Source organism: Bos mutus, chromosome 2 (assembly GCF_027580195.1).
Source record: "Bos mutus isolate GX-2022 chromosome 2, NWIPB_WYAK_1.1, whole genome shotgun sequence".
Taxonomy (NCBI): domain Eukaryota; kingdom Metazoa; phylum Chordata; class Mammalia; order Artiodactyla; family Bovidae; genus Bos; species Bos mutus.
The window spans coordinates 44,541,597-44,653,514 of NC_091618.1; the positions used below are offsets into that span (position 1 = coordinate 44,541,597).

Below are 111,918 nucleotides of genomic sequence, written 5' to 3' on the forward strand. Positions count from 1 at the left end.
ATCCAGCCAGTAAATGCCAATATGTCTTCCAGTTATGACAACCAAAAATGTCTCCGGACAAAGCCAAATATCCTGGGGACAAAACCTGGGGGCAAAACTATGCTCAGTTGAGAACCTCTGAATCCCAGGATTTCCTAGGTACATAAGATGTCCTTTAGGACCCCCAAGAGAGGCAAGGTAGATCCAGCTTACTTAATAGTGTACTGAAAACTTCGTCAAGAATGTGATCTAGTTTTAAAACTGCAAATTAGAGGATCCCCTGGTGGTCCTGTGGTTAGGATTCAGCACTTTCACTGTCAGGGCCCAGGTTCAATCCCTGGTCAGGGAACTAAGATCTCACAAGTTGGCTCAGCCCCCAAAAAAATAAATAAATAAAGTAAATTAACTCAAGACTGGGCTGCTATTGGTGGCTATCACCAGAACGAAGACTAAAAATCAAGCATGCTTAATAGTTGTTTGTTGAGCACCTTACTGTGTGCACGGCACTATGTATTTTACATGCACAGTACCATGTGCTTTACATCCTTTATCTCTAATTCTCAAAATAACATTGCAAGGCAAATGGAATTCTCATTTTACAGATTAGATAACTGCAGTTCAGAAAGTTTAAGGAACTGTGGCTCATTTGGTAAAGAATCTGCCTGCAATGCAGGAGACCTGGGTTCAATCCTGGTCAAGAAGACCCCCTGGAGAAGGGTATGGCAACCCACTCCAGTATTCTTGCCTGGAAAATTCCATGGACAGAGGATAAGAGGAGCCTAGTGGGCTACAGTTCATGGGGTCACAAAGAGTCAGACACGACTGAGTGGCTAACACTTGCACTTTCACAAGGTCACAGCTAGCTAGCAAAAAAGAGAGGCAAAATTCATACCGATTAGCAATCTCTGAATTTAACACGCATGTACTTTCTACTTGGATAACCATCTAACAGTTTTTTTGTACTCAAGACTGCAGATCTGAAGCATAAGATAAAGAAAGGGGGGGAAAAAGAGTAAAGGGGACTCTTACTGAGGTAAAGTTATATTTAATGGGGAGAGTTGCAGGGAGATACCACCAAATAACTACTATGATTAAGGCAGGCTTTTAGCAGAGAGTGGTACCTGAGCAAGGCTGTGATGGAATGTTAGAATTTGGGTGTCAAGAAAGAAGAGAAAGACAATTCTGAAAAAAGAAGGCCTTAGGTAAAGGCTTGATTCCTGGGGAAATTCTTTCCCAAATTTTTAGAAAACCATGAGCAGTCAAACTCAGGTAGAAAAAGGAAGGAGATGAGGTTGGGAAGATATAGGTTGTAACTAGCTCACCAGAGTGTCCTGAATGCTGGATCACTGATTTTGACTCCATTCTGTGTAAATTAGAGTTTTTTAAGTAGGAACATGACAAGATTAAAACTATATTTGTCGTTCAGACCTTGTGATATCTTTCTGAAGGCAAGATGTAATCGTACACTCCTAACACACAACACACACACATACACACGTGCGCACGCATACACACAGTAATACAGTAATTTAAATTCAGTTGAAACATGAAAGAAAACCACTTCACTTTCATGTATAATGAAATTTCTATGGTGGCTGGCAAGTTAATTGAAAGTTAAGACTTCCCTAGTTTACAATAAAGAAAAATTCTTTAATCAAGAAGAAAAAGGAAATTACAGGAAATTTTAATTTAAAAGGCAATATTTTTTCTTTAAAATTCTTATTTCCTTCTTCTTAAATGTGAAGGAAAGAAAATTTTGAGACTGGAAGAGATTTCTTGTTCTAAGAAAGCAGATTTCTTGAAATTCAGTTGCTGTAATTCAAATTCAAGTGAATCACCATCTGAGGTCTCTCTTGTTGTCGTTCAGTCACTAAGGCCATGTCCAACTCTTTGCAACTCCAAAGACTACAGCACGCCAGGCTCCTCTGTCCTCCACTATCTCTCGGAGTTTGCTCAGATGCATGTCCATTGAGTTGGTGATGTTATCTAACCATCTCATCCTCTGCTGTCCCCTTCTCCTTTTGCCTTCAATCTCTCCCAACATCGGGGTCTTCTCCAAATAAGTCTCTTTACTTACCACGTATCAAGGAGTATCTCCTTCTCAGAGCAATGCAATACTTTAGCCAGGCTCCTCTGTCCATGGATTTCTCCAGGTAAGGGGATCTTCCCAAGCAAGCAATCAAACCCAGGTCTCCTGCATCATAGGAGGGTTCTTTACCGTCATCAGAACCACTGGGGAAACCCACTTTAAGAATTACAAAAAAAACTTTGTGTAATCTCTGTTCCTGTATCGGTTCTACCACCACATAGATACATAGTTTTTTTCCCTACACTTTTCATGGAAAAAAATTAAAAGAACTTCCCTGGCGGTCCAGTGGTTAAGACTTCGCTTTCCAAAGTGAGGAACTCAGGTTCAATCCCGGGTCAGGGAGCTAAGATCCCACAGGCCTCATGGCCAAAAAACCAAAACAAAAACAGAAGCAATATTGTAACAAAGCCAATAAAGACTTAAAAAAAAAAAAAGTCCACATTAAAAAAAAAAATTTAAAGAATGTATGATATTTCTAACAGTTAGTGTTCCTAGGAACTATATCTAGCACTGTTTTCAAGGGTTTGTTTTGGATCGTTCTTTTGACTTGTATATTCATTTGAATGACTGGCTTCTTTTACTTTTTCTGTTTGAGTAGTAAAGTGGTTTAATAATTATCAGCTTATTTGGAATTAAGGTTATGAGATCTAGAGTTTCAGGGGTAAATGACTGTAACTGTGACTCATTAGGCTTAACTTTCTTATACTAAAATTTTAATGGTAATCAAATAACAATTTAAAAAGATCTGAGATCAAGTAATTCTTTAATAGTCTGACACATATTAAAGGCAGTCAACAATGGTTAAAACAGGAAATGCTTCAGTTTTTTGAGGACATTTCTAAAAAAATTACATATTTCATTTTCCCCATTTTATTATAATGGATTTAATATAAGGAAAAAGATCTTTGTTTACTGAACATTCCATTCTCACATATATTTCCTGCCAAAAGGATCATTAGCATTTACTTATGACATGATTCATCATAGTGAAATACATTAGTAGGTCAAGATTATGGTTTCCAGCTGTGAATAAGCATATGGAAAATAGTGCCTTAAAGAAACAAGTGTGAATGAAACAAAAGTTTGTTTCAGTATAAATTAAGAGGGAGAATAGAAAATTAAAGAAATTAAAGGAAGAAAAAAATTATTATTTTTTTAGTTTTAGAGCTTCAGTTATTGACTTCCTAGCTTAAGGCATTTAATCTCTCTGAGTTTATTTTTCTTCCATAAAAACTGGGATAATAATACCCAGGCCAGTTGAGAGGATTAACTGATAAATAAAAAGCATCTGGCATTCAATAAATGTTAATTATCGTATCTTGAAACTAAGTAAATACATGTTAAATTAACAACACCTTTATTTTCCACCATTGTTGACAGTCCAAATGCTGCATAGCTTGGGGAATGGCAGGGCAGACTAGTTAAATAGGAAACGCATGCTGCTAAGTAGCAAGGCATTATGCAATTCTTCCTTTTAAATGACTTCAAAATCCTAAAGGCCTGTACTACAAGTTCCAAGTACATTATTGAAAAGCAAATGATTAAATATATTGTCATTCACTATGCATTTAATTTTGTCTATGTACAAAGTTCAGACAATTCTTTATAAGTAAACATAATTCCTTTTTCATAAAAAGTGATTCAGTTCATTTCTGCTCATTTTCTCTTTAAAATCAATGCTTTCAGTCCTGAATTATGAGCAGAATTATTGCAAAGCTAGGAAAAGTAAGGAAATTTAAGAATTCCAAGATATAATGGTTGTGGCTTATTTAATCTCAAATTTTAAAATTACTCAGTTAAGTTTCAGAAAACTACTTTCAAATGATCATATATAATTTCAGTTCCAAATGATTTCACAAGTAGTACCAAAAAAAAAAAAAATCAATTATTCCCTACAATTTTGTGTCCATAGCTACAGAATAGAAAAATATACTCAGACTTAATTCTACCACAGAAATTTTGGGAAGTTAAACAACTTGTGAAAATATTTAGGAATAAAGTAAATAATAAATCCTACATATCTCATGCATACATTCCTGCATGCTAAGTTGCTTCAGTCCTGTCCAACTCTGAGTGACTAACACTTTAACTACTACTATTACTAGGCACCCCACTCCAGTACTCTTGCCTAGAAAATTCCATGGATGGAGGAGCCTGGTAGGCTGCAGTCCATGGGGTCGCTAAGAGTCAGACACGATTGAGCGACTTCACTTTCACATTTCACTTCCATGCATTGGAGAAGGAAATGGCAACCTACTCCAGTGTTGTGGAGAATCCCAGGGACGGGGGAGCCTGGTGGGCTGCCGTCTATGGGGTTGCACAGAGTCAGACACGACTGAAGTGACTTAGCAGCAGCAGCATTACTACTAGTACTATAAGGTATTAAGCAAATGTAACAGTATAAAGGTAAGATTAACTTAGAAAATCAGAGTCTAGAGCTAATGTTTATACTGCATGTAATAGGAGTGCATGTGTGCTCAGTCCTGTCTGATGCTTTGCCACCCCATGGACGTTAGCCTGCCAGGCTCCTCTGTCCATAGAATTTTCCAGGCAAGAATACTGGAGTGGGTTTCCATTTCCTTTCTCCAGGGGATCTTCCCAATCCAGGTATGAACCCATGTCTCCTGCATCAGCACATTTAGTAGTATTACTACCATTATGAATAAATTGACTACTCCAACTACTATTCCATGTGGATTCCCAAGTGGCTAAGTGGTAAACACTGGAGTGTGGGAGTGTGTTGCCATTTCCTTCTCCAATGTATGAAAGTGAAAAGTGAAAGTGAAGTCGCTTAGTCGTGTCAGACCCTTAGCGACCCCATGGACTGCAGCCTACCAGGCTCCTCCATCCATGGGATTTTCCAGGCAAGAGTACTGGAGTGGAGTGCCATTGCCTTCTCCAAAATGAAATGCATGACTATTTTAAACCATCTTTTCCTCCTTTACATTTTTTAAAGTAGAAATAGGTAAAGCTTTAGCTTCTGTACTTACTACTGAGTTAAAATCGCTGGAACTATAAACTTAAGTGTTAATTAAAAATTAAAATGACTTCAGTGTTTCCATGGAAATAAAAAGACCTCATGAATAAAAAACTATTATGCAACTGATACAGAAGTCTGTTACTCTGAAAGTCACACCTTCTGTCTTAGCTACTACAAGCTAGATGTTTTTCAGTTGTTTTGTTCTTGCCTATACTCTTTGGTTACCCACTCCAGTGTTCTTGCCTGGAGAATCCCAGGGACGGGGGAGCCTGGTGGGCTGCCATCTGTGGGGTCACACAGAGTCGGAGACAACTGAAGCAACTCAGCAGCAGCAGCAGCAGCAGCATACTCTTTGATTAAATTCTTCTTGAAGGTCTAAATATACCCGTATTTTTTTATTAATATAATTTTCATACCAAAGCATTTCAATGTATTTTGAAATGTTAATCAATCCTGAAAAGAGAGGAAAGATCTTCTTAGGAGAGTTAATATATTTACATAATTTTAGCTGTCTATTTAAACCCAGAATTTATACTGCCACTTAATTGAAATTTAGATAAAAGCAAGTTTAGTAATTTATTAAATGTAAAATTGAATAAAGTATAAAAAGAGAACAAAAAAATGTTAGTTTAAAGCAGTTTTTAAAAAAGAATAGAAAGCAGAAGGACTAGAAAGAAAAAATTTTCTGAAATATTTTTATAATCAAGCCTAGAAATCTGAATCCCCTCAGGTACAGGGGAGTGATATATGTAAATATAGTCTATTATAGAGTAGTTAAACATAAGCCACAAGGCTCAGTGTCTTTCCCTGTGGCTCAGTGGTAAAGAATCCACCTGCAATGCAGGAGACTCGGGTTTGATCCCTGGGTCAGGAAGATCCCCTGGAGAAAAGAAATGGCAGTCCACTCCAGTATTCTTGCCTGACAAACTTCAATCTATGGACTCACAAAAGAGCTGTCACAACTGGGTGACTAAACAACAACTGCCAAAGCAGGAGGGGCAGGAAACGTGGGTTTGATCCCTGGGTAGGGAAGATCCCCTGGAGTAGGAAATGGCAACCCACTCCAGGATTCTTGCCTGGAAAATTCCATGAACAGAAGAGTCTGGTGGCCCACAGACCATGGGGTCACAAACAGTCAGACATGACTGCATGACTGAGCACACACACACAAAAGGCATTTAGACTGGAGTTCCTTCCTATTGCAGTATCTCTTGGAGACCACTGTTTATAATATTCACCGGATAAGTATTTGTTGATTAAGAGACTGAAGAGATTGCTTCAATTAGCAACTGATCTGAAGTACTTTCTGCCCCTAAGTTTGCTCACAGGTTCCAGAGTGGACTCGGCTGACCAGTGTGAAGCATTATTGGCGTTCCTTTGCATTTCTTAGCTGTTTTTCCTGTTCTATCGGATCTAAGTGTTGGAGGGCTCCAGGGCTAGATCCTGAGCATTCTTCTCTTCTTTATCTACGTTTCTTCTCTGTTTTCTGTTTTTAAAAACCATCTGTATGTTGATAAATCACAAAATGTTTATCTCCAATTCTGACCTCGAGACTTATATTTCTAAGTGCTTACTAAACATTTCCATTTGGAAATCAAACTAACTGGTCCAAAGACAGCTCTTGCTTTTCTCTTCTGAGTCTACTGAACCCAAATTGGTCTCCCTCAACTCAGTAAAATTCACTACCATCCCTATAGTTGCTCAAGGCTAAACCCCTGGAGTCATTCTTCATTTCTCCCCTTCCATCACTTACCATCCCCGCACCCACTTCCCAACAGCCCTTCAGTCAGCAAGTCTTGTTGATCTTCTCTCCAAAATATATCCTGAATCTGTCCATTTCTCTTTGCTTGCTGTATCACTATCACTCTAGTTCACCTAAGCTCTCACTTGTGCAATTCCCATAACTTATAATTGCTCTTCCCACTTCCATTTGTGTCCCTATATAATACACTCTCCTACAACATATAAAGCAAGGTGTATCACTCACTCTCCACTAAAAATCTTCTAAAGGGAATCAGTTCCCAACAAGGACCCTGATGTTTCTGAGAAGCCAGTTTTATACCCTGCAACTAGGTCTGTCTAGTCAAGGCTGTGGTTTTTCCAGTAGTCATGTATGGATGTGAGAGTTGGACTATAAAGAAAGCTGAGCACAGAAGAATTGATGCTTTTGAACTGTGGTGTTGGAGAAGACTCTTGAGAGTCCTTTGGACTACAAGGAGATCCAACCAGTTCATTCTAAAGGAGATCAGTCCTGGGTGTTCTTTGGAAGGAATGATGCTAAAGCTGAAAATCCAGTACTTTGGCCACCTCATGTGAAGGGTTGAAGGAGACCTGGTTTTCACTAGCAACAGTTTCCTCACTCTTGGGCAGGGTTCAGGCCCAGTTCACATCCTGTCTTTAAGATGAACAGGCTTCAAGATGGAGTCTCTCCTGCTTTCCTCACACTGGCTCCAAAAGATACTCAGGATGAAATTGACCCTCTGATTACCATGGATTCCAAGGCTTTCTGTACCTGACTGACTTCATCTCAAACCATTTTCTGTATTGTTCTCTAAGCTTATGCCTGCTTGCATTTGTTTCAACCCTTTAACACATTTTTTCCCCCTACCTCAAGGCCTTTGCATTTAACTGTTTCCTCTACCTGTGAAGGTCTTCCCTCTGCTTTTTCAGTGATAGGTTCTTTTCATCTGTTGAATGCTCTCTCTGAAAATATCACCAAAATAATAAGCTGATAAAGGAAGACTAAGTTTCCTGCTTACTGATGTAAGAAATACTACCTTGACAATCTGAATAGTGTGTCTTGGGGGAAAGACAACAGCAAGATATTTAGTTTGGCAAGGGAGTCTAGTTTAAGCTGTTTTTCAATGCAAGAACTTGAGAGGTATTGGGTGAAGTCTGCAGACCTAAGCCAAAGTTACCCATCAAAGAGCCCTTCTCACAGAAATGCGCCTGCCTCACTACCTTTGCCATGCTCAGTCATTGTCGGGAGTAGCCTGTGAGCAGCACAGTTTCTACACATCACCATGCTGGATCCAGAGCATAGCAGTTGGGGCAGCTGGCCAATTACTCCACCCCAAAGCAAAAGCTCCGAGTGGCTCCTTTTCATAGCTGTCAAGGCTCACCTCTTGTGCTAAACAGGTTCAGCAAACAGGTTCAGGGTGCAGGTCTTCTGTGGTTCTTCTGTCTTCCTGAGGGTAAACTCAGACAGTACCTCTGACACCACAGTAGATCTTTGGGATCACAACTGATACGCTCTCCCTCACCCTCAGCTATCACTTCATCACGTCTTGGTGGCTTGCAAGTGGTATGACTCAAAATCTTAACTCCTGAAAGGTCTTAGCAGTCATCCTGTCCTCATGCTGACATTGCTGCATGAGTCTGTTCACCCATACAGTAGGGCATGGGGCACCAAAAGGTGCCCAAATGGATCATCTGGGTTTCACATATAGTCTCCCTGCCCTAACTCCTCCTGCTGATCAGAATCCACCATCCCAGCCAGAATGTGGACGCCTCTTCTCACCGGCTGGTTCCTGGATACAAGGACTCCAAATGTCCTGACATCAGCTATATCTTGTAAGTTCCATTAAAACTTTGTGTTCCCCCTGGCAAGAGTATGCTCCCTTTGGGGACCAGGGCCTACAATCCTGCAGGGCCCACAGTTGAAGAGGTAGAAAACACAAAATCTCCCAGTGTGTCATTGGGAATGATGGTAAATGCGGCCACTCCTGCCTCAGCCCCTTTGTTATTAGGCTCATGCATTCTTCCTGTTTGGAAGACAGCACCATCCAGAGGTCTTTGATGTAATGCATACACTGTATCACCAAGGATGGCACTCAAACTTTCAGAATGTTGCCTCTCAGTTAATGCATAGCTCTGCTTTCAGAATGCCATTTCAGCATTCTATGAACTTACCAACTTAACTGAAGCAATTTCTTGAAGAAACAAATCATACAAATTGTTGAATCCTGCCCCCAAGGTCACAGGTGTAAGGCCTTGCACCAAGGCCACAGAAGCAGAGCCAAAATTTAAGGCAACCTTGGAAGTTGACTGAGCCCCTTTGTAACTGTTGCCAAAAGCTCATGAGCATTACTAACAAGCTACCTGACTCGCAATTAGACAAAGATGCCCACTCCAGTAAACAACCTATACTGCCCCAACCAATCACCTAACACCAACCTTCCAGCAGGAATTTTGCCTTGAGGTTATAAAAACTGACTATTAACTCATGAAAACTGTCGACTCTCCCTGGCCTGTCAGGAGTTGTCAGCCCTCTGTGCTCACAGTGCTCATTTTCTCTCTATTCTTTGTTCTTAATGAACTCACTCCTTTCTGCAATACTCTGAGTCTGGAAATTCTTTTCCAACCCGTGCTTGGACTGCCTCTACATAAATTATTTTGCATACATATTCATAACTCTTTGTATTAATACTGAATACAGTCTTAATTGCTGCATTAACCTAGACGTCCAACTTTTTCCCCTCCCCAGACAACTAAAAGACAGAACACCAGGAACTGTATTTTTCTAATGAGCATGCTTACCATTTTATATTTATAAATTTTAAGGATGCTATGTATATAATAAAATCCAAAGGCATTTTCACATCCGATTGATCTATATCTATTTTTAAATGTACAACAGCAACAGTAAGATAAAACTATTTAGTGGCCAATGTTCTGTTTTTTAGATTTTGTCTAAGTATTCAAAGATTATATATCAAATAACTCAGTTTAATATCTGTCTAACCTATTTTAAGTTACCTAAGGATCTTCCCAGTAGCTCAGCTGGTAAAAGAATCCACCTGCAATGCAGAAGACCCCGGTTTGATACCTGGGCGAGGAAGATCCTTGGAGAAGGAATAGGCTACCCACACCAGTATTCCTGAGGCTTCTCTGGTGGCTCAGATGGTAAAGAATCCACCTGCAATGAGGGAGATCTGGGTAGAGTCCTTGGGTTGGTAAGATACGCTGGAAAAGGGAATGGCTACCCACTCCAGTATTTGGCCTGGAGAATTCCATAAACAGAGGAGGCTAGCAGGCTACAGTCCATGGGGATGCAAAGAGTCAGATATGACTGAGCAATTTTCACTTCAAGGATTTAGAAATTACAATTTTAGTTAAATATAAAGTTCTTAAGAATTTTCACATTATAGAAATATAATAATAAACCTTTTAAAGATACCTACCATTATAATTTTACCTAGTTAAAATAATGGTTCTAATGATAATGGAATGGGTGAATGGAATAGGTGAATTTAACTCAGATGACCATTATATCTAATACTATGGAGAGGAATCCCTTACAAGAAATGGAGTAGCCATCATGGTCAACAAAAGAGTCCGAAATGCAGGACTTGGATGCAATCTCAAAAATGACAGAATGATCTCTGTTCATTTCCAAGGCAAACCATTCAATATCACGGTAATCCAAGTCTATGCCCCAACCAATAATGCTGAAGAAGCTGACGTTGAACCGTTCTATGAAGACCTACAAAACCTTTTAAAACTAACACCCAAAAAAGATGTTCTTTTCATTATAGGGGACTGGAATGCAAAAGTAGGAAGTCAAGAAACTGGAGTAACAGGTAAATTTGGCCTTGGAATACGGAATGAAGCAGGGCAAAGACTAATAGAGTTTTGCCAAGAGAATGCACTGGTCATAGCAAACACCCTCTTCCAACAACACAAGAGAAGACTCTACACATGGACATCACCAGATGGTCAACATCGAAATCAGATGGATTATATTCTTTGCAGCCAAAGATGGAGAAGCCCTATACAGTCAGCAAAAACAAGACCAGGATCTGACTGTGGCTCAGATCATGAACTCCTTATTGCCAAATTCAGACTTAAGTTGAAGAAAGTAGGGAAAACCACTAGATCATTCAGGTATGACCTAAATCAAATCCCTTATGATTATACAGTGGAGTGAGAAATGGATTTAAGGGCCTAGATCTAATAGACAGAGTGCCTGATGAACTATGGACAGAGGTTCCTAATATTGTACAGGCGACAGGAATCAAGACCATCCCCCTAGAAAAGAAATGCAAAAAAGCAAAATGGCTGTCTGAGGAGGCCTTACAAATAGCTGTGAAAAGAAGAGAAGCGAAAAGCAAAGGAGAAAAGGAAAGATATAAGCATCTGAATGCAGAGTTCCAAAGAATAGCAAGGAGAGATAAGAAAGCCTTCCTCAGCGATCAACGCAAAGAAATAGAGGAAAATGACAGGATGGGAAAGAGTAGAGATCACTTCAAGAAAATTAGAGATACCAAGGGAACATGTCATACAAAGATCGGCTCAATAAAGGACAGAAATGGCATGGTCCTAACAGAAGCAGAAGATATTAAGAAGATGTGGCAAGAATACACAGAAGAACTGTACAAAAAGCTTCACGACCAAGATAATCACGATGGTATGACCATTCACCTAGAGCCACACATCCTGGAATGTGAAATCAAGTGGGCCTTAGAAAGCATCACTATGAACAAAGCTAGTGGAAGGGATGGAATTCCAGTTGAGCTATTTCAAATCCTGAAAGATGATGCTGTGAAAGTGCTGCACTCAATATGCCAGCAAATTTGGAAAACTCAGCAGTGGCCACAGGACTGGAAAAGGTCAGTTTTCCAATCCCAAAGAAAAGCAATGCCAAAGAATGCTCAAACTACCGCACAATTGCACTCATCTCACACGCTAGTAAAGTAATGCTCAAAATTTTCCAAGCCAGGCTTCAGCAATATGTGAACCATGAACTTCCAGATGTTCAATTTGGTTTTAGAAAAGGCAGAGGAACCAGAGATCAAATTGCCAACATCCACTGGATCATGGAAAAAGCAAGAGAGTTCCAGAAAAGCATGTACTTCTGCTTTATTGACTATGCCAAAGCCTTTGACTGTGTGGAAAATTCTGAAAGAAATGGGAATACCAGACCACCTGACCTATCTCTTGAGAAACCTATATGCAGGTCAGGAAGCAACAGTTAGAACTGGACATGGAACAACAGACTGGTTCCAAATAGGAAAAGGAGTACATCAAGGCTGTATATTGTCACCCTGCTTATTTAACTTATATGCAGAGTACATCATGAAAAACGCTGGGCTGGAAGAAGCACAAGCTGGAATCAAGATTGCCTGTTATATCAATAACTTCAGATATGCAGATGACACCACCCTTATGGCAGAAAGTGAAGAGGAACTAAAAAGCCTCTTGATGAAAGTGAAAGTGGAGAGTGAAAAAGTTGGCTTAAAGCTCAACATTCAGAAAACGAAGATGATGGCATCTGGTCCCATCACTTCATGGCAAAGAGATGGGGAGACAGTGGAAACAGTGTCAGACTTTATTTTGGGGGGCTCCAAAATCACTGCAGATGGTGACTGCAGCCATGAAATTAAAAGATGCTTACTCTATGGAAGGAAAGTTATGACCAACCTAGATAGCATATTCAAAAGCAGAGACATTACTTTGCCAACAGAAGTCCATCTAGTCAAGACTATGGTTTTTCCAGTGGTCATGTATGGATGTGAGAGTTGGACTGTGAAGAAAGCTGAGCGCCAAAGAATTGATGCTTTTGAACTGTGGTGTTGGAGAAGACTCTTGAGAGTCCCTTGGACTGCAAGGAGATCCAACCAGACCATTCTCAAGGAGATGAGGCCTGGGTGTTCTTTGGAAGGAATGATGCTAAAGCTGAAACTCTAGTACTCTGGCCACCTCATGTGAAGAGTTGACTCGTTGGAAAAGACTCTGATGCTGGGAGGGATTGGGAGCAGGAGAAGGGGACGACAGAGGATGAGATGGCTGGATGGCATCACTGACTCGATGGACGTGAGTTTGAGTGGACTCCGGGAGTTGGTGATGGACAGGGAGGCCTAGCATGTTGCAATTCATGGGGTCGCAAAGAATCGGACACGACTGAGTGACTAAACTGAATAATAATGGTTCTAAATTTTTTTAATGTTAAGCAATCCATAGAAATAAAAACTATAATGCTACCTCACTTGGCCCATAAAACCAATGCAAAAATATAGAAAGTTTAAACCATGAGATGTTCAATCTTCTTGTATAATCTAGAACATTGTATTGGTAGTAATTTCATAAAGTCAGGAAAAGATAATTGTTTTTCAGTCCTTTAAACCAGTATGATTAATTCACTCTAATTTATCTAATGATTCATCTATTTATCAGAAATATTGTATGAAAAATTTTTATATAAGTATATAAATTTCAGGCCTTCCCTGGTGGCTCAAATGGTAAAGAATCTACCTACAATAGAGGAGACTGGGGTTCATCCCTGAGTTGGGAAAATCAGCTAGAGAAGGGAATGGCTACTCACTCCAGTATTCTTGCCTGGAGAATTCCATGGGCAGAGTAGGGCTATAGCCCTGGTGGTTTACAGTCCATGGGGTCGCAAAGATTCAGATACAAATGAGCGATTAACACTTTCACTTTTATATAATGTTCATATTCATAAATAAAATTACAAAAACTTTAAATCCTGTTTCAGAGCCCTTCATCTTAGAAATAAGACTTCTCTTTTAACCAGAAGTGTCTCTTAAAAGCAATTTTATAGAAAAGAAACAAAAACAGTTTCATTATTTTTCTTTCCATTTTAGAAATTCATTAGATATTGCCAGACTGAGCACACGATGACAGAATAATCGTTTTCACCAATTAATCTTTAACGTTTCCCTAGGGAGGGAAAAGGAGAAGAGGAGCAAAATGGAAAAATGAGAGGGAGCTTTAGTCAAATACAAAATTAACATTAAAAGACTAATTATCTTTACTTAATTAAAGAGATGGGAAAACTTAGATTCAGCAAAAGTTATTTTGACATACATGCACGGGGGAGAGGGAAGAAGGGAGGGACAGAGTGAGAGACAGAGGGAGAGGACCATTATAATTGGTTTAAACATTAATTCAGGTCCCTTGACAATTTGATTTACATGATTAAAAAGCCAGTACTTGTTAATACTTGTGTAGTAATGATAGGGAGGGAACCTCATATTAAACAAAGTAATCCTTCTCTTTTAGATAAATAAGACCTCCTTTTGAGGTGTTTTGAAGGGAAGAAGAAAAAGAAGGGGAGACAGAACAGAGGGAAATGGAGGAACACAGGACGAGGAAAGAAGAAGAATAAAGCACATTATATTGAAATTATGATTTGAAAAGATCTAAAAAATATGGTTTTCCTTTTTTTTATTTTCCCCTTGCCTTTGCCAAGGAATCTTTTAAGGAGGCAATTTCATAATCCCTGGAATATATTCTGGAAGTTTCCTCTTGCCTTAAAATGTAGATGGCTGTATGTTTCGTATGTTGCTGCTTTTTTGCTTCAAAGTGCCTCCCAAAAGGAACAATTTTGTTCATATCAAAAGTTCCCCCAAAGTAACCATTAAAATTCTAAATAATCCTTCTATCATTTAGAAAGTTAAGATTACACATTGTGATTTTAGTACAAATACAGATAAGATGCAAGAGTTCAGCAGAGAGTGAGCGCAGAAGCAGACTAAAGGTAAACTGGCAACAGTAAGCCAAATTTTATTTACTTTGTATCTTGGGGCCCCGCCCTACACCAAGAACTAGACTTCCAATGGACAAAATAAAACAACAGTAAGTTGGATGTGAGAGCTGGACTGTGAAGAAAGCTAAGTGCCGAAGAATTGATGCTTTTGAACTGTGGTGTTGGAGAAGACTCTTGAGAGTCCCTTGGACTGCAAGGAGAGCCAACCAGTCCATTCTGAAGGAGATCAGCCCTGGCATTTCTTTGGAAGGAATGATGCTGAAGCTGAAACTCCAGTACTTTGGCCACCTCGTACGGAGAGTTGACTCATTGGAAAAGACTCTGATGCTGGGAGGGATTGGGGGCAGAAGGAGAAGGGGACGACAGAGGATGAGATGGCTGGATGTCATCACTAACTCGATGGACATGAGTCTGAGTGAACTCTGGGAGTTGGTGATGGACAGGGAGGCCTGGCGTGCTGCGATTCATGGGGTTGCAGAGTCACACACGACTGAGCAACTGAACTGAACTGAACTGAAGTAAAGTTCTGATAAGATTTTCATAAGTGACCTGAGACAGTTTTTCTAAGGGATGCTAGTCTAAAGAGAAACCTTCTGAATATACAAAACTTCGCCTCATCTTCATCCTTATGAATTTCCACTTATAATGCACAATGAAGAAATGACAAGGACAAACAGTAGTGTTGTCAGTAATAATGCAGATTTCTACCCAAAATACGTTTTTCAGGCTGATAAATCAATGGATTTTTAAAGAGCTTCTTATTGTTAGATATTACTCTCAGATTTAACAAACTAAACTTAGCATTTGCATTTGTAGTGTTTGATTAAAAAAAAAAAGAAAGAAATAAGAGTTCAAACCCGATATGAACTTACCTCACCATCTCACCATTGTCATTGAAAGACCCTGTGCAGGAGGCTCAAAGGGCCTAAGAAAAACCCGCTGTTTCCAAGTTGGTCAGATTTTGATGGGACCTCCAAAACAGTCAAATATTGGCTCCTTTAAAATACTTCCAAAATTACCTGTTGATAAAGCAAAACTGAGTTTTTTGCTTACTGCAGTAAGGGAGAATACTATTTTGATAGTCTTAGCAGTCTTCACAGGGAAGTCAGAGGTACAATCTTTATGAGCTTTGGCGATCTGGTTTAAAATGAGTTTCAAAATGGGATCTGAATGGCAAAATAGGCAAAATTTTTATTACATATTTTTTGATTGGACAAAGGGAGGTGAGAGTTTAGAAGTGAGTCTTTCAAAATCTTCTGCATTTTTGGTCTAATGGTCTGCTATTCCCTACACAACCTGAATTGTTCAACAGCCTGGAACTTCTTTGATTTAAAATGGTTTTTCCTTTGTTAGAATTGATAGTACTTACCATGTAATTTTACAATTGGTTGATTAAATGTTTGCTTGCCACTATACTGAATCCCTGTAGGATTAGGATTAGATTTAGTTCATTGTTCTTACAGTCAGCAGATTAACACATTGTCTGGTTCTCAATAAATACTCAAGTCACTGTTGCCCATGATTGGAGAAAAACACACAACATGCTGACTAATCTGATTCTCAATTTATGGACATGAACTCAAATGAATCTTTAATCAAGGAGGACTATTAATATTCTTTCCTAGTTTACTCTTTTATTAGCTTTTCTCCTCAACTCCCTAACACACGACCCCCCTTCACCCCTGCACCAATCTCCACGCTCCCCTAAGGGTCTTGCTTCTTATTTCACTGAGAAAACTGAAGTAATAAGAACAGAATTTCCTTAGATTTTCACTTGTACCCACCCACTAGCGTCTTTACCCATGTAGTCTGTCTGGTCATCATCCATCCATAGATGAGGTACCCATGCTTCTTCAAGCAGAGCGAGTACTTCTCAGTCTTGCAGTTCCCTCTTAACTGCATTATTCTTCATGCTATCTGCCTAACAATCTTACTTTTTTCAAAAATTTGCTTACATCTTCCTTAATGAAGCCCACTCTGCTTACCCTATTTAAAACTGAAATTCTCTCCACACTGAACCCTTTCTCTGCTCCATTTTCATTCCATATTACTTCTCAACCTAACATAGAAGTACTTTATACACATATATACTACATATAAGTACATACAATAGACATATATTGTTTATTATTTATTGTGTATCACCCTCTACTGGAATATAAACTCCCAAAAGGTAGGCAATCTGTTTTCTTAAATGAATGAATGTCCATCTTTAAGATTTTAGGATGTTTTTATAGAACATAAGTATAAAAAACACAAGAGTTTCTAAAAGCAATTACAGATGTAATAGTTATGGCCAGAAAAATATTATACAATTTTATTAATATTACCTTATCAATATTAATAAATTACCTTATCACTTCCATTGGATCGCCATATCTATTTTCAAAAATCTGTGATGCTTAATTTTTCACTAAGATTATAGGAAAGCATTTTGATTCAACAGGCTACTTTAATAGATCATTTAAATAAGACTTCTAAACACACACTAAGCAAAATGTAAAATCTTAGCCTAGCCCTGTAGAATTGCTATTATTTAACCTTTAATCTTTCAAACCTATTATTTCCCCAGCTTCTTAAATTCCCTAAATTCCCTGAATAAAGTTCTCACCACAATGAACCTACAACCACCCCCCAAACGAGCTATATAATTCCTTCTACTTGCTCCTTGAATTTGAAACATCTGCAATTTAATCTCATGTCATAGCCTGTCATGAAAGATCCAGCCTAAAAATCCTACCCTGAAAAGATCACTTGCTTTTCTGGACTGTGTAGCAAAACTAATGTAGAATGGTATTGGTCAGACTTTGGTACCAATAAGAGCTTTATCACTTAATAGTTACGTAACAACCTCAAGCAAATTATTGAATTCTGAATTTCAGTTCTCCAATTTGTGGGAGACACTATTAGTGGCTTAAGTGATATTTAATGAATGCTTTCTTTCTTAAAAAACCACAGTTTTTCTTGGGGTGGTAACGTGCCCTTTAAAAAGAACTATATTTCCTAGAATCCTTTGTAATGAGGGTAATCATACAATGGTTTTAACCACCAAGTTGAAAGGGGAAGTTGCTTTTCCTTCTGATAATGATCTTTGGCTCACTCACTCAGACCTTTTCCTATTCCAGTCTTCCTGTCTTTAGTTCAGTTCAGTCACTCAGTCATGTTCAACTCTTTGCGATCCCATGGACTGCAGCCCACCAGGCTTCCCTGTCCATCATCAACTCCTGAAGCTTGCTCAACTCATGTCCATCGAGTCAGTGATGCCATCCAATCATTTCATCCTCTGTCGGGACCCTTCTCCTCCTGGCTTCAATTTTTCCCAGCATCAGGGTCTTTTCCAATGAGTCAGTTCTTCACATCAGGTCTTAAGACAGTTCTTCCTGTCTTAATGTTGATCATTGCTGGAGGTGGAGCAAACACTTCTGGTCAGTCTGGTTAGACTGCCTTTGGACTTGGTTTCATAGGAAAAATAAAACCAAACTCTTTGATTAAGCCACCATAATGATGTCTCTGTTGTGAGTAGCCAAAGGTGTTCCCTAACAGATACACTATCTTGAAAGTAAGGATAATTTCAGGATCTTAAAGCTTCCTGAAAGCTTTAAAGCTTCCATTTCAGGATTTTAAAGCTCATTATTAATAAGATTAATTACAAAAATTAACATATATTGAGCAGCATATATCAGATTCTGTTTAAGATCTTAACATGGGTTAACTCACTAAATCCTCATAACAATTCAGTTAGGTAGCTATGACTACTCCTCCCTCAGATTAAAAAAATGAAAAACTTAAAGTCTCGGTAATTTGTCCAGCTCGTAAAGAGGAAGGAGGATTCAAATCCTAGCACGTGCTATTAACCACAAGTCGAAGCTCTAATAATAAGAAGCCACTTACTTTATCCCAGGCAAAATGCCAAGTGATTTAACCAAAAAAATACATAAATAAATAAATAAAGCATAAGTATATAGCTCAGTTGGTAAAGAATCCCCCTGCAATGTAGGAAACCCTGGTTCGATTCCTGGGTCGGGAAGATCCCCTGGAGAAGAGATAGGCTACCCACTCCAGGATTCTTAGGCTTCCCTTGTGGCTCAGCTGGTAAAGAATCTGCCTGCAAGGTGGGAGACCTGGGTTTGATCCCTGGGTTGGGAAGATCACCTGGAGAAGTGAAACTACCCACTCCAGTATTCTGGCCTGGAGAATTCCATGGACTGTATAGTCCATGGGGTCGCAGAGTCAGACACGACTGAGCGACATTCACTTTCACAATGTCTACTGCTACTGCTAAGTCACTTCAGTCGTGTCCAACTCTGTGCAACCCCATAGATGGCAGCCCACCAGGCTTCCCCATCCCTGGGATTCTCCAGGCAAGAACACTGGAGTGGGTTGCCATTTCCTTCTCCAATGCATGAAAGTGAAAAGTGAAAGTGAAGTCACTCATTCGTGTCTGACCCTCAGTGATCCCTCTAGTACTCATTAAAATGTCAGTTCTGTTCCTTGTAAGTAATGTCTTCTTCCTCTGAATTATTATATATAATTTTATCTGTATTCCTATTATCCAGAAAAACATCTACTTCTGCTTCACTGACTACACTAAAGCCTTTGACTGTCTGAATCACAATAAACTGTGGAAATTTCTTAAAGAGATGGGAATAAATACCACACTACCTTACCTGCCTCCTGAGAAACATACGCAGGTCAAGAAGCAACAGAAGTGGACACAGAACAATGGACTGGCTCAAATTTGGGAAAGGAGTACATCAGGGCTATATTTTGTCACCCTGCTTATTTAACTTGTATGTGGAGTACAACATGAAAAATTTCAGGCTAGATGAATCACAAGCTGGAATCAAGACTGCCAGGAGAACGATCAACAATCTCAGATATGCAGATGATACCACCATAATGGCAGAAAGCAAGGAGGAACTAAAGAGCCTCTTGATGAAGGTGAAAGAAGAAAATGAAAAATCTGGTTTAAAACTCAACATTCAAAAAACCAAGATCATGGCATTCAGTCCCATTACTTCACGGCAAAGACAGGGAAAAATATGGAAGCAGTGACAGATTATTTTCTTCACTGCAGATGGTAACTGCAACCATGAAATTAAAAGACACTTGCTTCTTGGAAGAAAAGCTATGACAAATCTAGATAGAGTATTAAAAAGCAGACACATCACTTTCCCAACATGGTCCATATAGTCAAAGCTATGGTTTTTTCCAGTAGCCATGTACAGATGTGAGAGTTGGACCACAAAGAAGGCTGAGCGTTGAAGAATTGATGCTTTTGAACTGTGGTGTTGAAGAAGGCTCTGGAAAGTCCTTTGGACAGCAAGGAGATCAAATCAGTCAATCTTAAAGGAAATCAACCCTGAATATTCACTGGAAGGACTGATGCTGAATCTAAAGCTCCAATACTTTGGTCACCTGATGCAAAGAGCCAACTCACTGGAAAAGACCCTGATGCTGGAAAAGACTGAAGGCAGGAGAAGGGGACAAAGAGGATGAGATGGCTGGATGGCATTACTGAATCAATGCACATGAGTTTTAGCAAGTTCTGGGAGATGGTGAAGGACAGGGAAGCCTGGCGTGCTTCAGTCCATGGGGTTGCAAAGAATTGGACACAACTTAGCTCCTGAACAACAACAATTCCTATTATTAAATTTACCATTTTCTATATTGTATAAAGTTAAATGTCTCATGTAATAGACACTTATTTTCCTTGAGGGAAACTTTTGAATCATTCCTTTTGGTATGTTACATGGCACCTATCTCTGTCAGTGATGGTACACACAAAGTTGAATCATTAGGATTGGCACAGTCACAGCAGTGAGGATTGGAAACTATACCCTCAAAGGTGGTTGCTATCCAAACATGCAGTTCTTGGAAATTACTTTAGATCAATCAAAATTACTTTAGATCCACAGCTTCTTCTAAACATATCCCTTGACATGGCTCTGCCCACCAGAGAGATAAGGCCCAGCTCCACCCATCAGGGGCAGGGATCAGTCCCTCCCACCAGAAAGCCTACTCAAGTCTCTTGGACCAGCCTCACCCACCAGGGGCAGATATCAGAAACAAGAACTATAGTCCTGCAGCCTGTGGACCACAAACATAGGAAGTCAGACAAAATGAGGCAGAGGACTATGTTTCAGAAGAAGGAACAATATAAAACACCACAAGAATAACTAAGTGAAGTGGAGATAGAAAATCCACTTGAAAAAGAATTCAGAAGATTCAAGATATCAGAAAAATAGAGGCATACCAAGAAGATACAAGAAATACAATACAAGATAAAATATTAAAAAAATAAACTGCTGAACAAGTGCAATAACTGAAATGAAAAGTACACTAGGACTCAATAGCAGAATAAATGAGACAGAAGGACAGATAAGTGAGCTGGAAGACAGAATGGTGGAAATCACCAACAGAGAACAGAACAAAGAATAAAAGGAAATGAGGACAGTTTAAGAGACCTCTAGGATAGTGTTGAGCACATCAACATTCACATTATAGAGGTCCCAACAGGAGAAAAGAGAAAGGGCCTGAGAAAATATTTGAAGATGTAATAGCTGAAAAGTTCCCTAACATGGGAAAGGAAAGAGTAGCCCAAGTCCAGGAAGCACAGAGATTCCCATACAGGATAAAGCTAAGGAGGAACACATCAAATTGGTGAAAAATTAATTAAGGCTTCCCTGGTGGCTCAGATGGTAAAGCGTCTACCTACAGTGCGGGAGACCCGGGTTCGAACCCTGGGTTGGGAAGATCCCCTGGAGAAGGAAATGGCAACCCACTCCAGGACTCTTGCCTAGAAAATTCCATGGACGGAGGAGCCTGATAGGCTACAGTCCATGGGGTCGCAAAGAGTAGGACACGACTGAGCGACTTCACTTTCACTTTCAAAGACAGAGAATAAAAGCAACAAGGGGAAAGTAACAAATACAATACAAAGGAATTGCTATAAGGTTATCAGCTGATTTTTCAGCAGAAACTCTGTTGGCCAGAAGGAAGTGGCACAATATATTTAAAATGATGAAACATTAAAACCCACAATCAAGAATACTCGGCCCAGCAAGACTCTCATTCAGATTTGAAAGAAAAATCAAATGTTTAACAGACAAGCTAAGAGAATTCAGCATCACAAAACCAGCTTTACAACAAATGCTAAAGAAACTTCTCTAGGTAGAAAAGGCCACAACTAGAAATAAGAAAATTATGAATGAGAAAGCTCTCCAGTAAAAGCAAACATACAACAAAGGTAAGAAAACCAAATCATCATCTCAATAATTCCAGAAAAAGCACTTGATATAATCAAATATCCATTCTTAATAAAAACTTTCAGGAAGCCCAGAACAGAAAGAATCTCACTCAATTTGATAAAGGACTTATGCAAAAATTATGGTATTAGAGTTAAAGGTGAAAGATAAGAAACAAAGTACGTATGTCCACTCCAGTCACTTACAATCACAATTGTACTTCAGGTTCTAGCCAGTGTAATAGTTGAGAAAAAGAAATAAAAGTCATTCAGATTGGAAAGGAAGATATAAAACAACATGACTGTCTATGTAGAAAATCTAACAGACTCTACCAAAAATTTATTAGAACACATGAATTTAATAAGGTTTCAAGATATAAAGTCCATATAAAAAAATCAACTGTATATCTGCATACTAATGCAAAAATCAGATACTGAAATTAAAAACAAGACCATATATAAAGTCTTATTGATAAATCTGACAAAAGATATGTCAAATTTCTACACTGAAAAATCTAATATATTGCGGAGAAAAATTAAGAGTCAATATTAAGATTTCAATTACTCCCAAATTCAGCTGTATATTCTACATAATTCCAATCAAAATTCTATCAGGTTTTTTGTTTGTTTGCTTGTTTTTTAAGAAATTGACAAGGTGACTCTAAAACTCACATGAAAAGCCAAACAGCCAATACAAAATTGAAAAAGAAGAATAAGGTTCAAGGATTTACACTATCTGTCTTCAAGACTTATTATAAAGGTACAGTAATCAAGACAGTGTGGTACTGGGTGTCAAAATAGACCAGAGATTTTCAGTCTCGGTACTATTCACATTTTAGGCCCGACAATTTTTGTTGTGGAATCTGTCCTATGTACTGTATGAAGCTGAGCAGCAGCTCTGACTTACTTCTATCTACCAGAAACCAGTGGTATCTCCCTTGTTTTGACAACTAAAGTTGTCTCAAACTTTGCCAAATGTTCCCTAGAGACAAAATTGCCTCAGCTGAGACCACTGAGATAGGAGACAATAGATCAATGGAAGGGAACAGAGAGTCTAGAAACTGACATGCATGTGTGTGTGTATACACACACACACACACACACACACACACACAGAAAATGGATTTTTATCAAAGGGATAAATTCAATTCAATGGGGAAAGTATAATTCTTTCAAAAAATGATGCTGGAACAAATCAATACTCAAATGCTCAAAAGAGTCACTCTATGCCCTGTACTTATATACAGAAATTAACTCAAAATGAATCATGGATCTAAATTGAAACCCAAAGTTATAAAATTTTCAGAAAAAAACATAGAAGAAAATCTAAACTTGGGTTAGGCAAAGATCTCTTAGATACAACATGAAAATATAATCCTTAAAGAAAAAAAAAGGTAAATTAGGTATCAAAATTAAGAACTTCTGCCCTTCAAAAGATTCTGAGAGTAAAATCATAAACTATACATCAGGTGAAAATACATATTAAATATGTTTCATGCAAGTAATGGACTTGTATCTAGGGTATACTTTTTAAACCTCTATAAGAAAACAACAATTCAATTTAAAAACAGGTGAACGACTCAGACACTGAAAGAAGAAATACAGATGGCAAATGAAACATGAAAAGATGCTCAACAGTATTAGTCACTAGAGAAATGAAAATTAAAACGATAATGAGCAACTACTACATACCTATTAACAATGCCTAACCTGTTCATACCAAGTGTTACCTACAATATACAGGACCTGGAACTCTCATAAACTGCAGATTGGAATGTAAAAATGGTATAATCACTTTGGAAAATCACTTGAAAGTTTCTTAAAAAGTTAAATTTATACCTACCATATGACCCAGCCATTCCACTCCTATAGCTATTTAACCCAAAGAAATGAAAGCATAAGTCCCTACAAAAATTTACACAAATGTTCATAGCAGCATTATTTCTAATAGTCAAGTACTGTAAACAATCTAAATGTCCATCAACAGCTGGATGGATAAACAATTTATGGCATATTTACACAATGGGATACTACTCACCATTAAAAAGGAATGAACTATTCATACACCTTGTGACACAGATGAACCTTAGAATAACCATTCTGAGTGACAAAAGTCAGATTTTAAAAAGGCTCATACTATATGATTTCATTTTTATAAACTAGTAGATGTAATAAATTGATCTCTAGTGACAGAAAGAAGTATAGTAATTGTTGGGGACAGGGTGGGGCAGGTTGGAGTAGAGGCAGGAAGAAGTGGAAATGGATTACCAAGGGGCACAAAAAATCTTTTTGGGGTGATAGATATGTTCCTTATCTTGACTGTGGTGATGGTTTCATAGATGTATATATATACATCAAAACTTACCTAACTGTACACTTTAAATGTGTGCAGTTTATTATATGTCAATTATCCACTTCAACAGAGATAGTTAAAAAATAAAAACTCTTGCTGGTATCTGACTCCCACTCTGTCCTTTGGTTTTAAAGTTCTTTTTTTAATTGAGATATAACTGACATATAACATTTAGGGTGTATAATGTGTTAATCTGATAATTTATATATTGCAATATGATTACCACTATATCTTTAGCTAACACCTCTACTATGTCTACTAATTATTATTTCTTTTTTGTAGTGAGAATAATTAAGATCTCCTCTGAGCAACTCTGATATATATAATATAGTATTGTTGACTATAGTCACCATGCAGTAAGTACATCAGATCTCCAGGACTTACATAACTACTAGTTGCAAGTTTGCACTATTAAGCAATATCTCCCCTGCACTTATACCCATATCACATTCTCAAACATTTTCCATACTAATCATAGTTTATTTTTCTCAGAAATCAATTTTCCAATAACAATGTGATTTTTTTTAAATTCTGATTTTATTCCTTAAGTTTTAAAAATTCAGTCAGCAATCAACATTTATAATATATTTGTATTACAGAATATAGCTAACCTGTATGTGGCGGGAGTATACTAAGTTTTGTCATCATCACTAAGTTAATTGAGTAGAATTACAGATATCAATAACCTCAGATATGCAGATGACACCACCCTATGGCAGGAAGTGAAGAGGAACTAAAAAGCCTCTTGATGAAAGTGAAAGAGGAGAGTGAAAAAGTTGGCTTAAAGCTCAACATTCAGAGAACTATGATCATGGCATCTGGTCCCATCACTTCATGGGAAATAGATGGGGAAACAGTGGAAATAGTGAGACACTTTATTTTTCTGGACTCCAAAATCACTGCAGATGGAGATTGCAGCCATGAAATTCAAAGACGCTTACTCCTTGGAAGGAAAGTTATGACCAACCTAGATAGCATATTCAAAAGCAGAGACATTACTTTGCCAACAAAGGTCCGTCTAGTCAAGGCTATGGTTTTTCCAGTGGTCAGGTATGGATGTGAGAGCTGGACTGTGAAGAAAGCTGAGCGCCGAAGAATTGATGCTTTTGAACTGTGGTGTTGGAGAAGACTCTTGAGAGTCCCTTAGACTGCAAGGAGATCCATCCAGTCCATCCTAAAGGAAATCAGTCCTGTATATTCATTGGAAGGACTGATGCTGAAGCTGAAACTCCAGTACTTTGGCCACCTCATGCAAAGAGTTGACTCATTGGAAAAGACTCTGATGCTGGGAGGGATTGGGGGCAGGAGGAGAAGGGGACAACAGAGGATGAGATGGCTGGATGGCATCACTGACTCAATGGACATGAGTTTGGGTAAACTCCGGGAGTTGGTGATGGACAGGGAGGCCTGGTGTGCATGATTCACGGGGTCACAAAGAGTTGGACACAACTGAGCGACTGAACTGAACTGAACAGGTATTTAGATAAAAATAGTACATTATTTTAAATGTCTAAAGCCTAATCAGTTGATGGAGAAGAGTCAATGCAGTCCCTTTCTGGAGAGAGTAAGATACTCTATGATCCTGAAAAACAGGCAGAGTGGAATAAAGGGGAAAAAAGAAAGAAAAAAAGCCAAGAGGGAAAAAAATTAATGATCCCTCCCTTTTAAATCATATATTCTTATTATTACTCCAAAAATATAAAACTGTACTTAAAGATGTTATAATGCCAAAAATATGGGGGGTGGGGGAAGAACTGTTTATACCTTATTACATGCATTGTTTTAAAATGCTGATAGTTGGCTACGTTAAGAGCACTAAATACATTTATATCCCCTAACATAATAATAACAGGAATTACTGGTAGTTATCCTTTAAAATGTTTAGGTTCCAAATTGAACATAAATCTCTAGCCAATATTTTCAGGTATTAATGTGTTTATTTAGCATCTTCAAGATGAACAAAATTACCACTGTGCCCAGGAAATGTATAAAAAGAAAACGAACAAGTGTAAGAAAAAAATAACACAAGATTTTTTAATGAAAAAAATTATAACAAGAACACTAAACATTAAGTTACTATATATATATATATACACACACACACACACACACACACACATATACACACATTTTAAACTTTTTAAAAAACCCGGTACAAAATTAAACTGCATCTTTCTCATAGTCACATGATTACGTATGTATTTTGACAAAATATAAAGATGGAACACACACGGCTAGGCCTCAAGATTAGAAATTCTAATGCAGGACCGTGTCATCAAGTCTATTTTCTATTACTTTTGTGACTTTTAGGAAACATTTACCTTGTATAAGACATAAAAGCTTTTTAAGTATGTTAACCACTTACATAGAAAGTTGAGGGAAAGACTCACCATGGCTGTGTTTATCTATAATTCACTGTAGTGTATATAATGTTCACTCAGAGGCTTGGATCATAACCACAATGAAGAAACAAGCTCAGCTGTAATAATGAATTCTGACTGCTTATTCTGAACACCCAACTTTCTACTACAGATATACACCTTGTAACACATGACACAAAAGAGTATATGTCAAACTTTGCTGTAGAGCTGTTAGGAGAATGCCAAATACAGATACTGAGAACTCTATGTGCTGTATTTAATACCCTGTGCATTTAAAAATAAACTGAATATTGAAAATATGTAAACATACTTTTTAAAAAGCAATGCTAAGCGCCTTTAAAATACAATACTGATATACTGTAACTGAACATGCATTTAGAGGACAAATGAATTTTTATAAACTAATTTAGAAAGCATTTTTAAAGAGCTACTCATTAAAATACTTACATGAAAATATTGATAGTTCCAGTTCCTACCTAAAAACCAAAAGAGTATACAATTAGGGATTTAAACCTTCATGCTCTTTTTTTTCTTTCTCTTTTTGCTTTTGGGGAGGATGTCCTGCAACTTTCTGTTTTCATGAAAAAAATGTCGGAAGAGACAGTCACATAGAATGGAGTGAGAAATGTTTTTAAACTATGTTTTGTTCTCTTTTAGGTGCCAAAGTCTGGATCCTCTACCATCTCTCATCCTCCTAGGTAACTGACTAGAGTCTGTATCTTAACAAGCATTTCTCCTTAACAACTCAACATCAAAAAGCAAGGAATGTCTCCAAAGGAATAGAGTTCAAGAAACTATAATTATCTATTGTCATTAATGAAAAGTAAAGATCTATTACTTGAAATACTGAAGAAAGTTTCCATAAAAACTAGAAATAACAAATGAAAAGAATATTACCCACAATGCAATATTAAACTATAAATTAATTTGGACTTATACCCGTTAAGTACACACAAACTAAGAAAAATCTGGGTTTGAGGTAACTAAGAGTTGTGTTCAGCTTAGCATTGACTTCACACACATGCACACATAACATAGATTTGGCAGCCTGCCTCTATAAATGCTGACATCAAGTATTTTCGATTCTTAGGAAAAGGAAAAGCAATTCTTATTTTAAAAAATCATGAAAAAAAATCATCTATGTAACTGAATATTAACTTTGCATTAAATAGAGGTATAAATAATAAATTTTATGTTAAATAGGGTTTAAATATAAAGAGCAAGGAATTTTAGAATTCTATCTACTTCTAAAGTAACAGTGCTTTATACTTAGATACATGTTGTGTACCTGAAACAAAGTGAATTAAGAATGTGAGACTGGACTTAGAAAAGCCAAAAAGACTCATATTCATATAAAGTACTAAAGATAAATTTCATATGCTGTATGCTTTGAATATTAAACACTAATATCCATTGAAAATCATTATTATTTTTGAAATGAAAATTTAAATATACCCACAAAAGGTCTCTGGGTCGGGGGGGAAGGCTTTAGGTTGATTTCTTGATAGCTGTATCATTTCTAATTTACCAACCTTCCAGAAAAGAGAAGCTTATAATGAATATACTGATTAGTATGTATTCAGTATTTGAAGTAAATATGCTTATTCAACAAGCAAATATAACACACTAGTTGTTTTAAAGTTTTAAATATGAGCTAAATTTTAAACTATAAATCTTTACCTTGAAAGATTACCATCTTTCAAACACCATCAATTTATTAAGAACTCTGGCACAGAAAAATAAGTACAACTCAAATTCTTTTCTAACCAGAGCTGATTCTTTAATACAAAATAGGAACAAACATCTTCTGCTGATATCAAAAAGTTCCCCTGACTATCTAGAAACACTAGGGAATTCTATTATTCTTTCTGAATTCTCTCCATTTCTACATTTTTCAACCCATAAGTAGTATTTTTAACTATACCATCATATAAATCCATGCAAAAGGCATTTATTTCTCTTGCTTATTTGACTCAAGTTAAAATTCTCAGTACTTAATCATGACACAGTAAATTTCTATGAGATGACCATTGGTATACTACTTGTTTCTAGTTATGGAAGAAGTTAAAATGCAACTACATAGTTTTCACAGATGTGAATCTTGTGCTTAATATTATGATGCAAAATCTGTTGTTTTTCTTTGCAAATAAGACAGACTTCAGATATTCTCTTGTCTATTAATTTAAAATGTTTCTTCGTAACTTTAAAGAGGGAGTTAGTTCTTTTAAAACTTAAAAAAAATCATCACACACACATATATACTCACATACTGTTTTTGATGTTCTTTTTTAAGAACCAAAATTAGATATTTTCAAAGGATGAATTAGATAACTATTTGTGTTCAGACTGTATCACTGTGGATAAGTTCAGATGATCTTCTGAAATACTGGCCTTATCAGATAATCAAAAGTATAAGAATTATATAAAATAAGAGTAAAATATCTCTTAAGGTAAAAATAGGGAGTTAGCAACAAACGTCAGTTTTGAATTAAAGCTGCTCATTGACCCAGTCTTCAGTCCACTTATCACAACGTTGTGCTTTGATAACATTCACCTTCTTTTTCTATGACATCAGAAGTCACCAGAGTTGTAAATTCTGAAAAGCTTCAATAATTTATGTAGCAGATAATTTCTTACAGTCCAAATTTGGTTTTGCTTCCAGAGACAAAGCTGGTTCTTTGGGTTCTTGCTTAACTTGGTTCACAGAAATGGTACCTTCTGAATTTTCTTCAACTTTAAAACCAAACATAAAAGAAAAACCCTAATGGTTAATATAATTTATAATACTGGAATCTTAAAAATTATATGAATTTAGAAGCAAAGCACAAAAACAGTATTTTGCTAGAACCAAGTAAATTTAGAAAATCAATTGATGTATTTGAGAACTCAGTGCTTCTGACATCTTAATGGTCATTCACACTAAATTCCTTCAGGATGGAAAAAAAAAAAAAAGAAACCAATAAAACTGCCAAGTTATTCTCTTCAAAATATACTCTGACCAAAAAGCAGTCCATAATTTGACGAAATTATGAGGAATATCTCATAGTTAAACTTAACTCTCCTTAAATACTTGTGTGCCCAAAAGTGAGGAAGCCTCTCGTTATTTGAAAATGTTTTTTTTTTCTTTTTTACAAACATCAAGCATGTACTACAAATCATTGATGTGTTACCATTCATATGGTTTGCATACATGCTCATTTATTTTTTAAAAATGTTGTCTCCATAAAGAAACTGTACTACAAAAGTACTTCAGAAAAAAATATGCCACATCTTAAATGACAGCTCTGACTTAGCTGCACAGCTAGGTGATGCTTATCTGAAATATTTCAGAATGTACAACCATTCTGATTTCAAAGTACTTATGAGCAAATTAATGTAAGTGCAGCAAACCAGCAACAGTACTGACATCTGGCACCTAGGATACCTACGATACAATCTTTTTCTTTCTCAGAAATCTATGAGTTTTTTTTCTCTACCAATTCTCAGGAAAATATCAGTTTTTCAGTTGCTACAGGGAATGAAACTTAAGGGGATTCTACTTGGTCAGAAGTGCCCTGGACACACCTAATGATTGTCACATATGGGTTAGAGTTTAGCTTATGCCATATCAAGAAAACTAATACAGGATAGATTTGAGTAATCCTGAGAATTCATATTTAGGTGACATAGTCTCTCAGATCATGATCTAACTTGATACATCATGCAAGTTCAGATCCAAAAAGGATCTCTTTTAAGGCAATTTAAATTAGAGCTCCCAGAAATACCCTGGCACAACAGAGGGAAGGAAGCATCTTGGAACAGGAAGATGCTTTGGAGGCAGACAGATCTGGCTTCAAATGTCCTCTCTGTCACTTACTACATGTGATTTTAAGGCAATTATGTAAACCTCCCAGAGCTTGGCCTCCCCATCTGCAGAATGGGAACATTGCTGGCTATTTCATGGAGCAGTTGTAAGGATCACTTTCAGTAAATTTCCTAGAGACAACTGCCACAGCTCTCTGGATAAATTTTCTTAAAAGTAATAAATTTAAAAGACAGTGATTCTTTTCTGGAAGGAACTATCTCATACATGGAGGGAAAATATATGTTCTAAGGATAATTTCTAAGAAGACTTTTTTTTCTTGAAAGCAAACTGCAAATCTCTTTCCACAAAAATGCTCAATCCAGAACAATTTGTGGCATACATCAGGTAGGAATTCAGAGTTTATTACTATGTTGACTGGGTTCATTCCAAAGTGAAGGTAACAAAGTCTTGATTAAACCCAAGTCCTCAAGTCTTCCTAATTCCCTTTCAATTTCCATAGGACTCACTCAACATGTAAGTTTACAACTTAAATTCCTTTTTAACCTTTACATCTGCAAACTTTACCCCATTTTTGTGTGCTGCAATTTTTCTATGATAACCTTTACACTGAATAGTTTTTAGTTTTTCTAATTTTTTATCATGTATACAAAAATGACCTTCCTGATTTCACATCACCACAGATTTTCCATGTAAAACTAGGTTAGTTAGGGAATGAATAATCTCGATAAAGAAAAAAAATTAAGTTTACAAGCTATTAAACTCATGCTCACAAAACTTTCCTTTTTCTTCTGGTTTTATTTTATTTATATATTATATACTCACTGAATAAAAACAATAGTTTTTTTCCTGTGTGTAATACTGATGATAGTCCATAAAGGTTAAAAAAAAAAAAAGATGATTTTAACTTACTAAGAACTGGTGGGCTGTCTATAATCTGTATTGGTATGGTCTGCACATTTCCCAATAGAATACGATGAACATTTCCTTCCAGAGTCTCTGTATCTTCAACATCTTCAACTTCTACCAGCTGATCCACTGCAACTAGATTTTGATCTGGTCCTGGAAGGTTACTCATGGTAGAAGAAATACTACTGTTTGGGGTTAGAGGTGTATCTGTTTGAAGGCAATGAGTCTGACCAAGCAGTAGAGAATTATTATTCATTACAACACTTCCTACTGAATCCAGAAGTCTTGAAGGACTGGAGGAGGGGTGGTTATTCACTGATATTAGAGCTGGTGATCCATCAGAAGTGAATCTTGGTTGTAACTGCAAACCCTTTTGAACCAAAAAGAGTTATATCAAATGTTTGAATTTACTGTGTATGTTGTTTGCTTTTAATGTATTATTCTTTTGACCCAAACTTAGAATAAAAGCTAAGAGTATAGTTACTAACAAATATTAAGTGAGGACAGAAACAAAAACCAAAGGAAAACTGCACTACTAAATTTTCTTGCATGCATAATCAATTCGAACTTTTCCAAAACATATTGTTTAAATTATCATCTTAAATTAAGACACAAAAAAGTCAGAAATTTAATGATAAAAACATCACTGACCATGTTCATAATTCCATAACAATTCTGTAAAATCCCAAAGAAAAGAAGAGAGGTTGAGAAGAAGATAAGGGCCTCAAATGTGGTATTACATTGGATACTTACCTGCAGGTGTGTGAATATTTTTGGCTGAAATGAAGAAAGTGAGGAGAGCAACTGGGCTGGTTCTGGTGACAAAGAATTCCTTGTCTGATTTGTTTCCAATTTGCTGGAAACTGATTCTCCTTGTGAATTACCTAAATTATATAAAAAATAAATTATTAAAATAATTTTTATGGCTACACTTTATTACAACCTATACTATCAGAAATGGAATAGGAAATAAGGTCAAAGGACTGCAAGAAGTTATATCTAATTATCTAGTCTACTATTTCTAAAACCACATAGTTCATCAGAATCACTAAGAAAACTTTAAAAATATATAAATTCCTAGATTCAGCCTCCAGTAATTTTAATTCAGCATAGCTAGGATGAGTTGTAAGAAACTATTTTTTTTTCCTTGAAAGATTCTATACCTGTAGTTCTAACCTAGTCCATTTTTCATGCTGTAATACTGGGCTTACACTTCTCCAGATATGGAGCACCTACTGAGTTTCTCAGTTACAAAGACGAAACTCAATTCATCTTTGGTAGCCCTAGTGCCTAGGAAAATGCTGAGCATAAAGCAGGTCTTCAATAATAATAGTATTAAATTTCTTTCAACAACTCAATTTGGAATAAATCAATAGGAGTAAAAATTTCTTTCTTTTCTAAATGTCTCAATTTTTAAGGTAATTGTCCTTAGGGAATATGAGTCCTCCTCAAATTCCTCCTCAAATTTGGGTTATATGTTAACCCAATTATATTCATCTCTTTAAGTCAATCAAAAACAAATAATCAATAACTAATGGGACTTCCCTGGTGGTCCAGTGGTTAAGGCTCTATGCTTCCAATACAGGGGGCATGGGTTCGATCCCTAGTCAGGGAACTAAGAACCCACATGCTACATGGTGCAGCCAAAAAACCCTTATCAAACAAAAAACAACTGTTTATTGCTTCCATACTGCATATTGCACCCATGTAACTGGGTAATTTAAAAAAATGGCCCTACTATCAGACAAGGATGGATTTAAGTACTGGTTTTTCTCTGGCAACGTGTTAAGTGCCAACATGCCAGTTAACAGTTTCTAACCTTCACTTTCCTCATCTGTATATCCAGGATAAGAGAATTTTTCTCAAAGGACTACTGAGAGAATTAACAGTATTCTCACATTTCTAGGCTTCTCCATTTCTAACTGTCCCACCTCAATTCACTGCAGTCTCCCACTACTATGAGCATGCCCTAGATTATTCCACATGTAAAATCTCTATTTCAAACATCCCATTCTCTGATCACAACATCTATTCTTCCAGGGATTTTTCTCAGGTGAAGTGAAAGATGCTCGTCGTGTCTGACTCTTTGTGACCCCATGGACTATACAGTCTATGGAATTCTCCAGGCCAGAATACTGGAGTGGGTAGCCTTTCCCTTCTCTGATGACATCCAACCATCTCATCCTCTGTCATCCCCTTCTCCTCCTGCCTTCAATCTTTCCCAGCATCAGGGCCTTCTCTAATGAGTCAGCTCTTTACATCAGATAGCCAAAGTACTGGAGCTTCAGCTTCAGCATCAGTCCTTCCAATGAATATTCAGGACTGATTTTCTTTAGGATTGACTGATCTCCTAGCTGTCCAAGGGACTCTCAAGAGTCTTCTCCAACTTTTTTGAACCACAGTTCAAAAGCATCAATTCTTTGGTGCTTAACCTTCTTTATGGTTGAACTCACATTCATACATGACTACTGGAAAACCATAGCTTTGACTATATGGACCTTTGTTGGCAAAGTAAAGTCTCTGCTTTTTAATACACTGTCTAGGTTTGTCATAGCTTTTCTTCCAAGGAGCAAGCGTCTGTTGATTTCATGGCTGCAGTCACTATCTGCAGTGATTTTGGAGCCCCAAAAAATAAAGTCTCTCACTGTTTCCCCATCTATTTGCTATGAAGTGATGGGACTGGATGCACTCTCACTTGAAGAGAAAAGAGAAGCTATGAACTATCCATCACCAAAGCTAGCAAATACCTTCCTCTTTACCTACCTCTTCAGGTCTCTCCCTTCCTAACATACTTTCCTTCAACCCCGTACCATAGCAAACTTTTTGAAAAAGTTGTCCACACTATCTACACTTCCTTCAATCATTTCCCATTCACTCTTAACTCATTCCAATATGGCTTCCTCCCAGTCCACCTCACTGAAATGACTCTGGTACTCATGCTTCTGCAAACTTGATCTCAGGATCTTCTCTCCTCTGCTACCAATATTCTACTCTTATGCCAGTGTTGCTGAGCTCGGTAAATACCACGATCAATGAGCTGTTCATGGAAGAAATTCAAGAGTCATCCCAGATCACTCCCACTCCTTTACCTATCACACCTATTCAATCAAGAACCAGTTTCTAAGACTACTCTGGTGATGTCCATGTGTAGAGTCTTCTCTTTTGTTGTTGGAACAGGGTGTTTGCTATGATCAGTACATTCCCTGGCAAAACTCTGTTAGCCTTTGCCCTGCTTCATTCTGTACTCCAGGGTCAAATTTGCCTGTTACACCAGGTATTTCTTGACTACCTACTTTTGCATTCCAGTCTCCTATAATAAAAAGGACATCGTTTTTGGGTATTAGTTCTAGCAGGTCTTGGAAGTCTTCATAGAACTGTTCAACTTCAGCTTCTTCAGCATTATTGGTCAGGGCATAGAATTGGATTACTGTGATATTGAATGGTTTGCCTTGGAAATGAACAGAGATCATTCTGTCGTTTTTGAGATTGCATCCAAGAACTGCATTTTGGACTCTTTCATTGACTATGATGGCTATTCCATTTCTTCTAAGGGATTCTTGCCCACGGTAGTAGATATAATGGTCATCTGAGTTAAATTCACCCATTCCAGTCCACTTGAGTTCGCTGATTCCTAAAATGCCAATGTTTTACTCTTGCCATCTCCTGTTTGACCACTTCTAATTTGCCTTGATTCACAGACCTAACGTTCTAGGTTCCTATGCAATACTGTTCTTCATAGCATCAAACATTACTTCCATCACCAATCACATCCACAACTGGGTGTTGTTTTTGCTTTGGCTCCGTCTCTTCTGTCTTTCTGGAGTCATTTCTCCACTCTTCTCCAGGAGCATATTGCGCACCTACTGACCTGGGGAGTTCATCTTTCAGTGTCCTATCTTTTTGCCTTTTCATTCTGTTTATGGGGTTCTCAAGGCAAGAATACTAAAGTGGTTTGCCATTCCCTTCTCCAGTAGACCACATTTTGTCAGAACTCTCCACCATGACCCTGAAGCTCTTGGGTGGCCCTACATGGCATGGCTTATAGTTTCATTGAGTTAGATAAGGCTGTGGTCCATGTGATCAGATTGGTTAGTTTTCTGTGATTGTGGTTTTCAGTCTGTCTGCCCTCTGATGGAGAAGGATAAGAGGTTTATGGAAGCCTCCTGATTAGAGAGACTGACTGAGGAGGAAACTGGGTCTTGTTCTGATGGGCAGGGCCATGCTCAGTAAATCTTTAATACAATTTTCTGTTGAAGGGCAGGGCTGTGTTCCCTCCTTGTTATTTGACCTGAGGCCAAACTATGGTAGAGGTAATGAAGAAAATGGCAACCTCCTTCAAAAGGTCCCATGCACTCAGTGCCCCAAGGATGGAGAAGCTTTATACAGTCAGCAAAAAAGGACCGGGAGCTGACTGTGCTCAATGCAAAAGTAGGAAGTCAAGAAACACCTGGAGTAACAGGCAAATTTGGCCTTGGAGTATGGAATGAAGCAGGGCAAAGGCTAATAGAGTTCTTCCAAGAGAATGCACTGGTCATAGCAAACAGCCTCTTCCAACAACACAAGAGAAGACTCTACACATGGACATCACCAGATGGTCAACACCGAAATCAGACTGATTATATTCTTCGCAGCCAAAGATGGAGAAGTTCCATACGGTCAGCAAAAACAAGACCGGGAGCTGACTGTGGCTCAGATCATGAACTCCTTATTGCCAAATTCAGACTTAAGTTGAAGAAAGTAGGGAAAACCACTAGACCATTCAGGTATGACCTAAATCAAATCCCTTAATATTATATAGTGGAAGTGACAAATAGATTCCAGGGATTAGATCTGATAGAGTCCCTGAAGAACTATGGACAGAGGTTCATGACATTGTACAGGAAGGAGTCAGTGATCAAGACCATCCCCAAGAAAAAGAAATGCAAAAAGGTGAAATGGTTGTCTGACGAGGCCTTACAAATTGCTAAGAAAAGAAGAGAAGCAAAAGGTAAAGGACAAAAGGAGATATGCACCCATTTGAATGCAGAGTTCCACAGAATAGCAAGGAGAGATAAGAAAGCCTTCCTCAGCAATCAGTGCAAAGAAATAGAGGAAAACAATAGAATGGGAAAGAAAAAAGAGATACCAAAAAAAAAAAAAGAGATACCAAAGGAACTTTTCATGCAAAGATGGGCCTAATAGAAGCAGAAGATACTAAGAAGAGGTGGCAAGAATACACAGAAGAACTATATAAAAAAGATTTTCACGACCCAGATAGTCACGATGGTGTGATCACTCACCTAGAGCCAGACATCCTGGAATATGAAGTCAAGTGGGCATTAGGAAACATTACGAGGAACAAAGCTAGTGGAGGTGATAGAATTACAGTTGAGCTATTTCAAATCCTAAAAGATGATGCTGTGAAAATGCTGCACTCAACATGCCAGCAAATTTGGAAAACTCAGCAGGACTGGAAAAGGTCAGTTTTCATTCCAATCCCAAAGAAAGGCAATGCCAAAGAATGCTTAAACTACCACACAGTTGCACTCATCTTACACGTTAGTAAAGTAATGCTCAAAATTCTCCAAGCCAGGCTTCAACAGTACATGAACCGCGAAGTTCCAGATGTTTGAGCTGGATTTAGAAAAGGCAGAGGAACCAGAGATTTAATAGCCAACATCCGATGGATCATCAAAAAAGCGAGACAGTTCAGAAAAACATCTACTTCTGCTTTATTGACTATGTCAAAGCCTTTGACTGTGTGGATCACAACAAACTGTGGAAAATTCTTGAAGAGATGGGAATATCAGACCACCTGACCTGCCTCCTGAGAAATCTGTATGCAGGTCAAGATGCAACAGTTAGAACTAGACATGGAACAACGGACTGGTTCCAAATCGGGAAACAAGTACGTCAAGGCTGTATATTGTCACCCTGCTTATTTAACTTACATGCAGAGTACTTCATGAGAAATGCTGGACTGGATAAAGCACAAGCTGGAATCAAGACTGCCGGGAGAAATATCAATAACCTCAGATATGCAGATGACACACCTGATGCAAAGAGCTGACTCATTTGAAAAGACCCTGATGCTGGCAAAGATTGAAGGCGGGAGGAGAAGGGGACGACAGAGGATGAGATGGTTAGATGGCATCATCGACTCAATGGAAATGAGATTGTAAACTCCGGGAGTTGGTGATGGACAGGGAGACCTGGCATGCTGCAGTCCACGGGGTTGCAGAGTTGGACAAGACTGAGAGACTGAATTGAACTGAAGATAACTCTTAAATGTGCCTAATTCTTGTATAAATGTCACCAACTGCAAACAACACCACTATCACCTTTCATTTGGAAAGGTGAAAGGACCTCCTAAATCTATTATGCTTATTCAGTTTTATCTCCAACCACTGTCTCTACTTAAGACCACTTAAGCATTAAGTTCCTTGGTCATGGCATCCTCTTTCTTGCTTGGCGTTTGAACATGCTATTCCTTTGATTAGTAAATTCCTATTCATTCTTCAGTTCTCAGTTTAAAAGTCACACTCTCTACTACTATATATAAAATGGATAACTAATCATAACCTACTGTATAGCACAGGGAACTTTACTCAGTGCTCTGTGGTGACCTAAATGGGAAGGAAATCCAAAAAACAGAAGATATGTGTATACACACAGTTGATACACTTTGCTGTACAGCACAAACTAACAGCCGTTTTAAAGCAACTGTCCTCTAATTTAAAAAAATAAAAATAAAAGTCACTTTCTCAAATGTCCCTTCCCTACTCTCTGGACTAAGTTACATATCTCTATCACTGTTCCCACATAGTTTGGCACAATTCTATCATGGTAATACTGTCAACTCTCTCTCATTGTAATACCATTACTATTCATTATAGTACTTAATTAGAATATGCTGTAGTCTTTTTATCTTCCTAAAATTTAAATTCAATGAAGCAAGAAACTTACTTTTCTATGCTCAGCATACACTGAATTAAATATACACAGAACAAAAGAATAATTCTAAACAATTTGCAAGCTATTCTATAAGCAAAGTAATTCTTAAAGGTCAATAGCCAAAGACTAAAAAAAAATTGTATTCTACATATTATTAATTTATTTTAAAGTATTTATTTACATGTTAAGTTTTTAGAAGCCACTATGCTAAGAACTTCTCATTTTCATGCATTGGAGAAGGAAATGGCAACCCATTCCAGTGTTATTGCCTGGAGAATCCCAGGGACAGGGGAGCCTGGTGGGCTGCCGTCTATGGGGTCGCACAGAGTCGGACACGACTGAAGTGACTTAGCAGCAGCAGCATGCTAAGAACTAGGGATATTAATTTGAATATGATTCTCAGCTCCTCCTCACTAGGGGGAACGCCAACAGCCTTTCTCTCTGGGTGTATATCTCTGCCTTGCCCCTCCATCTTAACTAAACTAACCATTTCTCTGTGTACTGTCCCACTTTTTGTGCTATGTCTCTGGTAACAAACTTTGTACCTGCATTTACAAAAAAAAAAAAAAAAAAACAATTCCCAAATCATAATAAAAGATATATATCCATAAACAAAGAATAGCATGTTAAATGCAGAGGTAAATAAAAAAGACTGAATATCCAAATTTACATAGGGGGATGAAGTTAAGAAAGCACCTAAGGCCAAAGAAACTGCAATTTGAGTGGTGAGAGGAGTTTGCCACTCAGAAGAGGAGAAAAGACATTTCTCGAAGACAGAACAAAAGGGCTGAAATAAGCCTGGAATATGGAGAGAACACAGGAGTAAGAAACATAAGAGAAAAAGCAAACCATACAAAATGGACAATAGTTTCCTGATCAAGGTATCTTAGAGTTATTACTATTGAAATTAGCCTAGCTTTAGAGTAAACCAGGCTAATAATCATTAGCCTCAAAATTTCAATCATAAAAATAAAATCTGATATATACATAGGAAATTTAAATAGCTAGAAATATTTTTGATAAATCCTAACATAGTTGCTCTTGCCTCTTTGGGCCATGGTTTCCTTATCCATAACTTAGATGAGACAAATTAGATGAGATAATATCTTTTAACACTGCTTGATTTTATATCTTGAAATTGAATTATTCAAGATAACCTACCTTCTCCAAGTGTAACTGTCACAGTCTCTCTGAGAATATTCCCACTATCTGTAGTCCATTGAAGCTGAAATGGGAACACTTACTTCAGTAAAAAGAACAAAGCATTTATCTCTAAAACTATTTTAAAATAGCAATGCAACTGTCATATCTTACCCAATCATAGTATAAATGTGCTGTATTCTATAATTACTTTCTTCACTTGTTCACATTCTCAAAGCATAAGTATACTTAACTACTCAAATAAATTATCTTCCCAAGTTCAGATAGCAAGAATTTGACAAAGACTACTGGTACTCAAATCTATTTTAGTTTCTGAATTTTGGATAGTGAATGACTAAGCGTTTTGGATAGAAAAGAAGAGTAGCTCAAGCTTAGTAACAAATTTCAAACTATTCAGTTACTGAATCTAGAGATTAAAAATGTAGACAGCAGATACTGTTACTTGAGATTTTAATGCCAAAATCATTGTGTGTATCACAATTAGTAGTTTCTGGGTAATTTCCAGGTAACCATTGTGTATATTACTATCAGCAGTTTCTGGGTAGTTTATACTCTCTTCAGAGTAGGTAGAAATGGCCACTTTGCTGGGGGAAACTACACTATCAGAGTATGAGGTAAGCTTTACATCCGCAGAGGGCATATAGAACCAACATCATCACATTCAAGTCTATACTATTCTATTTAAACTTGCTGACATATTTAAAAAGAGGTGGAGATATACATACTATGCACTCAATAAATAAGATATACTTTTATGGAGATAAAATATGTTGATTTTTAAGTGAAGATTACTATTGTTATTATAGTCACGGCTAGAAATTCACTTAAATTTCTTTTTATGGGAGTAATAAAAAACATTTTAGTTAAATCATCACCTAAGAGTTCAGTGTTTACATTTTGGGGAAAAACACTATTTTTCCTTACATCACAGTTATTTATATGGCCTAATAGCAACCACGAATTAGCTGAGAAAGACCATTGGTAATAAAACAAGAAATTACAGTTGTAATCATACCGTTGCTGGAATAATCTCTGAGTTACATATATTATCTCCATTTCTCAAGGATTTCTGTACCTCATGGATGTGATTTCTTATATCATTTACAGTTGGAAAAAAGGATAAATTATGTCTTTCAGGTACTTCATCAGGTTTGAAGAGTTCCCTTTCAACAAATTTTCTGTGGAAATATAAAATAGAATAAAAACATAATCTAGCAATCTAATAATTTAGTTATAGTGAGAAAGGTTCTCTTTTAGCATATAATTCTGTAAAGTATGATTTACAGCTTTATAAGTAATTTATATTTTTCTACTTTTTTCAACACGTTAAGTCATAGAATTCACGCAGATTAAAAGAAAGGTAATATTTTCACTGGTTAAACACCTGCATATCTTAGAATGAGCTTTGATATTTTTATGAATTTAATGAAATCACTATTTTCAGTTCAAAAATAGTATGCTTTTGAATGCTTACTCTGTCAGTCACTGACCTGAACACTTTATATCTGCTGCTGCTAAGTCACTTCAGTTGTGTCCGACTCTGTGCAACCCCATAGACGGCAGCCTACCAGGCTCCCCCGTCCCTGGGATTCTCCAGGCAATAACACTGGAGTGGGTTGCCATTTCCTTCTCCAATGCATGAAAGTGAAAAGTGAAAGTGAAGTGGCTCAGTCATATCTGACTCTTAGCGACCCCAGGGACTGCAGCCCACCAGGCTCCTCCATCCATGGGATTTTCCAGGCAAGAGTACTAGAGTGGAGTGCCATTGCCTTCTCTGACTTTACATCTAGTATCTCCTTTAACCCATCCTATAATCTTGTGAGGTAAGTATAATCAACATTCCAACTTTACAGAAGAGGGAACTAAGGGCTACAGAAATTAAGTAATTTGCCCAAAGTCATACACCAGGCTAGTAACTAAGACAGACTAGGCCTATAACAAATTTACACATATAAATATATTTCATTGCTTTCAAAAGTCTTCAAATAATATATGAAAAATGATCTGCTCAAATTTTACAAGTAGACCAAAAAGATAGAAATAAAAGGCAATGTTGCCACAAGATGGTATAAAAAGTAAATATATAAAAAGAAATAATAAAATTAAATATACACATGCTTTGTGCATTATATTCAGTAGGCCATATTGCAGAGCTATATCATACTTTTGTTCTTAAGATTTAGGTTTAGTAAAATAGTGGATGGCTTACCAAACTTTGGCTCTGTTCTAACAATGCCCCAATGTAAATAAACATAAAATGTCTAAGAAATCTGTTAAACAGAAGTCATGTATTAATTAAGAAATAATCCTGGGAAATACTCATTCAGATCTGACTACACAGTAACCAGCAGGAATAAGGTCAGTTAAGAAGCAGAAACCACGGTGAAGAGCAAGGTTGTACACCTAGACTTTACTTCTAGCTATATCTCTTTAACCATCCCAAGTCTCCATTTCCTCATCTGAAGAATGAGGATAAATACACTAAATTTATAAAGTCATAGGAATAAATGAGCTTGTGCCTATAAAGTACTTAGCATACTATTTGGCACACACATAGTAAATGCCTCATATTTATAATAATTATTATTATTATATCCTGAGTACCAATAAAATTAGACCAGAGTACTATATGGGGCTTCCCCAGCGGCTAAACAGTAAAGAATCCACCTGCAATCCAGGAGCCACAGGAGACATGGGTTTGATCCCTGTGTCGGGAAGATACCCTGGAGGAGTGCATGGCACCCCACTCCAGTACTCTTGCCTGGAGAATCCCATGGACAGAGGAGCCTGGCGGGCTGCAGTCCACAGGGTAGCAAAGAGTCAAACACGACTGAAGTGACTTAGCATGCACACACAGAGTACTACATATAAAATTTCATTAGACAAAAAATTGCTCATATTATTTTGTTTCAATAAAATTTAACTGCACATTTCAAATGGGTTAAAACAAATATCTTGGCCAATGTTTTAAAATCTTTGCTAAAAATTTTCTTTCTATAAAGGTATTTAGTATATAATTCAATATATATATCATTTTAAAATAGTCTAATTTGCCAAATCTGAACATAGAATATCTCAAATGAGTAATTCAAATCATTACTCATGGCTTGCAAAGCATCTGCTAAAAGTGATCAACACATAAATAATATTATTTTAATATGTTAATAAACTATATTCCCTGCATATTGATAGCATATATCCTGGAATATGTCTATAATGTTAAGTGTATTATTTAAACCAGCAAACAAAAATGAAAAACATAAAAGAACAATTTGTTTCTACTGTACCTTAGCTGTTTTCTAACTGCATACACTTGTTCTATTCCCTGTGATACTAATTCTTGAATTTTATGTGCTACTTGAGGATGTAGACGTGAGGGCAATGTACAATTCTCATCTCTAATTGCAGCTTCTTCTTCTTCAAGAGAAGATATGGGAAAGGAGGAAGATGATAAAGGGAGGCAGGGAGTCTCTAATTCATGATACTGATGAGCTTGCTGCGTAGGTAACTGTACATACCACCTAATGAGAGAAAATATTTAAAATTATATTACTAGAAAAAGGCAAGAATTATATACTTCTGTTAATACTCATCAAGAGAAGGAATAATTTTTTGAAAAATTATATATAATAATATCATATTAAGTGTTTCCCAAGTACTTCAGTGGTGAAGAATCCACCTGCCAATGCAGGAGATGTGGGTTTGATCCCTGGGTCAAAAAGAGCCACTAGAGAAGGAAATGGCAACCCACTCCACTATTATTGCCTGGGAAATGCCATGAACAGAGAAGCCTGGTAGGCTATAGTAAATCAGGTTGCAAGAAAGTACTAAATATATAATAAAACGTGTTTCCAAATATGAGTTTATCATGTTGGGAAAAAACTTCCATGTGGTATACAGAATTCTTTGGTCAAAATTATCCACATGGGGTTGATGAACTCAATGACTTATACATGGCAAATCAGTTTAATACCTAGGGAGCTACTAATACAACATCTACCTTATAGAAACTATTTCTTAATGGAATAATTGGAAAACATAATATAATTTCTCTTATAGACAGAATTCTTGTAAAAGGAACACAGTAACTTGTAAATACAAGAACAATGTAAACGTCATACCTAAGAACACCACCAGCATCTACCAAGTTCTTTTTTAGCAAGTTAAAGGCTTTCTCCTGCTCCATTCGGATTATCTTCCTGTCAATTTTGGGGTCTGTAGGAACTCTATAGTCAGGAAATTTCTGTACTTTTTTAATGTAAATCCTTTTCATAAGAAAAACAAGAATTTGCTCCATTAAACTATAATCTCAAGATTATCTAACTTGTCAAACAGAAGTTTAATTTAAGCATTACTAAAGTTTAGAGAAAATTTGATTATCTAGAAAGCATTCAGATCATTATGTGAAAGATATGCCATAGTCTCAGTATATAATACTTAGCAAATTAACAGTAGTCATTACTTTAGTAAAAATGTCTAAACACTATGAAACTAACTTTTTTTTTTCCTGGATCTGTCTCTTCTCCATTCTCCTGCTCATGCCTAATTACTGTAATGCCCTCCTTCTGGGGCTTCTAGCCACCATTATCTCATTTCTTACATCCACTTGCTATATCAACGCCATAATAATTCTTCACATTTGTACCACTGTTGAAATCTATTTGCACCTTAATCAAGTAAAAATGATTTAGCAGCATTCAGAGCATTCTATATGATTCTAGTTTATTTATCCATCTTTTAATTTCTTCAAATATTATATTGCTTTTCATGTGAAGTTTATCATCTCAATGTTCCATCTCCCTCCTTCCCAAGATACACAATGTCGTTGCTGGGCACAGAGTCAGTTCAGTTCAGTTCAGTCGTGTCTGACTCTTTGCGACCCCATGGACTGCAGCATGCGAGGCCTCCCTGTCCATCACCAACTCCCGGAGTTTACTCAAAATCATGTCCATTGAGTCAGTGATGCCATCCAACCATCTCATTCTCTGTTGACCCCTTCTTTTCCCACTTTCAACCTTTCCCAGCATCAGGGTTTTTCAAATGAATCAATTCCTTGCTTCAGATACTGGAGTTTCAGCTTTACCATCAGTCCTTCCAATGAATATGCAAGACTGACTTCCTTTAGGATGGACTGGTTGGATCTCCTTGCAGTCCAAGGGACTCTCACATCTTCTCCAACACCACAGTTTAAAAGCGTCAATTCTTCAGCACTCAGCTTTCTTTACAGTCCAACTCTCACATGCATACATGACTACTGGAAAAACCATAGCTTTGACTAGATGAACCTTTGTTGGAAAAGTAATATCTCTGCTTTTAAATATGCTATCTAGGTTGGTCATAACTTTCCTTCCAAGGAGTAAGTGTCTTTTAATTTCACGGCTGCAGTCACCATCTGCAGTGATTTTGGAGCCCCAAAAATAAAGTCTGACACTGTTTCCACTGTTTCCCCATCTATTTCCCATGAAGTGATGGGACCGGATGCCATGATCTTCGTTTTCTGAATGTTGAGCTTTAAGCCAACTTTTTCACTCTCCACTTTCACTTTCATCAAGAGGCTTTTTAGTTTCTCTTCACTTTCTGCCATAAGGGTGGTGTCATCTGCATATTCGAGGTTATTGATATTTCTCCCGGCAGTCTTTGTTACAGGTTGTGCTTCATGCAACCTGGCATTTCTCATGAAATAATCTGCATGTAAGTTAAATATATACAACCTTGACGTACTCCTTTACCGATTTGAAACCAGTCTGTTGTTCCATGTCCAGTTCTATCTGTTGCTTCTTCACCTGCATACAGATTTCTCAGGAGTCAGGTCAGGTGGTCTGTTATGCCCATCTCTTCAAGAATTTTTCACAGTTTGTTGTGATCCAAACAGTCGAAGGCTTTGGCATACTCAATAAAGCAGAAGTACATGTTTTTCAGGAACTCTCACTTTTTCAATGATCCAATGGGTGTTGACAACTTGACTCTGGTTCCTCCACCTTATCTAAATCCAGTTTGAACATCTGGAAGTTCACAGTTCATGTACCATTGAAACCTGGCTTGGAGAGCTTTGAGCATTACTTTGCTAGCGTGTGAGATGGGTGCAATTGTGCGGTAGTTTGAGCATTCTTTGGCATTGCCTTTCTTTGGGATTAGAATGAAAACTGACCTTTTCCAGGCCTGTGGCCACTGCTAAGTTTTCCAAATTTGCTGGCATATTGAGTGCAGCATTTTCACAGCATCATTTTTTAGGATTTGAAATAGCTCAATGGGAATTCCATCAACTCCACTAGCTTTGTTCATAGTGATGCTTTCTAAGGCCCACTTGACTTCACATTCCAGCATGTGTGGCTCTAGGTCAGTGATCACACCATTGTGATTTTCTGGGTCGTGAAGAAATTTTTTGTATAGTTTTCTGTGTATTCTTGCCACGTCTACTTAGTTTCTTCTGCTTCGGTTAGGTCCATACCATTCCTGTCCTTTATTGTGCACATCTTTGCATGAAAAGTTCCTTTGGTATCTCTATTTTTTTTTCTTTTTTGAAAAGATCTCTAGTCTTTCCCATTCTATTGTTTTCCTCTATTTCTTTGCATTGATCAGTGAGGAAGACTTTCTTATCTCTCCTCGCTATTCTGTGGAACTCTGCATTCAAATGGGTATATCTCTCCTTTCCTGCTTTGCCTTTTACTTCTCTTCTTTTCTCAGCAATTTGTAAGGCCTCGTCAGACAACCATTTCACCTTTTTGCATTTCTTTTTCTTGGGGATGGTTTGATCACTGCCTCCTGTACAATGTCATGAACCTCTGTCCATAGTTCTTCAGGGACTCTGTCTATCAGATCTAATCCCTGGAATCTATTTGTCACTTCCACTGTATAATTTTAAGGGATTTGATTTAGGTTATACCTGAATGGTCTAGTGGTTTTCCCTACTTTCTTCAACTTAAGTCTGAATTTGGCAATAAGGAGTTCATGATCTGAGCCACAGTCAGATCCCAGTCTTGTTTTTGCTGACTGTATGGAACTTCTCCATCTTTGGCTGTGAAGAATATAATCAGTCTGATTTCGGTGTTGACCATCTGGTGATGTCCATGTGTAGAGTCTTCTCTTGTGTTGTTGGAAGAGGCTGTTTGCTATGACCGGTGCATTCTCTTGGAAGAACTCTATTAGCCTTTGCCCTGCTTCATTCTGTACTCCAAGGCCAAATCTGCCTGTTACTCCAGGTGTTTCTTGACTTCATACTTTTGCATTCCAGTCCCCGATAATGAAAAGGAGATCATTTTGGGGTGTTAGTTCTACAAGGTGTTGTAAGTCTTCATAGAACAATTCCCTTGAGCTTCTGTAGCATTATTGGTCAGGGCATAAACTTGGATTGCTGTGATATTGAATGGCTTGCCTTAGAAACAAACAGAGATCATTCTGTCATTTTTGCGATTGCATCTAATAACTGCATTTTGGACTCTGGCTTACTATGATGGCTACTCTATTTCTTCTAAGGGATTCTTGCCCACCGTAGTAAATATATTGGTCATCTGAGTTAAATTCACCCATTCCAGTCCATTTTAGTTCACTGATTACTAAAGTGTTGATGTTCACTCTTGCCATCTCCTGTTTGACCACTTCCAATTTGCCTTAATTCATGGTCAGTTTTCATTCCAATCCCAAAGAAAGGCAATGCAAAGAATACTCAAACCACTGCATAATTGCCCTCATCACACACGTTAGCAAATTAATGCTCAAAATTCTATAAGCCAGGCTTCAATGGTACGTGAACTGTGAACTTCCAGATGTTTAAGCTGGATTTAGAAAAGGCAGAGGAACCAGAGACCAAATTGCCAACATCCGCTGGATCATGGAAAAAGCAAGAGAGTTCCAGAAAAACATCTATTTCTGCTTTATTGACTATGTCAAAGTCTTTGACTGTGTGGATCACAACAAACTGTGGAAACTTCTTGAAGAGACGGGAATACCAGACCACCTGACCTGCCTCCTGAGAAATCTGTATGCAGGTCAAGAAGCAACAGAGAAAACTGGACATGGAACAAGAGACTGGCTCCAAATCGGGAAAGGAGTATGTCAAGCCTGTATATTGTCACCCTGCTTATTTACCTTATATACAGAGTACATCATGAGAAATGCAGGACTGGATAAAGCACAACCTGGAACAAAGACTGCAGGGAGAAATATCAATAACCTCAGATATGCAGATGACACCACCATTATGACAAAAAGTGAAGAAGAATTAAAGAGACTCTTGATGAAAGTGAAAGAGGAGAGTGAAAAGTTGGCTTAAAACTAAACATTCAGAAAAGTAAGATGATGGCATCTGGTCCCAGCACTTCATGGCAAATAGATGGGGAAACAGTAGAAACAGTGAAAGACTTTATTTTTTTGGACTCCAAAATCACTGCAGATGGTGACTGCAGCCATGAAATTAAAAGAAGCTTGTCCCTTGGAAGAAAAGTTGTGACCAACCTAGATAGCATATTAAAAAGCAGAGACATTACTTTGCCTACAAAGGTCTGTCTAGTCAAAGCTATGGTTTTTCCAGTAGTCATGTATGCATGTGAGAGTTGGATTATAAAGAAAGCTGAGTGCTGAAGAATTGATGCTTTTGAACTGTAGTATTCGAGAATACTGTTCAGAGTCCCCTGGACAGCAAGGAGGTCCAACCAGTCCATCCTAAAGGAAGTCAGTCCTGGATGTTTTTTGGAAGGACTGATGCTGAAGCAGAAACTCCAATACTTTGGGCACCCGATGTAAAAAACTGACTCATTTGAAAAACCCTGATGCTGGGAAAGATTGAAAGTGGGATGAGAAGGGTACGACAGAGGATGAGATGGTTGGATGTCATCACCAACTCAATGGACACGAGTTTGAGTAAACTCTGGGAGTTGGTGATGGACAGGAAGGCCTGGCGTGCTGCTGTCCATGGGATGGCAAAGAATCGGATACAACTGAGCGACTGAACTGAACTGATGGACCTAACATTCCAGGTTCCCATGCAATATTGCTCTTTACAGCATCAGACTTTACTTCCATCACCAGTCACATCCACAACTGGGTGTTGTTTTTGCTTTGCCTCTGTCACTTCATTCTTTCTGGTACCCATTAGATACTCAAAAAGTACTTTTAGAATGATTGAGAATAAAATAATTTCTTCACATATAGTGACTTTTTCCCAAGTTATGTCTAAAGTTCTAAATTGCTTATACTTCAAAGCAATTGTTTAATGGTCATGTTTAACAGTCAGGTTTTAACACTGTCTAAAGTTAACATTATCAGATTAAAGCTTAACTGGCTTTAAAAACTATTTGAGAATGCTGAGATTGTGATATGACATGTATTGCTAAAATAAGGATTTCAAAGCTCAACTAAATTTAACATTTACGTGTTACTTTTAAATTTTATCTTATGATTTAAAACACTATAAATGTGTGAAACAGAATATTATTACTGAAAGACATTATAAAAGTCTTTCATTGGTGTACATTTTTCATCCTCAGTCAAAGCAATGACTACTCAGTAGTCCTATTCTACCTAAAACTGACTATGTTGGTCTTATATATTGCTGCTGTGAATATAATTGGTAAAATCACTACCAAGCAACTCTCCAACTCTCCAACAACTGCCAGCATTTAAAAAGAACACAATACTTGCCCTAACAATCTAATTTCAAGGAATTTATTCCATTAATATAGAAATAGCTACAGTGTTATTAGCTGCAGCTTCATAAATAATAATGAAGAATACTTCTCAGTGCCTACAGTTCATTGTTGGAGGGCTAAGTAAACGATAATTCATCTACAAGTGGAATATTATATGGCTATTAAAATGGAACCAGGAAACTAATATAATGTTATATGTCAATTATATTTCAATTTTTAAAATCAATTGATCAGTTAATAAAAAGAAGGAATCAGCTCATTTATACACAGCCATGGTGCCAGCTTTGAGACATATTGAGAATGAATAAAAAAACATAGAGTAAAACACCATGGTGCTACAATATAATGAGGGAACTATAATTAATATCCTGTGATAAACTACAGTGGAAAAGAAAATGAAAACAAGTAATTACATATATAACTGAATCACTGTGTTGTATAGCAGAAACTAACACATTATAAATCAATTATACCTAAATTTAAAACAATTTTTAAGTGTATATAGTAGTATATGTCTCTACAATCACACTAGTATGAAACAATAGTTTTGAGCAAATAACCACATTAGGCATTCAGAATGGAAATATATCCATGTGAATTTATAGAAGAAAAGAAGGTATACCGAAATTTAAGGAAAGAAAATATTAGTGATCTTCAACATTTATGAGGGAAAAGTGAGAGATATATATAATAGGCATATATACAGAATATCTTTGAAAAGTTACTCAAGACACTGGTAAGAGTTGTTGCCTTCAAGTGGGACATGCAGGGTAAGAGGAAACAGATTTCACTGTATAGTTTCCGGCACAGCTTAAACATAATAAAAACATGCACATGTGCATATTAACTATTCAAATATAAGTACTTAATAAAAAATAAAAGAAATATGAAGCTTACCGGGCTGGACAAGTGGCTTTGTAGAGCTGACAAGACCTATTTTCCAGCTCTCCAATTTTTTTTAACTGGAAACCTTTTCTCCTTGGCCCATATTGACACTCCATTACGACAGCTCTACTCCCTGTGGGCCAAAACCAACTATTGATATTAATTCAAGTATCCATCTGCTCTGGGTACTAGATTAAAAACTACTTGGTAGTAGCAGTGACAAAATCTATACTTCCAATTACACAATCTTAAGGAAAGAAAATATCAGTCCTACTGAGATATACAAACCCATAAATATAAAAGTTTATTATAATATTTACCAATCGTATCAAATTATGTAAGGAAATCAGCAAACACCACATCCACTGAATGTCAACTGATATTTACATACACATAATTTTAATAATAAAATTACTTTGTAAGTAAAAATTAGCAAATGCTACATTTGTTAACAAATATGAAAGTCTTTTATATTTTTATTTCCTTTTATAATTGATTTCCTTATTTCTATTTGAGCTGTTCAAATCATGTGATTACCAACCTCTAAGATGACCCTCAATGATCCTGGCTCCTGGTACTCATGTCCTTGGTAATTCCATCCCTGTGGGCATGAGCTATACTTACTTCTAATGACTATGGTAGAAGTCATCAGTCAGTTCAGTCGATCAGTCATGCTCAAATCTTTGTGACCCCATGGACTGCAGCATACCAGGCTTCCCTGTCCTTCATCAACTCCCAGAGCTTGCTCAAACTGAAGTCCATCAAGTCGGTGATGCCATCCAACCATCTCATCCCCTGTCATCCCCTTCTCCTTCCACCTTCAATCTTTCCCAGCATCAGGGTCTTTTCCAATGAATTAGTTCTTTGCATCAGGTGGCCAAAGTATTAAGAGTTTCAGCTTCAGCATCAGTCCTTTCAATCAATATTCAGGACTGATTTCCTTTAGGATGGACAGGTTTTATCTACTTGTACCCCAAGGGACTCTCAAGAGTTTTCTCCAACATCATGGTTGAAAAGCATCAATTCTTCAGTGCTCAGGACAGTGCAGTTCAGTTTAGTCACTCAGTCATGTCTGACTCTTTCCAACCCCATGACTGCAGCACGCCAGGCCTCCCGGTTCATCACCAACTCCTGGAATTTACTTAAACTCATGTCCATTGAGTTGGTGATGCCATCCAACCATCTCATCCTCTGTCATCCGTTTCTCCTCTCACTTTCAATCTTTCCCAGCCTCAGGGTCTTTTCAAATGAGTCAGTTCTTTGCATCAGGTGGCCAAAGTATTGGAGTTTCAGCTTCAACATCAGTTCTTCCAATGAATATGCAGGACTGACTTCCTTTAGGATGGACTGGTTGGATCTCCTTGCAGTCCAAGGGACTCTCAAGTCTTCTCCAACACCACAGTTCAAAAGCTCAATTCTTTGGTGCTCAGCTTTCTTTAGAGTCCAACTATCACATCCATATGTGACTCCTGGAAAAACCATAGCTTTGACTAGACAGACCTTTGTAGGCAAAGTAATGTCTCTGCTTTTTAATATGCTATCTAGGTTGGTCACAACTTTTCTTCCAAGGAGCAAGCGTCTTTTAATTTCATGGCTGCAGTCACCATCTGCAGTAATATTGAGCCCCCCAAAATAAAGTCTCTCACTGTTTCCACTGTTTCCCCATCTATTTGCCATGAAGTGCTGGGACCAGATGCCATGATCTTACTTTTCTGAATAATGAGTTTTAAGCCAGCCTTTACACTCTCCTCTTTCACTTTCATTAAGAGGCTCTTTAGCTCTTCTCCCCTTTCTGCCATAAGGGTATTGTCATCTGCATATCTGAGGCTATTGATATTTCTCCCAACAATCTTGATTCCAGTTTGTGCTTCATCCAGTCCAACATTTCTCATTATGTACTCTGCATTTAAGTTTAATAAGCAGGGTGACAATATAACAGCCTCGACGTACTCCTTTCCCGATTTGGAACCAGTCTGTTGTTGAATGTTCACTTCTAACTGTTGCTTCTTAACCTGCATACAGATTTCTCAGGAGACAGGTCAGATGGTCTGGTATCCCATCTCTTCAAGAATTTTCCACAGTTTGTTGTGATCCACATAGTCAAAGGCTTTGGCATAGTCAATAAAGCAGAAGTACATGTTTTTCTGAAACTCTCGCTTTTTCAATAATACAATGGATGCTAGCAATTTGATCTCTAGTTCTTCTGCCTTTTGTAAATCAAGCTTGAACATCTGGAAGTTCATGGTAAATGTACTGTTGAAGCCTGGCTTGGAGAATTTTGAGCATTACTTTGCTAGCCTTTGAGATGGGTACAACTGTGCGATAGTTTGAGTATTCTTTGGCATTGCCTTTCTTTGGGATTGGAATGAAAACTGACCTTTTCCAGTCCTGCTGAGTTTTCCAAATTTGCTGGCATGTTGAGTGCAGCATTTTCACAGCATCATCTTTTAGGATTTGAAATAGCTTAACGGAAATTCCATCACCTCTACTAGCTTTGTTTGTAGTGATGCTTCCTAAGGCCCACTAGACTTCTCATTCTAGGATGTCTGGCTCTAGGTGGATGATCACACCATCGTGATTATCTGGGTCGTGAAGATCTGTTTTGTACAGTTCTTCTGTGTATTCTTGCCATTTCTTAATATCTTCTGCTTCTGTTAGGTCCATACTATTTCTGTCCTTTATTGTGCCTATCTTTGCATGAAATGTTGCCTTTGAATCTCTAATCTTCTTGAAGAGATGTCTAGTCTTTCCCATTCTATTGTTTTCCTCTATTTCTTTGCATTGATCACTAAGGAAGGCTTCTTATCTCTCCCTGCTATTCTTTGGTACTCTGCATTTAAATGGTGTATCTTTCCTTTTGTCCTTGCTTTTTGTTTGTCTTCTTTTCTCCATTATCTGTAAGGCCTGGTCAAACAACCATTTTGCCTTTTTGCATTTCTTTTTTTTGGGGATGGTCTTGATCCCTGCCTCCTGTACAATGTCATGAACCTCCATCCCTAGTTCTTCAGGGACTCTGTCTATCAGAGCTAATCCCTGGAATCTATTTGTCACTTCTACTGTATAATCGTAAGTGATTTGATTTAGGTCATACCTGAATGGTCTAGTGGTTTTCCCTACTTTCTTTAAGTCTGAATTTGGCAATAAGGAGTTCATGATCTGAGCCACAGTCAGGGCCTGGTCTTGTTTTCACTGACTATATGGAGGTTCTCCATCTTTTGCTGCAAAGAATATAATCAATCTTATTTTGGCATTGACCATCTGGTGTGTCCATTTGTAGATTCCCTGGTGGCTCAGATGGCAAAAGTGACAGGATTTATTTTTGATATTAAGTTATAAGAAGACTATGACTTCCATCTTAAGATACTTTCTTAGTCAATAGCTCTCTCTGGGTGAAATCAGATGTCATATGGTGAGGCAGCTCTGTGAGAAGGCCCACCCAACAAGAAAGAAGCCTGCCAACAGCCACAGGAGTCAGCTTGGAAGCAGATCCACCCCCAGACAAGCCCAAAGATGACTGTGCTCCAGCCAACACCTTAATTGCATTCTTGTGAGAGAACTTGCAGCAGAACCTCCTTGCTAAGCTGCTCCTGCATTTCTGACCCACAGAAACTGTGAAACAGTAAATGTTTGTTGTTTTCACCCACCACATTTGGGGTAATTTGTTACACTGCAATATATAATACAAATAAGTAGATGTGAAAACTATACAATTTAAGATGCTAAGTTGAATATCCTAATCTATGTAGGGTACAGTAAACCTTGCAAATAAAAGCCAAACACACCAATCATGAGTAAAAATGTTGATAAAAATGATACTAACTTCTTCTAAGTAATGGTAAAAGGAAAATCAGCTTGAGAAACTATTTTATAATACATAAAACAAAGAATTAATATGCAGAATATAAAGAACCATAAATAATTTTTAAAAATAAAAACTAACTACCAAACAGAAAAATGGGCAAAGACTATGAACAGGCAATTCAGAAAGAAAAAAAAGGTTATTAAATAAACAAATAAAAAGATGCTCAAATGCACTAGTAAGCAGGGAAATGCAAATTAAAACAACAGTAAAATACTCTCACCCTCCTCAAATTGACAAAAATAAAAATCTGACAATACTCTAAAACAACTGAATCTACTGATCAGTCTTAAAGTTAAAAATGCTATATAGGTAGCAATAACAAGTATACAGCACACCTATGAAGTATTCTTCCAAAATACTTTAATGAAGATTAAATCTTCATTTAATCAAACTCCTAGATCTAACAGTTTATAGGAAATACAGGAGATTAAAGAACATGTTAAAAAAAACACCTGAGACAGAAGCAGCAAAATCTTGAGTATAGCAAACTCTACAGAACAAACTACCCAGAGGAAAAGAGAGAAATTTTTAGATGAGAAGAAACTTAACCAAATTTAATCTGTGAACCTGGTTCGCATGTGAATTTGAACAAACCTCTGAAAAAAAATTATGAGCTAAGTGGAAACATGCGAACATTGGACAGTTGATGATATTAAGAAATTGCTGTTAATTCTTTTAAAGTGCAATAATGGAATTGTTGTTACATTTATATATATAAAGAATCCTTATATTTTAGATACATACTTTAGTATATATTATATACCTTAGTAATTATAGATGAAATAATATGTGGAATTTCCTGTGAAATCACTTTTGAGAATGAAGAAGTAGATAGGGATATAAATGACACAAGACTGACCACATGCTGATACTTGTCAGAGCTGGATGATGGATACATGGAGTTATGAGATTTCATATATTATCACCTCTACTTTGATGTCCATATGAAAATTCCCATAAAATAAAGACGTTTTTAAATCTGACAATGCTAAATCATAGAACAAATGTGGGAAAGGGAAATTTTCATACATTGCTGAAAGGACTAAAAATTAATACAGGTTGTCAATCCCTCATGTAAGATTTTGAAATTTAAAAAGCAGAGAAAACAAAATTGTTTGGAATACATTTGGCTGTAAAACCTGGTGTGAACTTCATGGGGCTATTTATAGTCTTTATTTATTCCTTTTACTGTAACTATATTTGAGCATGTAATATTGCCTATAGAATACTTGCTGGGAGCATTCTATAATATTATCATATTACAGTCCAAAAAATTTAGAATTCTGAAATACATCTGGAAAAAAAATTTCGAGAAGGGATTTGGACCTGAACTATCATCTCAGAGAGCAACTTGTGATAATCTTGTGAAGACAAAGTGAGCATACTTCACATACTTCACAACTTCTTTAATGCACACAAAACTAAAAAACTAGTTTGGATTTCTGACCCACAGAAATTGTGTTTCAAACTAATATTCTAGAAAACTACTCACACTTTTGAACAGAAAATATATATTTTGGAGGTTAGACTATCAAATTCTTTGTAATATTGAAAAGTTGGAGACAACATAAATGATCATTAGTAGAAAAATAACTACAGTTTGGTCACATGCTGAAAAGACCAAATTTAAGCAACAGTTTATTATGTAATAGTCCATATTATATGATATTAAATTATATAATAATGAAATAGAATTAACCAGAATCTGTAAGTATCAATATAGATAGATTTTCAAAATGAGAGTGTCAAAAGTTTACTTAATAATGTCTATATTTTACTATTTACGTATATACTTTAAAATATTTAGAATAATAAAAAATATTATAAATACAAATATGTATGATGAAGTACAAAAATACACACCATATACATAGAGTAGCTGCCTGAGGAGAGTTAAGAAGGGATTAGACAATAGGGAGGGAATATATGTATACCTATGGTTGATTCATATTGATGTTTCACAGAATACAACAAAATTCTATAAAACAATTATCCTTCAATTAAAAAATATATTAATTAAAACAAAAAAAAAGGGATTAGAACTAGGCAGGAGAATAAAACCTGTGCAGAAGGGGTTACGTTTATCCCATCTTCCTCTAAGGAGTTCTCTTTACCCTCAGAGGTCCAAGATGAGTCTACAACTCTTCGTGTAGAATTGCTCACCCCACATAGTTTTGAAACAAATAACTTATTCTTAGGTTCTTTGTGGTCTGACTAGTCCTAGGATAACACTTTGGGACTTGCTTGAAACTCTACTACTTTAGTAAGTACTAGCACAGTGTTTGAGAATGCTGTAACACACCTGATGTTAGAATATCAGAATTCTATATCATAATTCCAAATTGTATACCAATCCTATACAGTATCCCCAGAGTTATTAAGCTATATAAAACAAACAGTGATTTTTTTTTTCCCCACAAGACAAATCAAGACGGAAGGAAAGAATATCTGGATTGGATGGGGGGGAAAAAATCCAACTACAATAGCTTCACATATTTAAAATAATAAAACTGCTCTATGGCTTAATTTTTATTAAATAGATCTACCTTGAATTTAATTATTTTTTACTTCTCATTTTTCAGTATAAAATATTATTTATTTACCCTAACATACTAAAATATAATTTTACAACATAAAATAATTGGTTGTATTTACTGTAAGTTTTCTTTTCAGTTTAATACACATTTTCACCAATTAACAGTCAGTTGTCAACTACCAAAATAAAAATGTATCACCTTAGGAAAATCACATTTTCACAATGGATCATGGCTGCTGCTGAACTTTTAAAAATAAATCTTTACTAAAGTACCTGCATTGACAAATGGGATTCCATCATATGGGACATACTGGGATTTCCACATCAAGCGCGTAGCTGGCTTTGCTGGGCTCGGAGACTGGCGGGTCCCCCAAACACTCTGTGTTTGCTGCTTGTGAAATGTTAGGACGCTTTCCAATTCAGTCTCACTTACACAGTAGCCACGGTATGAATCTCCAATTTTCTGCATGTAGAAATTCAGTAACAAAATTATCAACAATTGTGCTTCATTGTACAAGAAATTTAATAAGGTGGTTGCCTAAGATGAAAGACGCATAATCTTGCAAAAGAGAATGTTATTTCTGCCCTCAGGTCAATGGTGTCTATTACAACCAGTAGGTCTGAGCTGAATTCAAACATCATCATCAAAAAGATACTTTGTAGTAGTTTGTTAGAGTATAATGCCAAACTCACTGCCAAAGTATCTTTATTAAAACATTGTTTGAGAGAATTAATACTTAGTGAAAATAGCTTGAAGAACATATTGTGTATTGATTCTTCCAAATAAAATTCTATCCCCGGATCCAACTAGATCAACATAAAATTAGCCACAAAGTACTGGTTCCCTGTGGGGCTTCTTCTACTGAAATAGATTTTTTTTTAATGTATTTATTCATTTATTTATTGGCTGCAAGGCATGTAGGATCTTAGTTTCCTGACCAGGAATCCAATCCACGCTCTCTGCAGTGAAAGCATGGAGTCTTAACCACTGGACCATCAGGGAAGTTCCTGAAATAAGATTTTGATATGATGAATGAATGTATTTGAAAACCTATGAAAATTGTGATCATTATCTCTTATAAAAAATGATGTCAAAGAATTTGCTTATTATATCAATATTCTATTAATGAAGATCTTCCTCTGAGAGAAATTCTGGACTAGTATCAAAAATAGTTATGGTTTTCTTTTATCTTACGGAAATTAACATAATTGCTTTTACCTAACATATACAGACCTTAGTAACTAACTAGGTTTCCCCTTTTGAAATGTAGATACTTAGATTACAGATGTGTGTGCATGTAAACACACACATATAATTCATTAAGATAAACATTCTTACTTTCAATTCATACTTCCATTCTTGTTTTTCTTTATTCTTCAGCTCCCATTTTAACTTCTACCTTGCTAATTTATTTTTAAGCATTTTTGTAAGCTGTCTTAAACTCTCCCTGAAACAAGGCAATGTATAAATATATCATATAAATAAATTGATAGTATCTATCTTGTATCTCTCAACTAAGAAAAAAGCTTTCTCTATACCAATAGACTTCTCTATACCAATTGGACTTCCCTGGTGGCTCAGATGGTAAAGCATCTGCCTACAATGCAGGAGACCTGGGTTCAATCCCTGGGTCAGAAAGATCTCCTGGAGAAGGAAATGGCAACCCACTCCAGTATTCTTGCCTAGAAAATCCCATTGACGGAAGAACCTGGTACTCCATGAGGCTGCAAAGAGTCGGACATGACTGAGCAACTTCACTTTCTTTCTTTCTTTATACCAACAGAAAATTTTTTTTAAACTGTGATCTCTTAAACTGAAATGCATTTAGATCTAGAACTGACTCCATGTAATGGCAACCCATTCCAGTACTCTTGCCTGGAAAACCCCACGGACGAAGGAGCCTGGCAAGCTACAGTCCATGGGGTTGCAAAAAGTTGGACAGGACTGAGCAACTTCACTTTCATGTTTCTCCCTTATAGGGAATAAGAGCAGAAATGTGGAATAGGGATCTTGTTGATCCTAATTAGACTAAATATTTCACCTGGCAAGAATACAGTTAACAAAAGTAAGGTATGAACATACTGTTGTACGTACACTCTGAGCCATAATAAAAAGAGATAATCTAATGCCAAACAATACATTATCTATTATTTCCCTTAAAAATAATGAAAATGCCTGTGCTTATGAATTTTCTTCTAGCCTAGATAGTTCTTCATCAAAATATCCCCTACAAATAAAAGTAGGGACATAAAGTCTAGCTATGACATGTTTTTACAAATAAAATAGATTATATAATGTTGTCAGTGAAAGGAAAAATTCAGAACTACAATGTAGTCAAACCCATATCAGGAGATAAAAGTTTAATTCAGTATTGAAATTTTTCCAACTAATAAATTTTGGTCAAATCTAAAAAATGCCTATAAGAAAAACATCATTAAATAGAAACTCAAAAAAGTAAAAAGGACTAGGAAACAGTATTTTAAAGCAAAATGCATAAAATATTTCTTCAGTCATTAACCAAAAATGTTTTTCACTATTGATACAGCTTGAAGAAAAAAAAGAGAATCCTTCACTGAGCTAATTCAGGCTGTTAAACAGTTTCAACTAATTTCTTGCAAGATACATGATGTTAGATAAGCTACACAATGTACCATGGTATAAAATGAAGTAATTTGGCCCTTTAATTGCCAATGCTTTAATGTCCATAGCATTTAATGAAGTTTATAATAATGATTTTTAAAACTTTCATCAGGACCTCTTTGGTGGCACAGTGGATAAGAATCCACCTGCCAATGCAGGGGACACGGGTTCGATTCCTAGTCTGAGAGGATTCCACGTGCCATGGAACAATTAAGCCTGTGCACAACTACTGAGCCCTCGCTCTAGAGCCCATGAACTGCAACTACTGAGACCCCATGTGCCGAGAGCCTATGCTCCACCAGTAAAGCCACTGCAACGAGAAGCCCGCACACAGCACTGAGGAGTGCCCCACTTGCTGCAACTAGAAAAAACCTGCACAGAAATCAATGAAGACCCAGCACAGCCAAAAATATATAAATTTCATGGTTGACAAATCATTTTGTTTTTTTAAAAAAACAACAACAACAAAACCCTTCATCAAAGAACAAGAATAGTAACTTTAGGAAGAAACCATTGAAAAACCATGACTAACAAAAAGGTGAGGGGAAAAAAAATCTTACTGTCTATACATACATATAAGTATGTAACTTAGAAAAGCAAAAACAATGATAATGTCCTAACAAACGTAATACATCGTTTGACTTCATGATAAGAAATTTCCTCAACATGTTAAAACCGATGTAATGCTTTTCCTTCTCGTATTTTAAGAATGTTTAAAACAATGAAGCATTTTAATAATTAAATACTAATTATCATGTATGGTTTATATGTAGAAAACCATGATCCCTTCCCTCAAAAAGTATACAGTCTAAATGTTATGTAATAATGAATAACCCAAGATAGCAAATAATTAAGAATGGTTATGGTAATCATTTTCAAAGAATTTTAAGAGAGAAATAGGCAAAAAATAACTATTAGAATATTTCAGAAAAGAAATATAGGACTTGCACTGGGATTTGAAGAATAGTAGTTAGAAAGGTAAGTAGAAGAAAAAAAATAACATTAGGAAATGGATATAAAAACAATTGAAGGGGGTATAAAGGAAGATTCTGAAGTGCTAGTATAAAGTAAGAAGACTGGGCTAATACAAATGAAAGTTAAATTGGAGAAAAGTAAGAAATAAAATAGGACAAGATTAAGTGATATCAGATTATGAATGATCTTGAAAGCTAGTAACAAGTGGCTAAATGATGTGGAAAAAATAACACTGAGCTTACTGGGCAGTGAGAAAAGATAATGAAAGTAGTATGTAAAGATAAGTAGTTTTAGGGACTTCTCTAGTGGTACAGTGGTTAAGATTTCACCTTCTAATGCAGAGTGTGTGGATTCAATCCCCTGGTCAGGGAACTAAGACCCCCACATGCTGCTGCTGCTGCTAAGTCATGTCAGTAGTGTCAACTCTGTGCAACCCCATAGACGGCAGCCCACCAGGCTCCCCCGTCCCTGGGATTCTCCAGGCAAGAACACTGGAGTGGGTTGCCATTTCCTTCTCCAATGCATGAAAGTGAAAAGTGAAAGTGAAGTGGCTCAGTCGTATCCGACTTTTAGGGACTTCATGGACTGCAGCCCACTAGGCTCCTCCATCCATGGGATTTTCCAGGCAAGAGTACTGGAGTGGGGTGCCATTGCCTTCTCCACACATGACTCATGGCCAAAAAGCCAAAACATACAAAACAGAAGCCATATTGTAACAAATTCATTGAAGACTTTAAAAATGGCCCACATCAAAAAAAAAAAAAAAGATTGGTAGTTTTAGAAAACCACACAGTAAGGACTAGAAATGGAAGATTCAAAGAGATTAATGGGAAGGCTGTTACTATAACTGAGTTCAAGATTATAAAAAGCTGTGGAAGAGGCTCTTTTTAAACCATTTTAAAGGAAAAACTAAAAATATCAGGTGATTATCTAAATATGGGAAAAATAATCGAAAACTTTATATCTAAGAAAATGGTATTTGTCATTATACAGACAAGAAATTTAGGAAGTAGAGCTAGTTATGGTATGTTAGATAATTTCTGTTTAGGATATGGTGAATTTGAGGTAAAGTTCAAGTAAAGCTTCAAGTAAGTAGCTGAAGATCTGGGACAAAAGCAAGGGAAGAATTAAAGAACTGGTCATAGAGAATTGGGATCATTTTTATAAAAGTGAGAATTTAAAGTCAACAAAGTTGGGAAGCTCTTCAAGGGATAAGAAGTAGAGAAACAAGATAAGGTCAAACAGTGAACCTTGAAGAATTTCCACTGAGAATATGAAAACAAATAAGTGCAGGCAAAGAAAGAGAAGGAATGATTAAAAGATTAAACATAAAGAAACATGAAGTTTCATGGAAGACAAGGAAAAGATTGTAAGAGAAGAAATGAAAATGAAGAATGAAGGGATTTATATGATCTCTGCTTTAACAGATCTTATAATCCCTAAGGAATAAAATAATAGATGAGGAGCACAAACATAAAATATTACAGACACAGCCTCTATTAGTTATACTCAAAAGTAGACAATGAATTATAGTTATAATCAACTAAGTCAATCTACATAAGGATTTTTTTTTTTTTTTTTTAAGGATTACTTTTTAACTCACCTCACAGCTCCTAAGACGGCAGGCCCATATAGGTGTGTTAGAAGAAAGTGGCTGGAGTGGAGCCAAAAGAGGTTCTTCAAGTATCCTGGGATAGGTAAGAATATATATTAATATATATTACCAGGTACACAGACACACAGAGCATTCAGTTGCTTTTTCCTCTTGCCAGTCAAAGACAATACTGAAGTCATCAAGGAGAAACTGTAATGATGAAAGATTATTCTGATGGCTGTAACTATGCTTTTTTTCAATCATTAGTATTTTATCAATTGCTAACAAATTCAACTACTTTATATGTCTTTCTCAGAGCTTATTTTGTATTCTTATACATTTTTCATTTCACAAAAAATGGGCTAATAAACCATCTTCAAGTGACTTATTAATAGTAACACGATATTCTGTCTAAGATTAAATGTCACTTAACTTGTTAACTTTAAAATATTTTCATAGAACAATTAAAATATAAATACAAAACCCATGTCTATATTTCCCTAAATTATTATAGTGTTATTTTATGGCAAAAATAAAAGCTGAAATAGATATGAACAAAAAACATTTTAAACAATTTACTACAGAGGTGATAAAATGTGATGCATAAAATGTGATGAACCATTAAAAATTATAGGGCCTAGAATAGATATTTCTTTACTTTAAAAACTCTATTAATGCTAGATGTTTTCAGGTTTCTTCAAAGATAACAAGCAAGCATCACTGAGGTAAAGTAGCACTTTGATCTTTTACAGCTTCTAAAGTAGTTTTCTTGTTGCCAAGATGCTATCAAAATGATTTAAAGATGTACTTGATGATGACTTGTATTTCTGATCTTGTATTTCTTGCATTTCTGATCTTCTCTATAGGCAGCCAGCTGTAAATGTGATATCGTAAAAAGTGATTTCCATGGTGATATACAAAGATGAGCTCCTCCTTCCCACTGACTCACCTGGTCACTGTCTTTTTGGGCAATGTGAGGGATGCCTGTGGATGAAGAACGTAACTACTGTTACTGTCTGCTAGAGCATCCACTCTTACAGCTGGTAAGTTTCTGTCACTCGGTTTCTCTTCAGAGACATCTTAACAAGAGTAAGAACAAAGCAACATTAATACCTTAAAAGACGATGAGAATGTAACTAACTGAAACTAATATATTTGAAACAGGAAAGGGAAGATATGCTCTGAAGCTAAAGATAATAAAACTTATAATACTTTACTGAGAATTTCTCTGATAAACTTGCTTTTAAACTGTAAAACTGATTATTGAAGCTTTATAATTAAGTTTTGGAACTTATATTGAACAGCTAGGATATAAAAATGGCAGAAGTAACATATTAAAAGAACCGCAATATAACAAGAAAATGTAAAACTAACTCCTTTTTGTTTCTATATCATGTTTATGTTTTCTGAAAACTATGTTTTTTCTCTTAAGTTTTAACAACTGCTATCAAAGCCACAGAATCATAACACTAAATTAAGAATATCTACCCTAAATCATTATCTAAGAAAAAATCACAACAGTGTAGCTATGATGTTAGAAAAGAGATTCAAATAGATGGAAAAGGAAAGAAAGCAAAAGGAAGAGAACTAATAGGGATAATAGGGATATTAAATAGGTAAAGAAAGAATAAAATAAATAAGGAGCATGATTCTTTCGGAATCTGAAGGAACAAAGTAAAGAAGAAGAGAGCAAAGAGGACATGAGAAGAATATTTTACAAATGAATGTCATATGCCTAACAACAATATTGATAAAAATACAAATATAAAAATGTCTCCAGTAGCTATTAGCACTATGTTCTTGTTATTATTGCTGTTATTATTACTGTTATTAAAGTTAAGAAGAATTTATTTTATGCTCACTGGTCATTTGGGAGGAAGCAAGAGTCAACCAGCTTCATAGAATTCCAAAATGAAATAGACAGCTAACCTAGACAGGAGTTGAAAAATGAACTTGAAATTTATTTGGGCTAAGAAACTTTTTCTAATCATTCAGTTCACAATCTTACCCAAAGAAATCCACTTTAGCACTGACTTTCATGGGGTGATTTTCTGAAATATACATTTGTTCTTTAAAACATTCTTAAATCCCTTATATCCCATAATTACTCACCTTGAGGACTATTCTCATCCACAAGTGGTCCCTGAGGTATAATCACTTGTGTCATTCCTGTCTGGGGAGATGGAATTACACGCAGCACCTGTCCATTTTCTGATGGGCTGGCAACAATCATCTTGGAAGCATTTTAAAAAAATCAAGTGCATAAGTCTATAATGATTCAACAGAATCACTACTTAGAAAACTGTTAGACATGCCTACCTCAACAATGGATACTATCATTTCCCTCACTTTATAGATGAAAACACAAGGTACATAACATTTTATTTCCCCCCAAAGTCTCTCAGTCGATAAACGGTAAAACTAGGATTCAAAACAGGTAGTCTGACCCTATGTTCTATGATCTTAATCATTGCATGGGTATGAAGTCTAATTACTTAGTAACCTGAACACGTCTCTGACTGGATTAAAGATAATTTACTTTTTTCTACTTACTGTATTATCCACACGTTTGACCTATTTGTGTGATAATCACTAGTCTCATAGTTTAATTTTCATTTAAAAACAGTAACTTGTAAAACGTTTAGTTAAACAGGATTTTTATATCTCCGCATTTTTTATATGCTGTCTTGATCCATAAAGAATAATAGAGTGCCCCCAAAGTCTGAAAACATACAGAAATTGTATATTTATTATTTCCTTTGTTTTTTTCTCAGTTTAGCAAATGAATTCATTGCCTCAAATTTAGAGGAATGTAAACTGAGAAAGCATGTAAGCTGAAGAAAAACATTTTGAGCCTATGATTTAAAATATAACTAAAATATTATTTAAAAATAAGTTTATCCTTTATTTCCAGACTTTCTAGACACCTTATAAACTTTATTACCTAAAAAACTACTAACAGTTTTACTGCTTTACCCAAAAACCCCTGTCTTCAGTTTTCCCTAAGGCAGGAAAGTCTCCTTAAGCATTCCAACCTACTTTGTCAAGTCTCACTTTTGGTATGTAAAACATGGAAACATTACTAATGGCCTGATAGAGACAGTATTCTTACTCGAGGGTCATTTGAAAACCTTTACATTTGGCGGAGGCAACAAACCTACACCCCAACAAAATAGAATGCCTTAAGTACAATCATAAACATTTCCCAGAAATTCAGATTAGGAATTCTCTCCTTCCCCCAATGTTTATCATGTTTGTTGAGCTAAACATATCTTGCCATACCTCTTATCACCTCAGCATGAAAAAAAACCTGTAAACCCTGATGATGACAACTGCTTTTCATTTGTTGAGTTCATACTAGTGGCAGGACTTTCCTTAATCTTCATGAGCTATATACATTTTATACATGAGGAAATAGTTACACAGAGGCTACAAAACCCATGCAAGGTAACAGAGAGCTATATATACAGTTCTGAGCTGAAATTCAAACCCAAGCAGCCCTACTCCTTTTAACCACTACTCTGTACTGCCTTAGTCTTCTACCCATAATCGCAAGTGTACTATGTTGCATCCCAATACCTGATGATGCTACTTAACCTAAAAAAAAGACAAAAAGAAAACAATACAAAAACCCTGCTGGACTTTAAAAGGCAATAATAATAATAGTTTTAAATTCTTTCCATATAAATGAAATTAAATATATGTGAAAAATATTTCATTCATTCTTATAAAAGTGTTGTGGTTATTTTTAAATCCAAATATATATATATATATATATATATATATATATAATAATTTAATTTATTCAACCATACGGAAATTTCATAATTAAGAATAATTTATGAAATATCTTCTTAATTTTGAAACTGTTTCTCAACAGTGAAAAAGAATCTCCTCTATTTTCTGTTTTCTTACCTTATTCCACCTGGTACCTTAAAAACTATTTTCAATTCCTATAATTTGTCAATGGTGATGATAACATTACTACTTCTATTACCAAAAAAGTAATCATCTTTAATCTTTGCTATGAAAACAAACATAGTTTTGAAGAGTCATCTGCTGCAATACATTCTATTTGAGGCCCACCACAAATAGGCTTCCCTGGTGGCTCAGATGATAAAGCGCCCGCCTGCAATGTGGGAGACCTGGGTTCGATCCCTGGGTTGGGAAGATCCCCTGGAGAAGAAAATGGCAACCCACTCCAGTATTCTTGCCTGGAGAATCCCATGGACAGAGGACCCTGATAGGCTACAGTCCATGGGGTTGCAAAGAGTCGGACACGACTGAGCAACTTCACTTCACTCCACAAAAATTATCAGAAAATCTTGGCTAATGAGTAGTTTTATATTTACTGGGCTCTTTGTGTACAATATTTCTAGTAAATAAAAAACATCATCCCTGATTCATTCTAAAACCTCCTTCCATCCATAGGAGATTCACCCACTACAGAAACTTTGCTAGTTCACTGATAGCTTAAAAAAAAGTCATTTCTTACAAAAAGCTCTACTTGTTGGGAGGTACTGACAATGGGGAAAGCTATCTATGCATATATGAAGGTAGGGGGCATATGGGAGGGAAATCTGTATTTTCTGCTCAATTTTACAGTGAACCTAAAACTGATCTTAAAATTAAAAGTCTATTAAAATAAACAATAAAAATTAAAAATCTCCACCAAGTTTCCCAGAATATCACCAGCTTCTGATCTTTGGTTCTTTGGAGAAAGTAACTAGTTACATTCCATTTGTTGCTTACATTTAATTTCCAAGTTCCTGACGTGTTTCCTTATTTCACAACTTCAAATAACTCTCTATATCACCTCCTACCCCAAACAGTGTAAAAATCACCTTTATAATTACTGCAGATAGGAAATTTAATACAATTACAGAGAGAATGAAACCTCCAACTTTTTTCAGACCCAGATAAATAAATAATTTTAACATGCTTTTTAGGAAAGTTACCATGTGTAAAATGAGCACCCTTCATACATTCAGACTCTTGTATCCTTCCATTAGAAAATACAGACTTTCTAAACGTTCTGATAGAAACTAGAATAAATTTCAAATATCAAGGGAAATTACAGAAGCATTTCATTCTGAACATGAAATATTAAAATGGATCTGTTCACATCTAAATTATTTGTTGTTTATTAATCTCTGCTGGTGATACAGTATGGTTACAGAAGCTTACCCTTACTTTGCATTTCTTTTTTTTTCCTTACTTTGCATTTCAGTCCTGAAGCCCAGAAAATGTTGAGCTTGAACATAACACAAAAAAGTTGTCTACAATTAGCCCCCTCTCAGTCAATAACTCTCAACCCCAAAATTTAACTGGATTAAAAGGGAGCCAAAGGACATAGATTAACTCTAGAATGCTCTAGACTAGAAACAAAAACAAAGACTAATTTTGGGTTATTATAAATGGTTGCCTGAAAGTGAAAGTGAAAGTGAAGCAGCTCAGTCGTGTCCGACTCTTTGCGACCCCATGGACTGTAGCCCACCAGGCTCCTCTGTCCATGGGATTCTCCAGGCAAGAACACTGCAGTGGGTTGCCACTTCTTTCTCCAGGGGATCTTCCCAACCCAGGGATTGAACCCAGGTCTCCCACATTGCAGGCAGACGCTTTAACCTCTCACCCAAATGGTAGCCTACTTAAACATAGTTGATATTTGAAGTTAAGATTTTAAAAGTAATTTTTATTATTGAATTAAAATTCACTGTAGGAAAATTTGAAAAAACAACCAAAACATATATATTATTGTTCATATTATTGCTAATATAAGTATATTATTAATCAGAGAGCAATTTAGAAGTTTTTCTCAATTTTATTTCAATCAAAACCATCTTTCACCTCTATTACTCAACTTATGAACTTGGTCATAAATACTTCTGGCTAACAATTTAAAGCACCGTTTTCAATTTTATACATTGTTATTCACATGACATCTACATATTGACCTACAAAATCAATAAGGGTATGTCTAAATTCCATCATTTCATTGGTACTTTCATCGCTTTCTTTTTCTTCAAGAAAGCACACCAGCATGTGGCATGCAAATCAGTAAATGAGATGCTGATAGAGCAAATAACCTTGAGTTCAGCTAAAGGCATAAACAAAAAATAAATGTAAGTTATATGTAAGCTCTGGCACGTTAGCACTAGTGACCAATTACGTTACATTTCCAACTGCTCTCAAAGCACAAGTTTGCCTAGACAAGGTGGTAGCTGTGTCTATTGGTTTGAAGTACTATTTGTGGTTCTGAAAGGAAATAATCTATTACGTTTTATTTCTGATTGCACGACACAGCATGCATTAGTTCCCCAACCAGGGATCAAACCTGAGCCCATAGCAAAGAAAGCATGGAATGTTAGCCACTGGACCAGCAGAGAATTCCTAGGAAATCTTTTAAAATCCTTACATAACTTAAAAATGAGTATCATAGAGACAGTGTGTCAAGAAATTAAGATCATCAAGTTAGACTAATACATTTTGCCAAACAGCAGAAAATTGGTTATTTTAAAAACCTACTCACCATTTGTGCGTTAGAATCCCCCAATGACTGAAGCTCATATTGAACAGGTTGCCCATTTTGGTCCACTAGATGGAATTGCTCTGCAGAGAGGGTCTGTGCCTGAGTCAGGGGCCCTGGTATATTCTGAGATGTGAGTGAACCGTCCTCTTCAGGAGTAGTAACGGGTAAAACTCTAGGCGAACCATCTTGTCCAAAAGAAGGCTCACTGGAGTCCATATAGGTTAGATGCTTTTGCAAACAAAAAAGTCACTTGAGTGTTTGTAAAATATGTCACAATTTTTTAAAACAGAGAATGTTTATGATAAAAAAATGGAAACATTCATTTTTCAGTTCATTATTCACTTTACTTTTTGTAAGGGTTATCAATTCAGACTGATCTAGACAGAAGTTGTTAAGTGAAACTGTTGAGTTTTATTATTATTTTACTGCAAATTGTTCACTGGAATACAACGTGAAATGATGAAACATAATTCAACATGCAGATTTTTCTTTATACATAAATCTTCATGAATATATCACTTTCTTAAGTTCTATAATATAAAATTAAATAAATGATAGGATTATGGAAAATTAAATGTTAAAATTCTTGAATATATTAAATATAACACTATTTGTTTTCCTTTGAATGAAAAAAAGTTCCCAGTTGAATCCCTACTTCAAATACCTGAGAATCTGTTTTTGACTCTTCAGAATCATTATGGTTGACTTTTAATGAATCAACAGACTGTTCCATGCTGATATCATATTCAATTCCATTTTATTCTGTTGTTTAACAGCTGAAAGAGTTTAAATGCCTGATCAAATAAAATACATAATATTTTTATAGAATGTTTGTCTTAAATAAATTCCTCATCTCTCTGTATTACCCCACACAACTCAGGTTAAGTAATTTATACCCTATAAGATTAAGAAAATAAATTTGTTAAATGATTTGCAAAGGCACCAGAGTAAATTCAAGGCAGAGCAAAGACTAATGTTATGTACTTTACTCACCCTATCCTTAATTATACATATGTACTGGTTTATTCTGGAGAAGGAAATGGCAGCCCACTCCAGTATTCTTGCCTGGGAAATCTCATGGACGGAGGAGCCTGGTGGGCTGTAGTCCATGGGGTTGCAAAGAGTCGGGCACGACTGAACAACTAAAACACTGGTTTATTAAGACTGTTGCTACGTGACAGACACTGTTGTTACATGCTTTCAGACACTTCTAAAATTCTCGTTTTACAAAGATTTACTCTAAATGAAAATGTTTAATTTTATGAGATGTGCCATATGATAGCATTACAGAATTTTAAAAGACATTTTGGTGCAGATGGAGATTATATACATACAACTCTTACCATAACATACAACCATACCACTTAACACTGGAATGACAAGCTTTGAAAAGGAAGAAATATGTATTCCAAAAAGATTAGGTCTAGTACAGTGGTTTTCAACAGGTGGTGATTTTGCCCCTACATATACCTCCAACATCCCCTTACTCCCTGGGGATATTGCTAAATCACTGTATGTAAAACAATAAACTTTGACCCTTACTTCATATCAAAGATTAACCTGAAATGTATCATATACTATAAAACTATAAAACTTCTAGACAAAAGCAGTAGAGAAAATCTTTTTGACTTTGGGTTTAGCAGAGATATCTTAAACAGGACACAAAAAGCATGAAATATAAAAGATAAAAGTCTACAAATTGGACTTTTTTAAAGACAGTGTTCTGTAGTCAAATGGTCTGGGTCTGAATTTCAGCTTTATACCTAAATTAGTTAACTACTCTGAGATTTAGTTTTTTTTAAAGTGATGAAATTTGCTCATTACAGATCAGAATATATTTGCAGAACATACACCTGGAAAAAACTTTTTCTGTATTCGAACTCTGTAAAGAACTGCTTTGGCTCAGTTATAAGACAACAACCCAATCAACAGTAGGCAAAATATTTGAAGGACACTTCACTAAAGAAGCCACAAAACTATAGCTGCTGCTAAGTCGCTTCAGTCGTGGCTGACTCTGTGCGACCCCACAGACAGCAGCCCACCAGGCTCCCCCGTCCCTGGGATTCTCCAGGCAAGAACACTGAAGTGGGTCGCCATTTCCTTCTCCAATGCATGAAAGTGAAAAGTGAAAGTGAAGTCACTCAGTCGTGTCCGACTCTTAGCGATCCCATGGATTGCAGCCTATCCCCTGGGATTGCAGAACCTACCAATGGCACTCCTCCCCATGGATTGCAGCCTATGGGGATTTGCCAGGCAAGAGTACTGGAATGGGGTAAAACTATAGCTAGAGCAAGACAAATGCTGTATGACCTCTCTCACATGTGGAATCTTAAACAAATGCAAGCTCACAGATACAGAGAACAGACTAGTGGCTGCCACAGGCAAGGGGGTTGGCAGTGGGAGATATGGATGAAGGGGTTTAAAAAAAAAAAAAAGGAAGAAAATTCCCTGGCAGTCCAGTGGTTAGGACTCAGTGCTTTCACTGCCAGGCCTGGGGTTCGATCCCTGGTTGGGGAACTAAGATCCCGTATGCCATGTGGTGCAGCCAAAAAAATAAAAACAAACCTTTCTAAAAAAAAAGTCTTATATTTAAAAAGCAATCAGATTGCCTGTAAACTAAAGCCAGTAACAAAACATAGTACATGAATTTAAAAATTATCTTGAAATTTTTGGTTAAGTTACTGCACTCTGGACAAGGTTGCAGTTAGGGTGAACAAGAAAATGTATTACTTCTTCATTAACTTATAAAATAAAAATTGAGAAAGTTTTGTCAGTAAAACTGTATAAAATCGTTGAAGACAGTGTTCTGTAGTCAAATGGTCTGGGTCTGAATTTCAGCTTTATACTTAAATTAGTTAACTACTCTGAGATTTAGTTTTTCTCTACTGTAAACTGGCATTTATACTGCATCTCCCTCACAAGGCTGTTAAAAAGATTAAACAAAATAATGTATGCAAAGGGCTTGGTGCAATTCCCAGAACATTGTCAGTACCTAATAAATTATTCCTACTACCTATAATTATACAAACTAAGATTAAAAATCTACCTATCTATAAATAATTTGATTCCTGAAGACAAAAATCTGTTAAATATCAGTCATCTCATTGATGTAATCAAAATTTACCTGGGCTTAGTATAAAGCTTCTCAATGTACTTTTCTATACTATCTTTAAAAATTAAAAAAGTGTTACATTTTCAGATGACTAACAAGTTCTATTTCAATATTACTGTTTTAAATCCAACATCTTGCATGTAGTAAAAAACAAAGGGTCAGTCTAGATTTGATTAAAAAAACCAATACGTCAACTTTTCTGAACTCCAATTACTAGTTCATTAAAGATCCCACTCAGTTCTAAGATTTTATGTTCCTAATAGTTGATTATCTTGATGACTTCTAAAATTAATTTAACTGTCATTTATTAACTGACTTCTAATGTGCACTGAGTATAAAAATAACTATTCAAACAAAAAATGTTGACAGAGTTTAGATCCAATTAATTCAAGTCCTACTGAGGGACTTAAAATTGAAATAACTGCTGTCAAGAATACAATTTTTAAGTAAATTAAATACATTGAGATATTCACTGTCTAGACATGGTGACATTAAGAAATATTTTTGATTCTTGCCTGGGAAATCCCACGGACAGAGGAGCCTGGTGGGCTACAGTCCATGGGGTTGCAAGGAATTAGAAATAAACGAATCTGGATTGCCCTTTCCCAGTGGTCAGAAAATCTGGGCTGTGTTCAGAACCAGAAAGCAGAAAGCCAAAGTCCTTAGGCAGCTGAGATAAAAACCTTTGATGAAAAGAAAAAAAAAGAAATATTTTTGAGACTATTCTAATTTTTAAATACCAGCACTATTAACACAGAATAAAGATTATTAATTATCATAGCTATAAAATAATTTAATGCTTACTGAATGCTTATCATATTTTTTTCAACCCCCATTGACTGTAGCCTGCCAGGCTCCTCTGTCCATGGAAATCTCTAGGCAAGAATACTGGATTGAGTAGCCATTTCTTTAGAGTGCCTGATGAACTATGGAATGAGGTTTGTGACATTGTACAGGAGACAGGGATCAAGACCATCCCCATGGAAAAGAAATGCAAAAAAGCAAAATGGCTGTCTGGGGAGGCCTTACAAATAGCTGTGAAAAGAAGAGAAGCAAAAAGCAAAGGAGAAAAGGAAAGATATAAGCATCTGAATGCAGAGTTCCAAAGACTAGCAAGAAGAGATAAGAAAGCCTTCTTCAGCAATCAATGCAAAGAAATAGAGGAAAACAACAGAATGGGAAAGACTAGGGATCTCTTCAAGAAAATCAGAGATACCAAAGGAACATTTCATGCAAAGATGGGCTCGATAAAGGACAGAAATGGTATGTACCTAACAGAAGCAGAAGATATTAAGAAGAGATGGCAAGAATACACAGAAGAACTGTACAAAAAAGATCTTCACGACCCAGATAATCATGATGGTGTGATCACTCACCTAGAGCCAGACATCCTGGAATGTGAAGTCAAGCGGGCCTTAGAAAGCATCACTACGAACAAAGCTAGTTGAGGTGACGGAATTCCAGTTCAGCTATTCCAAATCCTGAAAGATGATGCTGTGAAAGTGCTGCACTCAATATGCCAACAAATTTGGAAAACTCAGCAGTGGCCACAGGTCTGGAAAAGGTCAGTTTTCATTCCAATCCCAAAGAAAGGCAATGCCAAAGAATGCTCAAACTACCGCACAATTGAACTCATCTCACACACTAGTAAAGTAATGCTCAAAATTCTCCAAGCCAGGCTTCAGCAATATGCGAACCATGAACTTCCTGATGTTCAAGCTGGTTTTAGAAAAGGCAGAGGAACAAGAGATCAAATAGCCAACATCCACTGGATCATGGAAAAAGCAAGAGAGTTCCAGAAAAACATCTATTTCTGCTTTATTGACTATGCCAAAGCCTTTGACTGTGTGGATCACAATAAACTGTGGAAAATTCTGAAAGAGATGGGAATACCAGACCACCTGATCTGCCTCTTGAGAAATTTGTATGCAGGTCAGGAAGCAACAGTTAGAACTGGACATGGAACAACAGACTGGTTCCAAATAGGAAAAGGAGTACGTCAAGGCTGTATATTGTCACCCTGTTTATTTAACTTATATGCAGAGTACATCATGATAAACGCTGGACTGGAAGAAACACAAGCTGGAATCAAGACTGCTGAGAGAAATATCAATAACCTCAGATATGCGGATGACACCACCCTTATGGCAGAAAGTGAAGAGGAACTCAAAAGCCTCTTGATGAAAGTGAAAGAGGAGAGTGAAAAAGTTGGCTTAAAGCTCAACATTCAGAAAACGAAGATCATGGCATCCGGTCCCACCACTTCATGGGAAATAGATGGGGAAACAGTGGAAACAGTGTCAGACTTTATTTTTCTGGGCTCCAAAATCACTACAGATGGTGACTGCAGCCATGAAACTAAAAGACGCTTACTCCTTGGAAGGAAAGTTATGACCAACCTAGATAGCATATTCAAAAGCAGAGACATTACTTTGCCAACAAAGGTCCAGTCTAGTCAAGGCTATGGTTTTTCCTGTGGTCATGTATGGATGTGAGAGAAGAAGGCTGAGCGCCGAAGAATTGATGCTTTTGAACTGTGGTGTTTGTGAAGACTCTTGAGAGTCCTTTGGACTGCAAGGAGATCCAACCAGTCCATTCTGAAGGAGATCAGCCCTGGGATTTCTTTGGAAGGAATGATGCTAAAGCTGAAACCCCAGTACTTTGGCCACCTCATGTGAAGAGTTGACTCATTGGAAAAAACTCTGATGCTGGGAGGGATTGGGGGCAAGAGGAGTAGGGGACGACAGAGGATGAGATGGCTGGATGGCATCACTGACTCGATGGACTTGAGTCTCAGTGAACTCTGGGAGTTGGTGATGGACAGGGAGGCTTGGCGTGCTGCGATTCATGGGGTCGCAAAGAGTTGGACACGACTGAGCGACTGATCTGATCTGATCTCCAGGGGAATCTTTCCGACCCAGGGATCAAACCCTGGGTTGCAGTCAGATTCTTTACCATCTGAATCACCACAGAAGCTCACTTAATAATTACTAGCTAGAATTATTAATAATTATTCTTATTCTGTGATGTAGGACCTAGTATCAACAATTTACAAAAAAGTAAACTGAGGCTCACCGCAAAGTTATACAGTTATCATTTACTGAGCACTTACCACAGTAAAGCACTAGGCTCAGTGTTTTATACATGTCATTCTATTTAATCCTTTCAACAACCCTGTGCTTCAGTTACTTGGTCCAGTTTTACATGTAAGGCATTAAGACTTATTTGTTGTTGTTAGTCATCAAGTCATGTCTGACTCTTTGTGACCCATGGACTGTAACCTACCAGACTCCTCTGTCCATGGGATTTTCCAAGCAAAAATACTGGAGTGGGTTGCCATTTCCTTCTCCAGGGGATCTTCCCAACTCAGAGATGGAAACTGCACCTCCTGTGTCTTCTGCATTAAAGGCAATTCTTTACTGCTGAGCCACCAAGGAATCCCTTTCTTCATCAGTCATGGCTTTAAAGTTTTGTTTTGTTTTTGATAGGTTAGCAAACTAAACGTGCTAAAGAAATTCTTCTTTCATTTCTGTTTCTCAACTATTCCTGGTTGAAATTTAATTATAGGCAGTCCCTAACACACAAAAGCCCTCCTACAAGAAATCTAAACATCTCTGACCTCATGAAAAAGCTAGAATTCTAACTATGCAGGAATTGCAGTCACTGAGAAAATATTCTGTAAACAGATCCAAAAGCAGACCTTAGGACAGAGAGGTAAAAAGTGAAAACAGCTTAGGGGAAAAATTCTGAAAACTTACTCTCAGTTTCCTAATATGTGCCCCCTGATTCCACTGCAAATCACCCCTTACTGGTTTACTTACATTTTTCTTCATTTACTTTCCCTTACCCTATTTGAAAATTGATCAATGAAATTTTCATTGGAGTTAACAAGGATTTTTTTCTTAAAAAGAAAAACTCTGGAGAGATTATCAGTCATTGACAAATTTGTATATATATTTATATAATAACCTTTTTCCTTTAACATATGTTAAAAACAACTACCCTGAAAAATTGGAACTTGGAGGTTAGAAAGCAAGCACATTTGAGGCTCGGAGCACTTTAAAAGGGATTTTGCAGGCCTGAGTGAGATGCTGCAGTGAAGAGGGAGGGCAGGATGAATGCCCTGGAGAAGTACACTAGTGAAAGTGAAAGTGAAGTCGCTCAGTCGTGTCCGCGACCCCATGGACTGCAGCCCACCAGGCTCCTCCGTCCATGGGATTTTCCAGGCAAGAGTACTGGAGTCGGTGCCATCGCCTTCTCCAGGAGAAGTGCACTAGTGAAAGTGAAAGTGAAAGTGAAAGTGAAGGTCGCTCAGTTGTGTCCCACTCTTTGTGACCCCATGGACTGTATTCTCTGAATTCTCCAAGTCAGAATACTGGAGTGGGTAGTCTTTCCCTTCTCCAGGGGATCTTCCCAACCCAGGGATTGAATCCAGGTCTCCAGCATTGCAGGCGGATTCTTTACCGGCTGAGCCACAGGGGAAGCCCACACTAGTGAAGGGATGGGATAATAACACAGGACGCTTGCCACATTTAAACTACTTACTTCAGAACTTTGACCAGACTGGAATTTTGCAAATGGAAGAAAGGTAACTTCTTTCCTACTGTCTTCTGGAAATTCAAAACTCAAAATTTTCCTTTATGCAGTACGTTTAGTATGGAGTAGTACTACATGATAAAAAAAGGTTTTTGTGGTTATTATAAGAAAAAATGGGTATCAATATCTGTTGACCTGATTTATTGTTGAAATGGAGATTAAAAATACTTTTAAAATTAGACATCCTTTTCAAAAAATAATTTGAATAAAGTGAAAACTATTACTCCTGCCTTCCCTAATTCTTCCATAAATTTGCATTATACTCCTCAATCCTGACAACTTCAGTGACTTAAAATACCCAAATTTCCCATCTAACCTCAATGTCAGCACATACTATAGATTATTATCCCTAACTTTCAATTAACCACCTCCAAGTAAAGTTTCAAAGAATGAAGATATTAAGACTAAATTGCTAGGAATAAAACGTTCTCTTCCAACTGGTAACCATAAACAAAACAAAGTACCCATACATAAAGTGTAATTTGACTTTTTAATTAATATATAATAGATAATAGTTAACTTTTACAGAGCTGTTACTTTCAATTAGTCAAAAAATAAAATTATTACCTTCAGGCAGTAGCTCAAGTTTAAATTCAGGTCTTACGCATTCTACTATCCCCAGAAATACAGAGGTATTCCCTCCTTTCCACTGAATTTCTTCCTTTGGGGAGCACTAAATCATGATGGTTGTGACTTCATTTATGTGAAAGTTATAATTATGTCTTCACAGCAGCATTTTTTCTGTAAGGAGAAGGTATTCAATGTATATTTATTTTCCTACACATAGAGAAATCTACTAGCTTTTGTTATGCAGATTTTACTGTAGCCATTACCAGTCTGGTATAGTTAACCCAACAATTAACTCAAAGTGAAACAAAGACTGGAACTACCTTTATGGAAGGCAGCCATTACCTCTCTGTGCTGGGCATTCAGACTAAGGCCTTGTTTCAAACTCTCACATTCTGTAACTACTACACAAACAAAGATGTTCACAGGAAATTGCATTTTTCTCCACAAAGGAAATATTTACTGATTGGACATATTTACTAATTTTGAGCCACAGATGCTTGAGAATAAAGGCCCCCCTCCTTAGACAGCACCTCCTATAAAATCTTGGAATTAAATTGATAAGCTTACTTCCTAAGTAGTATGGAATGGGATAAAGAGAACAGAGAGAAAAAAAGAAAGCATTAAATCTATAATCTAAGGTTAAAAATAACTGCCGTTCAGAACCCACACTAAGGCCATTAAATTTTGCTGGCAAACTGCTTTATAGAATATTTCACGTCACATTTTAAAAAGTGGATTTTATCGTATACCGAAAGCAAATAGGAAGAATTGTTAAATTAGAATGTTTTAAATTTATAGGAAAAAAGGGCTTTTTATTATTTATACACATGTATTGAATACATGGTAGAGGGGAAGACACCATTCACACTGTACTCAAATCTCAGTGGACTGTAATAGGGCTACCTCTGTTTTGACTTTGTTCAACAGCAAATTTATTTGCTCAAAACATTAAAGATAATTCTCACTGTTAAGTTCTAAAAAATTGTCTTAATATTTGATTGCTTTGTTGTTGTTTTCTCTAGAGGCTTTTGTGTGGTAAAATTTATCTGTTAAAAGCCAATAATCTAAGAGTAAATCCCAAAACAAGTTAATTGGAAGATGAAGCCACTTAAGTTTAGCTGCTGCTGCTAAGTCGCTTCAGTCATGTCCGACTCTATGCGACCCCATAGACAGCAGCCCAGCAGGCTCCCCCGTCCATGGGATTCTCCAGGCAAGAGTACTAGAGTGGGGTGCCATTGCCTTCTCCGACTTAAGTTAGGGTTTCTCTTAATTCTAGGTACCTTGATTAATGTCCCGAGATTTAAAAGATATTAAAATCTTATATTTAAAATCAGTGTCTGACCTTTATTAACTACATTAAAAAAATACTGCTCAAAAGTACTTTAGAAAATACAATTTCCCTCATCTTTTAGGGTAGGTAAACAACACAATGTTCCTTCTATGATGTATACAAAATTGCTATGAATCAGTGGTGTCAAAAATTACATCAAGACTCCTAGATCACAAATATTTTATAGAGTATTTTTTAACAGATGGACTTTGAAAGTTACAGTGTGTTAGAGCAACATCAAAATGGTAAATTTACTCAAATATATATAAACAATAAGCAATCCATTTCAACTTTTCATTTTTCAGTGAAAAAAACTTAAGGTCACTATTCATAGTATTTCTTTTATTTAAGGTTTGCCCTCTCTCCTGGAGAAGGAAATGGCGACTTACTCCAGTACTCTTGCCTGGAAAATCTCATGGACAGAGGAGCCTAATGGGCTGCAGTCCTTGTGGTCACAAAGAGTTGGGCACGACTGAGCGACTTCACCTTCACACATTGGAGAAGGAAATAGCAACCCACTCCAGTGTTCTTGCCTGGAGAGTGCCCAGGATGGGGGAGCCTGGTGGGCTACCATCTACGGAGTCGCAAAGAGTTGGACATGGTTGAAGCGACTCAGCAGCAGCAGCAGCCCTCTCTAGAAACTTCCCTGTAACCTTGGTTTCTACTTATTTCTTACCCTGTACATACCTCTTTTTATCTCTTTGCTCTTTGAGGGATTTACAAATTATTTCATTTAATCTCCACAATGATTCTGAGATAGACCTTATTTCTCTATTTATAGATAAGAAAACCAAAGGTGTCAAGTAACTTGCTTAAGATCACAGAACATTACAGCTCAGATTCAAAACTAAGAAGGAAAAAAATCACCAAAATCAATAGGACTCCAACACCCACGCCATCTTTGTATAAATATCATACCACACCATGCCATTACATACAGAAAAAAAAAAAGTTTAATAAAGAGAAACATTTTCCAACTGTGGTTATCCAAACAACAAAGAGTCTTCATAAGCACCTTAGTAAACAAATCATGTAGGAAATCATTAGAACCAAAAGCTTGAAGTTAATGTTCTAATACAGTTAAGAAAAACATTCAAAAGTAAAAATACTAATTACTCTAGGTATTATGTAAAGGAAACACCGAATATGACACATAAGCCACTGATGAAATAAAACCAAAGCTCTCATACTAGGTGTTCAGGTATCTTGGAACACCTTAACTAGAATTGTTACAATAACTAAAAATAATATATATATATATATATCCTTACATATCCATATAAGGGATATAATACTGTATCCCTTAACTAAAGGTCTCAAATTAAATGAAAAGTGTATTTTAGTGAATTCAACATTCTACTTTGCAAGTTGAAGTTTTATCTTATTAAGCTCATATTTAGGTTCTGTATCTTACTGATCATAGAAAAATTTTTCATTCGAATTAGGATGAACCTGTATTGAGTAGTATTGTCTTATTTTGATAAATTTCAAATTAATGATAGCTAAAAGTGAATTAACCTGAGTACACATTTAAAGCTGCATTTTAACAAATAATATATTATCAACTATCAAAAATTATCTGAAGAACCTATAAGATTTATTTCAGGTTCTGATTTTAAATTCAGACAATTTTACTAAAGAATCACTTATGTAACTAAAGAATCACTTATGATTAAAGGCAAATGATGTTTAAAGCTGTCAAATTTCTTTTTACTTCCACCAAATTCAAAACTATGTTATTACACAGCAAGACTTCAATTGAGAGTTCCAAGTTTCACGTGGTCTAGATAATGCATACAACCCTCACCATGACAATGAATCACGTGGTTGCATGGCCACCGCTTCTATCTGCAAGCCCAGTCCTTTCCTAGACCCATTAGCAGAGGTTTTCTCTTATTCCTCTAACCATGAGGCTAGTCTTTCTTAAGTTGTTCACATCAGCAGAGCTCCTAGTTAAACTAATACGTAAAGAACAACCATGGAATAGTTGACATCTACTATTAGGCACTTAATCCCACTGCTGACCAAGATGTGGCACAGAGAGGTTAATAAATAAGAAGCTGAGGCAGGATTAGAACCCAGGCCTTCAGGTTCCACAGTCCGCATTCCAGGAAGGTGAGTAAACTGAAAATGCTCCTAGTTTCATTATCACTGCGCTCTATTAGCAGATTATTTTTCGCTTATAATTCCTCAAATTCCTTCTCATAGTCTATGGTTGACTTAAATATCATGTCTTTTGTAGTACATCTTTAAGCAACGTAATAGAGGAACGCTTCAGTTGTCTACATCTGCACACAGCCCGCTTTGCCAAAACCTTGCAATCCTGTTGTGCCTTACTCTAAAATGCTCTCTTTAAGCCTCCCTCTTGAAGCTTTTCTGGCGAACGCCTTAAAAAGCGACTGTGAGAGCTGGATAGTATCTCTCTCCATCCATCCTCCCTCAGAAAAACAACTACATTCCATTAGAATAGTTGTCCGGACCATTTAAAAATAAGATATAGGCCTCTGGGTAATGTCAAGAACAAAGTAAAAAAAAAAAAAAAAAAAGCGCAGGGAGAAGGTGTGGGAGGACGCCTTTCGCTTTCCATAAGGAAGCTCTAAAAGTGAAAGTGAAAGTGAAGTCGCTCAGTCTTGTCCGACTCTTTGCGATCCCATGGACTGTAGCCTACGAGGCTCCTCAGTCCATGGAATTTTCCAGGCAAGCGTACTGGAGTGGGTTCCCATTTGCTTCTCCAGGGGATCTTCCCAACCCAGGGATTGAACCTGGGTCTCCCGCATTGCAGTCAGACGCTTTACCCTCTGAGCGACCAGGGAAGCCTAAGGAAGGTATAAAGGATCTCATAAACAGAAAAAAGAACCCTGAAAAGCGGGGCCGCGCAAAGGACCACAGAGTGGGCGCTCCCGCCCAGGGGTCCAGTCCTCCTCCTCCGTGCCAGTGCGTACTCAGGCTCGGCAGCCCTCCTCACGACACCGAACTTGCACCTCCTCCAGCCTGCCTGTCCAGGGCCCGGGGCCCCCGTCCGGGCGGGGGCGGGGAGGGGAGCAATAGGCCTCTTCAGGTGGGGCCCCGAACACGGCCCGAGGCGAGGCCCGGAAGACGCCACTGAGGCCCGCGGCGCCCGGGGGCGGGGGCTGGCGGTTGCTCAGGGACCCGGCGGGTCAGGAGGTGACAGGAGGAGGAGGCAGCAGAAAGAAAGGGGGGGGGGCGGGTTGGGAGGTAGCGTCTCGCCCGCCGGCGGAGACAGCTCTGCCAAACCTCCGACTTCCCCAACCCCGCCGCCGCAGAGCGCCCTAGAGGGCGAGAAGGGAAGTCCACAAAGTGCTGGAGCAGAGGGGAGAAAATTCAAAACGAGTCTACTCAACCTCGTCTTGGTTCCGAGGCCGCGCCATGGAGACCAGTACAGTGCGCAGCCGCGGCCCACCGGGAGCGCGCAGCGCAGCCGCTTTAGAAAAGATCCTGATCAGCCACCGTCGCGTGTTTCCTTTCTGATTGGTTCTTTTTTTTTTTTTTCGTATCCCCGCCTCTCACCTGGATCTAAAGCCTGAGGCTAGTAGAGAAATCTCGGTAGACTGAGAGTTTTGATTGGAAGTATGCTTAGAAATTAAACCCGGAAAGACTTTAGCAAATTAAAGCTGAAGGCCGAGGAAATATTATTATATTTGCCTGAGTCGGGACGGTTTAGTGCAAAAAAGATAGCCTGAGGGCAGCGTGGTAAAAAAGACTACAATTCCCAGTGGCTACATTATCTGAGGAGCGCTGCTTTCTGGGAGTTGTAGTATCTAGGAGCTGTGTTTGGATTATCGCGACTAAGGATAGCCTGCGAACATTTCAAACGGAGAGAAGTCGGTTTGAAACGGGCCTCTTTCTATCTCCATAATCGATCGCAAGCTTAAATATATATTTTTTAAAAAATACAAAAAAAAAAATTGAAGAGACGCGACGCCTTTAAAACTATGCCTCACTAATCGACGACTCCTACTCTAGGAATAGGTAGTTGATGTTTATGGGCTGGATCTTGAGGAAGGGCAGCCTCGTGGTGCCTTTGGGCTGAGGCCCAGGCAAAGAAAGCGGAAGCCCTGGGATCGACTGCATCTTTTCTCTGACACGTGCAGCCTCATTTTGAGATCCTTGTTTTTGTAGTCCTGAAAGACCAGAGTGCAGATTGTGTGACTGTTACTCATACGTTTCTCTAGATACGCCATGGCTCAGCTCCAGACACGCTTCTTCACTGACAACAAGAAGTAAGTGAGCGTACTCCCTTTCTCGCCCTTCCTCACTCCCTCCCCTCCCCCGCCCCGGGCCCCCGGAATTCGTTCGTAGGACCTCTTCCATGTGACCTTGTGCATCCCTGGTTGTCTTTGCCGTCAATTTACCTGTTCCTTTTTGACTGGATTCGTCGCTTCAGCGCGTTTTCTGCGGTGCCTCCGAGGACTTCTCAAGAATCACCCATCGTTCCTGCCTAGCTTCTCAGGCTGTACATAATTTGAATTGTAAGGGTAGAGAGACCTGAGGGTTTCAGGTTTGCTTCCTGATTTAAGTGTATTATGCAACTGAGCAGTGAACAACGGACCAAATCGTTAGAGTCTGGCGGCTAGTGGTGTTGTCTGAAAACATGAACTTCATCTTCTTAAGTAGGTGATAGATGATGTTTTTCCAAACCAGGCTAGAAGGTGGAGCTCCCAATAGGGAGTTGGTAGAACTGATTTTTGCTAAAAGTGTGAAGTCAATTCAGTTATAATTTTGGGTATTTATATACATATATCTACACATATACGTATACATGTTATATATGTGTGTGTATACATATATACACATCCATATATGTATACGTATATGTATATGAACATTTTACCAATTTTACAAATGGTCCCCAGATACATAGCAATCGTTGAAACCTAATTATATTCTGCTTTGTGGCATATATTACACTTTTAATGTTTCTTTTTGTTTGCCTAGTCTCTTCAACTATATTTTAAGTCTCCTGATGGTAGAGACTGCAGTTATGCTAATTGGATTGATTGAGTCAACAAATGTTTATCTAGTTTTTCTGGTACTGATGATAAATAATAAATATAAGCTGTATTAACAAGTTAATGTCAGCTAAAAACAAAAAAACTCCCACATCAATTAAGATTACATTTTTTATTCGTTTTTAGTTTTATGAATTGACCTGGTAAATCATACTTACACCTCTTGTACTGTTGCATACAGCGTATATGAATTGTATATGAGTATATATACTGAGTCTAAATAGTTCTAAAGGAAAATGGTGATGCAATAGCATGACTGCTGTATTTTTTCTAATTAAAAGGTTTATGGAGATTATTGTTGATTCACACAAAATTTTAAGAAATACTAGAGCAACTGCAACTCTATTTAAATGGCTGTGATAAATGGATAAATGCCAAATGTGTGTATATGTGTTTGTTTATATATTTAGATTTTCCCAAAAGTTAACAAAATCTAGAAATTAAACTTCTTTCTTCTCCCATATTATTATTATATAATAATATGTTCTGATCAGTAAAACGAAGAGGGAAAGTAGATTTATTCATGTATATGCATATAATTTGCCATGAAGTGATAGGACCGGATGCCATGCTCTTAGTTTTCTAAGATTTGCCATCACTTCATGGCAAATAGAAGGGGAAACAGTGGAAACAATGGCAGACTTTATTTTTTTGGGCTCCAAAATCACTGCAGATAGTGACTGCAGCCATGAAATTAAAAGACACTTACTCCTTGGAAGAAAAGTTATGACCAACCTAGACAGCGTATTAAAAAACAGAGACATTATTTTGCCAACAAATGTCCGTCTAGTCAAGCCTATGGTTTTCCCATATGGTAGTCGTGTATGGATGTGAGAGTTGGACTATAAAGAAAGCTGAGCACCAAAGAATTGATGCTTTTGAACTGTGGCGTTGGAGAAGACTCTTGAGAGTCCCTTGGACTGCAAGGAGATCCAACCAGTCCATCCTAAAGGAAATCAGTCCTGAATATTCATTGGAAGGACTGATGCTGAAGCTGAAACTCCAGTCGTTTGGAGTTTGAAGACTCTGATGCTGGGAAAGATTGAAGGCAGGAGGAGAAGGGGACGACAGAGGATGAGATGGTTGGATGACATCATCGACGGGATGGACATGAGTTTGAGTAAACTCCCAGAATTAGTGATCGATAGGGAGGCCTGGTGTGCTGCAGTCCATGGGGTCACAAAGAGTCGGACACGACTCAGCGACCGAACTGAACTGAACTGATGCATATAATTTACATATGCATGTATGTTCATATATAAGTATGTGAATTATGCTTCTCTTCCCCCACCACCCCTATCTTACTGACCAAAACAGTAACCAAAACTTTGAATTTCTAGGTTTTGTTACCTTTTGGAGAACCCAAATAAGTCCTTACTTTTTTTGACATGATGAGCCCTGTAAGTTCTACCTAAACCTCTTTTACATTCTGCACATATAAAACCGTAATTCAGACGTTATGGAGACTTTTTTGGTTTTGGATTTTGTAACAACGATTAAGATGTAATTCACGTATAGTAGATGTCACACATTTGAAGTGTTCAATTCACTAATTTTGAGTATTTTTGTAGAATTGTGCAACCATCACCACAGAAAATTTTAGAACATTTTTCATGACTCTTTTGCTGTTACCCTTTTCCCCCACCCTTCCAAAATTTTCCAAATACCACCAGCCCAGGGCAGTCACTTATTCAGTTTTTGTCTCTAACATTTCCTATAAATGGAATGATATAACATGTGGTCCTTTGTCACTGGCTTCTTTCACTTAGTATGGTGTTTTGCGAGGCTTGTCCATGTTGTGCTTCATTCCTTTTTACTGCTGAATAATACTCTATTGTACGGGTATACCACATTTTGTTTTCATTGTTCAGTTGATGGACTTCTATGTTGTTTCCACCTTTGGGGCTATTAAGAATAGAGGTAATGTGAACCATTTGTGCACAAGTTTTTGTGTGAACATATGTGTTTATTTCTCTTGGGTATGTACTTAGGAATGGAGTTGCTGAGTCAAGTGATAATTCCATGTTTAACTTTTTGAGGAATTGCCAGATTTTTCCAAAGCAATTGTACCATTTTACATTCCTGCCAGCAATAAATAAGTGTTTCTCCATTTACTCACCAACACTTAAAATCTGTCTTTCTTATTGTAAACATCCTGGTGGGTATGAAGCGATAACTCCTTGTGGTTTGATTTGCATTTCCTTGATGACTAACAGTGCTCAACAACTTTTCATGTGCCTGTTGGTCATTTGTATGTCTTCTCTGGAGAAATACCTATTTTGATCCTTTGCCCATTTTAAAAATAGGGTTGTCTTTATTTTTGAGTTATAAATGTTCTTTATATGTTCCAGATGCATGTTCCTTGTCAGATATATGATTTACAAGAATTTTCTCCCATTCTCTCGTACAAGAGTTTCTGGTCTGCCTCCTGTTGGTGCCTCTAATCTAGTCACTGCAATGCTGCCCAAGAGAGATCTAACTAAACAAAATTTTGATGATGTTATTTGATTTAGACAGTGGTTCCTCATTGCCTAAGGAAAGAAGTCAAAAGTACTGCACACAGCATCCAAGCCACTCCATGCACATCTCTTTAGCCTTACCCTTGGTCACTGTCTAGAGTAAAATAACACTTTGGAATAGGTTGGTTGGGCAGTTTAATAACTTAGCTTTTTTATTTGTGTATGCTGCTTTTTTGCACCCCTTCTTTCTGTCTTCTCCCATGTCACCCAGGGAAAACTCACTTTTCTATGTGTAGTGTAAGAGTGTTTTTTTTTATACATCCTTTCAGAGTCTGCTCTCTCATCCTCCTTTTCTCTGGTTGAAATACCCTACTGCTTCCTTGTTCTCTCATTTTATGTATTACTTATGACATTGTTCTTACACAGTTTCCTTGTATTTGTTTACCAGACATAAACCCTTTTCAAGTACAGAGACCACAGGTTAATTCATTTTTTGCTAACCCCATGTAGCAAAATGTCTGGCATGTATTAGATACCCAGTAAATGTTTGTTGAATGAATAAATGCACATTTGTTAAAATATTTGTAGACTTGATTTGATGTATCATTTCCTTTTTGTAGATATGCAGTAGATGATGTTCCCTTCTCCATACCTGCAGCCTCTGAAATTGCTGACCTTAGTAACCTCATCAATAAATTGCTGGAGGCCAAAAATGGTAGGTATATACCATGAAAAGTTAGGAGAGGGCAAAATAACTAACTAAAGTACATCACATTGTTATTTATAGCCCTTTGGGGGCATTATTCTATAATACTGCATGCATTTTATAATGGTAAAATTTATAAATTATAACATATAATTTCCCTCCTACATGATAACTTTGAAAAATGCTTTGAAATAAGTTTTTAGGGAAAAAATTTAGTTTAATCTGCTTTTAAGGCAATATGGAGAGAAGATGGTTGAGATTTAGGAATAAAGATTTTTAGGGTAAAAGTTCTTGATACAGAATATTGGTATAGCATTTCCTATCGTTTTCATCATGGATATAGAGATTCTGATGCATAGTTAGTTTTCTACATTTCAAATATGTCATATATCCTACTTGCTGAAAAACTCTTTCGAACTAGAATAAGAATTATTTTCTCGCAATAGAGACTTTGCAATATTAGTACATGGTTGTTGTTACCCAAGTAAAAGTTGGACACAACTGAGCACGCAAGCAAATATTTGCATAGGTTTCTAAATTGTAGATGAATATTCATTTATCTTTTTGTATAAATCAAATAACTGAGTCATTGCTTTTGAGTTGAAGATGCAAATGATTCAGATTTTTTTTAAAAAAACTTTATTTTGTAGTAGGGTGTAGCCAGTTAACAATGTTGTGATAGTTGTGGGGAACCGTGAAGAGACTCAGCTGCACATATACATGTATCCATTCTCCCACAAACTCCCCTCCTATCCAGACTGCCAGGTAACACTGAGCAGAGTTCCATGTGCTGTGCAGCATTTCCTTGTTGGTTATCCATTTTAAACATAGCAATGTGTACATGTCCATCCCAAAGTCCCTAACTATCCCTTCCCGCCAGTAAGCATAAGTTCGTTCTCTTAATTCTGTGATGCAGATTTTTAAAAAGTAACAAGACAGAGAGACAGGGAATTCTTTTAAAAAGAGTATAGTTAATAAATCAGATAGAAGGAAGAATTTTTAGCATTTCGTAACTCTAAATGAAGTGATGGATTTAAGAATTGATCATCAGTAGCAACTAAAGCCATTTATTAGGTAAAAGGCTAACAAAGAACATTGTGATGGATGTGAACAGACTGACATCCTCTGAACTCAGAGATAATTTAATATCGTAAAAAGAGTCACAGTGAGGTAGCGTGCTTCATGCGTGTGTGCAAAGACACTTCAGTCGTGTCTAACTCTTTGTGACCCTGTGGACTTAGACTGCCAGACTCCTTTGTCCATGGGATTCTCCAGACAAGAATGCTGGAGTGGGTTGCCATGCCCTCCTCCAAGGGTTCCTCCTAACCCCGGGATCAAACCCATGTCTCTTATGTCTCCTACGTTGGTAGGCAGGTTCTTTACTACTTGCCCCACCTGGGAAGCCCCCAGGTGCTTCCTAATGTGATACAATACTGTGTGTAAATATTTTGCCAAAAGTAAACCCAAAGTCTAATCAGGCATTTAGGTCTGCCTAAGGCAATGGCACCCCACTCCAGTACTCTTGCCTGGAAAATCCCATGGGCGGAAGAGCCTGGTAGGCTGCATGGGGTCGCTAAGAGTCAGACCCAACTGAGCGACTTCACTTTCGCTTTTCACTTTCACGCGTTGGACAAGGAAATGGCAACCCACTCCAGTGTTCTTGCCTGGAGAATCCCAGGGACGGGGCAGCCTAGCGGGCTGCCGTCTATGGGGTCACACAGAGTTGGACACAACTGAAGTGACTTAACAACAGCAGCAGCAGCAATGTACAGGTTGTATGTACATGGTAGAGGAACATGTTAAGGGATACCTTGGAGATATAAACAACCAAAGCCAGAATGTTAGTATTAGACCCAGTTTCTTCACTAAATAAAAGGCAGAGGAAAAGAAGGATGGAGAACTGTTAAAGATATTAATCAGATATAATGTGAGGACTTTGGATGCCAATTCTAAAAAAACTCACTGTAAAAAGACACTTACAAAACAAGGAAATGAGAACATTGGCTTTATGATATTAAGAGAAATAATTTAAAATTTTTAATACTGTGACTTTTTAAAAGTCTTTATATTTTAGAGATACATCGTGAAGCATTTACAGATGAAATTATATCATTTCTGAGTTTGGGTTTTAAATAAACCAGCAGGAAGAGGAGGGGGAGGAGTATAGGTGATTGTCCATGAGTTGGCAAAAGATGCAAATGAGGATTCATTATGCTATTTCTGCTTTTGTGTATTTTGGGATTTTTCATAAAATACTAAGTTTTTCGTTACTCAAAATGGTTACACTATCCGCAGTGAAAATATTAATACCAACAAAGTATTTCTGTTCTTTAAAATCACGTAATATACTGGAATATGTGGTCCTGTTGTGCCATGGGGACAGTCTAGGGAAACTTGGAGGCCACACTGGGATAATAGGTACCTGTTTGTTTTGGGGTCTCTCATTTATGTCTGCCAATACCACTTCAGGTCCTAATACTGATACTTTTATTACATATTTTCTGTAGAGTTCCACAAACATGTGGAGTTTGATTTCCTCATCAAGGGCCAGTTTCTACGAATGCCCTTGTTCAAACACATGGAACTGGAAAACATCTCATCAGTAAGTTCAAATGTTTACCTGTATATTTTACTGAAGGTATTACCAGATAATGTAGGAAAACTCCATTAACCTGAATCTACAGCAACCAAGAGCCTTTTGATTATTTTTTCCTAAAAATTTGAACCTTGGTTTCTATATGTTCAATTTTTAAATCCCCTCTTTTCTTCTAAGAGAAGAAAATTATTCAAAGAATGCAGATAAATGAATATGGAAAGATAACTTCATGTTTGTGAAGTTATCAAGAAACATCAAGCAAATATGTTTACTACTAGTAAAGGTGTATAAAACGATTGTACATATATATAAGCTTGTGGGTGGGGTTTATGTGGTTTTTAGTGATTGCTCTCTTCCTCTAATTGTCAAACTTACCTTATTATTGCTTTTATAATTTAAAATATAATTTATAATTGCTTTTATAATTAAGGGGGCAATTTTTGAAACTGTAGTAACATATACATAAAATTTCTCTTTTAACCATTTTTAAGTGTACAATTAAGTACATTCCCAGTGCTATGCAACCATCACCATTGTCCATTCCTAGAATTTTTTCATCATCTTAAAGAGAAGTTCTATATCCATTAAATTGTATGTTTTTATGATTTTATAGTTTCTTATATTCTTTTTTTCCACTTTAAGCATAAGTTTCCAAGATCATTAATATTTCTTAATATTACTGTTAGCATACTGTTAGGTCAAATAAAGTTTTTCACTTTCTATATGGCTCCAAAATTTTTTGATTTTGAAGAGGAATTATATGAAGGAGATAAACTGGGGCTCTTTTATTTTCATAATGTACTATTTAAAAACTGCACCACCTGATGGATTTCTGCTTTTTCTCTGTAACTAGGAAGAAGTTGTGGAACTAGAGTACGTGGAGAAGTACACTGCCCCTCAGCCAGAACAGTGCATGTTCCATGATGACTGGATCAGTGCGATCGAAGGGACAGAGGAATGGTATTGCCAGATGAATGTTCTTGTTTTAAATGTAATATGTGAATATTTTTCTCTGATTGCCTGTTCTTTGTGAAAGTAATTTACATATATGTGTATATACACACACACACACACACACACACACACACATCTCGTCACCATGCCAAAGACCTTTAAATTTAGTATAGTCAAGAAGAAACATACCTATTAATAGGTTTTCTTTCCTGTCTCAAGATGTCATAATGACATTTATCTTCCAAATAGGTTGTTTCTCTTAGGGCATTTATTTGATTATGTTGCTTTTAAGACTAAGACTATAACTTGTTTCATAGAGGGGAAAAAAACCTTTTCTAGCCACAGATCTCCTAACTTACTACCCTGAAGATGCAGGTCATGCTATTTTAGGGCTGAAAAGAGCAGATTGGAATCAGAAGGTGTGAATGGTTTAGAGCAAAACCCTACTGGCCTTACTTGTAGAAAAACACATCAAGAATGGATTGTAGTAGGAGTCTGCATTCAATGAATGTCTCCCCAGAGTTATTACATAGTTATGTTTTTATTGATTTTACTTTTTATTTTAAATGGTTCTACTGGTTTTCTATTTAATGGTTTTCACTGGTTAAACACAAAGGACTATTAGGCTTTTCAAACAATTTGCTTAGCTTCCCTGGGGGCGGTAGTATTTAACAACAATAGTAAAAATGATATTTATGGCTTGTTGATTATATTTTTATTTTTAGGAGGTGAGGAAAAGCCAAATGTAACATCTTCTGATTTATTCTAGTGTATTTTGAAGTCTTAATCTTTATATTAAAGGTTAGAAAATATAATCTTCAAGGTTTGCTTTATCATTGCTCTAGAAATAAAATTGATTTCAGGGTTTGAAAAAGGTGCTTTTTGTATTTCATAGGACTTTTTTTTTTTCTCTTCATAGGATCTTGACTGGTTCTTATGATAAGACTTCTCGGATCTGGTCCTTGGAAGGGAAATCAATAATGACAATTGTGGGACATACAGATGTTATAAAAGATGTGGCCTGGGTGAAAAAAGGTTAGGACTCTTTGCCTAAACTGAAAGGAATCCTAGATAGGGATTGGAAACAAGCCATTTTCAATGCTTGGGCAGAATTGGGACAAGATAGGAAATGTCTCATGCCTTAGTTATTATGGGGACTCTAAAATACCCAGTGTTGAAGAAAAGACATATTTTTTAAAAATCCATGAATCAGTAGAAGTGAATCCTAAAATTATGTCTTGTAATATACATTGTCAAGTTAATAGTGTGTTAAATGCGCATCTTTTTAATAGGTTTTTTTTTTTTTTTTTTGCCTGCACCACATGGCATGCAGGATCTTAATTCCCTGACCAGGGATCAAACCTGCACCCCCTGCAGTGGAGCTGCAGGGTTTTAACACACTGGACCAGCAAGGAAGTCCCTATAGTAGAATCTTCCCCTTTTACCATAAGCTAGCTTTTTTTCAAAGGTGGCTACATGAGGTCTTTTGCCTTTTTAACATCTTTCTCAACAACCACAAAAAACTTATTTCTTTAGTTTCAGAACACTGTAAAATTTTTGTACTAATCTGTTTCTTGTGTTCTCCTTTCTTAAGACAGTTTGTCTTGCCTGCTACTGAGTGCCTCTATGGATCAGACTATTCTCTTATGGGAGTGGAATGTAGAAAGGAACAAGGTGAAAGCTCTGCACTGCTGCAGGGGCCATGCTGGCAGTGTGGACTCCATCGCTGTGGACAGCACAGGAACCAAAGTAAGTAGTTACTGTGTTAGTAGTACTGTGTGCAGTTAGAATTTGAGATTCTTGTGCGAGTAAGTTCTTTTCTACATAAAGTCACTGTGATTGGCCTACTTTTATAACAGCTGAAGAATATGATTTCAAACCAGAAGTAAATACTCATATAATAAGACATATCAAGAGTCATTCCCTCACTCTAGGTATCTTTGGTTTGGAATTTTACATAAACTGCAGAAATTTTAAGAACTCAGGTAAACAAGTAATTTCTTTGTGTAACCATCTTAAATCACAGTGATTGCCGTTTTCAGTCCTTCAACTACTGATAGTGCTGTCATCAGATGAAAATGTCTAGCGGATCACCTAAGACTTGGCATATGCTAAAGTTGGTGTTAATCGAGGTTGTTTTACAATTATTGCCAATCTACTCTGTATCATGACAGAATGGTAAAAGTTAAAACAAACCATGAGGGCAACACAGTTTTTATTTAAGACGGGTTATAAACTCTTCATCTGGAAATTCTCCAGACCACAATTAAGTATTCTAGATTTAAGACTGTTTCTTCAATAGTTCTTTGCCAGTTAGCATAATAGAGGACATTTCTGCATTCAAAGATTGATGTGTATTCATTCTGAGCCATAATGAAGGTTTACATGTTGTTGAGTCAAACTTTAAGGAATTAACTGTTCCCTGTCTCTTGGCTATAAGAGACAGAAACTCATCCTGAAATTTTTTAGCTTAAAAGATCCAAGGAAGGAGTGATGAATCACATCATGAGCAGGGCAATGATCGTTTTCGAACCAGGGGAGTAGAAGCTTGCATATGGCACACCTCCTCCTTCTCTTGTCTCCCCATATTGACTTCATTTTCTCAACTCAAACTGGTTTCCCTACATGGCAATAAAACCTAGCCTTCAGTATTCCCAAGTTTTACACCCTGTACTGTCTGTCTCTGGGAAACAAATAACTTCAATTGTCTAGAACACAAGTTTTCCCAAAAAAGGCTCTGAAGGAGGAAAAGACTTATTAGCACAGCGTCAGTCAGTTGCCCACCCTGATGTAAGCAACCGTGACCAGGGTACAGGCCCCTTAAGAATGGTAGTTCTTTAAACTGCCATGAGATGGAGGATACAACTTCCCAGAGACTAGGAAGACAAGCAGAAAGATGATGCCATAGTAGGAAGGATTTCATGGCAAAGTAAATGTTTCAAATTAAATAGCAGGGGGGGAAAAAGGCAAATAATATGATGGATTATATTTCATCCTGTTTTTCCCTTCACATATATATTTTTTTTAGTTTTGCAGTGGCTCCTGGGATAAGATGCTAAAGATATGGTCTACAGGTAAATGAAATATTTCTTCTACTTTCACTTTCTACTTAGTGGCTTTTTAAGAATTGTCATGTAAAAAAAAACTTTTTTAGCCCATAATTTGCCATAAAAATTGGACCATGGCTTTTGGGTCACAAAGTACTATATGCATGCTAAGTCGCTTCAGTCGTGTCCGACTCTGCACTCCATGGACTGTAGCCCGCCAGAATCCAAATGGGATTTTCCAGGCAAGAATACTGGAGTGGGTTGTCATGCCCTCCTGCAGGGTATCTTCCTGACTCAGGGATCAAACCCAGGTCTCTTACATCTCCTGCATTGGCAGATGGGTTCTTTACCACTATTGCCACCTGGGAAGCCCAAAACAAAGTACTATAGTAGAGAGAAAAATTAGTGATTTCTGTCTTTCTGCCCCACCACTCCCTTATTTATTGGGCAGTGTCACTGAATCCCTGCAAGTATCAGGAACACGTCTGGTGCAGTGGGACTTAACTGCCTTAGTTCTCAGAGTCCCCTTATTCAGAAACCTGGAAATAACTAACCTTCTGAGTCATATTGATACTTTAGTATTAGAGAAATTTCTTAGTTAAGGTGGCTTAGTTTAAATGATTTTTTTAATACAATTTTACTGAACTTTCTTACTTTGAAAAAATAGATTAGAAGGAACAATTAGAGGAGAAAGGGGGACTCATAGGGGAAGGTTCTTTGATAACAGTAAGAAGACACTTCTAGAAGAAAAGAAGGGGAAAACCCATGTATGTTTTAAAGAATAACAGTACAGAACTATTTATTGCACAGGTTAACAGAATACCTCTGCTAACTTTTGAGGAAATTGCTCTATTACTACTGTACAATTTCCCTCATAGCTCAGTTGGTAAAGAATCTTCCTGCAATGAAGGAAACCCAGGTTCAATTCCTGGGTCAGGAAGATTCCCTGGAGAAGGAAATGGCAACCCACTCTAGTATCCTTGCCCAGAGAGTCCCATGGACAGAGGAGCCTGGCGGGCTACAGTCCATGGTGTTGCAAGAGTCAGACACAACTTGGAGGCTAAAGTGCCATCACCACCCTAAATTCAGTTCACAAAGTAGAGGCAGGGAGTGGAAGATAATCAAGAAAAGCCTAAACAGTTTTAAATAATTATGTGTAAGATGGCAGGAAATATAAACCCATTTTAGTTTTTTTTTCCCCCAAAATTCATTAAAACAAGCAGTTTTGAGGCAGAACATTTATGGAGGAATTTTTCCTCTTGTGAAATACTTTTTGATAGTGCTGGGTAGATGACATATATGTGAATACTTGTTACCCTTCAGATGCTTATAGTCATTCTGGGAAAAGCACATGACATTTATAAACAGTTACAAAACATTAAACTCTATGGTTTGTTTATCTGGGTTTGCTACCTAGCCAAATGGTGGATAACAAAGTTTTTTTTTTTTTTTAAAAACTATCTAAGAAACACTTTTAATTTATTGATAGAAAAGTGAAATAGGTCTTCCCAGGTGGCTCAGTGGTAAAGAATCCACCTGCCAGTGCAGGAGATACATGGGTTCGATCCCTGATCTGGGAAGATTCCCCATGTTGCAGAGCAACTAAGCCCATGCATCACACTACTGAGCCTGTGCTCTGGAGCCCCCAGGAGCTGCAACTCATGAAGCCCGCACACCCTAGAGCCAGCGCACTGCAACCAGAGAGTAGCCTCTGCTTGCTGCAACTGGAGATGCAGCCCATGCAGCAATGAAGACCCAGCATAGCCAAAAATAAATAAATAAAATTAATTTTTTTTTAATGCAGTAAAAATAAAAGTGAAACAGTCAAGAAAAATAAAGATGGCTGGAATGTATGTCCTTTTAACGTGTTTATTTACCATATGATTCCCTTTATAATATAAATACACTTTTTGTCAAAACTTTCCTACAACTAAAGTGGTAAGCAACTTTTCATAGATCTGGTAAACTGATGAAGGTCCATAATGATAATCTTTATAAGATACCAAACTGGTTAGATTTTAGGATTTTAGTGTACTTTATTTTTTGCTTTCTCCTTTTGGAAGATTGGTAACCCATGTATTTTTTTAGATAGGATTTTCCATTAACCAAAATAAAGAAAAATATTCATTCCTAACCAGTTGAGATAACATGAAGTATATGCCCAGAAATATAACAATCCTTTGGTATTGTTTGTAATTAATATTTACTTTAAATTTTAAACTTATCATATCTACTTCTCTATGATATAGTTCCTACAGATGAAGAAGATGAAATGGAGGAATCCACAAATCGACCAAGAAAGAAACAGAAAACAGAGCAGTTGGGACTAACACGGGTAAGTATTTGTGAGAACTGACGGTACTTTACTGTATTTAGTTTCCTTTTGTCTTGGTACTTCAACCATAATTAGACTTTCTTTCGGTAGATTACTAAATTTTTATTATGAAACTGCTGCATTTTGAGTCACTGAATATAATGGCATTAAGCTAGGCTTTTTATACTGTTCATGGGATTCTCACGGCAAGTATACAGGAGTGGTTTGCCATTCCCTCCTTAAGTGGATCACATTTTGTCACAACTCTCCAGTATGACCTATCTGTCTTGGGTGGCCCTGCACAGCATACCTCATCGCTTTATTTAGGGGATCAGATCTCATAAACAGAGTGCCTGAAGAACTGTGGACAGAAGTTCGTAATATTGTACAGAAGGCAGCAAACAAAACCATCCCAAAGAAAAATGTAAGAAGGCAAAGTGGTTGTGTATAACAGAGGAAAGAAGAGAAGCAAAAAAGCAAGGGAGAAAGGGAAAGTTACACCCAACTAAATGCAGAGTTCCAGAGAACAGCAGAGGCAAGAAGGCCTTTTTCAATGAACAATACAAAGAAATAGAGGAAAACAACAGAAGGGGAACAATTAGAGATACCTTCAAGAAAACTGGAAATATCAAAGTAACATTTCATCCGAAGATGGGCATGGTAAAGACCTAACAGAAGCATAAGGGATCAAGAAGAGATGACAAGAACACACAGAAGAACTGTACAAAAAAGATCTTAATAACCCTGATAACCACGATGGTGTGGTCACTCACCTAGAGCCAGATACTCTAGAGTGTGAAGTCAAGTGGGCCTTAGGAAGCACTACTGCCAATAAAGCTAGTGCAAGTGATGGAATTCCAGCAGAGCTATTTAAAATCCTAAAAGATGATGCTATAAAAGTGCTGCACTCAGTATGTCAGGAAATTTGGAAAACCCAGCAATGGCCACAGGACTGGAATAGGTCAATCCTCATCCCAATTCCCAAGAAAGGCAATACTAAAGAATGTTCAAACTATTGTAAAATTGCACTCATCTCCCATGCTACTAGTAAGATTATACTCAAAATCCTTCAAGCTAGGCTTCAGCAGTACGTGAACGGAGAGTTTCCAGATGTTCAAGCTGGGTTTAGAAAAGGCAGAGGAACCTCAGAGATCAAACTGCCAACATTTGCTGGATCATTGAGAAAGCAAGGGAATTCCAGAAAAATATCTACCTCTGTTTCATAGACTACACTAAAGCCTCTGACTGTGGATCACAATAAACTGTGGAAAATTCTTAAAGAGATGGGAACAGACCATCTTACCTGTCTCCTGAGAAACCTGTATGTGGGTCAAGAAGTAACAGATTCTTGTATGGAACAAATGACTGGTTCAGGATTGAGAAAGGAGTACAACAAAACTGTTTATTGTTACCCTGTTTATTTAACTTACATGCAGAGCACATCGTGCAAAATGCCAGGCTGGATGAGTTTTAAGCTGGAATCAAGATTACTGAGAGAAATATCAACAACCTCAGATATGCGGATGATACGACTCTAATGGCAGAAAGCAAAGAGGAACTAAAGAGCCTCTTGATGAGGGTGAAGGAAGAGACTAAAAAAGCCAGCTTAAAACTCAGTATTAAAAAACTGAGATCATGGCATCCAGTCCCATCAGTTCATGGCAAACAGAAGGGGAAAATGTGGAAGCAGTGACAGATTTTCTCTTCTTGAGCTCACTGCAGATGGTGCCTGTAGCCATGAAATTAGAAGATGGTTGCTTCTTGGCAGGAAAGCTATGACAAATGTAGACAGTGTGTTAAAAAGCAAAGATATCACTTTGCCGATAAGGGTCTGTATAAGGCTATGGTCTTTCCAGTAGTCATATACTAACATGAGAGCTGAACCATTAGGAAGGTTGAAGAATTGATGCTTTCGAACTGTGGTGCTAGAGAAGACTCTTGAGAGTCCTGTGGACAGCAAGGAGATCAAACCAGTCAATCTTAAATCAACCCTGAATACTCATTGGAAGGACTGGTGCTGAAGCCGAATTTCCAATACTTTGGCCACCTGATGTGAACAGCCAACTCATTGGAAAAAACCCTGATGCTAGGAAAGATTGAAGGCAGAAGGAGAAGATGGCAACAGAGAATGAGATAGCTGGATGGCATTACCGATTCAATGGACATGAACTTGGGCAAGCTCCCGGAGATGGTGAGGGACAGGGAGACCTGCCGTGCTGTAGTCCATGGGGTGTAAAGAGTTGGACACCACTTGGCAACTAAACAACAGCAAAAAGCTAGGCTTACAGATTGGTAGGTTATTTAGCTATTTTATTTGATCTCATGGTGAATTTTAAAGTAAGATCTTTTAATTGTTAGAGCTTGCACAAAGTTAAGTATCTCATTACCTAACTGTTTAATGATAATGTTTCACAGACATAAAAAACAAAGTTATGGTTACCAAAAGGGAAAAGGTGATGGCTGGGGGGGACACGTTAGGAGTTTAGGATTAGCCGATAACCGACTACTATATATAACAACAAGGTCTTAACTGTATAGGACAGGAAACTATATTCAATATCTTGTAATAAACTATAATGGAAAAGAATCTGAAAAAGAATATGTAACTGAATCACTTTGTTATATACCAGAAACTAACAAACATTATAAATCAACTATACTTCAATTTAAAAAGTAGTAATAATATTAACGTTTCATACATCGAAGATGTAATTCTAGTACATCTCCTAAATCACTAGGAATCAAGAGTTCTGAAGTTTTTATTCTATCATTTCACTAGTATAGCCAATTAAATTACACTCAGAAAGTTCATTCATATTTGCTCTGTTCCTTTAGAAGGATATTTATTATGATCTGACCTGAATTAATATACTTAATGAGAGGAACAATACTGAGTCAGATGTAGGAAATCAAATTTTTTTCTTTCATTATCTCACAGCTTTAATTGATATGCAGTGAATTAGGTACACATTTGCACCTTAATTCTTATAGTCACCAATAAAAAGATAGCTTATAAAGCTGTTGAAAATGAGGAATAAAGTATGATCACAAATGATTCATCAAACTCAGGTAAACTGCAATAAGTAGTAGCACTTACTGTTTTCAATTGGAAGTAGTGATTTACAATGTATACATTTAAACACAGACTGCTGAATTGCAAGTGGAATGATTCACAACTCAGCTTCCTTATCATTTTTCTCATAGGACAAATTAAAACTATAAATGCCTTATCAATTGGATAATGTGCCAGTGCCAATTTATTGATGCATATACCTAATCAACCTTTAAAGAATATATCTTGAGTAGAAAAAGACTTCTTGAATTATCAAAATTCTTTACTCATAAGGTAGCTTTTTAAAAATCTTTATATTAATTAAAAGTTGGCATACATATAGTGAAGTATGCAGCTCAATGAATTTTTAGTTGTGTATACGCAAGTAATCACTATCCAAAGCAAAACATCAAGAATTACCAACACCTCCTAGAAGACTCTCTCTAGGCTCCCTTGAAATCAGTAGCCTCCTGAAAGTGATCATTCTTCTGACTTACATCACTTAGAGTTTTATACTGGGAGAAGGCAATGGCATCCCACTCCAGTACTCTTGCCTGGAAAATCCCATGGATGGAGGAGCCTGGTGGGCTGCAGTCCATGGGGTCGCTAAGAGTCGGACACGACTGAGCGACTTCACTTTCACTTTTCACTTTCATGCCCTGGAGAAGGAAATGGCAACCCACTCCGTGTTTTTGCCTGGAGAATCCCAGGGATGGGGGAGCCTGGTGGGCTGCCATCTATGGGGTCGCACAGAGTCGGACACGACTGAAGTGACTTAGCAGTAGCAGTTTTATACTTCATGTATACGGGCATACCTCATTTTTATTGCACTTTGCAGATAATATGTTTTTTATAAATTGAAGCTCTGTGGCAATTATGTATCAAGCAGGTTTGTTGGTATATTTCCAACAGCATTCATTCACTTCGTGTCTGTGTCACACTTTGATATCAATAAATCTCACAATATCTCAGACATTTTTTTAAAAATTAATGTATTTATTTTTTGGCTGCACCAAACAGCATGTGAGACCCTAGCTCCCCGACCAGGGATCCAATCTGCAACCCCTGCATTGGAAGCGCAGCATCTTAACCACTGGTTTTTCAGTCACTCAGTCATACCTGACTCTTTGCGACCTCATGGACTGCAGCATGCCAGGATTTCCTGTCCTCCACTCTCCTTAACCACTGGACCACATGAGAAATCCTCAGACTTTTAAATTATTATTATTATTGTGATCTGTGATCTTTATTATAGAATTTTATTTATTTATTTATGGTTACCCTGGGTCTTTGTTGCTGATCAGGCTTTCTCTAGTTGCGACGAGCAGAGGGCTACTCTTTATTGTGTCTGCAGGGTCTTCTCCTGTTGTGGAGTACAGGCTGTAGGTGAACAGGCTTCAGTAGTTGCAGCACGCAGGCTCAGTAGTTGTGGCGCACGGGCTTAGCTGCTCTGCAGCATGTGGAATCTTCCCAGATTAGGGATCAAACCCATGTCTTCTGCATTGGCAGGCAAATTGCTATGCACTGCATCACAGGGAAGTCCTGATCAGTGGTCTTTGACGTTACCATTGTAATGGCTTTGGGCTGCCATGAACCATGCCTCTGTAAGACAGTGAACTTAATCAGTAAATGTGTATGTCCTGACTGCTCTACTGACAAACCGCTGCCCCATTTGTCTCCCTCCTTGGGCCTCCCTATTCCTGAGATTCAACAATATTGAAATCAGGCCAGTTAAAAACCCCACAGTGCACTCTAGGTGTTGAAGGGAAAGGCAGTGTCTCATGTCTCACATTTTAAATCAAAAGCTGGAAATGATTAAGCTTAGTGAAGAAGGCATGTCAAAAGCTAAGACAGACCAAAAAGCTAGGACTCTTGTAACAGTTAGCCAAATTGTGAATGCAGAGAAAAGGTAGAAGAGCTATTTGAAGTGAAAATCAGAAATAATAGGAAAAGTTGGGTTATGAAGACTAAAGTAAGACAAATTTCAAAAATAGTTATCTTCTCTCTAGATTTCTTTCTAGTATTTGACTTCTCTTAACACAAGTAACACTCTCAATCAGTTCATTTAATGGCCATTTGTTTCATATTAATACATTAACATACGATAAGGTTTTTTCCACATTTTCTCTCAAAATGGCTTTTCTCCAGTATTATTCTACTAAATAGTAGAATAATAATAATAGACCTGGGCTTAGTCCCTGGGTTGGGAAGATCCCCTGGAGAAGGGAAAGGCTACCTACTCCAGTATTCTGGCCTGGAGAATTCCATGGACTGTATAGGCCACGGGGTTGCAGAGTTGGACACAACTGAGTCACTTTCATTTTCATTCTACTAAAGTTTGTTTGCAGTTAACAGTGCCAAAGTTGACTTTTCTACCTTTTTTTTTTTTCCTCTTTTTAAAAAAATGTACATCCTTGGTGGCTCAGCGGTAAAGAATCTGCCTGCCACTGCAGGAGACACAAGTTCAGTCCCTGGGTCAGGAAGATGCCCTGGTGAAGAAAATTGCAATCCATTTCAGTGTTCTTGCCTGAGAAATTGCATAGATGGAGGAGCCTGGCGGGCTATAGTCCGTGAGTTCACAGAGTCAGATACAACTTAGCAACTAAACAACAAAAACAAGAAAATTCACTCTTTTTGGTGTATAGCTTTTGAGTTTTGGTAAATACATATAATATGTAACTAATACATATTCAAAATATGGAACAGTTTGCCATCCCCTAAAACTCATGTTGCCCATTTGTAGTCAACCTTTTCTCTCTATTTATATACTCTTAACAACTACTATCTAATCTTCATTCCTAGAATTTTTCTAGAATATCATATAAGTAGGATCACACAGTAAGTAGCCTTTGGCATCAAGGTTTTTTTTTTCCCACATAATATATTTGAGGGAAAAAACAAAGATTCATCCAAGTTATTGGGTATATCATGGTTTGTGCTGTGCCTCGTCGCTCAGTAGTGTCCAACTCTTTGCAACCCCATGGACTGTAGCCCGCCAGGCTACTCTGTCCATAGGGATTCTCTAGGCAAGAATACTGGAGCAGGTTGCCATGCTCTCCTCCAGGAGATCTTCCCAGCTGAGGGATCAAACCCAAGTCTCCCACACTGCAGGCAGATTCTTTACTGTCTGAGCCACCGGGGAAGCCCCCATATCATGGTTTATTCCTTTTAAATTCTGAGTAGCATTCTATTGTATGGATATATTATACAACAGTTGGTTTAATCATTCACCAGTTGAAGGATATTTGGGTTGTTTCTGGTTTGACAGTTATGAATAAAACTGCTAGAAACACTTGTGGGCAGTTTTTTGTATGAACCTAAGTTTTCATTTTTCTTGAAAAGTCTTCATTTTTCAATTCCAATTCCATACCTAGGAATGTAATTGCTTATTCATTTAAGTCTACCCATCATTTTACATGTCATTTCCTATCCTGGAACCTCTGATGATCTCTGTTACCTTTTGTTTTGGATCACAACAGAGGCTGCTCTGTTCCTCACTTCTCTATCAGGTTCCTTTACTACTTCCAGGAAAATTTTAGAGCTGGAAAAGAGATGTTAGGGATCATTTGGTACAGGAGGTGGCAAATAACAGCCCAGTAGGAGCTCTCACTCTGGCCTATTTTTGTGCTATAGAGAGCTGAGGGATTTTTACATTTTTAATAGGCTTTAAAAACAAAGAGGAATTTGCAAAAGAGACTGTATGTGGCCTGGAAAGGCTAAAAAATTTTTCTTTCTGGACCTTTATCAGAAAACTTTGCTGATGTCTAATCTGGTGTAATTCCCTTAACATGTAAGGAAGTGAAATGTAACAAGAGTTTAAAAAGTAGATAGACTATCCCTCATTTCAGAGCTCTTTCCCTCTTTCTTTTACATTTTCCTTGTGTTTAATACAGATATCTTACCTAGTTTGAGGATTTTAATTTGAGAGGGATGTTAGAGATTTTGGAGTTTTAATAAATGAACCAGGGACATTATTTAAAGATTGGATGCTGAAGAAATGAGGTGGTGAGAATAACTTATTGAAATTAATTAACCTGGAAGAGTCATGTAGAAAATGGCAGCACGTTAACTCAAACCTACATCTTTCTGCTCCCAGGGCTTTTTCTCCTAGCTTCTACATGTGACATGTTTGTCAACTGAGAAAATTTAGTGTCAATATTCCTGAAAATGAAAAGTAGAGCAGATGGGGTAGTAACAGAATCTTGTGGAAAGACTACAAATTTTGGAGTAATATTTGGGTTCAAACTCAAATCTGCCATCTTTAAGCAGCATGACCTTGGGCAAGTTATCTTTCTCAACTGAAGTGTCTCTTAGAGGGTCGCTGTAAAGATGAAATAGGGCAGGACAGGAGGGCTAAAGCACCTGACAGAATATCTGTCATATGGGTTTCAGAAGTAATAACTACTATGATTGTTCTGATTACTCTGAACTGAAAATGCTTTCCCTTTTGGGTGTCTTTTCATTTCTAGACTCCCATTGTGACCCTCTCTGGCCACAAGGAAGCAATTTCCTCAGTTCTATGGTCAGATGCTGAAGAAATCTGCAGTGCGTCTTGGGACCACACAATTAAAGTATGGGATGTTGAGTCTGGCAGTCTAAAGTCAACTTTGGTAAGACTTACAAATTCAGTGCTCTCTGATTGAGCTTTTTAAAAAAAAAAAATACTTATTTTAACTTTGAGCTTTAAATTCAGTGCTTCTCTGATAGAGCTTTTAAAAAAAAAAAAATTACTTATTTTAACTTTGAGCTTTTAAGTGGTAAACTTCTCAGAGATGATCACTTTTAGCCTACTCTGGTTACATGGTCTTTCCTTTTTTTTTCCCTTCCCAGACAGGAAATAAAGTGTTTAATTGTATCTCCTATTCTCCACTTTGTAAACGTTTAGCATCTGGAAGTACAGATAGGCATATCAGACTGTGGGATCCCAGAACTAAAGGTGAGTTATATAAATCTCCAGAGGAAAACATGGATGAATAACATCAATTTCTCTTCTCTCTAGAGCTGTGTATGAAAGATAATTTTCTACAAATTTGATGTGGGGGGTGGGGGAGGTGTTCTGCCTACTTCTCTTTTCTAAAATTTAATAATCGTTATCTGTTTTGTTCAGATGGTTCTTTGGTGTCGCTGTCCCTAACCTCACATACAGGTTGGGTAACATCAGTAAAGTGGTCTCCTACCCATGAACAGCAGCTCATTTCTGGTTCTTTAGATAACATGGTTAAGCTGTGGGATACCAGAAGGTAATTCCTGTTTATGATTAATAAAAGATGTATATCATTTGCCTGTTGAATACAAAGAAAATGAACACTGAAATGACTATCCAAAAGCAGAATGGTGAAAAAAATGTTCTTGGTCATATGCCCTGAAATGATACATAATTGGTATCAAAAAGGAAGGCCAGGATCAAAGGAATTTTCTCAGTATGTTACCTTTTGCATTCTGGGTGAATTTGTGATAGTTTATCTTTTGCCAAAAAATAACATACACAAGTTTATGAAATCCATCTTTCTCACCTCGTTATATAAAATAGCAAAAAAGAATCCTGAGCCTTAATATAAATATGACACAGAATTGGAAGGCAAGTGGCCTAAATGAATGAAACTGATCAAATTAGAAATTATGTTAATAGGAAATTAAATAAAAATATATACTTTTTAAAGATAAAAATTTAAAAATTCCTTTCTTTAGTTAGGGCTATAATAATAATATATGCAAAGGGCCTCCAAGAGAATGTATATATAATTTATTTACATATTTCTACAAGTAGAATGGAGAAGCAGTAACCAAACCCATAATCTGTTAATGATACATGAGGAGATAGTCAAGAATATACTCAGAATTTTAAGATTAAGTGGTTATTGGGACAAGGATGGCAAACTGAAATTTTCAGAAGAGTATAAGTGATTATGCACATATATTTGTTTAATACTATGAAATGCATATAACACGTTAATATTTTCATCTTTAGTTGTAAGGCTCCTCTCTATGATCTGGCTGCTCATGAAGACAAAGTTCTGAGTGTAGACTGGACAGACTCAGGGGTAAGAATTTATCAGTTATTTGATAGAGAGGAAACTACATTATTAGCATAAATTTGTTGTGTTCACATAGTTATGAGTTTCAATGTATCTGATATTTATAATTCTGTATTCTAAGTTAATACTCATAAAACCTCATCATTTAAAGAAGAAAAAAGTATCCTTTACTATTAGGAGTAGAAGAATTTGAATATTTTGAAGCAGTTTTTTTTCTCAAGAGTATTTTTAATAAAATTTTTAAGTCCATAAACTTGCTGCTTCAGACTAATTGTGTCAAAGTATTTCCTACTTAGAAAAATATTACATAATATGGCTATATTATAAAATGTACTTAAAGAATTACAATTTAGTTATTTTACTGCCTAAGAACTCTTTCTAAATATAGGTCCTAGGGCTATTTGAAAAATCTGTAATACCCACTTATCTATAAACAATTAATGTGCTGTTCTTTACAAACTTGATTTTCTTAAATAGGTAAAACTATATTACCCTTCAAAATTCATTTTATTACATTCCTTAGCAAATTCTACTTCATAGAAAGTATGATAGCATATTATGCCTCAGCCAAATTAAAATCATCGCTTTTAAAGTTTTAATATACTGTGTATATATATGTGTGTATGTGTGTGTGTGCTTTAGTGAAATTTGATGCAGTTGGCCCATCTGAGTATTAACTGTCAATGCAAGTTAATTGCTCATCTGTAATTCTTTCTGTAATCAGAATATCTACTGATAGTTTAATTAGGTTTAGCTATCATATGAAATAATTGTGTTTACTTCTGTGTTTGTTTTTTCCCCTCTTGCTTTATGCAGTTACTTCTGAGTGGAGGAGCAGACAATAAATTGTATTCCTACAGATATTCACCTACGACTTCCCATGTGGGGGCATGAAAGTGAAAGATAAATTTGCCTACAGAGATTCCTTCTATAAATAAAATCAATAGAGAATACTCAGCTAACACCAATACAGATACAGGAAGCAGTGTTTTAGATTAAAGTTAATATACTGTTTCACCCTTGATGATAGTGTTATCACCGTCTTTTTACTTTGTATTTATTATACAACAGTTGTGTTTATTAAATATAAAACATATCCTGCATTCTCTACCTTATGAAAACCTTTGAAATTAAACTGAGTTTTTAATTTCTTTTCTAAAGGTATTGGTTTGAATTACGATTTGCTTTTGAAGTCCTATAAAAGTATGTATTAAAAGTTCAGTAATTGTTCAGATTTTTATTTCTGAGGGAGAAACTTCACTTTTTAAAGTTAGCATTTAAAAAAAAGCACCTAAAAAGGAATCAATTTTAACTGAAAAAATCAGAAATACGATCTGTGTTTGGTAAAAATGTGATTCTGTAACTGTAATAATGTTCTTTGTAAGTATTCATTAAAACATGTAGATGTTGCCAGTTATTAAGAACTTGTTGAAATATTTTAAGTGAAGTACTTTGTTTTAAAGATAAGTCAGGGCAGTTCCCTAGCGATCCAGTGGTTAGGACACCATGCTTGCAATGCTGGGGGCCAGGGCTCTGTCCCTGATTGGAGAACTAAGATCCCACAAGTTGCATAACGTGGCCAAAAATATAATAAATAAAAGATTTAAAAAATACATAAAGACAAGTCAGAATCCTTTAGAAATAGCATACAGATTCCATGGTAACCAGGAATCTCTCTCCCATACTTATAGTTGTGTATAGATAAGAATTCTTCAGACAAAACCTTTCAGTAAGCTTTAGGTTAAAAACATTCTAAAATTTTTGTATCATTAGCACTTATCTAAATCCATTTATTATATGCCAGATATTTAAATGTCTTAAAATGTGACTTTAATGGATTGGTATTTCTCAAGCAGAGCACCTCTGCCTCTAATAAACAGGAAATCAGTTTGGTCTCATCATTAGACTCTAATGCTATATCTCTCATATGAGGTTTCCTATTACAGAGGTCTAGGAAACAACCAGAGTAACCTGGCTGCAACTGAGAGCCAGACTGACAGTGGATTAAACCATGTGAATGATTAGTCCTCTACAAGTTCAGAGGCAGTCCAGTACTGTTAAAGTGGTTTTGTTCCACACTCCTTAGGGACCTGCACTCCCTCTTGACCCTGTGTTTCAAAGGACAACGATGAATTTATATTCGTGTTCTGGATGGTTCTGAATGAACCTTAAGAACAGAGTTACAGAAAATATTTTTCTTAATTCACCCAATCTGTTCTGCTCACACGTAGTATGCATAACCTAGGTGGTTAAAGTAAAGGTAAAGGGCTTCCCTGGTGGCTCAGACAGTAAAGAATCTATCTGCAATGCAGGAAGCCTGGCTTCGATGCCTGGGTTGGGAAGATCCCCTGGAGGAGGGAATGGCAACCCACTCCAGTATGTTTGCCTGGAGAATCCCATGGACAGTTAAGCCTGATGGACTCCATGGGGTCGCCAAGAGTGGGACACTGACTGAGCAACTAACACAGACACAAAGAGGCCTATTTACTAGATGAAGGACAAAGAAGGAAGTGGCATCAAGTCCTGTTTCCAAGCCTATTCTTAATGATGGTGCCAGTGCAGGATATATTCATGGTTTAGGTATTCTCCTTTGTGGTGGATGTATTATCAGTGGCCAAGTCTCTTAGAGAAAGACTGATTGATCTTTACCAAACCTCTTATGTAACTCAAGTGATTAGATCTTACTCTCCAAATAGGAAAAGCATGACAGACCAACAGAAACCTACAAGACTCAAGTCGTTTTAAAATATAATGCTTTCCTACCTCCCATCGTTTGTCTTCTCTGAAAAAGTAGATGATCCCTTTCAATAGTCCATTTTCCTCCATTTTAGTTACACCAGAGACAGAGGCCTTACGTGGACTTGTTTGCTCCTAAGATTTGCTTGGAGAAATGATTGGAGCTGTTTTACAGCTGGAATTTGGGAACCAGATAGTGCAGTGTTCAGGACCTGCAGACCAGTACAGGGTTATCTATGTTGTCTTGCCATAGTAATGCTGTTCATAAACACGTTAATCCTTATTTCTACCTCATCAAAGTGTTAAGAAATTTCTTTTCTGTTTGGCAACAAACTTCCTAATTTTAAAGTTAGGCTCAAAATATACTCTAAATGTTGAAGAAGTCAGTCCAAGGAATAAGGCTGACCTCCTACCATGGCTTCCCTGGTAGCTCAGATGGTAAAGTGTCTGCCCGCAATGCGGGAGACCCAGGTTCAATCCCTAAGTCGGGAAGATCGCCTGGAGAAGGAAATGGCAACCCACTCCAGTACTCTTGCCTGGAAAATTCCATGGACAGAGGAGCCTTGTAAGCTACAGTCCATGGGGTCGCAAAGAGTCGTCCGACCCTTCATCACGACTGAGCGACTTGACTTCACTTCTACCATGTACCAGGGTCTCTGCTGGGGTGGAGGGAAGGGGGGAAAATGTATAAGATACGGAGACTACCTTCAAAAAGATCACATTTTCACATGGGGGATGCTCAATTAAAAATTGGTTACAACAGTATCCTGAAGTGCAAAGAAAGATGTGAATCTAAGGTAGAAAGGAAGCATAGAGAAAGGAGCAGTTATTTTTGTGGAGAGCGAAGTGGCCACCAAGAAAGGCATGTAGAAGAGTGACATCTGATCGAGATTTGGACAGATAATTGGTTGGGAAAGTGAAGATGGAATTTATTTCTGGCAGGAAGAAGCCCAGAAAGATCAGAAATGATAGCTCAGAAATACCTTGTGGCAGAAAGTGAGCATAATATTTTCATTTGCTAAGAAGTTTTATTTTCCTCTTAAATAAAGCTGCTTTCCAGGTCTTATGTAAGACGATGATCTTCCTGTATTGGAAACTGAAAAGAAAACCTGGCTGTGATGATTACCTAGAGATTATTAGAGTAGAAATTTTAGTTACTTAAGATTTTTAATCTATATAAAATGATATAATAGCTTTTCTATGAATAGATGACCAATGTTTTCTTTTTCATATTCTTTGAATTTAGAATGACCATTTTGGAACTGTTGTCAACAATGCATAATATTTTGGAATGCTTCTTAGCATTATCAGGAGGAAAGTACAAATCAAATTTTAAATTGACATAAAATACACATAATTGAACAAACAGCCCTACAAAGTGAAACTATCTGGGAACTTCTGATAACATTTAAATCTGTTTATAAAAATTATTTTGGTGTACTGGGTTGGCCAATGTTACAGTTTTGAAAAATCAGTTGCTTATAAGGAGAAATATTAATCTTTGTTATATACTACCATATCTTCTGGGCTTCCCTGGTACCTCAGCTGGTAAAGAATCCGCCTGCCATGCAGGAGATCCCACTTCGATTCCTGCGTTGGGAAGATCCCCTGGAGGAGGGCATGGCAACCCACTCCAATGTTCCTGCCAGGAAAATCCCCATGGATAGAGGAACCTGGCAAAGCTACAATCCATAGGGTCACAAAGAGTCAGACACGACTGAGCAACTACACAAACACACCAAACCTTCTATTCTTAAAAGGGAGGAAAAATGACATTTTAACAGTATGTATGAGCAAGGGTATTCAATTAATGTTTTATTAAAAAAGCCACTAATTAGAATCAGGTTTCATTTCACAAGTGATTGTTTTCCAAACTTTTGGAGAAGGAAATGGTAACCCACTCCAGTACTCTTGCCTGGAGAATCCCAGGTACAGAGGAGCCAAGCGGGCTACCATCCATGCGGTTGCAAAGAGTCGGACACGACTGAGCACGCACACACACACACACACACACACACACACACGCATCCAAACTGCAAATCAGAAACTGCCAGGTATAAAATCAGCAGGAATTTTGTTAAGTCACTTTAATACTGACATTTTTTGACTATCGTAGACTTCTATTAGTAACCATATTCATGTTTTATTGTTATGCTACAGAAGCCAAATATATCTTTAATGTAGCTTAGTAGAAAAGGGGTTTTTTGGTTTAATATAATTTGATTAACTATCGTTATTCCAGTATTAGTTCCATTGGTTCCCAGGTTTGAGGAAGTGTATTATCTTCCGGTGGTGTCTATAAAAACAGCAAAAAACTATCCCTCTGTAACAGTCTTCTGACATGGCTACTAAATATTTATTTGGTTGCACTGCGGGGCTTGCAAGATCTTAGTTCCCCAACCAGGGACTGAACCCCTGCCATGGCAGTGAAAGCCCTGAATCCTAACCACTGGAGCCCCAGAAAATTCCCTGGCAAAAAGCAAAAGATTTTTATTTAAAGAAGAATATTTGCTAGAGAGGTCAAGTTATTTGACCAGATCTCATGCAGCCAGTAAAGAGCAGAGTAAGAATCTGAATTTGGATTTATCTCAGTTAGAGCTCAAGCTCTTAATCATACAAATTCTGCCTAAGTCATGCATAAGAACAATTTTTTTTTATACATGTAAAGAGTAAGTGGGAAAAATGTCTTCACCTAGATGAAAGAGTGTATACATATATAAGGGGCATTTATTTGGTACCAAATTACCATGTTCAGCTTTGCATGTTTTTGCCTGTAGAACGATCTCAATTTTAGTATACCACTTAATGTATTAGCATAATAATATGTAAATGTGTACTTTCAAGATCCATTGCTATATTTTCACATAGGAATTGTGAAATATAAGCAAAATAGGAACTTTGAAAATTATCCTGTTATTTGTATCAATTTTAATTATCATATTATTCATGTTAAAGGAAACCTCAACCCAACAGGTTAAATATCTAGTGTGAAGGTGTACAACCAATTAGTCACAGAGATCAGGGACATGTTTCCAAATAATAAAGACTACAGGAAAATGATCTTGGTTAGGTACAATCTGATAGAAAGTTTACAACATCTCAATTCTATGTATAGCTATATGCCTGGGACTTACTAACACCAAATAAAGTTAAATGATTGTTTCAGGAGGAAGAAATACCTTTTTATGTCTCTAACAATTCACATTTTAAACAATTCATTTCACTAATACTAATTCTAGCCTTATTTGAATCAACAAAAATGCAGTATGGGAAAGTAAGCATACTCACCTTGCCATGTGTAAGTAATTACTAGCATGAGCATCTGGGGAGATAGATTCTCTACACTCTGACTGCCACTGACCTGCTGCTTCTGACTTCCTTGATAAAATCAGATTACAAAGAAAGTGGAACACCTGGAAGAACTGGCGCTATCTCCATGGCATCAGGCTTCATGACATCAGGTTCAACTCCTAATCCTTAAGAGTAAAACAAGAGGGTAGAATTCTTAATGTGTTTTCTCATATCAATTAATGTTTTATTTGGGATGTTAACAGAGGCTTATCAATCCTAATGCATGCTTTAGTCAATCCTAAAGGTTTATCAACCCTGAATATCCATTGGAAGCACTGATTCTGAAGCTGAACCTGATGCAAAGAGCCGACTCAATGGAAAAGACCCTGATGCTGGGAAAGACTGAAGACAGGAGGAGAAGGGGAGAAGATGAGATGGTTGGATAGCATCAACAATTCAATGGACATGAGTCTGAGCAAACTCCAGGAAATGATGAAGGACAGGGCAGGCTGGCATGTTGCAGGCAATGGGGTTGCAAAGAGTCGGACACAACTGAGCAACTGAACAACAACCAGAGGCTTGCTTGATGGTGCAAAAATAAAAGTAAAGATTATTGCTCGCTAAGGAAATCTGGACTCCAGGTTGGGCTCCACTCCTAGATTGTGGATCTCCACATTCCAAGCCATCTAATGGTCCGCTTTTCTAGTTAGATTGTGGAAGCCTGAAATGGAGGAAAACATTGCTTATTCTGGGATAAATCTATTAGCATGTTGAAGGAAATGAAATAGCAGTTCTCTGAATGTTTGTCACTTCTTAATGAAATTAAACCCTCCCATATAAAGTATTTTCACAGTGTTAAATCCTTTCATTTTATAAAAAAGGTTTTTTTTTCTTTTAATGAAAAACTAAATTTTAACTACTGCTGCTGCCTCATTTGTTAAGGGATTTGTACAAGGACATTTAAATAGTTCTTATCAATCCAACACCATGAGTGAGAAGACCTGATTCCTGACCAGGAAGTGTCAGTAGCTCTACCTTGCTTACTGACACCTTTCCTATACTGTGCTCCCACCTGCACACTTTTCTTAGTGACCTGTAAAGGAAAGTGATGTGTAAATACTACATTATTTAGCTCAGAGACACTGATATATCCCTTGGTAATTTTCCCTAATTAAGTGAGCAAAACCGACAGTTTTGGCCCTAGAGTCACTGCCCTGACTTCCTTCTGTGTTCCTTGGAGGCCCTTTCTCTGCTTCAGGTTGACCTGTAGAAGCTATTAGTTGAATATCCTCTTGAGTTAAACTTCATCCAGTTGGAATAAGCACTTTCTAAAATATCCCAAGAAACTTACTATGCTGTATAGTAACAGTTTTGAAGTCATCTTGCTTACCACGTTAGAAGCATTTACTCTTTGGGGAGAAAGGTGTTCAGTTCTTTTTAGGTAATTAACATTGTATACTTAAGTTGTTAGTTAGCTATCCATTCTGTTCATTTATTAATTGAATAAACATTCATTCGTAAGGAAGTGTGCATTAGGCACTGTGCTAATAGATAAGGCTATGGACATGCATATGGAGAAGCACCTGATGGAGAGACAGGCAGGTAAATACAGTAGAGTAGTTGAATTTGAGAGTAGACGTATGCCTTTAGGAGGGACTCCTGAGTCAGGAAAGATCCGTGGAATTACAGCCAACATCATATTTGCCAAATTATAACTCTTACCCTTTTAAGGATCTGGACTGTGAGATTCTGAGGAAAGCTGAAGATTTTTTTCTAAAAAAAGCCAAATTTTTGCATATTATTTCATGTATTCAGCTTGAAACCTCATATATCTCAGGGTTAGAATCCCTGGTCCAAAGACTTAATTTTCAGTCCAAATTAGCTCTGTAGTATAAATAGCTTACCCTTTTTCTTATTATAAAACCTTTCTCCCGCAGATTTTTAAGCTAAGTACTTTGTAATAATATTCTAGAATCTCACCCCATGTTTATGTTTTTCATAATGTTACAGACTTTAGTTACCACCTCAAGTTTTTTTCCTTGCTAGCCCATATGTCATAGCTGTGACTAATTCATATTTTGTA

At 37.0% G+C, this 111,918-nt stretch overlaps 2 protein-coding genes across 15 annotated transcripts; one reads left to right on the top strand and one right to left on the bottom strand.

The window, feature by feature from the left end:
* Window positions 1–1,147: 1,147 nt before the first annotated feature.
* CARF (calcium responsive transcription factor) lies at window positions 1,148–81,171 on the bottom strand. 14 transcript variants are annotated; one of them, XR_011467695.1, is made up of 20 exons: window positions 80,978–81,171; window positions 76,283–76,456; window positions 75,665–75,786; window positions 68,672–68,783; window positions 68,008–68,235; window positions 63,591–63,711; window positions 62,428–62,557; window positions 61,488–61,572; window positions 56,542–56,731; window positions 49,883–50,003; window positions 43,463–43,606; window positions 42,629–42,862; window positions 40,357–40,519; window positions 39,342–39,405; window positions 32,001–32,131; window positions 31,251–31,617; window positions 29,174–29,269; window positions 26,984–27,012; window positions 15,429–15,575; window positions 1,148–5,501 (listed from the first exon to the last, which is right to left on the bottom strand). XR_011467695.1 is itself a non-coding variant. In XM_070387986.1 (19 exons), the coding sequence occupies exons 4-19, from the start codon at window positions 68,738–68,740 to the stop codon at window positions 15,555–15,557; spliced, it is 2,193 nt and encodes a 730-aa protein (XP_070244087.1). In that variant the 5' UTR covers window positions 68,741–68,783; window positions 75,665–75,786; window positions 76,283–76,456; window positions 80,978–81,171; the 3' UTR covers window positions 12,126–15,554. The 14 variants fall into 14 exon arrangements, 11 of the variants coding, with proteins under 11 accessions (XP_070244087.1, XP_070244103.1, XP_070244097.1 ...); XM_070387986.1 differs by lacking the exon at window positions 1,148–5,501 and having other exon boundaries at window positions 12,126–15,575; XR_011467696.1 differs by lacking the exon at window positions 1,148–5,501 and having other exon boundaries at window positions 12,128–15,575; window positions 29,091–29,269.
* Window positions 81,172–81,381: 210 nt separating this feature from the next.
* Window positions 81,382–105,232, top strand: WDR12 (WD repeat domain 12). The gene is made up of 13 exons (XM_005904258.3): window positions 81,382–81,856; window positions 85,725–85,819; window positions 88,318–88,412; window positions 89,260–89,366; window positions 90,280–90,395; window positions 90,955–91,109; window positions 92,389–92,434; window positions 94,657–94,742; window positions 102,243–102,383; window positions 102,604–102,709; window positions 102,881–103,013; window positions 103,742–103,814; window positions 104,625–105,232. The coding sequence occupies exons 1-13, from the start codon at window positions 81,816–81,818 to the stop codon at window positions 104,700–104,702; spliced, it is 1,272 nt and encodes a 423-aa protein (XP_005904320.1). The 5' UTR covers window positions 81,382–81,815; the 3' UTR covers window positions 104,703–105,232.
* The last annotated feature ends 6,686 nt before the right edge of the window (window positions 105,233–111,918 follow it).

What these genes read in the sequence shown, in the direction of transcription:
- CARF (XM_070387979.1), bottom strand. Translation starts at nt 68,740, where the DNA reads ATGGAACAGTCTGTTGATTCATTAAAAGTCAACCATAATGATTCTGAA. An exon ending in GCCGTCTTAGGAGCTGTGAG is followed by an intron (nt 56,732 to 61,487) that starts GTGAGTTAAAAA and finishes TTCTACATGCAG; the next exon opens with AAAATTGGAGATTCATACCG. An exon ending in AGCAAAACCAAATTTGGACT is followed by an intron (nt 27,013 to 29,173) that starts GTAAGAAATTAT and finishes TTTGGTTTTTAG; the next exon opens with GTAGGAACTGGAACTATCAA.
- WDR12 (XM_005904258.3), top strand. Translation starts at nt 81,816, where the DNA reads ATGGCTCAGCTCCAGACACGCTTCTTCACTGACAACAAGAA. An exon ending in ATTGCTGGAGGCCAAAAATG is followed by an intron (nt 85,820 to 88,317) that starts GTAGGTATATAC and finishes TATTTTCTGTAG; the next exon opens with AGTTCCACAAACATGTGGAG. An exon ending in TAGACTGGACAGACTCAGGG is followed by an intron (nt 103,815 to 104,624) that starts GTAAGAATTTAT and finishes TGCTTTATGCAG; the next exon opens with TTACTTCTGAGTGGAGGAGC.